Raw genomic sequence first — 136,762 nt, 5'->3', positions numbered from 1 at the left:
TTTGTTCAATCTGGGTTAATTTGTTGAGCGGAGGGAGACTGAACATTCATGCCAATAACTGTTTTCCTCCTGCCTGCCCCAGATTCACTGCATTTCTTTAGCTCCGGCCAATGCTGGAATAAAAAATGAAGGGCAGGTGTCCAGAGCACCATAACAGCAATTCCCATCCACCTAAATTCCTCCTGCCCAGGCTCTGTGGCAAAAGTTTGAGTTTCTCATTAATTTTATCGTAACTTTGAATGCCCTGGATTTTTCAGCTGTGTCTGGTTTTTAGGTCTGGCATCCTTGAAGGATAATATCCATTTAAGTTACTGATTTGGGCTTGCTCATTTAATTTCACCTTAATAAAGATTTTATGTGGTTTTGACATGTTCAGTGTCTCAAATGTATTGACACAGCAGCCTGAAGAAACATTATGACCATAATGGCTCAGGAAGCATTAAAAAGACCCTGGCAAGGTATATTGATTGCCCTCTTTTACAGTTGTTTGAAGACAAAGACCAGTCAAAGGGAAGAGCGAGTACTGTAGTTTGTTTTTATGTGAGCTTCCCTGACGTTACAGCATTTCATGTGTGCAAAAGGCATTTGCAAACATATCTCTGCAAGTTCTTCATCGGGATGTGAGAAGCGGCAGTCCTGTTGCTGGAGCTGGGATGCTGTCAGGAGGGGGATTTCGAAGGAAAAATGCTGCAGATAGCAGAAAAGTCATAGTCAAGGAAGGGCTATCAAAGTGTAAATAAATAAATAAGTGAAGAAGATGCCCAGATGCTCCCCACTGGTGTAGCCCAGAGGAAAAGCCCACAGACTGACCATGGCTCACTGGGGACTCACTGTAACAGGCTGAGGAAAATGGTAAATCATCTTCCGAAATCTGTCCTTATAACTGTGGGCTTCCCCATCGACACTTTCCAGCTAATGTACACTCAACGTCTGTGCGAGAACGCAAACATATTATGGGCATGATACACTAAGTGCAACAGAGATAAAAATTAGTAGAATGATCCATTGGCAGGGGGAGGAATGTGCCTGAGATGGGAGAGGAGGATAATTAGCGCCTCATGGCCAATATTTGCCTACAAATATACACCCCAGAGGCCCCCGTGCAGCTGCCTGCCCAGTTGCTAATGGCAGGAGTTTTTGAAAGGACGTTTTACTCCTTGCAACCAATTTCCTCCAGCCCAAGTAAGGATGACTTCTGTTCAGAGGAGCCATACACCAAGGAAGAAAACCGGCTGCGGCAAAACAGCATCATCTCTAACAGTATGACAATGTGTTATTTTGCTGGGCTGTGCTGGTCTGGGCTCTACCCTCTGCACCAGCCCAGCGTGAAGTTGCAGGAGCCAGTGCTGGGCTCCCGTCTGGCTTTTGGGCAGGGCAGAGGGAGCGAGGATGAGGATGAGCGAGGGAGAGAAGCAGGTCAACAAGACAAATGCTTCCTCCTCCACCCTTAAAGCATAACATAGCAGAAAAGATATTGCCATGAAACCAGACCAACATTTCAGGTGATAAGGCCAGCAGACATGAGGTTCTGCAGGGTGCCATAGCCACAAACATTTTTTTCTAGTGCCTTTACAGTGCCTTAGCTGAGTGATCACCCTTGCCTTGGTCTCCAGGGCTCCTCTGCTCCTCCAAATCTGCCACGAAATAATAACCCCTCGCTCAGGGGAATTCATGGGGCTGAGGATGCTGAGAAGCAGAGTGCGGCGCCTTGAGCATGCCAGGCAAATCCTCCCACACCCCAGGTGGGCCACGCCAGCAGGCATCTAATAACCCAGCATCTTAGCTCCCAGGGCTTTGCGCATGAAGCCTGCTCTGCCCAGCAGAATAAATACCTCGAGCAGAAAAAGGCACTGTTTCCCTTTTTTGCGCTAGTGCCAGGGAGAACTTAGTATTCAAAAACTGTTTTCAGATGTTTCACTTCACAGCTGGTGAATGAACTCGGAGAACTCAATAAACCTCTTTGTAAGAAATTATCTCTCATTAATCTCTCTGGTGAGGCTGGCACCTGGAATAGCATAAATCTTTACCTGCACATACCAGGAGACAGGGGAATGGGCCATAGGCAGTAAGTGTGCTATACTGGGAGAGTCCCGAATGCCAAACAAAGAATAAATCATCATAAAATTTTCCTCCTGATCTCCTCCTGGGAAGAGGACATCAGCCCTTGGAGGAAATGGATCCTTGTTGGAAGGACCTTTAGCAGGATATAGGGCAGCGCAAGAGCCTCAAGCATTCTGCAGGCTTTTGGGGGGAAACCTCTCCTCCTTTCCATCAGACATTTCAGGAAATGTCTAAAAGCTTTAAATGGTGCTGTCCACTCAGGAACACACGGCTCCACAAGGACTGCCAGCTCAAAGACTAGCTGCTTTGGAGACCACATGGCTTCTGCCTCGTCCTTATCCGCAGCAATAAGCTGGGCTGGCTGCGCTGGAACACGCCGTGCACCTCCGGTGTGTACCATCACACTCCTACAAGCCTCACAGCTACTAAACCCATCTCCCTGAGGCAGGACAGCTCTGAAAAATGCTATGTTTGGAAAGGAGAAAGATGATTTGAGCAAGCCTTGAAAAGCTTGCCATAGAAATAGCATCCAGAGTTTTCTCCCTTGCAGGGGATTTTGAAGTTTATTTCGGTGTCGTTTGCTTTGGTGCAACAGACGGCAGGGAGATGTGGTGGCCCAGAATATTAATGCTTCCCTCCAGCATCCGTGTCCTCAGAGCAGCCGGCGTCTCCATGCTCTTGCATCTTGCATCGTGCAGCCTCGTCTTCTGTCTCAGGGCCGTACTCTTCCCACATCAGCTAGGAATTAAAATGTGTGGCTCTGTCCACAGTGACCCCTCAGGGAAGGGGCATTTTGCATCAGGAAAGCTGCAGGGCAGAGGCTGGTGCTGGCAAGTAGGGACGTGTTTATGGCAGAGGTATCAGCCACCTTGCCCAAATGGGAAACAAATGAAAAAATAAAAAGGCAGTGAAGCAAATCTGTTCTGCAACCATAACCGCCACACTGTGCTGGAAAGAGTATTCAGCCCATATTTTAAGAGTTGTCTTTTATTGATGCCTAATGTCCCATGACCAGTGCCCAACGAGGAGCAATTAAGCATTTGCTTAGATAAAATATATGTCTTCAAGCGATAACCGGGCAAAGGACCTTCCTCCATAATGTCAATATATGATTTTGTACCATGGAAATAAGTGTGTCATAAAAACGGCTCTGCTCCCATGTAATGGCTATCATCTCCCTGTTCCCACCATGTTGGCAGCGGCTCTCTGCGTGCCAGGGCTACCGGGGCTGTGAAGCATTGCATGGCTCGACTTCCCAGCTCGCCGGTAACCAGAGCCGAGCTCAGCCTGCCCTGGTCCTTCAGACATCTCCGGCTGACAGGCTGTAAGCTATTCAGAAAGGATAAAATTATACAGCTCCAAAGTTTGATAATACAAGCCCCAGCCATCACAGAGATAAATTTAACAGTGACCACCTAGAGACCTGCTGGCTGAACTGTAATATTTGATGAGGTTGCTGAATAATATGCCAGTCTTTCTCAGACCCAGGGAGGCCTATAAAAGCCAGTGGGACGGAGACCAGCGTTTCAGCCCTCTCCAGCTCTGTGCAGGAAGGAGCTGGCACTACGCTGCCCATGAAGCATAGACAGTGATGAGTCTTACACCTCCCAAGCACAATGCTGTCAGCAGGCCAGGTGTTTTCTGCTGGGAACATGATGCAACCAGCCCAGTGGTACCCTGCAGCCTGTGCCACCCCTGCTTCGGGCTGTTGGAGCATCGTTTCCCGTGGCTGACTGTACTCTGCAAGATCGTCTCTCTCTGCCCCCTCGCACCTCTGCCAGGCGCTTTCCAGGGGCTCTGCCTGATGGAGTTCTTCCTTTATTCATTTTTCTCAAAAGTAGGAAATTACTTCCATACTATTATGTGCAAAGAACACGAGTGCTGTGGGATTCAGGATTTAAAAGGTGGCAAGTGCTCATAGCAACTGTGCCTGTGCCATCCTAACACAGGCACCATAAATGATCTTTGATTTTTGTTTGAACAAGAGCAGTGCCAGGTTCAGGGCACATGGACTTGCAAGGGAAGGGATATCCTTTAATAGCTGGCTCTGTTCTTCTTCCACAGGTTCATGTGGGGTGCTGGAAAGGTTGCCAATGCCTGCAGTCAGCTAATATCTGGGGCCTTGCAGAGAGATCAGCAGTCTTCCCGCTTACAAACCCGGTGTTTCCAAAGCACCCTGGGCATTTTCATTTGTCAGGATCAAGCTTACAACAGGTTTCTGCTTCTTTCTCTTTGTCCCAAACATCCCTTTGCAAACCACCCAATGGCCCATTTCAGATTTCTGGTCTGTCCCTGGAAGAAATCCTGCCCCTGTCCTGCTTAAGCCTTGCCATGGTTCCCATTTAATCACTCCGTTACTCAGCTGAGCAGCTTGCCATGCCCATCTCCTTCAGGCTGGACCTTTGCAGGGCATGTTCCCAGCAGCACACTGGCCCCAGGAGAGGCGAGATGCACCTAGCACAGTTCTCAGCAGCACGGTAATAAGCTTGGCATTTAATGTGCTGCAGCACCAAGCAGGATTTAGCAAAGGATCTGTCTGTAATTGTCAGTGCCTAAAGAACTTTTAAATATGTCCTTTAACTGGTTCCTGAAGGATGTGTACTATTTTAATGAACATCTCAGGAAAGAAAAGCTCTCTGTAGAATATGAGCTTTGAGAACCAAAAGCAATCTCACCAACACACAATATCGTTTGATTGACAAGGCCAATACCCATGAACCATGCTGATTGACATTAATTAGTCTGCCAGCCTTTAATTGCTTCTGATCATGTCCTACATCACTCTGATTAAAAAATTAGTCCCATGCAAAAAAAAAAAAAAGTCAGTGCAGCAGGGCGTGGTTTGAGAAGATCTCAACTGGGGCCTTGGATTTGAAGCTCAATGCTTTCGCTCACAGAGCATGGACAGATTTTTTCAAAGGAAAATCACAGAGCAGGGTCAGGCAGGCAGGGAAGAAGCCTTTCAGCCTAGTAGTTATAATGAACCTCTCCTGCTTAAGGTATTTTTTCTTTAGAGGATCCCAAATCCTAGAAGGAGAGGAGACAGAAGAAGAGAGTAGCTAGCCAGGCAAAGTGAGGCCATGCCAGCAGCCAGAGCTGCAGCATTATGGGGCAGCAGGAGCAGGGATGCAGGCAGGACCCAGCTGAGCAGCCAGTGGGACACGGGCAAGGCTGCTTCTGTCCCGCGGGTCACCCACAGCCATACACCATCACAACCCTGCTTTGAGGCTGGACTTGGGTCCATTGCCACAGAAAGACAGTAACACACTTGGCAGAGAAGCTTTCCTCTCACCCAGGTCCCATCTGATCCCCACAGGAGCCCACATCCCTACAGCTACCCCCCATGCCCAGCCCAGCAGATATACACCTACCATGCCAGGTTCTGACCTTTATAAGGGCTGATGAGCTGGGGAGCAGCTGACGAGGCACAGATGAGGCTAATTGCTGCTCCCTGGGGTGCAGAGGGTGTGGGCAGTCGGGCTGGGGGTCAGCTCACCTGGGCTCAGTTTAACAGCCAGCTTTCTGAGCTGGAGCCAGCTGGCTGGGCAGACCCAGCTGAGATGTGCTCCAGCCCAGGGCAGCACAGGTGCACCTGGAGCCTGCAGCCTCCTGCCAAGCCTGAAACATTAATGGCAGCCAGGACCAAGTCGTCTTTCTCCATCTCTTCTCCCTTTGCATTTCATTACATTTCTTAATACAGATAGATTGTCCCCTCCCTGCTGCACACAGGCAGGCTGAGGGGGGTGCAGGCTGCAGCCCCCACTCTCCTCTCCCTTCCTGTCACTGCCTGCCTCACCACCCTGTATTTTGGGAATGCTGCGGGACCCAGGGAATGCCTCCCCTGACCTACTTCTCTCCCTTTCCCCGGGTAACTTTCAGGAATGCTCTCCTTTTCACGTCCCACAGAGGCGCGTTGCAGTGGGGCGGCTTCCTGCGGGCTGCATGGCTGGGGACAGAGGGGGTTTGTTCCTGGGGACAGCCCCAGTGCGAGGCAAACACTGCTCCATTCAGCGCTCACATGCAGGCGCTGCGGCTCTGCAGGAGAGTCCCCCCTTTTCTCGCTGCTTTCCTTCTCCATCACCCTCGATTTCACCCAGCCCAGCTGCAGCAAGGGGGTTGGCGAGCAGCGGAGCAGGAGGGTGGGGGGCAGCAGCCTGCCAGGAGATGAAGGGTAATGCTGAACAGCAGCCTTGGCCAAGAAGGAGGGGGTGAAAAAGTCCCGATGGATGAGTCTCTGGGGAGAACAAGTCATCGGATCCTTGCAAAGCAAGGACATTTGAGGGGTTCATCACCTCTTCCCTTCTTTTGATGCCTACAAACCAGAGCTGAGGAGCTATGTGAAATTTGTAGTTCCCATGGCAGCCAGCAGCAGCTCCCAGACCGATAAAAGCCAGGATATGATCACACTCTATTAGTTTGATAATATCATTTATAGTTGACTTAGAACTGCGTCCCATCTAATTAAAAGGGAGCTGCTTGTGAAAAGCGCAAGAGCAGAAAAAGGCAGAGCAGATCGTCGCCCTGAGCCCTGTGCCTGCGCAGCTGTCTTGTTGGTGAATGGCTTTTTATTTCCCGTTTCACATTGGAGCTAATTTCATCCATCACCAGAACCAATGTGACTCATGCCCCCAGCGAGAGACCGGTGCAATAAGAAAGCACCGAGAGGGAGGGGAAAGCACCGTTCTCTACAGCCAGTGTCATCTGGAGTGCCTCTTTTCCTTAATTACGCTGTTTTGTCTCCTGGGTTTTTCAGGAGCTCATGTTTCTGCAAAGCCAGGGGAAAGCAGGCAGCGGAAATGCAGAATCTGACCCAAATCCTCCTCCTCTTCCTCATTGCAAGCAGGCAAGCAGAGGGAAGCAGGGACGGAGCAGGGCTGGCTCAAGAGCAGTGGGTAAAACGGTTCAGGTTGGAGGTAGAGGAGAGGGCAGGGATTCCTCAGAGATACGTGTCTTCTTGGCAAACTATCATTTTTTGTGGAAAACAAAATGCTGCATTTTCACTTACAGCCAAAATGTCAGAATTCCCCAAAATGTCCCCGAATTAGGAGAGGAAAGGGAGCAATTGTGTACGCAAAGGAGTAAGAGCTGACCAGATCCTATTTTCCGCCTTGGTGGCTGCGTTCCCAAGGCGGCTCTCAGCCCCTGGAGCAGTCTGGATGCTGCGTTTGCTCCCTGAGCCATGCAGGTGCAGGCCCATGGACTGCAGCAGGGCTAATATGCTCAGATACTGGATCAGCCCATGGGCTGGTAAATAGTCTCCCACTCCGCCAGGCTGTGGTGGGTCTCCTCTCGTGTCCTCCTGGAGGTGGCAAGGAGCTAAAACACACCTGGGAGCTCTCTGGAGCCCACCTTAGTTGGGCATATGATGATCTCCTGTGTTTCACAGCAGGGCTCTGCAAAGCTTTGCCAGAGAGGAGCAATCCAGCTTCTCTACTACGAAAGTCATCCTGGGCAGGAGCGTTGCTTCTTTCTCAGGCAACTAATTGCCAGAGTTGGAGAGCTGCTGGAAAACATTTGGAGGATGTAGGTCATGCTGATGAAGAAAATGCAGACAGACAGGTCCCTGGCATCTCACGGCCCGATGGAGCCGCTGCAGCCGCAGTGGCCACTGCCTTGCCTTCCTCAAGAGGGGAAGGAGGAACAGCAGGCTCTGGAGCCTGCTGAGGTCCCTGGACCCTGTGGGATGTTTGTACAACTGTGGGCATCACGATGCCCCCAAGGGCATGCAGGCTCCTGAACTATTTAGGTGCTTTTGAAAGATGTGTCCTCTGCCCCTGAGCAAAGGCACCGAAACAAGTACCAGCCTGGAGGATCCCGCAGCTGCCGTAGCAGCACTCACCCCTGGGGATCTCCTGATGCTGTGGCACCAGCAAGGAGCTCCTCTTCTTGCTCCCACCTGCCAGCCGACCAGAAAATCCCCCTGGCCCCACTACAGCTGGCAGCATTTCCAGCACAAGCTGCTTTCCTAACCTGCCCTGGAGGGCTTGTGAGGGCCCTAGCAGCACTAATCACAGCTCTTCAAGGAGATATGAGCTGTTGCTTTCCTTATAGACCTGTTAACCGGAGCACTCTCCAAGGAGAAAGCTGTGCAGATGCTGAGCGCAGATCGTGGGGAGAGGTGCAGTTTTCACAGGGCTCAGAGGCACACAGAAGAGGGGTGTTCACACCGGGGGCGGGGGGAGACAGCAAAAGCCCTCATCTAATGTTCACCCTGTGCAGGGACCCATGCAGGCCACGGACCCCACAGACTGGGCACAAGCCCTTCCTTGCCCGCCTCCAGGCTGCCTCCTGGGGAGGGCTTTTCTCTGATTTCTGGTGAATTATGGAGTGCAGCATCCTGCTCTCCTTCAGGGTGATCGCCAGCATTTCGTGGCATCATTGCCTGGCTGCTCCTGCTGCACCTACACTTACAGGTGAGATTTTCTGGGCCATCAAAGCACGCAGGGCTGGCCAGCAGTCCTCGTTCGGAGAGCGGAGACCTGCTTGCCTTTCAGAGCGTGATAATAGAGCTGTGAAATTTCAGCTGCTTTATTCTGCAGGCAGCCTCCAGCACACTGTTTTTCTCAGACAGATTGCCAAGTTGTCTGTTCTCACCACCGCATTAGATGCAGTCATTGCAGGCTCTCACCTCTCCCTGATGGATGCAGGGTCTGCTCATCAGAAATCCAGCTGCAAGCCCAGGGTGCTCAGCCTCCAGGCTTCACAAAGACTATCTCCCCAGTGCCTTTTTTGTAGGTGCTAAATCTTGATCTTTTGTGCTTTACATCCACCTGAAATTCATGGCCTGATGTGAACTTCCCCATCAGAAAATGCTATCGACAGCCTCTGGCTTGTCCTCCACCGGGAAGCTTGGGGATCGGCTCCCAGCAGCGCTGCACATCCCTCAGCACAGGGACGCTGGTGTGGGAACCTTCCCCGCTACTGGGGCTGGTGCTTCTCCCCTAAACTCATAACCTCTATGTTGCATTAAACGTCTTCTTAATTTAACATTCCATCTAATCCATGTATATATGGAGATCCAGGGCCATCTTTCCATTGAGGCCATCACCAGACTTCATCTCACAGCTTCCAAACTCAGCCATTTATTCCCTCTATAAAACACCCCCTTCCTGGGCTTTCAGCATCATGCTGCTGATCTGCCCAGGAAGCAGAAACCTGAACAGAGCCACATCGCCTCCAGAGAAAGCCGTCTCCACAGGGGTGGCTGAACCGTTCGTGAGTCACACCTCGGACAGGCTGCAATTAGTTGGTAGGATGCTTTCTCTAAGCCCTCTGCTTTTGCAAGCCGCCTCTGCTAACTTCACCGTGATGCTTCGAGGGGACATGCTCAGATCCTGAGTCATACCAGGGAGCAGGTTACAAACCCTGCCAATTATTTCACCTCTGTCCCTGCCGGTTCCTTTCCCCAGAGCCCGGTGGCAGCTCTGCTGGCGGGGCATGGACCACAAGCGGGGTTTTGCAGCTCGGGGCTGTTCTCTGCTGCCACGTCCTCCCGTCGGGTGCTGACATGAGGACCGCAGTCAATAATTGGACCTGATGAGCTGTTTAAAGCAAAGACTCTGTCTCCCTGTTAACACACCCCACCAGGATGTGGGAAAATTAAGCAAACTCACAAAGCAGAAGCTGAATTATCTCCAAATGGGTTTTCTTTCCAGCGTTGCCTAAGAGGTGTCAGTCACTTTTCAAATTATTTTCCCTAGCTGGGGATGATGAAGGAAGACGTCTGGGATAAAGGTGCCTTCTGCTGCCGTCACACAGAGTGGCTGTGTGACAGCCTCTCCACCTGACAGGCCTGAAGAATCAGATCATTCCTCTGTAAAATCAGCTTTCACAGCGATGTCCCCAGGAGCCGGGGATGAGAGGCTGGCAAGGAGCGAGTAGCCATGGCAGGATGAATGCTAGTGATGGGCAGAGCAGCTTGCAAAGCATGTGAGACCATCCCGGTTGGTGGTCTGTACACTTTAATGGAAAATTAATTCCAGTCTGTACACTTTAATGGAAAATGAATCCTGTCAAACCCTGCGTGTTTTTTTTTTTTTTTTTCCCCATGTAGTTACAAGCTTGATTGATAAAAGTAAATGTGTTGACATTACACATAGGCACCTGCCATGGTATCACCCATCAGCCTGATTAATACACACGCGAGGTACAGATATGTGCAGTTTATAGACTGAAAATTGGCTCATAGGTAGATCTCAAAGTACTTGGAAATGGAAAGGCGTCACCCAGTGGAGGTAATTCTGGTGGCACCCCACAGGTACTGGTCTTCTGTTGTATTATTTTCTTACTGAGATGGTTCAAAGTGAGCAGGAACACAATTCTAAATAATAAACGGGCAGCGGGGCAATCCCGCTGAAGGCAGGAGGCAGAGAGGCAGCCGCCCCAGCTGCATTCACCCCCAGGGCTGGGAGCTGCTCCGTGAAGCTCCACGCTTATTTCCCATGAGCCACTGCCAGCAGCATCCGTTGCTTCACGGGATGCTGCAGCAGGACGGAGAGCAGGTTGGGCCATGCTGTGGGACACTGTTCTTACCCTAAAGCCCGTGTCCCTCCAGCCCGGAAAAGTGCAAGGGCTCTGATACAGCCTCTGCAGTGCAAATCAAAGCAAACACATCAAAGGAGAAAACAGCAGAGGAGAAAGGAGCCTTCAAAGGCAGCTGGGCACGGGGCCAAAGAGGATTTATCTTTTATCACTTTCTCCTGAAAGGGAGAAAATCCTGCCCATCGCACTGGGCTCTCCCTGCCTAAGGCACGAAACGAGTAGGGGCAACCTCTGCTGCGGCCAGAGCAAGCGAATCAGGAGAGCAAGAGACGACTCCCAGGGCCAAGGACACGTGAGGGGAGCTCAAACCCATAAAAATAAGGGACCTCTGAGCTTCCCCCATGCCGGAGAGTGCAGGCATTGGGCAGTCAGGGTGCTCCTGCCCGCTTCAGCTGTGCCCAGGGGGCAGGAGGCTCCTGCCCGTGGCAGGATGCTCCCTGCAGCAGACGCCCAGTGCATCACCTGGCCCTTCTGAAGCGAAGGCAGCAACAAGATTTCCACCAGTCCCATCAGGAGGCATTTCTGACTATGATGTTTCCCCCTGGGGATCACTCCTGACAGCTGGCTTCATTGCTTCTGATGCTCAAGTCCTGCTGCTGCTCCCCATCCTGCTGCCCTGGCTCGAGTGTCTGCAATCTGCACCCATCCAGCATTTGCCTACGTTTACGGGCTGCTTCTGAGATGTTGTCTCCCTCTGCCATACGTATTTAATTCCTCTAAAAAACCCATTTGGGAGAAAACTCAGTTGTGAGACCAAAGACATCTAAGCCAGAAGTCAAGATGCTCTCGAGTCGACCTGGCCTGAGGACCCTTCACCCTCATCAAATGGGGTGAATAAAATGAATGCATCTGCAATGTTATTGCAAATGAACCCGGCTGGTTTGCCTTTGCAGTATTTATGACCCTTTTCATTTGTGAATGTTCAAGAATATCAGCTTATGTTCACAAAACGTTGGTGGAAAAGAAATGCATCGTGTCTGTCTAAGAGCAGAAAATAGGGAAGGAATTTCCCTGCCATTTGGAAAAGCTCCTTTTATAATCTGTATAATAAATGTACAGACTTCCAGCCTGCAGATAATCTGCGGAGGACAAGGTACTCTCGGTAAGGGTAAAAACTCATCTGAAATAAACCTCTTTTGCCAGAAAAGTATTTAATTTGGATTTGGGTCAGGGTTTCAAGCTCATGCTAAGTGCCTTTGCAAATCACACCCCACACACACGGTACCGTCTTTCTGATGAGCACAATGAACATCCATGAACGTCTGTATCTCGAGGGTTCAAAAGAGTTCATAGTTTTCAACATTAAAAAAATTATTGATGATTTTTCAGCTGACATGTGTGCGTTCCTTGTAAAAACTTGATCTCTTGGAGTGCAAGGCCATTCTGATAAGCCCTGTGAGTTCTTTCTGAATGTCCACCATGCAAATTATGCCTGTGCATCCATGGACCCACACCTGAAAACACAGCTAGGGACAATAACTGGCAGTACATTTACTGAGAAGGCAGCTCAGAAGCTCCAGGTGCTTAAAAGATGGAGGCCATGCAGTCTGACCACGTCCACCTTGGTGCAAAGACAGCTGGAAGCTGGTCTGCATACCAGGAGCTTGCTGGGCCAGCCTGGGCAATCCCATACTAAACCGTCCTGCGGTCCTCAACAAGTTTGGGCTGGCAGAAGGTCCCTTGGGTGCAGAGCTGGTGTCTTCTGGCTCAGAGAGACAAGACAATGGAAATGTCCTCCCCTGCAGCCAGGAACGACCTGTGTTATATCTGCTGTAATGCAATTGTATCATGCAGGGTCACTTCTTAACTGCTCTCCGTTTCATATATAGATGAGTTTAAGGAGAATGCAAGCAGGAATTCGTACAGTATCCTGACGCCAGAACTGCTGTGAAAAGCAGGTAGCCAGGGTGAGCCTGGGCAAGGAGGGCACGCAGGACCCTGCAGGGGCATGCTGGCTGCTCCCCGCGCGTGCTGCTCGCCTTGCATCCTCCACCACTCAGCTCCCACCTTCCGAACACCATGGCCCCCACCAGCCGGCAGCTGTTCCCTTCCCTCTCCTGCTCCCAAATCAGTGTGAAGCAGAAAGCAGTGGGAAAGATTTCCATTTGAACGCTTCGAGGCTGATTACACTGGAAAAGCAACTGGGAACAGGGCAAACATAATCACAGGTAGTGGCATTAGCATCACTAAATCAGGCTCTGAAAAAGCAGCCTCTTCCAAAACACTTTAATTTCCTTTAATTCCTGCCTTTTGCTGGGCTGCCAAGGTATTTATAGCACCTTGCTCGGCACAGCATTAAAAACCCTGCTCGGTGCAAGCAGATGCCAACCGCGGAGCAGCACCCGGGCTTGGAGCCTTATTGCTCGCAGATTAATACCAACCCGTCACACATCTAATCTCTCCAGCCACGTAGGTGTAATCGTTCCACAGAGGGGATGGCGTCTAAGAACTTCTCCCCAGTGATGTTATTTTGTTTATGTTTTCTCAATTATATAACAGAGGAGGAAAATATTGAGGAGGCAATAAGCTTTCAGGAGCACAAAGCAAAGACTTTCTTCATCGTGGCAAGGAAAAGTCCTTACATGCTGAAGTTGTCAAAAAGATAGCCTGAATTATTTAGGGGGAACTTTGTGATGCCTTCACACAGTGCAGCAAACTGCTGTATCTACAAGCTGTATGGAAAGCAGCTGCACTGGCATTTGACACCTAACATCATGAGAGGGCCCAAACTGGCAGCATTGTTTTTACAGCATTAATTATGGATGCTGCTTCAAGCATCCCCTGGCAGATACCCTCTGCTTGGAGTCTCGCTGCTCCGTGAGCTATGCCACAGCATCAGCTTGCTCTTGGGAAAGACAAACCTCCATGAGCAAGTGGAGGGATGCAGGGGCAGCATGAGAGGCCTTTGGATGAGGCTGGCAGGCTCAGCTGTTACATGCATTTATTCTTCAGGTGTGAGCAGGCTTGCCCCTCGTGCGGGGATGCATCAGCATGGCCGGGTCACAGGACCATCTGCACTCCTGGGTTTGGGTAGGCCCAATTCACTTGAATATTTCAGACCTTCCTTTTCTTTTTTAAATGTATGCTGAGCCCTCAGCAGATAGGATCTCTCCTACTTCAGCATTTTCATGTAAGCTTAATTCTTGATTTTACTAGAAACTGGTGTTCTCTCTGGAGTTGCCATAGTTACTGATGCATGCGTTTCTGATTTCACACGCTAATGACTGTCCCAACCTCTTGTTTGTGGAATAAACTATGTAACCCTGAAAGCAACATAAAATGAAATATTAAAGCACTTATAGTTCAGAAAGCAGACATCATGAATCAGCGATCGGAATTAATCACATTATCAAGCCTGGATTAAAATAAACCAAGCCTCTAGGCCAAGCAAGAGAGCAGGACAGCCCCCAAACCAGATTTGTGGGGGATGCTCCAAATCCAAGAGGCAGTGTGATGTTGTGGGGAGTGTTTTCTCCTGCAGCAAGGAAAGAGGAGAAGTAGATGTCTTCCAGATAGCATTCAGAGCGATGCACGGACATGTGGAGAGCGTTAGCCTTGCAGCAAAGCCCTGAGGTTCTCAACTCCTTCTCCCTGTGTGTTTGCTGGCTTCCCAGGACTGGGCTGTGAAGACACTTCTGGAGCATGCCATTGCCTTGGGCCAGCAGCAGCCTGCTCTGAAAGACCGGCACTGCCCTCAGGATCCCCATGAGACCCTGTCCAGAGGCTCTCAGTGCCCTCCAACATTTGACAGGGCACACGAGAGCCCCAAAGGGCCATCTCACCACCCTGAGGGCTCTGTTAGGGGTTTGGAGTTTGAAGAGGAGGGCAGTGAACCACCCAGGACACATCCCCCAGGCACTGCAGCATGGCTCTCGAGCATCCCGGCGGCTTCTGTGCAGCTCTGCTGGTCCCACCACTTGCCTCCCGCCTGGAAGGGTGGTTGGCTAAATCCTACCCCCAACTCCTCCCCACCCCTCCTGCCCCAAGAGCTCCTGTTCAGCCTTTTCCCACACCACGGCTATCCCCTGAGGACAGCCAGCAGTTCTCATACATCCCTGTGCTAGCCCTGCTAGCCCCAGGCCTGATAGCCGATGGCCCAGTCCTTAGAGAGGTCACTGGGCAGCAAGGTGTCCCTGTCAAGGGCAGTCTTGTCACCTGAAGACACGTGGGGTGAGTGAGCAGCCAGCGACAGTCAGGAGTTGCATTTCCCTATGCCGGTGCTGATACAATTCATTATGCACTTGGCTGGCTTGAGACTAAATTATAATAAATGCATAATGAAATATTTAAATTTCCAGCAATGGGATGGAAGTGCAGCTTCGTTTGCCCTGCTGATGCCAGGCTCTGCTCACAGCCGCCCTCTCCCGCTGGCACCGGGGGGCCCATTGCTTCATCCCACGGTGCACCCACATCCCCCGGCAGCTCGCGGGGACCAGGTCCTCCCCCAGGTGGTGGGCTGACCTTGGCCGGCTGCCAATTAAAATAGATTTGGATAGTTAAAATTAAAACAAGCACAAAATAAAAGAGAGGCTGGGCTGGGGGAGCAGAAGCAGCGGCTTGCCCTCAACCGTCTTGCTGGGTCTGTTCGCACGTGCCGCCCGGGAAGCTGGGCCAGTGCTGCCTGCTCCATCCACCAGATGGGCACCCGTGTCCCACGGCGAGCACAGAGCCTGCCAGCCCCGGGTCAGGGGATGAAATCTTGACCCCAGTGACCGATGATGGCAAATTCAAAAAACCCTTCCAAAACCTCGCCTGGCCTCTGGCGCACACTCTCTCCCGCTCCATCGCTCAGGAGCATGGCCATGTTTCGCCCGGGAGCAGCTCCCAGGCTCGATCCCGCAGATGCAGGGTTATTTTTAACCCACTCTCTGCTCTGGCAGACGCTGGCTTTGGCATGAGACTTTTGCAGTGTCACAACACCAGGCTAAGCTTGGAAACATCCAGTCGGGACTGCTGGAGGGACGGATAAATGGCAGAGAGGCTGTCGCCAGCTGCAGCCCCACGTTTGCTGTGGCAGGCGTGCGCAGGGCAGTGTCCCTCCGTCAAGCAGGAGGTCTGAGTCAGGCTGCTCCTTTTTGCCACCTCTGCTCTTTCAGTTTGGGCAATGCAAAGGGAAGGCAGCAAGGAGGTTCCTACCTGAAGCTTTCCTCACCCAATTACAGGCCAGAGACCAAACTGGTCCTGGAGATGAGGCTGCACTGCTGCAACCAGACCATGGGGATCCTTGGTGCACCAGAGCGAGTGAAGCATTTCCTTCTCCCACCTGCTGTTGGTCCTGCCGGAGCACCTGACCCGGGTCTTGGGCCAAGACAGCAGCAAAATTGAGGGTCCTTCTGGTGGGGCTGAGACCCTGGTGGGTGCAGTGGGGTGCAATGGGGAGGAGATTCGTCCCAGAGCCATGCTCTGCTCACCACTGCTGACTGCTACCCCTGCAGCACTGGCCTCGGCCCAGGGAGCCCCTGGGGTAATCTGAGAAGCCTTCATCTTTCTGTCAAGGAGCTCTCCGTAGCCACGGCTGGTAGCCCATCATGCTCCACAATGTGCTGAACTCAGGCTAGCTGCTATTAATTCATGATCGATACCTCCCTCGGCAGGGTGCCCTTGGTTTGTTGGTACTGTGAGAGGCACGCAATAAACCTGTGGCTAACCACAGTATTTGGGGTGCAAAGACACCCTCCCAAAGATACGCCCCCCCTGCCCCCGTTAGAACTAGGAGGGTTACAACTGCCAGGTTCCTGCACCCAGGTGGCTTCCACTGTGCATCTCTGTGGCATTACGTCCCTCTGACAAATAAGGTCGCAACAGGTTGAGATGAGGAGGATGGGACTGACAGACAGACAGACAGACAAGCAATAGGCAAACAGCCCAGGTGCATGCGTGCCGTTTTCCTTAGGCAGCTGGGCTAGAAGTCACTTCTGCAGAGCCATGTTCACATTGCTTTGGGTCCTGAGCCCTGCCTCCAAGGTAATTAGCTCTTTAACTGTCTTTACACCAACAAGTGATTTAAGGAGCTCAATCTGCTTAGCTTATTGAAGAGCTGGGTAAAGAAGTCTTTACCAGTCTTTACCACAGTCTTTAAGCACCTATGCAGGGAGATGATGTATAATATTTAAATAGGTCTTTGCAGTAGCTGATAAAGACACTACAATGTCCAACATGGAAAATTCAGGAAATTTCAAGCTGAAAATACAATGAGCCCTTTGCTTGTAAGAGCAGTTGGCTGTCTAGGGGATTACTGAGAGACCTGGTGGGCTCAGCACCACTCGGAGTCAGGTCACCCACAAATTGTTGGTGTCCTCTGCAGATGAGCAGGGAAACGCCCTCATTTGGGCTTATGCAGGTGCTCAAATGAGAAAACTTACACTGTAATCTGCAAGCGTGCACAGCAGTGCATGAAACGGGCTGTCCCAAGCAGCGGGTGGTGGATGGACAGACCCTCAGAGAAAGAAAGCAGTGCATGGAGCAGGAGGAGAACCTGTGAGTGAACATAGATATAGAAATAGATATAAAGGAACCAAAACCAGAGAAAGAAGTTGAGCAGAAATCCTTTAAAAAAGGCACAGGAGAAGGTGTGCTCCAGTCAGGCTTTCACAGCGTGCTCTGGCACAGGTGTATTCCCTGCAAATACACAGAACTCATTGCTTTTCCTCATCACCTCTGTAGGCACAAACATACACTTTGAGTTCTCCCATCATTGTCGCTTCAAATTCTTCAGCTTCCCTCTGAATCGCAGCTTTACCTTATCTCTGTAAGTATGATAGAGGGAAGAAATTATACATGGAGGAAAGCAATTAAAAATGTTCATTTTTTGTGAAGTTGTTGAAAAGACAAAACTGACATCATTTCTTAGCACAGCGTGCGCTCAGGAAAGATGCTCTTCAGAGCAAAGACATGGAAATATGTGATGGCTACCTCACCTTCAGGATTGGCAGCACAGAGCTGGCCACGTCTTGCAGCTCCTAGCTCCGAGCTTTGTAGACACCCAGAGGTCCATGACACATAAGGACCCTGGAGGAGATGTAAAGCAGCATATGGAGAAGATGCGTTTTGCAAGACAGCCCAAGCAGCGCCAGGCACTCAGTGCTCCTGCCAGCCATAGCGGTGAGGCCATGGGGTCTTGCAAGTCACAGGGAATTTGCAAGTCTCTGAGCTGGCCTGGCAGGGCCCTGGGGATGGTGCACGAGCACCGAGGGCATCCAGGCACATCTTCTGCTCTGTGCCCGGTGAGCCTTCACACCTGGCTAGCCGCCTAGTCGGCGACTCAGTCCAGACATTTCTCAGTAATTCTTGGAGGTGTTTACTTTACTGTCTCATTCTATGTATTTGCATACATCCAATTTACAGTTCCCGTCATCTAACTGCCTTGGTAATTGGGCAGCTGGTCTCAGAAATGCTGATTTACTGCTCTGCTGATGACATAATGTGTGTTTGCACTTGCGAGAGGCAGCCATGAAATCCCTCCCTCCTGAACTGAATTCCACTATTGATTTTGCTTTATTGGATTAATATTACCATGACCTGCTGTTTTACTCAGCACATTTAATACACCAGCAAGAACATACTTGTGCCGCTCTTTTGCTACAAACTGCATTTCCCGCACGGGACACATGCCTCTCCCCTACCTTGGCACTCTTGCAAGGAAATAATAATCCCTGCCTGCTGGGAACAGCAATGAGACTGCAGCCAGGAGTGCAAACAGCAAATGCCACCTTGAAATATTTCTGGTTGGGTTGTGTTTTGCTTTGCCAACACCTGCCTGGGCTGGGAGCAACTTTGCTGCTGCCTCCCCACATCTCCCCATGCCCACTGCCAGCTGCAGGGTCTGGCACAGCCACCAAGTGAAGGGCTTCATGGTGACTTGTTCAGGTGGCCGCATGCATCCCTGCCATGCTCCGCACACTGGCCATCGCCGGTGCTGGCAGCGGTGGAGATGCCTGAGCTGCCCAACCCACATCAGTACGGCTGACTCAAGGAGGACAACGTGCAGGACAAGTGAAAATGGTAATGAAGTGTTCCCGTCGCAGAGTGAGAGCGCTCAGAGCCAGCTTCCCACACGGCCAGCTGTCTCGTGTGCTTTTTACGTTTGGTTTCCATCCAACCTGAAATAAGAGCAGTCTCCAAAGGAAGGCATTTGTCACTGCCCAAAAGGACTTGCAAGCAAGGTCAGCCCGGACTGCCCCAGCGCAGCTTGCCGGTGCCTTGCGCTGAAGAAGGGCACGAACGTACTGTCCCCAAACCTCCATCCATGTCCCCCCTCAGCCTCCAGGTGCACAGCAAAGGAAAGAGCTACAGCACAGGCTTGGTACAAATAAAAAGAGCAAGAAAGCAATTTTGCTTATAAGCATCCTTATTCTCACAGTCCAGCGAGCCTGGTTTTTTTTTCCTGTAGCTGGTAATTCCTGTATTTGCTTATTTCCTGAAGGGAAGCTTTCTCTGAAACCAGGAATGACAAATGCCGGTATTACATTCATACAGCGCTTCGGAGGCTTGCCCATGCCTGTGCAGCCTGCCATGGCAGCGAGCTGGTACCTGGGGGACATGGTGTCACTTTGCATCACCCAGTGGCATGGGCCGCCCAGCAGCAGAGCGCAGGACCTCTCCCACTGAATTTCCCTTCGTGACTTTCTAACTGCACTATGCAAAACCTGCCAGCAGGGACATGCAGGGGGAAATATTTTCTGAGAAGCTTTCAAAACTCCTGTGCAGTCCTTATGTGTCGGGACTCACAGCGAGACCCTTTTTTTCCAAGGCTGCACAACACGATTGACTCATACATTTCCCTTAATGTACAAATTTGGGTAGCAGAAAACAGGCACCAGAAGAGTTCATAATTGTAAGAGAGCAAATGATGAGGAGAACGTCAGAGAAAAGAAAGGCACTGGAAGGAAAAATACTTGCAAAAGGCAAGTTGAGGCTGCCCAGAGGGGACTGGGCAGCAGATCTCTACCTCTGTGATGGATAACATTAACTTTTCTACTAGTTCTTGAATTGCTTTGATTTCTGTGGAGCAGCAGGAACAAGCTCGGATCGTGCCCGCCTCACTCTTCCCTGAGCCCTCCGTTTCCCACGCTGGGAGCCCCGCGGGAGGCAGCGGCAGCAGGGGGCTCGGGGGGGGGCCAGGAGCAGCCCTGCACTGATCAGTCCCAATCACAACCTCCATGCAGCAGGTGGGCTCGAGCGTATTAAAATGCCAGTCTTCCAGCTTCGCCCATACTAATTTTCTCCTGTCTCTTAGTAACTGGCTGGTACAGGTTATGTTAATATGGATTTAAATTCTCCAAAGAGCAGAAAATTAAAGGAAATTATGAATCAATTTACATTTCATCTGATTCGTAAACCTACACACTCTACAAAATGAGTTGATTTGAAATAATTAAGGTTAAGAATGTCCTCATCACCTCTTCAATAATCCTACTAGATGCACTGCATTTTCCATGTCTTTACTCTTGCTCTCTTTAGCATTTAAAATTACACGTCCTCCTTTGTTTTTTTCAAGCTATTGCAAATTTACCAGGCAATTAAAAAGTGATATGTAATAATAATAACACCAATAACAATAATAACAGCAATAAGCTGTGTTTGCAGCAGTAGGAGCGGAATACCAAAGGAGGGGAGGGAGATGAACAGGGAATTCCTGCTTAGATATAGCCCTTTGCAGAGCAACGCCAGCACATGCTATTTGTCAAGCCGTGGGAATCAGATTATTTAGAAGCCTTTTCACATGTGAAAGGGAGGGGCCATGGCTCTCCCTGAAGCTTCAAAACCCTCCCTGGCACAGCAGCCCCTGACTTTAGTGAACATCTTCCTTTGCCTAGCAGATACCTGGGCTCTGCTATAAGGGTTTCTTCTGCAGGGCTGTGAGGACAAGCACTCCAACTCTTCTGAGGATTTCTCATTAAGGTAATTTTTTTACCAGGAGGTTTTACTGTCAGGATGATACATTTAAATCAGCTCAACCACAGTTGACTCACATGTGAATAGCCTCTAATGAGCAGCAGAACCCACTCATCATGGGGAAATTTTACAGGGAAATACAGAAGGGATTTTTCCATTGCCTCAGACGTGGTACGATGTGCTCCCCAGGCCATTTGGATGGTAAGATGACCCAGCTGGGTCTGAGACCCCACAGTACGAGTGCATGGCAATTTTCTTTACCTATGGAAGGTAAAGGATGGAGGATGGCTGTTTTCATGGATGCATTTCACAGCAATGGGATGCATTGCTCCAGTATGTGGTTGCTTCTATTGCTGCTTTTTATTGGTGATTATAGATTTGTCAGTCGCTACAGTAATTCTCTTCACTGACAAATACACATCAGCTACATGCAACTACATGGCAGCAGTGGTATTCCACTCCAACAGACAACTGCTGTCTGTCTAGATTGCTCCAGTGATAAAGCAGAAGGAAAATGTCATGCATCCCCAACACTGCCTCCAGAGGTCTCCAGGGAACAACGACATGTCCTTCCCCACCTGACCACAGACAAGGGTTACAGCAGGGATTTGTAAGCAGGAATTGCCACAGTTCTCTGCTTGGAGCCAGGACACAGCAGGCAGCAAAGTACCCAAGGAACAGGGCCTGTTGCCATGAGAAGGCAGCACCTGGTGCCAGCCGAAGGGCTCTGTGGTGCTTCCAACGGAGCAGAAGGGCTCTGCAGGCACTGACGTGTGATGTTAAATAGAAGTGAATTGTGTCTGTCTTTGGCTTGGCTTGCTGAACCCTTTGGTGCTTTGCAAAGGAGAGGGTGTGATTTGATCGGGGTGACGCAGAAGCTCAGTCGTCTCCTTCATGCGTTGATCCAGCTCTACTCATTGCAAGCCAGAGCATTTGCTCCATGGTGAGTGACCCTGTGGTCGGTGGCTAGCTCTCCGTCATCTTGGGGAGGAGGCGGATTTGTTTCCTCCTCCTCAGAAACAGGCCCATGGGCATGCTGGTCTGTGGATGCACCTCAGGACAAGGCAACCCACACCCTGGGCTACTTTAGGAGGAGCGAGGCCAGGAGATGGAGGGGAGTTATTAACCCCCTTCTGCTTGGTGCTGGCAAGGCTGCACCTGAAATAGAGCTCAGTTTGGGTCCCTGCCCCCAGTTTAGGAGAGACAGGGAGAAACCAAAGGCTACTAAGATGGTCAGGGCCAGATATAGTGCTGGCAATAGTCCTGCCCTGAGCCACGGGCTTGACTAGGGACCAAAGAGCAAACTTTGGCAATTCTGGGGTTTAACATGCAAAGCCTTCCCTGCAAGGGAGGGACCATGACATCTTTGGGGAGACAAGCATGTTGCTTCTCAGCATGCTGCAGAAACAAGCTGAGGATATTGATCCCCTGTGAACTGTAGCCTGAATTTCAGCACTGCCAAACAGACTTAGCAGCATTTGAATGGCAAGAGAAATGTCCGGGGGTGATGTCAGACCCTGGGAAATGGAGAGCAATTACAGCAACACCTGACTAGGCAAGCCTGAGACTTAGAAGCATAGCTGTGCTTTTCTCTTCAAGCCTTCCAGTTCGTATCATGTCTCAGGAGCTATTCCCCCTCTTCCTCCCTGCAGTGTGGACCAGCAGCTTGCATCCCACTTGCTGACACAGTTGTAAATTACTCTTGACAAATTTAACAATGACTCAAGGGCAGTAAAGAGACGGCAAACAGCAAAGAATGAATGTTGTTCCTGCCAAAAATCAGTGCGTGGCCCAGTGCCTCCTTCCCCAGCCACCTGCGCCTGCCTCCATGGGGCTGGGAGCACGCACAGACCACAGCCAGAAAGGTCACTCACCCCCACTTAGAGGTAAAATGCCACATCACAGCTGACATTTAACTTAAACTCCCCTTACTGAGCATGCTGCAACAGGCACAGGAGCCTGCTCTGGGCAGGCTTGTGCCAGCAAAGGCGAGAGGAGCCCCCAGCACCTTTGCAGGGGGGCTTGCCTCTGCAGCTGATGCTCAAGGCTGGGAGGTCTGCTGTCCCCAGGAGCTAATGACCATGGGCAGCACAGCTCCTGGTCAAACCTTCCCTGCGAGCTGCAGCCGCTGCTCAGTCTTGGGTCGTGCCCTGGATGCTGCTGTCTGGCTGGGGCTTTTAACCAGGCACAATCCCATGCATCCTGCAGAAGAGCCTGTCTCCAATTTCACGCTACCAGTGAAGCAAAGGGCTGGGTTTTCCCCTAGCAAAGGGGCTGGAAGTGGAGTCATGGCTCACTGTGCCCGTAGCTAATTGCCCTGTGGGACTGCAGGCCACTTCCCTCCTGAACAAAGCCATGGGGCATAGTCAAGAGCCCAACCCCGCGGCCTGGCAGCCAGGATAGCCCATGCCCTTTTGCTTCCTGCTCCAGTCCTCACTGCTGCATTCAGAGAGCACAGACAGCATGCAAGGGTGGGTCCTGAGGACCCACAGCCAGGTGGGTCTTTGACATCCCCCTCCAGCAACACCAAAGCCAGTACTTGTCTGCCAGGACGCCTGGCTCTAGTTGCCCGTGCCCTGCAGCCACCCTTCCCCCCGACCCCGGTGCAGGGTTTTCGGGCAGTGCATTATGTTGTGGAGGGCTCCTGTCACTGACATGTCTCGCATGATTTGTGCCTCCGCCCTTCTGCGCCCCAGAATTCCGTGGCTTGGGTGCTCTGTGTGCTCCCAGCAGGACCACGTCAGCCGGAGAAGCAGGCAGGGGTGGGAGAAGCTTGACGGGCTATTTGCATTGATAGCAGGAGATATGATGGGAGTGAATATCAAACTGTCATCTCCGTCATCTTGTGGCCAAGGTAACGGTGGGAAATGGGTTCGCCTTGTTGAATCCCTCTTCAGATGAAAAATAGCTAGCATCAAGCTGCTCTCATTCACAGATTCCTCCTGTTCGGTTTCTAATATAACGATCCAATTTGCTCAACACAGCTGCAGTTTTTGGGCTCTTTCCAACTTCCGTGTCTGATACAGAAATTCTGCCTCCTGCGCAGAAACGAGCTGTTCGTCCACATGCAGGATCCGGCCCCTTCCCCCTGCAGCGCTCCCTGAACATGCTGTCCCCCTTGCTCCAGGGTGCAAGACAGAAACCGGCACACGTGGGAACCTTTCCTGCACTTTTAAGGTTTTATTGACCATGGCAAAGAGTTTGAAGAGTGCAGACCTGGATGCCCGAGCCAACTGTGCAGTCACATCATCCCCTTCCCCTGCCCATGGCTCTTTCCCAACGGCACTGGGAGCTCTTCCTTTAACTGGGCTCTCCCTTTAACACCGGTAGTTTGCTCCCTGAATTCTTTTGCTGCAAGATTAAGGCATATGGCAAAGAAGCAGAGCTGCCCAAATTGCGTGGTTCTTGCTTGCAAGAGAAGAGCACTTGGAAGTCTTCTGGGACCTGCTTTCCTGAGTGCGGGGGCAGCTGGGAGATCCCTACTTCTCACCTGAACAAGGCAAGCAGAATTTCCTTGGTCTGCTCCCCTTCTTTGAATTACCCTAATCAGGCAGGAGAGGAGGATAATGTGGAAAGGGGTGCCTCCATCGTCCCTGCACAGCTCTGTGCACCTGGGTCAGAGCTTATTATTCTTAATTCTTGCTTATTCTTACCCTGAGCACCATGGTTCCCTCCCTGCTGCCCATCAGCAGAGCCCCCTCCCCATGACATACAGCCTCCAGGTAGAATTGCTTTTCCATCCCCCGCTTAGAGCCATAATCTGACACCGCTCCCATGGGCAAGCCAGTGTGCTTGCAAATCTGACCATCTTCCCTCTGCTCAAACAAAAACCATCCTAAATATAACCTTGCCCTGGGCGATGGCTCGCAAAGCTTCCCACGCGCTGCAGGAGCCATGCAGCTGTGAAAGCAGCAGCATCTCCAAGGGAGGGCTGCCGGTCCCTCGCCCTGCACACAGAGCTCAGCACCTATGGCCGGGCAGGGACTGCTCGGACAGACAGACCCCTCAAACTTTCCCCATTTTGCTGCGCAGCCCTGGGAGAGGGACCAGATCTCAGCATCCCCCCGCAGAAGGACAGGAAGGACAGCAATCTCTGCGTCTCATCCTCTGTCTGTGACGGGCACCAGGCGTGATGCATGGGGAGCTCTGACATTTTAAAAGGCAATTAAATTTAAATTTTAATTTTTAAAAGGAAAAAAAAAAAATTTGCTCCCATGCAGGTGGCAAAACAAAACCCACTCCTCTGCTGCCAGGGGACAAGCAGGCACAGGGCACTGCTGCTGCTCGCGGGGGTGGCCGATGCCATCGAAGGCCCATTTCTGCTTCGCTGACAGCAAGAGAAGAGCCATGCAGCAGGGCAGAAATCAGAGCAGGCAGAGGCACGATGCAGCTCTGGCCAGGCAGTTTGCTCGTGCAGCTCCAATTCAGCTTCTTGAAAATGTTGTCCTACTTATTTAATCTTTCAGAAAGATGCCTGATGGGTTTTATAAAGTGTCTGAGTGCAGTTTGTGCTCTTGGGTTGCAGGAAATTAAATGCCTTTTGGTTGTCTCTGAGGGTAGTAAAGAAAGAGTTCAGGAGCCTTATTAGGCCTCATTTCCATTTCTCCCTGTGTTGAAGGCATACTAAATAACTCCATCTGGGTGGATTTGAAGTATCTGTCATTTGCTTATCTGCAGGACAAGCAACAGTATAGATTATTACAAGTTCAAAATTGAAAAAAAAAAAATCTTACTCGTTCTCTCATTTACTTTATTTTTTCACTTTTTTTTCCATACCTATCATCTTGCAATTGTAAACAGCTTGGGCAGCTGAACTATTGCTTCTCCCCAGTTTCACTGCCCCAATCCCAGACCCTGAGACTTTAAAGGCATACTGAAATCCAGACAAGAAACTGCTCCCACAAATTCTTTACGCTAGGGTCACGTTTCTGCAACTCTAAGTCCCCAGGAATAAGCACATTGTATTTCTTCTTAATTCTGGGCTCAGAAGAGTTTTTCTCCCATGTGTTTTGGATCTGTTTCTCTGAACGGAGCCGCCTGAGGAGGACTAAACACACAGCAAGTGTAGGATGAGGCTCCCCAGTCATTGAACCTGCCTTTAAATTGGCCCCTTAAATTCCTCTGCTGAGTCATTGCACCCAAGAAGGCTGCGAGGCACCTGGACTCCAGAAATTGGGCACAAAGGGAATCATCGACTTTCAGCAAGGAAAGGCAGCTTTCCCTTACACCGCTACCTGATGCTACACCCCTGCTTGTACTGTCGCTTCTCACCACACACCTGGCTACCAAGCAGGTTGCAAAGTGTAGGGGTTAGTGGGGAGCTGGATGCAATTCGGGTCAGGGAATGGGGCTCCTGGGAACACAGTGGGGGAGTGGAGCTTTTTCTCATTTTCCTAAAAACAGCACTTCTACCACAAAAAGCCACTTGGTTTGCTGCGAGTGGCGGAATTGATGCTCTTTGGCATTTCTGTTTCCCTAGGACATTTCTCTTTTACATTCTGTATATTAAAATACATTTTAAATGATTGTTATGTCACAGGGAAATGGCACAGCTATTTTAGTAATTATCTGGTTTATAGATTCATAAGTGTTAGGGCCAGAAGGGACTAATATGATCTGCAGAGCAGTGGCTAGAGAAGCTCGCCCGATGATTCCTCCCTCAAGCCCAGCATTTCTGGCTGAATGACAATCCATCTTCGCACAGAGAAAAAACGCAGTCGCAATTAGAAAACGTCAAGTACCGGAGAATTTACATCACCTGCGGGCAACCTGTACCTGCACGGCGTGCTCGGCAGTTCTCCTCCCCAGCTGTCCCAAAAGCGGCAGCGGGGCAGCCCACGCTCCACTATGGCTCTCTCATTAAGACAGAGCTCTGTTTATACCAGGAAAAAAACCTCTCTGCTTCAACCGCTTCCTTCCAAGTGTCTGGAGCAATTGCAGAGGAAGGGCGAGCTCAGGCTGAGCTGGCGGCACCAATCGAGCCGGCTGCTGCCATCTACGGCAGGAGCGCGCATCGGGCAGGGCCGTGCCAGCCCCGGCGTGCCCAGCCAGGTGCACTGCGCAGGTACCCACCTGCTCGCCCCGTCCATCGCCTTCCTCCTCCCTACGGGCTCCAGCGTCTGTAACATCCAGGGCAGCACAAACAGAGATCACAGACTCTGCCAGAATCCCTGAGCCTTTAATTTATTATCCTTTCCTATGAGGAGAAATGCCTAGAGGTTGGGGACCTGGGGTCCTTTGTAGAAGCAGCAGGCGCTCCAGCCCCCGGGGTGCGAGGAGTGGTTAAATTGCTCCAATGCGATTTGTCGATCTGTTATCTCCAGTCCTCTCGTTTGGGGCTGCGAAGAGTTTTACAAGTGCAGTGGGCAAAGAGGCTGATTCATTCCCCGCAGCCCAGGGGTGCACGGGAGCCCCCAGCCCCAGTGCCAGGTCCCTGGCAGCCACTGCAAAGCAGCTGTGGGTTGTTGTGGCACCATGAGCTGTTTCACCTGCACGCCACAGTGGGGGACTAGGAATTAAGTGGACTCTAATTTTATCGTCAGGGTTCATTAGGTTAATTAAATACTGTGGACGCACTCTGTTAATCAGCTTTGCAGTGGGAGAGCGGTTTCGGCAGGAGTCAAGGAGCTGCTCAGAAGCCGCTCGGCTAATGGTGCTAAATCCAATTTCATGCAACGGCACAGCGCCAGGGAGATGATTAACGGGTTTCATGTCTCCCCATCTGCGGGGGCTGTCCCCAGCTCCCCCCGGAGCCGGAGGGAGTGGGCACTGGGCCAGCCTGGAGGAGGCTTGTTGCTGGCTCGCAGTGCGGCAGAGCCCGGCAGAGCTCCTTGCTCCTTTAAACCATCTTGGGGTCTAGGCAAGGGAGAGAAGAAGTTTTTCAGGGCTGGTGTCAGCATCCCAATGCCAGGCAGGGCCAGCCCAGCTGCTTGGGTAAGGCAGCACCAGCCCCCCCTGCCCAACGAGGTTTCAGCCGGTGGGAGATGCCGATTCAGAGCTGTCACAGGAGAGAGCACCCCAGTGCTGCATTGAGGCAGGGCAATGATTTCAGGAGCCGATAAATTGCCCACACAAATATATTGCTGGATTCAATGATCTAATGCCATTTGGAAAGGATTTGCATTTTCATATGTCTGAGAGGAAGATTAGAGACATCACCTTCAAGAAAGCTCTCATGGGCTATTCGCTCCTTTCTCCTCAGTACTCAAATAGTGACTTTGAAATATGAAATGGCGTTGACTGCAAATTAGTTGAAATAAAAGTACTCGTTATGTGACCCAAAGGTTTTCTTGGTGGGGAAAATTGTCACCTGAACAAGTAGGAGGATGTGACTGGTGATGGCTTGAGGTCTGGACTCCACGCAGGGCAGGTGTCCCTGTGCCAGGGGTTTGCCCCAGGCTGCTGAGCACAAATGGGAGGGGGGTGATCACAAATAAGTATATTTTCCCCCATTGCACGATGGGGAGGAGAGAAGGGGCAGGCATCAGAGCATGCTCCAGCTAGGCATGTTGACTGAAGGGCCATAAAAAGAGCTGGCGGAGGGCTGGCCTGGGCCAGTGCTGGGGGATAGCATCCCTTGTAACTTCACAGCAGCAAATAAAGGGCAAGTTTCCTGGGATTCCATGATTTTAGAGCAGGTGATAGGAAGATAATTCATTCCCATCCTCTGGCTTTTATGGGGAGTTGGTGCTCATCAGATAATTTTGATTTCACTCTTTGATGAGATTATGACTTTGGCTGGTAAAGGTAACAGCACAGACATGAAATACTTGGGCTTTGCTGGCATTTGAGCCTGGACAACGCAACAGTCTGATTTCAAAAGACACATTAAATGAAGTAAAACATAGCTGACAAGCCCATTTCAAGAAGTCAATGTGAGCCAGAAACCCTCAGCTGGTGGGCATTGCTGGGGTCTGCGGGGGTCAGGGTTTGGCATTGCTGCCAGCGGCGTTTGCCGCGTGACCAGGACAAACTGAGTGGCCGCGACAGTGAACACAGGGCTGAGCTCTGCAGTCCGTGCCAAACCGGGAGCATAGGAGTAGAGACTTTTTGGATGGCTCCCCTTCTCCGGGCTGAGCCAATGCACCTCTCAGCCTCTCCTCATATGGCCCATGCTCCCACCCCGGCCACCACGGTGGCCTCACTGGACTCGCTCCAGGATGTCACTGTCTTTGTGGCGGGGAGCCCAAGCCAGCCCCAGCTCTGCAGCTGCAAAAAGGCATTTTCCCCCCATCAGCTCACAAACTCGGGTGATGCTATTTTAAAAGCTGGATTCAATGAATACATCCGTGTGCGCTTTTCTTATGGATAGTAATTTCATCATCTGTTCAGGCTGCTGAAGCACCTTGTAGCACTGGAATCGTGGGCTCCAATATTTGTTAAAGGACAGGATTATTTTCTGTTGATTTCAGGCTAATCACACAAAGAAAAGCAACATCTGCTGAGTGAATGGGCTCCCAAGGAGAATTAACCACTCTCACACAGAAAAGAATGGGAAAGAGTTGAACCAGCAAGATTCTCTTTAGGAAGAAGAACATTTATTTTTAGACCCTCCTGTGGCCCCATCCATCCCTCCCCTCTTTTCTGCCAGTGCCTGTTGGAGGCAGGCAAATATCGCTGGCATCGGCTTTTCTCCTTCCTCCCCATCATCCCCATCCTCACATCTTGATCTCCCTCACTGACCGAGCCACTCAGAAAAAAATACAGTCTCTAGCGTGTCATCCGTCTGTGTTGCATGTGAACTTATGTGCCAGCAAAATGCATGCAACAGAGATTATTTGAACCCATGCCAAGGTTACCCATAAAACACAAGTCAGCTGCACAAAGGTGGAGTGGGGAGCCCCGGTAATAAGATGGAAACAGTATAGGAAACTATCCTAACAAGAGTGCGGTAATTAGAATTGGGCTGTTTGTTTCCTGTCGCATGGAGAGGCAAGCCATAAATCAGAAAGGCATCTGCCGTGCAGGATCCAAGGGCTCTCAAAGCAGTAGGAAAAAGCCATCCATCACTGTAAAGAGAAGGAGGATTTGAGTTTAAATTACAGATTCTCAAACTATGCATTTGCAATTGTTTGGAAACAAAGTCCTCTTTAATTTCTCCCTTGGCACTGGGAGGGGGCTGAGCCAGATACAGCAGGGTTCAGCTGATGCCTAGTCAGGCCCCAAAAGGAGCAGAAAGGAAAAACTGGGGGGGGACCCAAGGGCCCCGGTGTGCAGCTGATGCTCTCCTACTGAGCACCTGCACCCACCCTCCTACCCAGCTTGCCTTCTTTCCTTTGTGGGCTTTTTTCCACTTACAGCACATTTCCGAAATAACCTGGTCCTGGAAGCAGAGATAAGGCAACCTCCCCCACCCCTCTTGCCAACGCCCCACCAAGGAGCCGGCCGGGCTGACTCCGGGCGCACCGCTCCCCACACCTCCTTCCATCCATCTGTCTGTCGGTCCTGGCGGCAGCAAGGAGCCAAGCACCCAGACACCCACCTGAGCTGCTCATCCCTCCTTCCACCAGTGTCCAGCCATGGTGAAATTATGTAAATAGTGTAACGATGGCAGCCAGGGCTATTAACTGTGCTGCTTTAATTCTTCCCTGGGCATTTGCAGTCACTGGGATTTGGGGGTTGATGTATATATTATTTTTTCATATGAATACATCTCCAGGCAAGAAAGTTGAGTGGAAAACACAGAAACGTTCATTGCCCAGATATGAGAGGTCCCTTAGGAGAATATATCAGAGTTACGGCGTTAGCACGTAAAATATGTGGGAGTGAGAGTGAAATATTGCCTTCACAGGCCATTGCCTATCGACAGGCTGTGGGAAGACGGCTGTGGGAGAGGGGCAGAGCTGGGGGAGGTTTTCCAGATGAGGGTAGGGAGCGGCACGTGTCCCTGAGGGTATACTTGAGTGCCAAGGAAAGTGTTTGCCATGGATTTTGCCCCGGTGGGGCTGGGCGCAGGAAGTATTTTTCTGGGAACGCTGCACCCATTGGCAGGCACCGGCCTGTGGGCACAGCTACTGCACAGGCACGGCTGTGGTTTGGGCACCCACGGGATTTTCATGTCCCTTTGCATGGGGAAAGGTGCACATGCTCTCACATTTGTCAAGGGTGAGGACCAACAGCTTGCACCTAGCAGGAGAGATGCTCCCCCAGCCTGGTGGGCTGGATGGGGGTGTCCCAGCCCTCGCCTTGCAACCCTCGTTATTCACCACATGTCAATCCTCAGATAAACGCAGGCTTGTGTCAGAATTAATCATTCTGGCAGTTTACAAGGCAATTAAAGGAAGGGGCCATGTGTCTGATTATACAGCAAATAAGCCTTGGCAAATTACAAACATATCAAAGGTAGTCCCAATTAGCTGCGGTGATTCACAGGGGAGAGCACCCAGGATAACGGCTCCTCCTCAGTTTGGTGTCTTGTACTCGGGAACTGAGCAATAACATGTCTGATGATCATAAGCTGCATTCCCAAACGAAGAATGCCCAGTATTGTATTTATTTATCAGCCGCAAGTGAGGGATTGCTACAAGAAGCTTGACAGCTAGATGTGGCAATTAACATATCATTTGAATATGGCTACTTGCTTGTCACACAAATGAAGAAGATGCTCTTCTTCTTTGCTCCTTGGTATAGAAGCTGAGAAAAAACATATTCCTTCAGATTTCTTCTTGTCTCTGGTGCAACATAAAAGCTATGGCCAAAATCATGCCCTCTGGACTGGGCTCACAGGGACAAGGCTAGCCTGGAGTCCTGGGTGCCCTGGGCTCTTCCTGCAGAGAGGGGACATCTTGCTGTATTAAATCCCCTACGTCCAGACAAAACCAAGCTTAAGACCTTTTCTTCTGCAGTGATTCTGTGATAAACCATTAACGGATTTCAGACCAACGGCTCGCCAAGCCAGTACCCTGTGGTGTCGCACACCCGGAGCAGCTGCTTGCTGCCACAGCCCTCCCTGCCGCCCCGCCGTGGGATCCCCAGCACGGCTCCCTCTCGCTTCAGGTCCTCACCCTCCTTCTCTTGGGCATCTGCTCTCAGCAATTCCCGTCCCCATTGCTGTGGGCAGCCCAAGCCTCATGTGGGCAGGGGAACCTGCCAGCCATCTGGGAACAAGCCCACTTGTTGGCTTCTTCCACTTTTGCATTAGTTTTTCCTCTCTGCGGTCTGGCAGGCAGTGTGGAGCAGCTTCTTTCACTCATTGGGAGCACCTGGAGAAGTGGTGATTTAAGGGGACGTGACTCACCTTGCAGTGAAGTGGTCTGGGTGGAGAGCTGTGGCTGTGGCTGTGGCTGTGGCTGTGGCTGTGGCTGTGGCTGTGGCTGTGGCTGTGGCTGTGGCTGTGGCTGTGGCTGTGGCTGTGGCTGTGGCTGTGGCTGTGGCCTCTATACAGCCCTTAACAGCTTGCTGCAGATGTTTTCCAGCTGTGCACAGGTACAGCCTAGAGGCTGTTGGAGCTAGGGAAGGAGCTGAGCCCTGGGGCTGTATACTATGCTTGCTCTGGGGATGGGAAACATTCTGCATTGAGGGGGTAAGTACTGATTTTTGTCATGAGCAGCTGTTATTTATAGATAAGTTTACTGACAACTATTACAACTGATCATGCTGCTGATGGTTAAGAATGATGTTTATGCAGTGTGTTCTTATAATACCATTTAGGCATGTTTATCATTAATGGGCCAGTGAGATTAGAACAAGATGACTATTGTATGGGATGGCTCCTGTGTGGCTGGGAAATGTTCAGTGGATGTGGGCATTGCTTCAGCCTGCTGTGGGAGTACTCTGGCTGCTGGTCCTGGGTAGCTCCCACGTGTGGAGCCCTTGGGAGGCTTACACAGATGGGCTCTCACTGCTACCGGCTCCCTGCCATGGCAATGGGACCCTGGGTGCCCCAAACCTTCCAGGCTCTCCTGGCTTACTTGCAGACCGTGGTGGTGCTGGCTGAGGCTGGCAGCGAGGAATGTTAATTTTAGCCGGCACCTGCTCCGCTCCAGGGAGTGTATTTATTTCAGAAGCACCATGTGTTTGTCTTTCTGAAACAAAAATGTTTCTAGACTTGGGGTTTGTGGAGAGATTCCAAAAACCTGGGATAATTGCAAATTGAAATGAAACCATGGTGCAAAGAATCAAAATGTCTATGAAGACAAAATCTGGTTTTTCAGGTGGTTCCATTCCATCCACACCCCAGCGGATATCAAAGATGGGCCTGTGTTTTTAAAAAAACAGCTCTGAAATTGTTCCCAGTCCCACCTCTAAAATAAATAAATACATGCATATGTGTGTGCCTCATGAGAATGAGCTCTGCCAGCTCATCAGAATAAAATGTCAGCAAATGCCAGCAAGTTCCTGACCTTAATTCCAGCAGGCTTGCCTTCTTCTCTTTTCTGAAGTTTTTTGCTTCCTTCCCAGCCTTTGCTATTTAGATGTTAATCGCCAGGTTTTATTAGGCAGAAAAGGTATCCGCTTGCTGCGCTGACCTGCACGCCTTGCTTTGCGCTTCTTCCCCCTGGGGCTGTGCAGGTGACTGGAGGGACAAGGTGACTCCCTGCCCAAGCCCACCATGGGCTCACAGGTAGCGAGTTTTGGGATGCTCTGCGCCAGCTGGGCCTTGATGTCGCATAGCTGTGTGCTCTAGTGCACTCTTCAATTGCAGGACCGTGATCCTAAAAGAATTTGCTGCTATAGGATTTTGTGGAAAGACATTAAAGCAAACTGGCGCACCCAACTATGAGCAGGATCCTACCTTTCCTATCTGAATGCCTGCCTGAGAGCCAATTTGCTTTACAATTTATTGCTTAGAGCTGCAAAATCTGCCATCTGCTCATTTCTTCTCATAACCATGCTCTGCAATGTTTCTCATTCCCACCCACATCCAGCACAATAAAAAAATATTTGCATACCTGACTAAAAGCCCTTTTATTTATTGCCCTCCAGAGGAGGGGCCTCCTGAGCACAAACAGCGCGCAGTGTATTTTCCCCAACACCACTGTGCTGCGCTGTCGCTGTGGAAGCAACACGTGCAGTGATGGCTATGGAGTCACCAGCCACGGGTACATTGAATCACTCGCTTTGAGAGCGCTAGCAGCAAGAGAAGGGGGATGCTGGCCTGCTGGGGCCGTGGTGCGTGCTCGCCATTGCCTTGTTTGCGGATGGCGGTCCTCTCCTCCCGCAATGGTGTGGCACAAGAGTTGCGGGGAAAGTTGCAGCTTTGCCATCCTGGCACAAAGGGTGTTTGATGTACAAAGGGCTCTGCAAACATCATGTTTCCCCATGTCTCCCAGGCTAGCTAAAGGATTGCAGGTTGTTTCTGTTATAGGCTGTGGATGTTACAATAACAAACATGTCTTTCTGTTGGAAATACTGCAGTATTTTCATAGTGGGTTTTTTTAAGGGCAAGACTAGACAATGCATGCTGACACTTGCAGGCCAGACTGCCTTCATAAAATATTTGCACAGTATCAGCTCTTTTCTAGTCCCGAAACCTACCAAAGCTTTGTGGTGCTTTGAAAACTGCTACAGGCGAACTCAAAACGCTCCTGACCAACTCTTTTGGGTCCCTTGCTTTTGGGTATGTTGCTCAATGCAAACCAATGCACAAGTGTGCCGCCAGCTGGGGTGACAGTCTGCTCTCCCCGCTGCGCCCCATGGCACCCCAGCAGCTGCTGCTGGAGGAGGCAGCGGAGCTGCGGGGCTCTGCCTCTGATCGAGCTGCCGCTGGCCCTGGCCGGAGGGGTCTCGTGGTGGTGTCGGGGTGGACAGGTGGTGACGTGGTTTTTTGTCTGGCTTTCTCATAAGCATTGCAAGAATATCTCTCTAACTTCACAGGGTGAAAAAAGGAAGTCTGTGAATCTCGGGTGGGGCGTGGGACCCGTTTCCCTGGGGTGCTGGGGCAGGAGCAAGAGCAGAAGCCCCCGAAAGCCCTGGGCTGCAGCGCAGGGGAGACGGGGAACGGCTGGAGAAGGCGATCGCCTCCCCGCTCCGGTCTGGGCTTTCTGTGCTGCATTTCACGGCCTTCCCAGGAGATGGCAGGCCAGTTTTAAAAATCCACAGCCCGCGGCTGGCAGCGAGCGGCTGCAACCTGCGCCGGGAGAGGGCTGGGCCAGGGCCCCGGGCGCCGGGGGCAGCGGGGGCCGAGCGCCTGCCCCTCGGGGGCTGCCCGCGCCTCTCTCGTTCATGGAAGAGTCCTTGGAAATGTCCTGGAGGTTCGCTCAAGATTGGATGGGCCCCATCCCCGGCAACGCGGCTTTGGCGAGGTCCCCGCCCGCTCGGGTGGCCGATGGGACCTTTGCCCCGGGACCCTGTGCCAAGGCGGGCGAGCCACCGCGGCCGGGCGCGGGGCGGGAATGGATGGGGCTGCAAAAACAAGCAAACCGGTTACACAGCTTCAGCGTGTCATTCCAGGGCTTCTAATTATTGATTTTGAAAGGGAGGAAACAGGTTCTGGACTTGCAGGACAAACGCCCGTGTGAGAGTTTAATTCTCTCCCTGTTCTTCGGGGATCTCCTGTACCTTCTGGTTGCGGTGGTGGTGGTGGACTAAGCTCGACGTCCTGGGATCAAAAGCCTGGAAAGGAAGAGGTGGTGATTTGGCAGGCGTGGTACAAGGGCAGGGAGAGCTGGTCATTGTCTCTCTTTTTTTCTGGGATCACGGTTAATGTTTGTAACATAACAGGAAGGTGGAATCACGTGAAATGCCACAGGTATCCTAAACTGCCTGCAGAGCCTGTGTGACTTTGTCTGGAGCACCGCCTGATGCTGCAAGTACCACCCAAATCACGCTTGGGGCAGCAGGCGGGTGGGGGTTTGGGGCAGACCGGCTGCAGAAGAGCTGCTGCCCCCCTCCCCCGCGGCTGCTGTTTCCGTGCTGCAGCAGCACTGAGCTGCTGACCTGAGAGGCCCACATGCTGAGAGTCCAGAAGCAATGGCAGAGTGAGGCTCGTCCTTTTGGTTCAGCCCCAGTATTTGAAGAGCGGTCTCCAGGTTTGCCCTAGGCACCTCAGCAGTCAGTGAGAACGGCCACCGTGGCTGTGGAAGAGGCCAGAGGAGCAGGCTAGGGACAGCCCAGGGCATCCACCACCCGCCAGGGTCTGCGAGCAGCCCCGGCACTGCTGGGCAAACCCACCGGGACTGCCTGGGAGGAGCTGGTTTGTTTGTGGCCTCTGAAGGCTTCCCATCAAACACCCATGTCTGCGCCGGGGGGCAAAACCCCCCAAAGGCACCATTCACTGAAGGGATGCTTGCAAGCCCTCCCACACAGGAATTCAGTTCTTCACCAAATCCATGGGGCTTTGCTGGCTGTGGAAAGGCAGCAGTCAGCAAGGCTGCATGTCTTTAATCAAATTTAGCACAGGAACAGGGCTCCAGAGAAGCTGTGGGATCTCTGTCCCTGGGGATACTTGCAACTCACCTAGACACAGCCCTGAGCTGCTGCTCTTGTCTTGAAGCTTGCCCTGCTTGGAGCAGGCATTGGACTAGAGACCTCCAGGGGACTTCTCCAGTGACTGTATCATTCCCCGCACCTCGGACTTCACTGCTGTCAGCTAAACCTTTGCTAGGGGTAAACAGAAACCTTCATCAAGAACCTAGAGCATCAAACACCATGGAGCAGATCCAGGCTCAAGACTGTCCCACCACCAGCTTCTGCCTGTCCCAGGCTTAAGTGAGCTCAAGTGCCTTGTGGGTGTCCAGTTCTCTGCACCCTTTTTGCCCAGGGATCTCTGCAAGTGCAGTCACCAAGCTGCTGCCGCCCCAACGCACAGCACTGATCCCCTGCCCCCTTCCAAAACAAGGAGTAAAGGTTTTCAAGAGCCCAGGGCTTGCTGGCATCTTGCCTTCAGTGGGAAATCATCCCTTGATTCACTTGTCCAAGTGCTGACAGCTCTGTGACCCTGAGCCTGGCGCAGGGAAGCTGGCAGCACAGCCGCCATTCCTGTACACCTCTCGTGGGCGTGACTGAGCACAGGGATTTCTCAGCTTGTCGTGTAACTGTCGGTGCCCAGCCTGCTATCCGAGCCTCCGGGGATGGCGGGAAGCCCACTCCCCTTTGAGGCGAAACAATACTTTTTCAGATGTGGCTGAAACACTGCAGCTGTGGATGGCTTTGAACTACGTTATACACTCAAAGGAAGTTTCATCGCATTGATTTTTCGGACTGAATCAATGGCCCTGAATCTGTTATGCCCAGGAAAGGGCCAACAGCCAGCACTGCTGTTTGCATTGCAGTCAGTTGGAAACGTGAGGCACGTGAGGGAAACGTGCTCTGGTGGGTAGGACTGTGCAAGCAGAGCAAGGCAAGGGCTTTGGGAGTTGTGGGTCTCCTGTGGAGTGGGGGGGACACTGCTGCCCTGCGAAAGGCTTGTCCCACGTGGTGCCTCTGGCATGCCTGAAGGCCAGTGTGAGCTCTTCAGCCATGCTGCAGTGAGATGAGCTTCGCGCCTGTCAGGCAGCATCTGTGGGTGTTAAAACACAGAGGGATGGAGCCCTGCCTGAGGGTGCGGCACACGCGTGGGGAAAGGGGTGAACAGCCTGGACTGGCAGTCAGAGCTACGCGAGCGGGTCACTGCACATCTGGAAAGCAACTCTGGGGTGCTTTCAGGGGGTGGGGGAGCACATTCACAGCTTTCGGGGCTTTTATAAGGTAGGGCACAGTAGGGTCGCGTCTGGTCACACGGACTGGCCTTTCATTAAGTGCAAGATGGAGATTTTTCACCTCCCGCTCCCTGGATTTCCATCACGTCCGGTGTTGATGCAAAGACGCGGACCCGGCGTTCCTGGGCCCGAGCGCTTGCAGCAGCCCCGGCTCTCCCGCCCAGGGGGTGCCTCGCCCGGGGCCCGCTCCCAGCCGCGGGCTGCGCCGTGTGCGCCCCGGGGAGGCGGCGCGGCCTCCCCCGCGGCTCGGCGCGCCCCGGGCTCAGCGGGGCCCCCACCGTAACCGCTTGCGAGGCTTTTTTTTATTTTAAACTTTGGCGGGGCTGCAGACCCGGCACCGCGCACTAGATGTCAGCGGTGCCTTCCCCAGCGCCCCTTTCGGGTCCTCATTTTTTCGCGCTTCCTTGCCCCTCCCCGCTGGAAGAGGAGGGGTGCGGAGACCCGCGCTCCGAGACCCCCCTCCCCTCCCCTCCCCTCCCCTCCCCTCCCCTCCCCTCCCCTCCTCTCCTTTCCTCCGCGGCGGCGCGTCCCCGCCCCGGGGCCGGCCGGCGGCGAGGGGCGGAGGTTGCGCGGCGGCGGCGGCGCCGGGCGCGCTGCAGGGGCAGCCCGGCCGCCGCGGGGCCGCCATGCCCGCCAAGTCCAAGTACAACCTGGTGGATGACCGGCACGACCTCCGCATCCCCCTGCACAACGAGGACGCCTTCCAGCACGGCATCTGCTTCGAGGCCAAGGTGGGCAGCGGGCGCGGAGGGGGGCCGCGGGGACCGGCGGGGGGTCCGCGGGAGTCCCTGCCCAGCGCTTGCACCCCGGCCCCCGGGATTCCCTGTTTTCCAGCTCTCTTTTCGCACAGCCTTGGGTTTTCTCCGCTTTCCCCCTTGGCATTGCCTGCTCTCCCCCAAACTCGACTGCAAAGAGTTGGGTGAGGCTTCCCACCCATCCCGTAAGGATGTCGAAGCTCGATGGATGGGTCGAGCTGGAGCGGGGTCACCCTGCTGCTTTCCTTCCTTGGCCCTGCATCCCTCCTTGGCTCGGCGTGGTGTTGCTTGGGGACGCTGGCCCAGGAGAGCCAGGGACTGTGTGCATCTTCCCGGGAAAGAGCGGAGGGTTCGGGCTTTGCTCTGCATTTCCAGCGCTGTGGGTAATGCTGGAGTGCCGGCGTGATGGGGACGGCTGGTGTCCTGCAGGATGCCTTGTACCCTGGTGCTCCTCTGATGGGATAAACTCACCGTGTGAGCAGACGGAGGAACTGCATGCCATTTGCAGTGCAGTGCGAGAGGTCAGGGCTGCCCGCCCGAAATAAAAGCTTGCTATTTCTCCTTACATATATAAACCGTTCTTGCTAGTGGATTTGGCAGGAAGTGCTATTTTTTTTTTTTTTTTTTCTGTTGGGACCTCTCAGTCTCTTACTCCATTTAGGCTGTGGCTTCCCACAGTCTGAGTGCTTGCGCTCTCTCAGCAGGCTGGGAAAAAGCCAAGCGACCCATCCACGTTGCCCAGCCCTGAGCAGGTAGCGCTGGCCGGCAGTACACCAGGAAGTAGCTGGCCATGAAATCTGAAAAGGGGAAGCATAAAATCCTGCCCCCTTTGCTGTTCCTGGGGGATACGGTTGTCACACTGATGAGATACTCCAAGTGAGGTTGACTTGCAAAAAACCAGGTGTAAAACGGATTTTCAATGGCAGGGAGGGAGGTATCTGTCACACGCTGTTGTCCTGGGAGCACAGGTGCTGGCAGGGGAAGTATCGCAGCTCTGGCATTTAATCCCGTGCAGTGCCCCGGGGGCAAGGCTGCAGCTCCTCAGAGGGTGTCAAAGTTGTGTTATTTCCCCCTCTTCTCGTGGCTGGGAGGGTTCCTCTGCAGAGGCCATGGCCTCCCTCATGGCAGGCACTGTGCTGCAGAGAGCAAAACAGCAGAGGAGTTGTTTACAGAGCAAACTTAAACCTGCTTTGCAACTCCTTCCTTGGGAAGACTGTACAAATTCCGCTTTGCAGCCTTTCGCTCCTGGATTATTGGAGCCAATTGCTGTTTCACTGCCAGCACCTGCTCAGCCCCACCTGTGGGGAGGCTGCAAAGCATCTCCCCTTCTAAATCCCGTGTGCCCAGGTTTAAGTGCTGTGCCTCTTCCATGCCAGGTTTGGGTGGCCCAGCCACCCACCCCTGGGATAGGGCTTCAGTTGCCCCTCGGTCTGCTCGTGGCTCATCTCTTTTCCATGCTGCTGGTCTGGCTGCATTAATGGGGTGGCGCATATTAGTCTTTGTTAGCTGCTCTTTCTCTTATTTTGTATCCCATGGCACACGTTAATGCCAAGCACGATCCATATGAAACCCAGCTTCTGAATTTGTGGGTTTCTCCAGCAGCTCCTGATGCCAGATGCAGAATGCAGATGGCTTAGGCAATTACTCCATCCTTTTATTAGATTGCTGGAGATTAATTAAATGCTTACACTCCTTTAGTTCCTTTTATCCCTAAGAATCCCGAGCGCTTAAACCCGCATGGCTCTTCTTTTGGCCAGGCACCCAGCGCGAGTCGCAAAAATGAGGAACTCTGATTTAGAGCAGAACTTTGGGGGAAGATTAAAGAAGAAAAATGCTTGGCTGGGGCGCCGGGACTCGCGTGCCTGTCTCCTAAAAGCCTTCTGGGATTGCTGATAGCGCGGGTGGCGGGGATCCCGGTGTTACAGCCCTCAGCAGCTGGATCAGCGGTCTCTGCTCCAGCAGCCCGGGATTCCTGACGAGCTTGCTTGGGGCTCACCGCAGGGGCGTAACACAGGCCTGAGTCGGTATGCACTGATTTATTGTTTTAAGTTTTAATTTTATTTTAACACTCAGACCTACGCTGTCTGCTGCTGTCTTTAAATGGCACACGTAGTGGATGTAATGCGTGTTTTGGTTCATCAGTAGCTGTTGGCATCCATGCTGATGTTCCCCTTGCTTCTCTCCCAAGGGAGTCCCAGTGTCCCAGGGTGGGTGGCCGCAGGCAGTTAGGATTTGGGCTCTTTTCAAGCACAGAGTGATGGACTTGCTCTGAAGCAAGTGGTGCTGTCACATGCGATGCTTTCAGGAGACTTGTGTGCTCGTCCCCACTGGAGCTACTTGCAGCCATATCCTCTGGCACGGGGACACCGAGTCTGAGCGAAGTGTCCTCTAAGGATTACGTTAATCCATTTTCTGGAGATAAATCCAATAGTTGGAAAATCCCACTCCATCTTCTTAGGAATAGTAATACATTTCACACTTTTGGGTCTGTTTTCATTGGCCACCCCTCTTGGCATCAAACCTCTCTGTGTCCCTGAGGCGCCTCAGCCAGGCTGCTGGGAATTGGGGGAGCTGGCTCCGAGGGAAGGCAGGGCATTCGCTTTCTTCTGCGTCTTGTGATCTGAATTGTTGAATAAAATCAAAAGCCTGGCCTCTTGAGTTAGCTGAAGCATTCGGATGAAAGAGCTGGGAGCCGCGTGCTGCATGGCACAGTGGAGCAGGCATAAATTCCCACTTGTGCAATGGTTTTCTGGTTAAATAAATGGGTATGTAGAGAGTGAAGCCTCCTCCTGTCCTCCTCCACCTCTCTGCCCAGCACTTCTCCTCTGGTCGGGGTGAGGAGGAGGGGGATGTGAGCTTACTCCTTATCTTCCCAAAGCCTTGGTGCTGCAGTACAAAACCCAAGGGTCAGCTTGTGCAACACCAGCAATTTTGTGCATTCAGAAATCATGACTCAGGCTACTCCAACGCCTCCAGAGAGATCAGCGTGTAGAGGGAATTAAATGGGGTGGTGGAGCTTGTCATTGGACTGCCGGACCCGCTGTCCATTTGTGTGCAGGGGTGCTGGGTGCTGCAGGGTTTGCAAGGGGAAGCTGTTACTGGCCCCCCATCATTAGAGCCGCTCTCAGGAGCTCACTGTGCTGGGCTTTCCTCCTGCCCTGGAGATCTTGTGGTCCAGAGCAAGGGCCTGCCTACCAAGTACCCCTTATTTGGAAACAGCTATTAATCCTTCAGTCTTTAGGCTCGTTAATCCATTCATAGTGCCCTAATGTACATGGTTCCCAATGAAGGGGGGAGGTGGGTGCAAGGACCCTCTCTGCTGCTCCCCGATCTGCAGGCAAGGGGAGAAGGGGCTGTCCAAGCAAACCGTGGTCCTCGGGCAGACCTACTGCCTGCAGTCTGGGACTGCCATGGGCTGGGACAAGACGTGCTGAGACCCGGCTTTCCTGATATCAGACCTGTTTGCAGATAAACGTGGGATTGGAGGTTTGGGAGGATTGCTGCTGTTCTGGGCAGCAGGTGGGGTTTTTGGGTTTGGGTGGTGGTCCCCGTTCCCCCCCCCCCCCCCCCCCCCCAAGGGATCTTGGCAACCAGGCATTTTCTCTCATGTTTGTCAGTACTTTTCTCTGCTTTTGTGCGTGGGAAACTGAAGTTGAACCAAGCATCTGCTGCTGTCTATGTTTGGAGATGGGACATGAAGGAGACTTCAGTCTGATCCAGTATGTCCCTTCCTATGAACCCCTCCAGCTCACCTGCCGCCACCTTACCGGGGCTGCCAGCACTGGCAGTGCCTGCCGGTTGCTGCAAAGATAATCACTTTATCAGGAAAGGGATTATAGCCTCAGGTGAACACTAAGCAGCAAATGCATGTGTGTTTCCACTCTCGTGTATATTTTTATGTATGTAGGGGCCATACAGAAAAGTGTTTGAAGTGAGCTGAGTTGCAGGCAGCTCCGATTGTGGTCTTCGGTTCCCCTCCTCTGCTTCGGGCTCCCTTCACAGCAAGATTCCCTTTCCTGGAGGGCTGGGAAGCCCGAGGCAGGTTGTGTGAAGCTCTGCACCTCTTTAGCTGCCTGGGAGAGACTTGGCAGCTTTATCTGGGGGCTGTTTGTACTGGCAGCTCTGGAGTATGGTGTGCTCTGTCAGGGCTGCACAGCCTGGAGCAAAGATGCAGTGTGATTTAGCCCAGGATTGCTTGCTCAAGGCTATAAATAACCTTCCCAAGTGCCACAAAAGTTCTCATCTGAAACAGTGGCATATTTCTGCCATACTTGTTAAGTCAGTTCACAGGCTGCTTAGTGAAGCTCTTAGCCAAAAAAAAAAAAAAAAAACAAAAAAAACCACCAAACAAAAAAAAACCAACTCTGCCGGGATTTGGCAGAGCTGCGTGTGCCCAGACTGTGGGTACCAGCCAGGCAGTGCGTGGGCTCAGCAGATGCCAGAAGGTCCTGAGGAAGAAGTGATGGGGGTGGGATGCTCCCAGCCCTGCTTTCTGGCCGCTGAAGTGCTCCGATCTCGCGCATCCCGTACACGAGCGCCTGTTAAGGCTGTAGCTGGGTGTAAGCACAGGAAGCTCAGCCCCTGCGTGGGGGGCAGCTGTGGGCGGCGTGGCTGGGTGGGGTACGGAAACAGGGGCGAGTGGACGGCCCTGGTTTATTGGCATGGAAAAACTTCAGCTCTGCTGCTGCACCCCCTCGCTCCTGGTGTCCCTGCTGCAGGGCTGTATCCTGCTGCAGAGGTGTCTCCCCTTGTTGCGTGAGCTCCATTTTGGCCGGTGAGAGGGGAGGGTAGGTACAGTGCACATGGCTCTGGTGGGCGCTGAGGTCTTGTCTTGGGACCCCCAGAGCTCTGTGTTGCTGGTGCTCGAGCCCCTGCGCAGCTCATAGGCAGTGCAAGGGTTTCCAGGATCAGCAGGCAGGTAAGCACTAATATCCTTAGGACATCAGCTTGACCAGTGGTGCCTGGCACGAGGTGTCCCTGTGTTCATGCCCGCTGGCTGGTTGCGTAGCTCTGGATGAGTCTGACGTGCTGCATTTAACTACCTGGGTCCCAGGGCTGGATGCACCCCAGTGTCCTCAGGGTGCAGAGCCCAGTTAAGGGAGGACTGGGAAGGGCTGGAGCCCTCCAGCTCAGCAGAGAGCCCGTTGCACCCGTCTGCTGGGCTCAGGCTGGAAAGCCAAGGCTTTTTTCCATTGAAGTCAGCTGGCATCCTGACTTTTCCGTCTGTTTTGGCCTCTGAGCCCACACCACTGCAGTCTGAGTAAACTTCCCCCTTTCCTTCCAGCGAGGCTGGGTGTTCCTGGGGTGCAGGGCAGAGCCGGGGCCGTGCCAGCCCAGCCTCGTGGCTCCCCGGGTGGAGGCTGTGTGTGGGAGAGTGGGAGCACTGGGACAGCAAGTTGGGTTTCTCCTTGCTTTCCCTGACCACAGCAGCCCCGGGAGAAGCCCTTATCAGCCAGGCTGCAGAGAGGCTGGGTGTTACCCTGGGCACTGGGGAAATAAAGAGATTTCAAATCTCCGGGCTCAGGGTGCCTGGCTGGGAACTGGTGCCTGAGCACTTTGGCCCTTGCTTCGTGGCACAGCTGTGTGTCACGAGGCCGACACCCCAATACCTGGTGTGGCCTCATGCCGCCCGGGACTCTTCAGAAATCTTGGGACCCTCGCGCTCTGTATCTGATGCCTCCTGCCCGACTGCCAGTACCTCGGGTAACCCCTCCCCAGCCCGGGTGCAGGGTCCCCTGCCCAGACGAGGCCCTCCTGGCCCCGAGGATGGCTGTGTAGCCCGTGGTGCGATGCCCCAGCCTGGGGCTGGTGCCAGCGTGTCTCCTCTGCCTGCGCTGCCGTGCTGCCTGCCTGCCTGCAGCTCCTCTGCAGAAGCAGTGGGTCTTCATCTGTGGCAAGCTCTCTGACCCAGGGCAGCTTTTGAAGCTGGAAACCCGGCAGCCAGCCAATCTAGGCTCCCCTGTAAGTTGGGTATGATTCAGCCCTGACCTTTGTACGCAGTATCGGGCTGGCGGAGAGGCAGCGTGCCTCCCTCGGGAAGGCGGCAGCTTCTCTCCACGAAGGCTTTCACTGCCCACCACTGCCCGCCACCCACAAGGGATCTCATCAACACCCCTTGGAAGGTGTCCCCCTGTCAGGGATGTGATCGGCCTTCGGTTTTCCGAAAATATCTGCCACCTGCTGTCACAGAAAGAGTGCCTTCTCAAGAAAATTCATTTCTGACAGAGCAGAAAATGAGCCATATTAAACAACCTCAAGGAAAAATGAGAAACTAAGTGACTTGTGCAAACATTGCTTTGGCAAAATGCACTCCTTTGTTTTCTTGGTTTTTTTTCCTCTGGCCTGGGGAGGACTGGTATTTCCCTGAACTGGGCAGGTCTTTTGTAAGCCATGGGCTGAGCGTGCATGGTGTGGGCTGCATCTGGAGGCCCCTTCCAGCCATGCCAGGGGCAGACAGGGGAGCCTATTTGCCTGGGAGGGGGACAGCAAGCAAGCTCCCTTCGTGTGCTGAGAAGCCCGAGGGGTGACGGCCACCAAGCCTGTGCAATGGCAGGGAGAGGGGCTGCCCTTTCTAGGGTCCCTGGAAGGACTGATGGAAGACTGGGTCCTACACACGGGGATGAGGAGCAGTAGGGTGAGCAGGGGACTGAAAGCGCCCTGCAAAATATGAGCGTTGTGCCTGCCTGCCCGTGCCGCCGGGCGACACAGCCGCAGTGGCTGTGGCCGTTTGCAATGGGAGGGCTGCCTTTGTGGGGCTGCCAGAGGGCCTTGTTACAGGAGGGACCCCCTCGGCTGCCCATTCACTGGTGCTCCGAGCAGGCGGCCTTTCTCCTCCTAATTGGGCCAGGGAGGAGGGGGTGCCTGGGACTGCCCTCCCCACCGAGCCAGCCGTGCCCCCCGCCTTCAGAGCGTGGGGATCGGTGACCCCCTAATCCCGCCTGGCTCTTGGGTGCAGGTGGGGGGGCTCCACCTCTGCCCCGCATCCGCTGGCAGGGTGGTGGGGCCACAGATCTGGAGGCGATTATTTGGGAAAGCTGTGTCCTGCATATGTGCATATGGTTTCCTCCTCCTCCTCCTTGGTTCCCGGGGGCTTGGGGAGGGTGGGTTCTTTCATGGGTTTATTTTCTTTGTCAGCTCTCTTTCACACAGCTTTATTTTCCTTCCTTTTGTCTTGGGCGCCTTCCTTTCTCCTCCACAGGCTCAGCCCCAGCCCTGCTGCCTCCCTTTCCCGCAGGGTTGACCTGCTGGCTCGGATGCTGGCCTGAACCCTGGGAGCCAGGACATCAGCCCCTGAGTGGACCAGGGCCACCACTGTGCCTGCCACCTCACTTGGGGCACACAGATTTTAAAGGAAGGCAAAAGCCCATGTCTGGGGTCTGGGAGCCCCCATGCTCGGGGATCCCTGGGTCTCAGCGTTGGGGTGGGATGAAGGGGGAGTCCTCTACCCCGGAGGCTCCTGCTGCTTTGCTGGTCCTTGCGTCTGCCTCACCTGCTTTTTACCACACCTCTTCCCGAAATGAAAGTTGGTGTTGTGAGTAGGGGGGCTGGAGGAGAGCAGAGCAGGAGCAGCCCTTGGTGCGCTTATTGCCTGCAAATCACTAATACGGGTGGTTTCTCAGGCCATCCCCGCTCCTTGCCTGGGAAATAGTCATTTAGCTGAAAGGCTGACCTCCACAAGTCCACATTTTTGGGATGATACTCATCACATTGTGAAGGGTTACTCCTCTGCAGTGCAGTTCCTGCTTGTGATTTCTGCCCTGAAGGCAGAAATAATCTGGGGAGACTTTGTCCATCTGTTGAGTTTTGTGAAACGTGCAAAAAATACCTGCCTCCAGAGTGGAGGGGGAGGTGGGTGTTTTTGGAGCTGCGAGCACAGTAATTGTGTGAAGTGAGCCCACATGGGGGCTGGAGGTGCCACGGGCTCTGGTGGAGCCACGCTCCCGGGTGTGGGATGCAGCAGGATGCCCTGGAGCCTGGGTCTGGAAGCGGAGGTGAATCCTGCATGGTTTGTGACCTGAGCTCCTTGGTTCAGGTGCTTGCAAGCATGGGCTGGAGGGGAATAGCTGAATAAAGGGGCATATGTAGGACAGCATGAAGACACTTCCTACTGGTGGTGCAGTTTTTCAGAAGAGCCATCCAAAGAGGTCCAAGGTAGTGTCTGGTTTCTGCTCCATCACTTGCTTATGGGGCAGCCCAGCCCTGCTGGGCTCGCACATGCAATTACGGGCATGACTGAGTGTTGCTGCTGGCCAAGGTTGTGGTTGTCAGCCAGGAGGTTGACATTGCTTGAATTCATGTGGCTGTGGGAGCCAGCAGTGGACGGGGCCGTCTCCTGCCCAGCTGATGGCTGCCACTGCTTGCCCTGTCCTTGTGCATGGCTGTACTCTGTGCTCACCTGTGCAAGGAAAGCGATTACCCCTCCAATGACAGTGACCTCATGCTGTTGGGAATAGCTAGAAGAAGATAGGTATCTACTGGCTGTCCCTTTGGCTAGCAAAAGTCTGTCCTTCTCCCAATTCAAGCTACGAAGTCTCCCTTGCAGGTGAGTGGGAAGCAGTGCCGGGTGGTCCCCAGCAGATGAGCGGCATGGGGAGGCTCGGAGGGGGAGGTGCTGTGGAGCTAAGACGTTCACCTGGTGGAGGGAGACAGGGAAAGGTTTCTCCCTTACACGCTGCATGGTGGCTGTGTGCTCAGGGCTCTGGCTGCCTCAGCCCTCCTTCTCAGCTCCTGCTTTTTTCTGATGATTTCCAGACTTTATGTAAGAAAAGGGAATCGATTGATATCAAAGACGCCTCTCTTAATGTGAGCTGAACCTTTGAAGGGCTGGGAAGGCTCTGTTTGGGGGATGCAACTGAAAACTTATCAAGACTTGTGCTTTTGCAGTCGGGCACTCAGCAGTTGGGGTCTGGGCAGTTAATGCCGCCTTTGCTGGCGGCGTGCATCGTGGGCTTTAATTCCCGGTTACATAAAGCTGCCCTGCACTGTGGCAGCCTGCTCGGCACGTGACGAACACGCCAGCTGTTTGGTGTTTATTTTCATATCCTTTCTCTTTGCATCTACTCTCAGCACCAACTGCCCAGTGCTGGTCGCTGGACGCCTGCCTCCATCTGCACCCCAGGCTGGAGCCGTGCGGCTGGGGACAGCCTCGGCGTGCGGGTGGGCTTGTTGAGTTCGGGGCGTGAGCGCGGAGCCTTAGCAAGGAGGGCTCTCTGAGACGGCACGCACACACAAAACCCAAGGTGGTCGTGCAGCCCCCGCTCCGTGCCCTCGATAGAGGTGGCAACAGCGTCCCAGTGGAGAGGAGCCGGGAGTCCCACGGCGATGCCGGTTGAGAAATAACCCCTCTCTGCGGCCTCTGCCTGTACGGCGACCCCTAGCACGTGTTCGGCCATTTAAGCACCCGTCTCGGCGCTAGTGCTTGAAACCAGTGACCTGGGTTTTCACGGTGTCAGCAAAGGTTGTGGCCGTATTCACAGGAACATACAGCCCTGCCAGGTTTAGTGCCCGTGCTGCACTGCCGAGGCTTACGTCAGCGCTTGTGTCGAGATGAAGCGTGGGAGCACAGGGGGCTAGTAAATAGACTCAAAACGCTTTTCTTCTAACTACACGTTTTTAGCGCTCTGCATTGACTCTTCATTGCTTGTCTGTTTTCTGATCCTTCTTCTGAATCTGCCCTCTTCCATTTTATTTTTAAAAAGGTTTTTGTTCGGCATCTCTCCGTGCTGGGTCGCAGCAGTGCTGCCTTTGGTCCCCTTTGAATAGCAAAGCGGCTCCTTTATTCTGGAGGCTTGGCCTGGAGGCTCAGCATTGCTGCAAAAACAGCAAAGGGTTTGGCAGGGCTGTAATTAAATAGTGAAGGGTCTGTCACAGGACAGGTTGCCCCAGCTATTTTAGGGATATTCCAATATCCAGGTCTATAATAGATGATTCAGTGCAGCCAAGGGGATATTGGATTATGCCTCCATACTTTGATCACGGCACAGATGAATGAGTCCTGCTGGCCTGATTACTGAAGTTATTTTATTGTTAGAATAAGGGCGGCTGAATTCTTGAAACATTGTGGTGAGGGAACAGCTTCGTGGTGGGAGGCATGCAAGGCTTCAGATGCAGTGAGCAAAACAACGCCTGTTCCCCAGAAGCGACCCTGAGTTCCCTCCGGGGATGCTATTGAGGCTGTGCTGGGACTGTGAGATTTCCAGTGCTGTAGAAACTCGACTAATCTGCTCTTTCTTTCCCCCTAGTACATTGGGAGCCTGGATGTGCCACGGCCAAACAGCCGAGTGGAGATCGTGACAGCCATGCGGCGGATCAGGGTGAGTGTGGTGAGGATGCTCCTTCCCCTTCTGCATTGGGGTAGCAGGGGCACCACTCCTCCATCTCCGCTTACAGCCTTCTCTCACATAAGTCCTGTCCTCCAGGTTATGCATAACTCTGTATTTTTCACCATCCCTCTCTCCACTGAGAATCCGTATAACCCAGGCACGGTGCCTGCAAGCTGCTTGTGCCGCACCATCGCGTGTGGAGCATCCCCAAGCACTGGCTGTGCCCCGTGGTACCTGGGCATCCCGTGTGCCGTGGCTGGCGTTAGCTGCAGCCCGAGTGGCGGCAGGGCTGTCTCTGTGCTCACGGTGCTGTGTCCCGTGCAGGAGCGTGTGCTGCGGGGGCGGGGATGGGGTGGAAGGTGGGCGTGGGACGTGGGGCTGCTGGTGCCAGACAGAAACTAGCATGTCCGCGATTCGTAGGAAATCCTTATGTGTCAGTCCCAATTCAAAGGTAACAGCAAACTACTCGTGGAAGAGGTACGTTTGTGTTTTACTGCTTGCATAAGTACTTCAGCTGCGTGAAAATTCGGGCGCTGCCTGGATATGCCAGCAGGTTAGTGCCTGGTAAATGGCAATGTGCAAATTAAAGTGCTGAGTACCAAGCTCTGGGGCCGGCCAGCAGCGAGCTTGTTTAACAGCGAGTAGGTCAGGGGATGTCAGCTGGTAATGAAGTCATCTGGCTTCCCAAAATACTTACAGTCAGGATACGGGGGGCTGTTGCCATATAATGCTTGGCCAATAGCCAAGAGAGGAGCTTTTCCTCTGCGTCCCAGCCTCTCGCCTGCACAAATGGAAGGTGTTCAAGGGCGGGCTGGGAGGTGAGCAAACCACGTACCCGGCGAGGTCGCTGCCACAGGCTTAAAACAGCAGGAGCTTTGACTGCTCTCTGATGCACAAGACAGCCCTTTGGGCAGTGGTTGGACCTTGGTCCAACGAACGTGGTGGTTTGGCCACAGGCGTGGGTAATTTGGTCTGCTCTATTGGTCACAGCAAGGGGTCTGCCCTGTCTTCCAGGGGTGGCTCTCTCCTGGGAATAACACTCTTAACTGGAAGGAGCTGAAGATGGTTGCAGGGGCGTTGAGTAATAGATGAGCTGTCTTTCTGGTGGCCTCGTGGGGTGCCACGAGCACTGGACCTGCTCACGTGGCTGAGCAGCCCTACTGGGGTTCAACTGTTGCCCTGCTCCTCTCTCAGTCCCTCCTCTGGGCTCTGGCTATAATCTCATTTTCCCTTTCCTCATCACCAGAGGAGGAGAGGAGTATTCATATCCCAAGGACACAGATTGCGAGGCTCTTCTGTTTCAAACTTTCAGTGTGTAAATACTTTGTGGGCTTTTCTCTGCAGCTTTCCTACCCACTGCCCCGTCCTCTCGGTGGTGGTTAATGTTGTGGCTGGTGTGCAAGTTGAGAAGCCCTTTATGGCATTAGGTTTGCTCAACTTAGTTCCAAACAAGGTTTGGGACAGAACAACTGTTACGCCGTCAAGAGCTCTTATAAACAGCTGTTTCCTCTGCTGCCTTTCAAGATGAGACTTTTGAAAGAATGCAGCTCCGGCCCCAAAATCACATAATTCCACGTCGGTATGGGAGGATTGGCACAACTTTGAGGGCTTAAATAAACCCTAGGAAAAAAAATCCACCAAAACGTCCTTGGTTGACCAATATAAAGAAACTTAAGCATAGTCTAGAAAATTCATGGATAAAGCACTGAATGGGGGGGAAGGACACAAATTAGGGTAAAATAATGGTTTTTCATCATGACTGATGTGCTTGAAACATGTGCTCAGGCTTTCTTGATCTAGTGTAAGACGGGAGAGATGCAAGTCATTGAAAGGCCACGAGTTTGCAGATCAGTTCTGCCAGAGACTTTTAATGTCTGTTTATTTGTTGCGGGGTGCTGTTTGTGAAGAGGACTCCGGGATCGTTTGTTTGACGGGAGTTTATGTGTGTAGCCCTTCCCTGGCTTCCTGTGTTTTGCCCTGGCCTTGCACCCAGCAGCAAGATGTTACTGCAGCGTTGCAAGGGCATTTGCTGGCTGGGCTGGGTGCCGGAGGCTGGTTTCAGTTTGGCTGGAGGTCAAGGAATGTGTGTCCTTCTTAAAGCAGAAGGGTAGTTGTGTTCTTTAAGGAATAAAGTAATCCCAAAATATTGGCATGGGGAAACCAGAGGAAGAAAAAGCTCATTTAGGCACAGAAAGCAAGCAATGGGAGATCTTCAAGTGCAAGCTGCAGCAGATCTGCATGTGGTGTGTGAAGCAGCTGCTCACCCTGAGGTTTGTACGGGTTTTAATGCAGTCCGTGGTTTAGGGGGAAAGTGCTGTGTCCCAGTTTGTTCTGAGTTAGTCGCTGCTGGTGAAGGAGGGGGACCCTCGCCATCCCCCCTGCTGCTGCAGCTCCCCTTTCTCAGTGCTGCCTTCGCCTTAGCTGCTCACTGGGCTTTGCCTCTATTTACTAAATGATAAAAAAAGTGATCTTGCAAAGAAGTGAGGAAGCACCCTGCCCGACAGCGGGGGTCCCGAAGGGGAGAGCGCCCTGGAAGCCCCCCATAACTGCCTGTGCTGGGCTGGGAGCAGGGAGGGACGGGCCATGAGGAGCAGCAGCTCCTGCAGCACTGCCTCCGCTCTCCTCCCTGGCAATCAGGACTCGGAGGGCGAGCGCCACAGGTCTGGCTGATCCCGGCTTCCTGCTTAGATGGAGACCTGACCCTTTGGGGGCAAAGAGGAGGACACGGCATAGCCGGCATTGCTGGGATTCCTGCTCCAGGCCAGGCTCTGCCACCCTGCTGCCACTCTCCGGAGAGCAAAGCAGAGCAACGGCCGTGGGCAGAATGGCTCCACCAGAGCAAGATGTATATATTAAGCCCAAATCTGGTCCCTTTTGTAGATCTGGGTTGAGAGGGACTTTGTACAGGGAGTTGGTGTTGCAGGGCAGGGCAGGGATGCCATCCCCTTCCTCCCTCCTGCTGAAGGGCTGGCAGTAGCATGGCCATCCTCCCAGTGCTGGCCAGAGGGAGGGTTTCTGTCCAAAAGCAGGAAGATGATGGAGAATTCCCGGGATTCTGGCAGCTCGGGGGTGAGGAGGGAAGGGGAGGTGCTCAGCCAGCTGCCTCTGCCTTGCTGCTTCTCCTGCCTGCATTTGCTGGGCTTGTTGGGGACACAGCCCCAACTTGCTCTGCGTCTTCGTGCAAATCCCTGGCAAAGGACTGGGTGGAACGGGACAGTAGCCATGCCAAGGATGCACTTGGACAGCAATTTTGTGAGCATTTGCTGCAGCTTTCCTCCAAAGCCTATGTCTCCTGGCTTTCCTGCAGAGCACCAATGGCCACGTCAGTACTAATAAATACAGTAGGCCAGGGCTTGTTTTCCTGGCAAGTGTTTGGGCTTTTGTTCATACAACTGAACCCCTTCTCCTCCTCATCTCAAAACAGGGTGACCCAGTCCTTGTTGGTTCATGCCCTAAGCTGCTGGGGTAGGTTGGCCTTCAAAATGCTCCTTGGCTCCTCTGGATGCAAGGTGCGAGAAACCGATCTGTGAGTCCAGATAGTTACCCATGGGCACCTTAACATCAAAAAGTCCCAAGCTCAACAGTAATTAAATGGTTGTTAAAGCTGCAGCCAGCCTGTCCTGTTGGCGTAAGCTCAGGGGACCTTCCTTGCCCAGGATCTCCTGGGAAGCAGCAGCCCAGAGGCCACAGTGCTCTTCTGCTCTGTGCCGGTCGTGGGCAAAGCTTGAGAAATTCAGATGGGAGCTCATGAGAGTGGTCTGGGACGGGTCGTACGGCTGTCAGTTACCGAAGAGGGTGTTACGGTACTGAAAAGCAAGAGCCCAACCGATGCATCTTCCCAACCATAAGGACTATGAGTTGTTGAAGATTTCAGTTTAAAGTGCCTGAGCTAGCTGCGTGACATCTTTTCTTTTTTTTTTTTTTTTCTTCCTTCCCTTTCCCAGAATGGCTGAGCACATGGGGCCCTAAACGACAACGATAACAATGATATGTATTTTTTTCTGTTGTCATGATGTAAATATATGCAAATGCTTTCCTCTCTGTGCTCCTGGCATATCTCCAGTGCAGCCAGTGCTACCTGGCTGGGGCTTGGTGCGGTTGTTCTAGAGAATTTGGAATCAACCATTTTTTGCTGCTTGGATTGCTGAGTGCAGCTTTAATCCAGGTTTTCTTTGATGCCAGAAAGAATGAAATCCTATACAGGCACTTTTTAAAAGCTGCTTCCGTGGAAGTCTTCTGCAAGCCTGTTTCTGGGAAGTGTCCAGCTGAGTTTTGCAGGCTCAAAACAAGGAGGCATTTCAAGCACTTTAAAATCTAGCTCCTCTACACCTCCTACTCTGTCAGGTACATCTGATTTTGTGGGACTTCTGCTTTGCATAGCTGAGCTCTATTTTAGCAAATTGGCAAAATTGCTGAATTTCAACAAGCTTGTTTAAAGCAAGATTTGCATCCTCTGCGAGCCCCATGCACAGTTGGACTGGTGTGAAAATTGATGCGTTTGGCCAGTTATTTGTGTAGAGCGCCTGGTATAATTTTGAGCTCATTCAATTAAAATATTTCTGAGGTACCCCTGTTCCTGCCACGGTGAGTTCTTGAAAGCGTTAGGTCATTTACAGTGATGCCTTCTTTTTTTTTTTTTTTTTTTTTCTCTCTCTTCCTTTCTTTCATCATGCAAGGAGCAGCATGGCTGTCCCTGCTGTAAAACAGAGCAGGATTTGAAAGCGAGCTGGCCCTGCATGCAGGAGCCCTTCCTGGGGGCAGCCCACCCCCGACTGCCTGCAGGGGACCTGCAGGGCAGGCAGCGGGCAGTGGGCTGGCCAGGAGATGCTCGGGCTTTGGCTGCCTGAAGAGCGCAGCCTGCTCTTTGCCAAGTCACGGCACTCTGCGCGAGGTGAATTATCGCCGAGCTAATGACTTGACGTGATTACCCAAGATGAACAAGATTACATTGTATTAGATCTGGGAGGAACTGAAGGGATATCTGTAATAATTTCAATTGCTCTTTCAGTGCTCTGACAATTGCAGTAAAAAGGGTGAAGGTTTCCGGGCAAGTTCATTGTATTTCTCCCAGCACCACTGGTGCCACTTAACTTCATAATAAAATAATGGCTAGTCCGGTATTGCTACCAACATGCCGCCTACTCGATTGCGTGAAATAGGTCAGGATCTCATCCTGTGGCTAGTATTTAATCAAAAAACTGATTAAATTGGTACCCAGATTCACCGGAGCAGCCTTTTGACCAAGACTGCCCACAGGGGAGGGATGGTTTCCAGGAGAGTTGGCCAAAGCGTAGCGGCCCTGGCTTTGCTGTCTGTTTTAATACTATGGCCGGGATGCGGCGAGTGCTTTCCAGCAAAGCTTTGAAGGTTACTGTCGGCGTTAAGTAGTGTGAGTTGTACGTACACTCCGTTGTAATGCACGTGTAGTAAAATCACAAGTTTCAGGAGGTAAACGACTCCCTGTTGCAGAGGGCAGGCACCTGAACTCTTAAGAACATGTGAGGTGTGAGCCATTAATGCTGAAAAGTGAGGTCTGAGCCCCAGAGGCAGCCGGGTAGAGATGGGGCTTTGGGCACTGCTCACCAGAGGGACTTTGGGAAGGCGTTTCTGAGCAGATGTGAGCAAGTACTGCCTGTGCCAGCTGTCTGCTGGGCTTGCTGGGTCACGCGGTGGCAGTAATGACTGAGTTCAGCCGGACGTGCAACCCGACGGGTCCCGGCGAGATGAGGGACGAGCATGATCCTCTTCCCCCAGTAGCTGTCCTGATAAATAAGTCATGATAAGCTCATTGCCTTTTGGCTTTCAGCAGTGCCCTAGCTAAGCATTCTCTGCCAGGCTTGGGGTGGCAGCATGTCCTTTGTGGCCAGGCTCCAGACTGTGGTGGGGAGGAGAGCTTGGTGGCAGGGGGTCCAGCTTGGGAAAGAGCAGGGGTTTCCCAGCTGGACAGAGAGCTTGGTTGTGGACCCAGCGAGGATGAAGGCAGCCATAACCCACACAGGGGAGTATGCTTTGGGAAGGCTGATGATCCAGGAGGCGCATGCTGGTGCGTGGTCTTCCCCATACCTCCTGTCTCTCTGGGATGCTCAGCCCTTCTGCTCTGGGCAGGTGTCCCACGGGTTGGTGGTGCTCAGGGCTCTGGCAGGAGTACATCAACTGATGCTGGGCATGCCAGCACAAGCAGCAATGCCTCTGGTGGGTGATGCTGGCCTGTAGCCAGGCAGATGGCTGTGAGAGGGCTGGGAGCCAGGTAGGCACCGAGCCCAGGGCAGGACTGGAGCTGCTGGCAAAAAGCTGGGAGGCAGCAGTGCCTCGTGTCCCCTATGTCCCCGGCACACATCCTTACCCTGTGTTTGCTTGGGTTGGCCTTTCCTCAGTTGGGCTTTCTTCCTTCTCCGAGAGCCGACCGCGTCTCCCCGTGACTCATTTCGCTCCCTGGCTGGGGGCTTTCCCCGCCGGCACTCATGGTGAGTCACGTTACCGGCTCGCTGATGCCATCGTCTGAGCCATTGGCAAATATCTGCTGGGAGCTCAAGGGAGAGGATGGGGAATAACGTCTGCCAGGCTCCCTGAATGTGGGGGAGAGGGCAGACCTTTAGCATCGCTCCTTCCCAGCCCAGGAGTACTCTGCCGGCTCCCACCCCCTCTCTAAAGTCATGGAGAACCAAGTCATTTCACAAATGTTTGTCCCCTTTTATGTCCCCTCTTCTTCCTGCTGCTTCATGCTTGTTCTTCCTTGGCAATGTTTCTTCAAGCAGGCTTTAAGCATTGCACTAACGTGTTACATTATCCGCTAGGCTCAGCAGAGCACGTGCAGGGGTGTTGGTGCATGCTGGAGAGGTGCCCCTGGCTTTCCATGGCTCCTTCCTTTGAGGCTCTCCATGTTGCACACACATTTTTGGTAGCGCAGCAGGCCCAGTTCGGTGCCAGGGCTCAGCTGCACTAGAAGCAAGGGAATCCGGCGCTGCAAACGTTGCTTTCCACAGGAACACAGCGCAGCTGGAGCACTGATGCACATAACGTCTGAAGCGCCGCAAGTGCCGCGGCAGCTGCTCGTGGTGCCGAGGTGGCTCTCCTGCTCTCCACATGCCTGCTCTGGCTTTTCCTACTGCCTAGAAAGGAGTGATTTGTTGCACACTCTGGCTCACAGGCATGACTGGATTTAGTCTGGCTGTCAGGAGGGAGGTCTGCAGCTTGTTCTGGGAGATTTGAGGTCATGAGAGCACTGGTAATTGCTGTTTGTGAGGGTTTGAAGAGTTCTTACAGAAACTGTCATCCTTTGATAGCTCTCTGCTCCTTCTGCAAGGTGACAGAGCTGCCTTTGATTGCCTGACTCTCTAACTTGCATAAACCTCTGCAGAAAGTACTGTTATTGAGGGAAAGGGCCATGTTCAGTGTCGCTATCCATAACGCTCCCAGCTTGGTGCTCTCCACCACTGTCACGAAGAGGTGACGGTCTCTTCTGCTTCTAGAAACTTGCTAGCAAAGATAACCACCTCCACTTGTCTTCGCATTTTAGAGTAAATTCCTAACTGTGCATAAGAATAAGCTCCTGGGGCACCAGAGAGGTTGTTGAGAGGAGAAAACGAGTTTGAGAGGAGTACACTGAGGTGTGGCTGATTTCAGGGCCTGCAACTCATCCTGGCATCTCCCACCACTTTCGTGGTCAGCACAGTGGAGAGCTGGACCCATCCCCCTTTTCCAATCCCTTTGAGTTTGTGCCTCCTCACACCCATGGCATTGCTTTTATTTGGAGTTTTTTTCTTCTGCATTACTGCAACATGGAATTTTCCTGTGTTTTTTAATAAATCAGGGCTTTAATCAGTTTGCTGCCATCATGGCAGCATTTTACTCTTGGGATGGAGTGGGGTCCAAACGCTCCCTTGTGCTGGCTGCTGAAGCTGATGTTGCATGGACCTGAGCAGAAGAGAGACAGGCAGCTGTATCCTGGGCAGCTGCCTCTTCCAGCCAGGCGTGAGCATGTCCAGAGATGACACCTGGCTCTTGCTGTGTGATGAAGGGGAGAAATAGCTTAAGAAAAGGAGAGCAAAGAGTAAAAAAACCTCACAAGCAGAGGGTCAGGGGTGAAGCAATGTTTAATATCTGTTTTATGGATGAGAAACTGAGATACAGGGAGACGAAGTGACTCGTCAGACTCTTGCCAAGGGAGGCATCCCTGCGCAGGGAACTGAACTGAATTAAAGTTGAACCAAGCTGAAGTCAACACTTTAAATGCTACTCTTGTGTGTGATCCTTTCTGCTCTTGTGCTTCTCTGCTGGCCCTTGAAGACCCCTTGATTGAATTTGTTGAAGTGTTCTCCTCTGTCGCATCACCTCAGAAGACAGGTGAAACGTGGAGCTGCAGCCTTGTGAAAAAATGCCACCTGCACCAGTTTCTTCACTGCTAAAATTAATTCTTGGTGGTTTTGGCTTGGTGCAATGTGAAGATTTGTTCCAGGTGATGCTGTAGACAAATGGCCGAGGGGAAGGAGCAGGGTCAGAGCCTGCCTTGCAGCCTGCAGCAAGGTGAGAAGGATTTTGGCGCGGGGTTTTGTGGCCGTGAGAGCTTTAAGGGTGAGTGTGTTACGGCGTGTTCCTGCGGCGCGTGGGAGCGGAGGAAAGGATCACATCTGTTTAAGAGGAGAGGCTGCAAAAACTATTGTGTGAGCTGGTCTGTGGAATGGATCTTGTTTAATTAGGGAGCTGGAGGAAAGGATGTGTCTATTGTAGGACAGCAGAACAACAAGCACAGCCGAGAACAAGATAAAGGGGATGAGAACTCTCCCAGTCCCAGCGGGGAAGGGCTGTAGCATGCAGAGCGCGATGGAAGCCCTAGAGGTGCCCTGCCTCCTCCTGCCCGCACCTCCTTGCCCCGCGGGCAGGCTGCGATGGCCGCGCAAGGGCTGCTGCTGCTTGGCACGGCGCTGCGGCCATGGCTGTGGTCCCTGGCTGCTCCGCTGCCCCTGTGGACGATAGTCAGTGGGTGAAGTGATGTGCTTCAACTGGGATTTTTGGAGGCATTGGACTTTCACAGGCTGCAGTGAAGTCTGCCCAGAGGAAGACTCTAGATGAAGAATGTAGCCAAATTTGTATAAATTTTCAGAGAAGAAAATGTTTCCTTCTCAGGCCAGGCTTCCCTGATGGAGAATGAGGATTTAAGTGATTCTTAATCTGTTGCTTGGTCTTCACCAGCATGAGTTTAACATGGTGGGGAAAAAAAAAAACCCAACCAAACCAGTTCTCCTTGCCATATGCTTCCCTATGGAAACTGCTGATCCATTTCAGCAGAAACTGCAAAAATTGGCCTGAAGTGGGTATTCACCGCAGGAAACGTCAGCAAAGATGGTTAAATTTCAGCTTAACTCTCTAACTGAAAGCAGCCCTATAGTGATATGCATTATAGAGAGCCATCCCTTTCTTTTTCCCTCCAAAGCCTCCGGTTTTGTTTTGGCATCTTGCGCCAGTGGCATTTTCTTACTCCCTCTTAACATGATGGATGGGACTGGTCTGGACTCCTTCAAACACTCCCTGATCCCCAGCAGCTTTGGGGATGTGTATGTCTCTCTCCAGTACTGCAAACACAAAGGGCACATCTCTGCTGACCGCTACATACATGCTAAGAAATCCTCAATATTTAAAAAAGAGAAATCCAGAGTAATTGGCCGAAAGCTGGTGGTGAGCGTGATTCAGAGTGTGGGTCCCACCGAACTTTCTGTGAAGAGATGGGTCTTTCTGTGGTTTGAGTGGATCCAACTTCAACTCCCAGCCAGTCTGTCTGCTTTTGCCTGAAGTCAAGGAGCCTTCAACATGAGAAGGCTCTCCCCGAGTCCCACGTCTGAGCTGTGGACAAGTCCCCTCCTGGCCTACTCTTTGGATAAGCTAAATAAACCAAGTTTGTTTTAACCTCTGGGACTTGAGTCTAGGAAACCTGCCTCATGTTCTTGTTGCTTTTTGCTGAACTCTTTTCTATTGCTTCTTTGAAGTGTACCATAAAGCAGAACATGTTATGTCGGGATGTATTATATTAGCTGTGATTTCAACAGTGCTATGTTTTCAGGTAATTTCACCTTTCTACTTTGCTGTGCATTGCAGGACCAGGACCATGCTGTCTTCATAGCGTCTTTTCCACTGGGATGACACCTTTTGACGTCTCTGGGATTTTTTAGGATGCATTTCTGCATCTTGTGGATGCAGCTTCTGTGCCTTTTTCCTTTGAGGGCCTGCTTGGCCAATGCCATATAAAATCAACCTGAAATGAGTAGATGCCAAATTCCTGTACACTTGACCTGGATAGCAAATACCCTGTGTTTTCTTCCAGACCTTCATAAAAATGAGCATTGCTGTGTTCCTGCTGTGGGGTTTCCGGCAAGCACGGTGGCATTCTGTCATCTGTCTCTGTCATGGCTTCATTTCTGGGATCCACCGGTGAGGTGGATTTTGTCACCTTAATCTGGGCTGTATGGTTGTTAGAGATAACGTTTTTGTCAAAATGCATGCAAAGGGGGAAACAGCAATGTATTCTCTAAGTTTCTTAGCCAGCCTAAAACCTTTGTAAGCTACACTTTTAATTTTAGTGAGATAGTTAGGCATCTCAACTTGCATAGAACTAGTGCTGTGCTGGATTGTACTGTGATCCTTTTGCTTGACATTAAGTCCTATATTGGCTGTTTTCTAACTCCACCTAAAATCTTGAAACTTTTATTAGTTTGGAATTTTTCCAAGGATCTGAGTCTATAATTCTTTCTAAATCTCTCTAAAGGACATTATTCGGAGTTGTTGACTTTGAAATGTAGAACTTAATGAATGATTTTTAATACTTGCATTAGTTATTGCTGAAATAGGAACCATGAAACAAGTGTGATATGAATAATTACCTCTTTTCTCCAGTTACAACCCAGAAACATTGTTGAGCACCGCCGGCATCTAATGAGCCCCACGGGGCTGGCTTGTTTCTGATGCACTAAGCGTTTAATGCTGCTGCTCATTCATTCTTTCTTAATTGTCTGAATTTCGTAATTGCTGATTTAGTTACAGTACTACCAGCTTGCCTTCCTTCAGTTTGTCACCGCTCCTCTGCCTGGCTATTCTCATCTGCCTTCTCAACTGGTCTTACTCAAGTTTTTTATGCAACTATGGGAGAGCAGCTCTTTGGTGAGCAGGAAAAAATACCTAAATAAATCCTGTATTTCACAACTTGGGGCGTAAATCTCACCGTGTTCTGAGTTGGCTCGCTTTGCTGTGCTGACACCTTCCTGAAGTGCTGTGTGGGTATGTTTTCTTGGTGCCCCTCTCTTTGTCACCTGCCCAGGGGGTGGAATTGGGGTGTCTTTAGCTTGAGCTGGGGTGCCTCTGTGCTCTTCTGCCATGTCAGCCCTGCCTCTGGCCCCCTTCCATGCAGGTGGGGATGATCTCAGCTGCCTTGAGGCAGGGTCTGTCTTAGAGAGAAAGCATTTGGGGAAGAAAGCTAATCTTGAACACAGAAATTTTGTTTTCCTGCTGGGGCAGAGGAAGGTGCGGGGCTGAGCATTGCCTGAACTGCTCAGCACCTGCCACTCCTGCGGTCCCCAGGGCATCAGGTCTTGCCAGTGCCAGAAAGAGGCAGGAGTTTAATTAGGGATTACCGTAAATGGGCATGACTGAACTGCTGCAGATGGCAAGGCTTTTCTTTAAGCCAAGCTCATTCTAGCACATGGGTTCAAACCCACCGTCAGCTGGATGAATAGAGGCCATTTCTAGGCTCTTGTAGCTTCTTACCTTCTTCAAAGAGTGGTTGCAAGGAGCCATCACCAGCTGCCTTTGCCTGCATAGGTTGAATCAATGCATATCTAATTAAAAAAATAACACAAATTCCAGTCAGATGTGGGTAAATATTAAAATGTCTACGGCTCATCTCTTGTCTTGTATCTCCAGGGCTGTGAAAAGCAGTGCGAAAGCAGTGCCTGCAGATGCATGCAGAGCCCACTCCTTGTTTTCATTAACCAAAGGGAGCAGCTCAAAGCCTGGTTATTTTTGCAACCAGTTCAACCAGTATCCCATACGCACCCACGCACCAGTTAATTGGCACATGCCGAGCTTGGTCATCGGAGATGGCAGCGTGTGAAGGCAGGTGGGAGCTTGCTGCCTCCCACGCAGGTCCGGTCCGTACTGTTATTGCTTCCTTGGATTTCTGAAAGGGGTTCAGAGATGTTTTCAAGGCTGGGGGCTAGCCTGTGGCACAGTCTCCACCGACCTTCACGCCTGGCTGAGAAACACGGCTTTTCCCAGCCCACGAGCGGTCGCTCCCACTCGGAGCCATCGCTGTGTGCGCCCAAGCTGGGGGAGAAATGATATGGGATGGGGTCCCAAGCTTTCTCTTATAAGCTCAGTATTAGTTAATCCCCAATGAAGTGAACAATAACACGTGCATAGGGACCTGTTGTTGGCTTTGATGAGCTGCTGGGTGGAGCTGAGGGATGTTGCTGGGAAGTGTGCTCCTGCACCACTGGCTGCATCCCTCATGTGCGCCGTGCTTCTGCATCCCATCTCCCTGCACACAGAGCAGCTGTGGGCAGCAGGGCAAGCGGCCTCAGGAGCAGGGGATACACTGGTGTGTCTCAGGTTTCCTTTGAATCTCTGATTTTAGGGTTTTCTAAAAAAAAAAAACCAAAAAAAAAACCCCAAAAACAAAAAAAAAACCCCACAACACTTTAAGACTGGAACAGGGGGGTGTGGAACCCTTTAGTAAGGCCTTTGACACGGTCTCCCACAGCGTTCTCCTGGAGAAGCTGGCTGCACACGGCTTGGATGGGTGCACTCTACGCTGGGTTAAAAACTGTCTGGACGGCCGAGCCCAGAGAGTGGTGGTGAATGGAGTCAAATCCAGTTGGTGGCCGGTCACAAGTGGTGTTCCCCAGGGCTCAGTACTGGGGCCGGTCCTGTTCAATATCTTCATTGATGATCTGGATGAGGGCATTGAGTGCACCCTCAGTAAGTTTGCAGGTGACACCAAGTTGGGTGGGAGTGTTGATCTGCTGGAGGGTAGGAAGGCCCTGCAGAGGGACCTGGACAGGCTGGATCGATGGGCTGAGGCCAACTGCATGAGGTTCAACAAGGCTCAGTGCCGGGTCCTGCACTGCGGTCACAACAACCCCATGCAACGCTACAGGCTTGGGGAGGAGTGGCTGGAGAGCTGCCTGGCTGAAAAGGACCTGGGGGTGCTGGTTGACAGCCAGCTGAACATGGGCCAGCAGTGTGCTCAGGTGGCCAAGAGGGCCAATGGCATCCTGGCTTGTATCAGGAATAGTGTGGCCAGCAGGACCAGGGAGGTGATAGTGCCCCTGTACTCGGCACTGGTGAGGCCGCACCTCGAGTCCTGTGTTCAGTTTTGGGCCCCTCACTACAAGAAGGACATTGAGGGGCTGGAGCGTGTCCAAAGCAGGGCAACGAAGTTGGTGAAGGGTCTAGAGCACAAGTCTTAGGAGGAGCGGCTGAGGGAGCTGGGGTTGTTTATCCTGGAGAAGAGGAGGCTGAGGGGAGACCTTATTGCTCTCTCCAACTACCTGAAAGGAGGTTGTAGTGAGGTGGGGGTTGGTCTCTTCTCCCTAGTAACAAGCGATAGGACGAGAGGAAATGGCCTCAAGCTGCGCCAGGGGAAGTTTAGGTTAGATATTAGAAAAAACTTCTTCACCGAGAGGGTGGTCAAGCATTGGAACAGGCTGCCCAGGGAAGTGGTTGAGTCTCCATCCCTGGAGGTATTTAAAGGACGGATAGACGTGGTGCTCGAGGACATGGTATAGATGGACTTGGCAGTGTTAGGTTAATGGTTGGACTCGATGATCTTAAGGGTCTTTTCCAACCTTGATGATTCTATGATTTCTTGTAAGGGAGGTAAATCATATTGTAAATGGATGCCTGGAAAAGAGGGGGGTGAGAATAAGCTGTTACCTAGGGGAACTTCACCCTTTTAACTCTATGATTGATTTTGACTTAATTTTTACCAGTTCTGGTTTCTCTGAGATTCCTGTGAAGCTGCTTGGACTGAAGATGGCTTATGTATGTGTCCCAGTTTGCCGGCTCAACTCTTGAAACTTGGAGGTAGTGAGGGGAGGTTGGAGGAAGTGGATCGGGGCCACTATCTGGTAGGAAATAGCAAACTGAGCAGAAGGAATTTATTGTGAAGTAGTCAATGTTATTGGAAAACATATTTTGTGTGATAAATGGGTATGCTGTGATCCAGGGATTGTTTCAAATTGGCAACCTTAACTCTGCTCCGTTGCTCTCACAACATGGGTATTTTTAGACTGATTCCCATTTATACCCATCAGTACTCGCGACCGTCACAGACGGTTACCAAAATTAAACCTGAAGTTGGATGGGAAAATAGGCACTGACCTTGTCAGTACAAACCAAAATCATATTTTATTTCAGATGAACACATGCACCTCAGAGCCGCATTTTCCCATATGTGCAAATGCAAACTCTGAGGAACTGTGGAAGAGTTTTAAAAAGCATTGTTAAGCCCAAGAACAGACATCCAATACTTCATTAGTCCTCCCTCTCTTCCAAGTTACTGTGCCCTTTGATTAAAGTCTAGCTACTGGCAAAACCACCAGCATTGGGGTGTAGACAGGATGACGTGAGAAATTTAAGCCTGAGGAGCAGCTCAGACCCGAGCTGGCAGGATGGCAGAGGTGTGTCCAGCGTGTTTGCCACGCCGTGCCGGCGGTTTGCCGATGGAGCCAGTGGGAACCTTGGTCCTGCCCACAAACGTCTCTGTGACTCTGTGCCCTGCCATGGGAGCCGTCCCCTCTGTGGGCATGAGCGCTGCAGGCTGGTTTTATCCCAGGTTTTGGCAGCAGTAGAGGGGAGCGCAAGCAAAGTGACCGCACTGTGGGGATCCCCAGATCTCCCCGCCGCCCTTGCCTCTTTCTCTCCCAGCCCCGGGAGGGGGCAGGGAGGTGCTGCTGGCACCCCACGGGTGAGCACCCTGCCGGTGTGTGGTGCGTGGGCATGCCCGCAGCTGGGCGCATACCTTGCAGCTGCATGCAGGAATTGGGGTGATAGCGTGTGCTCACTGGAGGCACAACGGGGTTGCATGCCCGTGGCAAAGGGGAGTCCTCGATAGGCATAGGCAGCAGCACAGCACTTTGGTAGGGCAGCTTAAGGCAGTCTTCTAAAAATGAGGTTTAGTCTATTTATTGCTGATCAGATTAGTAGGCTAAGCAGGTATTCCAGTGTACTCCCCTCCAGCAAGCTTGAGTCCCCTGTGGGCTTAAAGCACAGCCCAGAAACAGCAGACTGTCAGATATTTTGAAGCCTTGTTCAGAAATTCCTCTTGGCTGAAGTTGACCTCCTGGGAGGTATCCTGCTTTCCAGCCGCTTCATCCCCCGACATCTGCTGCTGCCCCTGTAGAGCTGGGGCGATGCACGAGGGAGACGCGGGCCAGGGCAGGCTGGCAGGTGCCTTTGTGCTTTCAGGGCAGCAACCCGCAGCGAGGGCGGCCGGAGGGAGTGATGCTCCATGCCTGGGCACCCTGCCAGCAGGCCCCCTGGCTCTCTGCTGCCCTACCCGCCTGACAGCCAGGCTCTCAGGACAGATGCTGCCTCCCTTCCCTGCCACAGGCAGACCGTGCCCAGCTGTCTGCTGGACAACACCCCAATATTCCCAGACCCGTGTGGCTTGGATGGCTGGGGACTCTCTTCTGATCTGCGAGGCTACTCCTGGCCAGGTTGCATTAGTTTGCTACTGTGCCAAAGCTGTGTTTTAAATCATTCCCTTTTCTTCTCCAGTGCTCTTTTCCTTCTGCCACTGTATTTAGAGATACTGGTTGTGTTCTCTCGTTTAGCTGAAGTGGTTAGGCTCCTCTTGGATGGCCAGCACTCCATGCTGAAACTCATCTGGGAGGCCTTTCTCTGTGCCTCTTCCTTGCCCACATAAGTGTGCCTGGGCTTGTGCTGTGTGATTCTAACAAAATCTCCGTCTCATCCTGCACAGAGGCGTTGCAGCTTGCCTGTTCTTATCAGGCGCGGTCGCATTTGATGCATCCCATGTGCATGCCGCCAGTCCCAGCACACAGCTCCTCTGCGCCTGGCAAGCTGGGCGCAGTGCGTGCCTTACCTACGCATGGGCTTTCCCAGCCTTTTGGCCCAAAGAACTGTTGGTTCACAGGCACGTCGCGGTCCTGTGCTCACGGTACTGCCTGCCTTGGCATGGTGCAGCACTTCCAACGCTGGAAGTCACGCTTGTCTTCCTGATAAAAAAGCGCCAGAAGGAAATAAAGGAGAGGAGAGATGTTCCTGGCTGCGGTCTGCTCCTCGTGCTCCCGCAGGACCCGAGCACTGAGCTCTGGGCGCCGCTTACCCCACAAAGGGCATGCGGGCACCAGGTGCTGCCTTTTCTGCTCCTTCTGCTCCCTGCTTTCCGTGCCCATCCGTGGAGCAGCTCGGCAGCCATCCAGGAAAGAGCCACGTCCCTCTCCGGTTCCCTTTCCTGCACAGCCCACGGGCGGCTGTGAGTCATCTGAGGGCACCGGCGTCGGTGCCATTTCCTTGTGTGGTTCAGTAAAGCGAAATCCTCGTCCCCTGCATGGTGCCGCTGTTTGCCGTTCCTCCCAATTACTGCTATTAGGATCCCAGCAAGGTTTCTCAGGCTTCCCTCCTGTGGGTTACGCCTGATCTCCTGTACATTGCTGAGATTTACTTTCATTCCCTGTGTTTTCAGCAGCAGAAATTGCAAGGTATGTGGTTCCCCCTCAAGTCGTTAATTCTTGGAGCTGTGGAGCCTGTGCTGATTGAATTCAAGCTCAGCTGTCATTTTGTAATAAGTTAATTCTTCATCAAGAGAACAGTACCACTCCTCCCCCCAAAGTGCTGGGAAAGCCTTCACTAGTCTGCCATGTCTTTCATTAGCCTGAAGCTGACCTTGGGTTAAAGTCTAACTCTGAAGGTATTTTATTAGTGGCTGTGCCAGCCAGCTGCGAGGCGGAGCCGCCACAGGGTGCGGAGGGAGGTAGGCACCAGCTTCCAGGGACTGGGCCAGCCCTGCGCTTGCAGTTTCATTCCCGTGATGAAGTGGGCTGCAGGAGCCGCAGGAGAGCTGCAGGGGCATCATCGCAGGCAGAGGTCAGAGCCTGGGCTGCTCACGTCGCAGGGTCCTTGCCAGCCAGCCCTCCGTGTTCAGCAGAGGTGGCTCCATGGGATCCGGCTTTTAGCTGCTGACAGTCTCATGTCCTTTCTGTATAAACACAAAGAAATACAGTTTTCTGGCAAAAAATACATCCCCTTCTATGCTTTTTCCTATAGCAGACTTTTTTCCCCTGCCTACCGAGCTAGCAGAGTAGCAATGAGTTTTGTGGAAGTTGCTTTTTCCCTATTAATTGAATTCTCAGACCACTGCTCTTTCCCCAGTACAACCTTTTTTTTTTTTTTTTTCTAAGGAGGAGGGGGATAGAGGATGGAAGGGGACAGGAACAGCTCGATGCATTTAGGGGAACTTCCATTAAAAAATTTCCCGTTTATTTGTATTCTGCTAGCACAATCTGACTGTACAGCGTTCCAGTACCTGCCCTTCCTGATGGAGAGTGCTAGTGGGCGCACTTGAATCTGTACCTGCTGCAGTTTAGACGGGCTGGAATGAAATGAGGGCATTTTTATTCAGGTTAACCTCTTCCAAATGCTTGTGAATGTGGGGGGATGATGAATCCAGAAAGACATCATCTCCCTGATCTGCCTAACCTAGCATGAAGTGCGTGGTTACAAGTTTTCTTACACTTTTACCGTGTAGAAACAGCGTGATGGGGACGGATAACGTGTTTCTATGGGCGCTGAGTTTTCCCTGCTTTTCGCACATACCCATCACACTCAGATTCATACATAATTTTACTCTAAGCTGACAAGGTTACATGCACTCTCTATTAAGCAACATATGTTACTCTCTTCTCCAGAAAGGGCAAGTTTAATCCTCTGCCAGTGGGAATGTGTTGAGCAATGATGCATACACCACCTGGCATTATTTTCCATCTAAAGTTATTTAAATAGTGAACTCCGCATAAAAGCCAGGTGTTGAAAATAGACTCCCACTCACCTGGGGTCAATGGTAAGGCCCTTGTGCTCTGCCGAAATAGATGTTTCTTTTCTAATTGAGAAGATGAACATGTTTTTTTGTGGGCAGTGTAAAATTAAGGGGTAATCTTTATTCAGTTTTTAGCTGTTGGAGTTTACAAGTGATCTAACACTTCTTTTTCATTAGTGAGACCACCTTTACTTTTTTTCTTGAATAATTTCTTTTTTTTAACTTTGCCGTAGCTCAAATGTCCATTTTCAATCTTTGCTTAGAAATTTTAGTGGAGCACTTAGAGCTTCAGTCGGAGACTGTGAAGCTGTGCAAGTCCAGGATCAGAAGGGTTTCCCTGTTGCTCTTTCCATTTTCCGTGCCTTTCCCTGAAATTTTGTATCTCCCAGGATTGCCACATTGCTATAGCCAAGAATTAATACAATTAATTAACCCAAACTTGTAGGATTGTTACAGATATTTCAAAATCCAGAATTGTGCCCAAGATGGGCAAACTACCTGGGTTGAAAGTCAAGAAAGCCCTTCTGACCTTCTGACTTATTATTACTTATTTATAAGTAATACAGTGAAATGCTACATGGTGTGAAACAGAAGCAGAAAGAGTCACCTAAAATCAGAATGCTGTACCCAGAGAGCGCAGGGTGAATTTCTGTCACCCAGCTCCCTGCAGCCGGTTACAGAGGCACTGCTACGGCTCCCGTTGCGATGCATAGCAAAGCTCCTCCTGAGCCTCCCCATCCCCTCCCGGCAGCAGAGCGGGTCCCACGCTGGCAGCTTGGAGAAACCCCACTTTTGCTTGGCCGCACGCACGGTTTTGTATTGGCTCGGTGAGAAGCTTGTTAGCAGCGGTGGTGTGATTTTTAGCGCACCTTTGGGGATGCAGGGTATATTCCCAGCAACGGTTGTGTGGCATTGGTCCAGCCTCCCTGGAAGCGTGCAGGTTTTTTCTCTGGGTCAGCTGGTGCCCACTGGTTTTGGATGTGGCTGTGCAGATGGTCTCGGAGTCCCTTCAGTGGCATTTCCAACCCCACCATCGCATCTGCTCTCCTCCCAGCCACAGGGAAAGCTAAACCCCTAACGCTTTGCATCCCTCTTAAGCTTTCTCTCTCTGTTTCACAGCAGAAGGAGGGATGTTGACAAATGTGAGCACACCCAGGAGATCTCTGTGCCCAGGGCAGATAGAGAATAACTGAAAAATAACTCCAAGAGTTATTAACAATAACTCCAAGCCAGGGAGGTCCTGATCAGTCATACAGAGAGAGGTTTCCCATTCCTGTTAGTAAACAGGCTTGCAGGGCAGGCGTTAGCAAGGGCAGGTCCTGTTGACGTGCAGCACATTGGTGAGACTGAGACATCCAGCAGTCTTCAGGAACAAAAAGTCCATACTGGCATCTGTAGTCTGCCAATGAAAAGGATTTACCATTGCTTTGGAGAAGTCCGAGGAGGCAGCATAGGGCCAGCTACCCCCTCCCGTGCTGGGAAGAGCCAGGGTGCGCACAGGCCACCCAGCCCAGCCCCAAATACTGCTCCTGGGCTGGTGTCTCACCTGGTGCCTCGGGCTGACTGCGACCATCAGCCGCTGCCTTCCCAGGAGCTGCAGAGGCTTGCTGGGGTGTGCAAGGACTTGTGGTGATATGTGCCTTTCTCCTGCGGTAGCCAGCGAGCAGCACCCCGGCATGGCAGGGCACTGAGTGGGGCTGGTTGCGGCAGCTGCTGTCACTGCCAATGTGAACTGCTGCACCATGAGCTGGCAGGTCTGAGCACAGATTCTGCCCTGTACGGTTTTGGGTTCATCCCTTACAGTCTCTGTGGCTCAAATCTCACTTAGAGGAACTGCGCAAACCTGGTGCTTGCTTTGACCCTAGCCAGAGCTACTGCTTGGGGTGAAATCCCTCTGGTTTGCTGAATTAGCCTTGTGAACAAGGCAGAGCAAATTGCATGCTGCGGCTGTAAGCAGGGGTCTGGCAGCACACGAAGGGTGTGCTGGGCTCTGCAGAGCAGTATATTCTCCCTCTCGGTTTGGTCTGCTGCCCCTCTCTCCTGGGTACTTTTCCTCCCTTCCTGCACCTACTTGCCCAAACTCAAATTTGAAAGTCTGCAAAAATCAGCAATGCATCTCCTGGCCTTTGGGACTCAGCATGCCTGCCCCACGCAGCCCAGGGATGTGAGAGATGGCTTGGCTGCACTGCCATTTTATTGAATCCTCTTCCTCGCTAATTTGTTATTAAATTACAGTTAGTGTTTCATTAGAGCCCCAGTGGGCATGAGTTCATTAGCGTTTTATTGGTTAGAGCTGCACTTCGTTGCATAGGAAATGTATCCCAAAGAGCATCTGCACTGGTTGGAGTGATTGCGCTAACGAGCTCTGGTTGGGGCAGGATGTGCAATAGCTTTCTAAGCACATGGCTCAGGCTTGCAAAGGAGCTTGGCTCTCGTCTCGGTGTCGGGATAAAGGCCTGGATTTATGCAAAGGCTTAACAAATCTGGCCGGTCGACCCTTCTGAGAATTTGACTTCTTTGCTCCCGTCGGTTCCTGGAGTTTTGCCGTGAGCCGTCAGCACAAGAGGACTTTGGCTTCAGCGTAGCAGAGGCAAAACAACTTTCTCAATGGCACACCCCTCTGCCAGGCTCGGGGCGAGCCCGGGCAGAATCCCTTGCCTGCAGCTAGGGATTGTGGAAGCCTCTTGCAGGAGCTCTGTGTTGATTCTGTCCCTGAAACATATGCCGGGGCTGGTAGCATCTTTGCTGAAACATCCTGGCCAGTCTGCATTGCTGTCTTGGGGCTGTTACTCACCCAAAACCCAGGTTAAAAATAGTCTCTCTAACCCTGAGATATTTTTCAGGGTTGCTGTTTCTTCCAAGCCCACATTCATTAGCACTCGGGATGGCCCAGAATAGAAGCCCCACGGCTCCAGCAGCTAGGAAATGCAACTTGATGTTTATAATCAATGATCGTTAGGACCAATAAATCAGGCTATAGCTCCACAAGGTGCCGTGCAGTCGCTCTGGGTGCTGCAGAGAGCATCCAGCTCAGCCTGTGGCTCCTGGAAAAATCACATGCAGAGCTTCAGAAGGTGCTGGGTTAACTACTCCAAGGTAGCTGGGCTGGAGCTCATCTTTTCAGGGCTAAATCAAGGCATTTCTTTAGTGTTAGGTACCAAACACGCTGCTGTGATCTCAGTACTGGTCTGATGTCTTAGCAAGGCACGGAGAGGGGGCTCTTGGATGCAGTTTCACCTCTGCTTGTAGTGACAGGGAAGGGGAATATGAGAGATGGGACTTGGAAACCCACCCCAGTGGGCTCTTTGGTTGAGGGACTCTGGTGAGATCCTTCTCCATGAGGAATAAGCCCTGCAAGCTGGGGATTTTGAGGTTGGCTGTAGCCATGGTGGGAGCCTGAGCTCTGCTTTCTCCAGCCCATCACCATGGCTTCAGCCCCAGAGCGGGTGGGCTTGCACAGCTTGCCTGGTCTGTGCACTGGGGAGGGCAGAGCTGCATTCCCCCAGCTGTTTTCTGAGTCATCTGTATCTCCCATCCCCATCAGCAACTTTAAAATGGCTTTGAGGAATTGTATTTTCAGGTCTTTTATCATTCGATCGCAGGTCAGGGCCAGCAGCTTTTCCTGCCCGCTGGCTCTGGCTGCCAAAGTGAATACATCATGCAGTGCTGGAAATGTCACACGGAGGCTCGGCGCAGACTGGAGGCAGGGCTTTGCATCGGGGCGCCTGCCCTGTGCTCCCTCTGCAGAGAGACTGGCAAAATAATGAGAGAATTAATTAAATTCCTCTTCCTTGGGCATGTGAGGTGCAGGACGAGGGGCTTTTCTGGCTTTGTCCCCATGGCTGTGGACAGCACCCTCCATGTGAGACCAGCACACCGGGTACCTGATGTGGGTGCACTCATGGTAGACAGGTTATGGGACTCCCCAAAAGTCCCATAGCAGGAGGCTGCTCAGCCTAAACAGCTTATCTAGCCTATTCCCCTGCCAGCCCCCTCCCTGCTTGCAAGACTCTAAATGCAAAAGTGGCTGGATTTTGGGAGTCTCGTTCTCTCCCTGGGGCTGGGCCAGAGCTTTGTGTTTAGTCACTGATCTTTGGAAGTTCCTGTTGTTTTTTTTTCCTGTCCAGTGACTTCTAATCAGAGTGGGTAATTGCATTATCCCATCTCCCCTGGAGAGGTTCACAGAGTCCTCAGCAATCATGTTCAGTTTTATACCGAGCCCCTAAAAAACCCCACTCGAAATGAGGTTTCTTTTACCAGAGCTCAGCAATGGCCACAGGCCAGAGGGGCAAACCCAGCCAGGCTGTGGAGCCCTGGGGACTGGCAGGGCTGGGGAGATGGCAGTCCCTCTCCAGGGAGGTACGGTTCTTCGGAGGGGCAGAGCGGGTGCCTTTGAAACACAAGTTAACATTCCCAGCAGCATCCTGGGCTGAGCAAAGCGTTATCCCCATCCAGGGGCTGGATTGCTTCAGGGTGTGCTCCTCCGGATGCTGGGCATGGGGACACTGCGGGGCAAAAAGGCGCCCTGTCCTATCCAGGCATGGATGCACAGGCTGATGTGGGCATGTGTTTGCGTTTGGGGAGGCAAGTGGGGTAGGCGAAATCTTTCCTTGCCCCTCTCACCCCTTCCCATCGGAGCCTCTTCAGCCCTTCCTGGGGCTTTCCTGGCACAGGAAAGCTAATTCAGGTGTTTTCTTCTGTCCCCTGCAGTACGAGTTTAAAGCCAAGAACATCAAGAAGAAGAAAGTGAGTCTCATTGTGTCAGTGGATGGTGTGAAGGTCATTCTGAAGAAGAAGAAGAAGGTAGGCAGCACCGGTCCCTGCGGCAGCAGTGCCTCAGCAGCGACAGCCCTCCCCTCATGGTGCAGGGACATGCAGGGTCCTTGAATTTCTGGGAGACTCTGGTGGGCTGGGAGAGGGAGGGATGGGTTGGGACCAGCCACGGATGAGCCGTGTTCCTGAAGGATGGCAGAGCCAGTCCTGATCTGGGTGTAGAAGGGCCTTGAGGGTCCCTGTGGAAGGTGGTGTGGGACAGCACCAGCCCCAGAAGGATCTCACCCTTGGCAAAGGCTTGCAGGGGAGCAGCAGCAGAGCTGTGACAAGCACTTCCCAGGTGTGCCCAGGACTGTCTGCCCTGTTATTGATCTTAAGGGCAGCATCTGACGTACTCATTTTCAGCTTCTTTTGTTGCAGAAAAAAGAATGGGCCTGGGACGAGAACAAAATGCTTGTCATGCACGATCCCATCTACAGGTAAGCCGGCCCGCTGAAGGGACGGAGGCTTACGTGGCTCTACCGTGTCACTTGCCCTACACCACAGCGGCACTGTGCTGGGGACTGACCACAGAGAGCCGCCGCCGCCGCCATGCCCACAGCGGGCAGCTCCCCTCACTTGCTGTACTCTCCAAAAATCCCCAGCTCTTTTCCTCCATCTCACTGGCAGAAGCTAAGAGCATGGGGTATCCATGTCCCAGGGAAGCTGAATGGGAGCGGGGAAGGGCCACAGCCATACCAGGGAGGGGGCGGGCAGTGTGCTGGCTGGGGTAGGTGCCTGAGCAAGGTGGCCAGCTCTCCGAACGGGCAAGGCAGAGGAGTGAGGTTTGTTCTCCTCGGTCTCTGGGGGGCTCCTGGGCCACTGGCTCTGTCCCTGGGGGCTGAACAGCAAAAGGCCCGTGCTGCCTTTGCAAAATGCTTGCTGCTGCTGAGTCAGCAGGCTAATTTTCCCAGCTGAGGCAAAACCACTGCCAAAAAAAATTTGATGGGCTTTAGCAGGGACGTGCTGCAGAGGCTGGGCATCTGCCAGCACCCCATGCCCTGGGAAGCGCTGGCTGTGACCTTGGCAGTCTCCTGGGCATGTGGGTAATATGTATGCTGATACCCTCCCCTCCTTTCTGTCCTTGCAGGATATTCTATGTGTCGCACGACTCCCAGGACCTAAAGATCTTCAGCTACATTGCCAGGGATGGGTCTAGCAATGTCTTCAGGTGCAACGTCTTCAAATCCAAGAAGAAGGTAAAGGTGTTGGGATGCTCATCCTGCCATCAGGGGTCTCGGAGGGGCAGCTGGAGCAGGACCCCGTGGCACTGCACTGCAGCAGGCAGCCCCGAGCACTGCCATGATCGCAGCTCTGGTGCCTGCGGCTGTGCTCAGTCCCTGCAGCAGTGCACAGAGACCCCTGAGAGCTGTGCCGGGCTGGGGAGGGCACCAGGCAGGGGCAGCTAACGTTACGCTCCTCCTCTCCTTGCCTGCTGCAGAGCCAAGCCATGCGCATCGTCCGGACTGTGGGGCAGGCATTCGAGGTCTGCCACAAGCTGAGCCTGCAGCACACCCAGCAGAATGCAGACGGGCAGGAGGATGGAGACAGCGAGAGGAATGGGGATGACCTGGACGTCCCAGGTACTCTGTGAGGGCGGAGGCAGGGGCGGCGTGGGTGTCCCAGAGCCTGGCAGACACGGTCTGCAGAGTCACTGTCTTTCCACACTGCTTCTTGCTGTCTGGCACCTGTGGGGAATGGATTTGCACAACAATCATCTGGCCTGTGGCGCCTTGGGCTCAAGCTGGGATCTTGCCCAGCAAGGAGCCTTCACTAGGTGTTAGCCATCATCCTCGCAGACATCCCCCTTGCTGGGAGCCCATTAGCAGCGCCCAGGACTCTGCTGGGCGCCTAAATACTCTCCGTGCTCGGCTGCACACGCTGCAAACATTTCCTCGCTGCTTGCACAGAAGAGGCCCTAAGCACAGACCTTCCCTGCATCCCGAGGCGCTTGCGGGGCTGGGTCCGGCTCTCTGCCATGGACCCAGATCGTGGTCCATCGCCACCTCCACAGTTCCCTGCGCATACAAAGCCGTGCTCAGGTTCTTGCATCAAGCTCCCACAGCTGCAGGCAGCCCACGGTCTCCCCCTCCCTCCTCAGCCCTGTGGGCGGAGGGTGCAGGGATGCTCCTGGCGTCGCTCCAGGCTCTGCAGGGCCCTGGGGAGCTGCTGTGCTCCTTGGTGCCGGCAGCTGCGCTGGAGGGGAGACAGATGTTTTGCAAGTGGTTGGTCAAACACCTCCAGTGCCCGTTGGGATGCTGGCAGGTCCTGCTGCCTGTCTGTGTGTGGGCTGCCTGCCCCGTGCTGGGTGCTAGATCCCCCTCATCCCATCGGGAGCCGCCTGGGCTGTGCCGCGGTTTCCTGCCCGCCTCTGCGACTAGCGCTGTCGTGATGACCTAAGCTTTGGGCTGTCCTGGACCGGTCATTGTTTGTTTTTCCTTTGCACAATGTCCCGGCCACGATATGCAGTTCCCTGGGGATTTCTGAGCATCTGGGTTTTTTTTTCCCCATAATCTCTTGTTTACCTTTCTTTAGCTTTCTCTGTGTCTTCTGCTCTCGATGGCTCATTTCTCCCACATTAGGGGTTTTGGCTGCTGTTCCCCAGGTTTGGCATGCTGGGGCTGGGTGTGTTTTCAGATGCAAGCGCTGTCCCGGGCGGCATCAGGAAGCACAGCCATGTCACTCTCTACCTGCTTCCCCCCTGGAGCTGGAGGGTGGGTGGCATGGGGGCGGTGGGGACCGGTGGGCATCATTTGCTGTACCGTGGGTGCATCGTAGCAAGCTCCGGCTCCAAGCGGGCTGTGCTCTGCTCTGATGCTGCTCCTGCAGCCTGCCGCCTCACCGGTGTGGAGAGGGCAGCCACCTCGGCAGAGGAGACGGACATCGATGCCGTGGAGCTGCCGCTGCCCGGAGCCGACATCCTGGACTTCAGCCGCGGCGTGACCGACCTCGATGCTGTGGGCAAGGAGGCAAGCGCCTATGCCGATGCCAAGGTGCGTGGGTCCCTGCTCTCCGCGCTCAGGGCACAGCACAGTCCTGGCCCTGCAGCTCTGATGTGCATCCCAGGGGCCTGGGGATCAGGAGGGATTGTGCGGCATTCCCCGGCTCCTGGATCAAAGCCATCTGCCACCACAGGGCTGCCCTTTGGCTCGGGGCCCGGGGTGCTCCTGGAGAGTGCTGTGCCGAGGCTTAGCTATGTGCAGCCACACGGAAAGCATGTCTGGGGCAGAGCTGATAGGGATTTTTTTCCACTAAAAACAAAAAAAAAAGACATTTTTGATACAGTGAAAATTCCCATGGGAAACGTCAGCCTTTTCAGGAATTTTCTACAAAAGTATTTGGGCTTTTGTCAAAACTGAAAAAGCACAGTCTTTGAAGTTTTTCAGCACCGCCAGCAAAGCGTCTGTTTGCTTTGAGTGCAGCAGCTTCTTTCCTGGGTATTTGAGGGGCTGCTCTGTGCCACAGCCCATGTGTGCCTGGCAGTTCTCCATGGCGAGGGGCACGATATCACACTTCTGATGCTGGTGTTTTGCAGGGCTGCCTCCACCCTGAAGATATCCTGACAGCGTCGCCCAAGATGCTGCTGCCCTCATCTGCCCAGCTGCCTGACCTGGGAACACCCCTCTCTGCCCACCACCAAATGCAGCTTCTCCAGCAGCTCCTGCAGCAGCAGCAGCAGCAGACACAAGTGGCCGTGGCACAGGTTCTCCCCTCTGCTCTTTCCTGGGGGCAGTGGCAGGGCTGGGGTGCGATACTGAGCCCCTCGGTGCCGGGGCAACCCCTGCCTGGAGCAGGGCAGGCACGGGTGAGGACCCGACCTGAGCCAGGGCGGACCCTGACACCAGGGCGTGGGAGCAGGCCGGGCGGTGTCCTCTATCCTCCGTGGCACAGTGTGTCCCCGGCATGGTTCGCTGTGCCCTTGCTCCCAGCAATGGCTCCGTTAAGCCCTGATGGATTAGCGTTATGTCTGCATGCCACTGGTTTTCTTGGTCCCTTGGCCCCTGTGTTCTTGCAAATGCCTGGCCTCAGCATTTGCCCCTGCCAACTTGTTCTCCATGCAGGTATTTCTCATTTAAGCAGCTCTGGCCACTTTGTCCAACTCATTACCTTAGCTTTACTTGTTCCCTGAGCCTTCCCAGAGCCCACTGCAATTGCTTGACTTTCTTCCTGGCCTGAGCGATCAGCTCCAGCAGCCTTTCTGTACTTCCCTGTGGCTTTCCTCTTCATGCATCAGAAAATCAGTATTCGTCCTTCTGGCCGTGCTGCTGCCCCAAGAGCCTGCATGCCTTCTGGGGTCACGGACTTGGGAAGCTGCTTTCCCCTCTGGAAGAGGGACCTGCATCCTCAGGGGATCCTTTATGTCTGCCCAAGTGTAGTGTGGCTCCAAGCAAAGCTTGCCAGTGTCCCTCTGTGGAAGGGACTGCTCACCTTTGGTAGTTCCCAGTCTGTGTACCTGCAGAGCCTTGCAGTGGCAATTTCTTTTTCTTCCTACTTCCAGATAAAAAAATATCTGAAACAGTGTAATGCCATTTCTTGGCTGTCTCATGAGGTGGCATCCAGTAGCCTCATCCCCCTCTGTCCAAGGGCTGACACCCTGCCCTGGACCTCTGCCCACCACGGGATGGTTCTTGTCCCAGGAGCTGTCACTTAGCTGCTCTCTAATCCCTTCAGCATGCACTGTAGTGATTTGGTCTCGTTGTACTTTATTAATGAAAAAGTTGGGCCCTATCATGTCAAATACCTTTCAGATGACTGAATGCATTACATCAACACCTCTGTCAATGGCACTTGTTATCTTCTCTCAAAAAGTACTGAGTCAGTTTGTCTCTGAACACACGGTGATGGGCCCAGGCTTAATTCTTTACTAACAAAGCCAGGAGATCCACTGTGTTGTCCAGAATCTGTGCTCGGTCAATAGCTACAGGGACCATCCTGTAATTATCTTGGCCTCTAATTACTTGGCTGAGGATGAATTTAGTTCCCTTGTTGACCAGAGACTTGCTTTTGCAAGGTGTTTCCAGATACCTTGGAAAGTTCCTTTTCTTGAATCAAGGCCAGGAGTCCTTCCTGGGTTTTGTCTCCAGGGGGCTGGTGGCACGAGCCACTGCCCCTCAGCAAGGTGTTACCTTTGGGCTCTGCTCGCATCTTCTCCCAGCATCACCTGGGCCTTGCTGCAGGCACTTGTGATGGAGACAGCTATCTGGCTGCGAGGAAGGATGACCTTCAGGCTGACGCTGCCAGCACTGAGCTTTGGCACCCCCTTAGCGTTTAATTCCACCTCTGCTAGCTTGGCTCGGGGTCTCTGCTTCACCCACCATTGTTCAGCAGAGGGCCCCCGTCCCACCACGCTGCTGTGCCCCACTGTCCCGCCGCTGGCAGGAGGAGCAGGAGGTGACTCTGGCTCTCTGGCCTCCCACAGCAGTGGCAAAGCAAGTCCCAGCCCCTTGCCTGGCCTCCTGCCACCCCCCAAGCTCGCTGTGCTTCAACTCTGCCCCGCTGAGGGCACTGCCCTGCCACCTTGCTGGCTGCAATCAGGCAGCACAGGACAAAGCCGGCAGCACCTGCCTGTGGGCAGACCCGGCGCTGCCTCCTGGTACCCATCCAGGAGGGCAAGTGGTCCCCAGCTGTGCTGCTTTTGGGGCCCTGCAGCTGCAGTAGCAGCTCCTGGGTTTGGCAAGTTACGGAGAGCTCCCTCCCGCTTCCCCAAGGTCACTTTCTAGGCTGCAATGGTTTAATCCCAGTCAGCAACTAAGCACCACACAGCCGCTGGCTCACCCTCCCCCCCCCACAGTGGGATGGGGGAGAAAATTGGGGGGGGGGAAAAAGTAAAACCCGTGGGTTGAGATAAAGACAGTTTAATAGGACAGCGAAGGAAGAGAAAATAATAATGATGATAAAAGAATATACAAAAGAAGTGATGCACAATGCAGTTGCTCACCACCCACTGACCAATGCCCAGCCTGTCCCTGAACAGCAATCGCTGCCCCCCGGCCAGCTCCCCACAGTTTATATACTGGGCATGACATCATATGGTACAGAATATCCCTTTGGCCGGTCTGGGTCAGCTGTGCTGGCTGTGCTCCCTCCCAGCTTCTTGTGCACCTGGCAGAGCCTGGGAAGCTGGAAAGTCCTTGACTTAGTGTAAGCACTACTTAGCAACAACTAAAACATCAGTGTGTTATCAGCGTTATTCTCATACCACATCCAAAACACAGCACTATGCCAGCTACTAGGAAGAAAATTAACTCTATCCCAGCCAAAACCGGACATAGGCCAAGGTAAAACTGCCTTTTTTGTTGTTTTTAGGTTTTGGGGTTTTTGGTGTTTTTTTCTTTGTTTTGTTTTCGTTTGTTTTTTTTTTTGTTTTGCGGGTTTGTTTTTTTTTGCATTAAATCCATGCTTTCCTGGTTCCTCATGAGCCTGGCTGGCTCAGTCCTTGCTGGAGAGAGGAGCACTTGTAGGAGCCATGGGTGGGTGGCAGAAGGGGATGCTGAGCCAGTGTGCCTCCCAGGTGGCTCTGCACAGCTGTCCCCTTGTCTGGAGTACGCTCCTGGGGCTCTCCTTGCTCGAGCTCAGAGCAGAGAACTGCCCCTGCTGCCCCTGGGCAAGGGCTCCTGACTGGTCTCGCCCAGCAGCATCCCACCCTCTCTGGGACACGGTGCTGGTGATACAGGTGCTTGCGTATGGGTAGTTATGCCAAAATCAATGGAATTCTTGCTCATAGACTCCCACCGGCTAACGTCCAGGCATTGCTTCCCAGGGCCAGAATGAGCAGCCAGCTAGTGTGCCCAGAGCCACCGTGTCTCAGCAGCGCTCTGCCATCTGTGTTGCTCCAGGCGTGTCGTGCCTGTCGCAGCCGGAGCTGCCTGCAGCTTTGGGGCAGCTCTGATGCTCCAGCCCCTGCTAGCGACAGATGCCGCTGGCAGGACCCTGCCTTGTGCAAAACACTGTCTCTGGGAAACCTGCCCGGAAAGACAGCTCAGCCAGGGCTGGCTCGCGGTGCCTGGCTGCACCCTCGTGCACCCACAGCACCATCCAGTCAGTCAAGCGTGTCTTCTCTTCTGCATCCATCTGGCTTCCTCCTGGTCTGCCCTTTCCTCATGCATTCATGGCACATGTGCGTGACTGACGGTTTGGTCAGCACTGCCTCACTTTGCCTCGGGCTTTTCCATCAGAGAGACCGGAGACCATGTGCTGGATTTGCTGAGCGTGCCCTGGTGTGACACTGCTGCCTGCCCCCACTCTCCTCATCACGTCTGCGGGTACCCGCAGGGAATGGCTTCATCAAGTCATTTGGTGGGATGCTGGTGAGCCCTGGTAGAGGAGCAGAGATAGCTGGAGTTGAAGCTCTCAGCCCTCGAGCAGCACCTCCCACACGCTCACCCACTCTCTCCTGTCACGCAGGTCCACTTGCTGAAGGACCAGCTGGCCGCGGAGGCGGCGGCGCGGCTGGAGGCCCAGGCTCGCGTGCACCAGCTCCTGCTCCAGAACAAGGACTTGCTGCAGCACATCTCGCTCCTGGTCAAACAGGTGCAGGAGCTGGAGCTGAAGCTGGCGGGGAACACCACTAGTAAGCACTCCTGCCCCTTCCTCTCTCCTCATAGCTAGCCGGGTCTGTGGAAGACTTGTGTGGGTGTTTCTTATTAAGTTTTTGTGCATTTCCAGTGGTTTTGTGCAGGGGAATATTAGTGCCCTTCTGGCCTGGCTTGCGCGTGTGTGGCAGGGTGCTTGCACGCAGCGTGGGAGGGGGCATGGGGAGGGCTGTATGGACAGGCAGTCATGTACATCTATCAATCAGCTATATGTCCGCTTTCCCCAGTGGCTGCATGGTCTAGGCCAGCTGCTTACCTGCCCAAGAGCCCATCCTTGACCTTCCTCTCCAGCAGACGTGGCCATCAGCTCCCCAAAGTAGTTGGGGTGGGAGATAGATAACTTTTTATCCTGCAAAACTGGCACTTTGCTGGCCAGCAGCAGCTTCTGGCACCAGTGGCACCAAGTGACCCCCTCTAAACGGTGGTGTTGGGGAGGTTGACACCCAAATGGCCCCGGATCGTCCTCCTCTGGCCAGTCTGCAGGCAGCCATGGTGGCCGGGGGATGCCCAGGCAAGCCAGGGTGGCAGTGTCTGCCTCTCAGCCGTGCCCTTCTCTTGCAGCAGGCTCCCAGGACAGTCTGCTGGAGATCACATTCCGCTCCAACGTCCTCCCCGTCCTCTGCGACCCGACCACCCCGCAGCCCGAGGACACCCACCCACCGCCACTGGGCCCCAGCTCAGGCTTCCCCAGCGCCCTGGGCAGCCCCATAGGTAGGAACGACTGTCTGGTGAAGCTGGAGTGTTACCGCTTTCTGCCGGACTCGGGGCCGCCCGCCCCAGAGCCGGCGCTGGGCAGCCTGGAGCTCATCAAGTTCCGCGAGTCGGGCATTGCCTCCGAGTACGAGTCCAACACGGACGAGAGCGAGGAGCGCGACTCCTGGTCCCAGGAGGAACCGCCGCACCTGCTCCACGTCCAGCCCAGGCAGGACCTGGGTGACAGCCTGGAGGACGAGATCGCGGTGTAGGGGTCGGCAGAAGGTGGTGTGGAGCAGCCGGGACCCGCCGGAGCTGGGTTGGGCCCTGGCCGTAGCCCCCTGGCCCTGGCAGGGACAGGACAGCCCAGAGAGAGAGAGGGCGGAGGAGGGAGCGCAAGGCTTGCAGCATACAGCTGGGAGGCGTACGGAGGTGAGGATGGAGCCGTGCCGAGGGGGTGCGCTGGGCATGCTGTGCTCCAGCATGCTTGGGCTTGTGTGCTGAGCTGGAGTGTCCCCGCTTCGCATCGGATGGCGAGCTGACAGCTGCTTGTGTTACCCCCTGGTCCCCGTCCCCCTGCAAGCTGTGTTTTGAGGTCAGGCAGAGGCAAAGGACTCCCTGCCTGATGAGCCATTGCTGCCGGTGCTGCTGCAGGGGGGAGCCGTAAAGCAGGTGAAGATTTTTGCTGGGGGAATGAGAGAGCAAGCACGGGGCAGTGAGTGGGGACAAGAGCAACCGAGGACCCAGCATGGGGCAACGAGCAGGGACAGAGCCACTGGCAGGGGATCTGGCTCTCTGTGTGGTGGAGAGGGTGGGAGATGAGGCCAGGGCTGTGCTAGTGCGGTGGTTAGGGTTGGTGACAGTACACTGTTGGGGTGGGTGTGCGAGTGAGAGGTGAGACAGCAGAAGGACGGACAGTGGGGACAAGCCTGGGAAGGAGTTGAAGGGGTGAGACGAGGTTGCACAGGGTGGCCAGGCGCAGGCAGCTCTTGGCAGAGTGCTGGTGTTTGTGGCACTTCCAGGGCAGGGTTTGTCCCTGCCTGAGGCAGGTGGAGGGTGCGCGGGCACTGCCCACTCCTCTCCCAGGCTGTGGAGCGGAGAGGAAGGCACGGCTCAGCGAGGAGCAGGGAGCCAGGGCACACAGCACAGGGCTGTGAGGTATCCTTCCCTCGTTGCCTGGTCCTTGGGCTCCTCGGCATGGCTGCCAGGTTTCAAAGCCTTTCTGGTGCTCTCAAGTCATGTTTTCAAGCACTTCCTGCACCCACCATTACCACAAACTCCTTGCTTTGCTTTATAGACAAACCCGCCCATTTCCAAACAGTTGCTTGCCCCCAGACCAGGGCTGGGGGATGCAGTGCTGGCATTGGCTGTGTGCAAGGATGGGTGCGCTTGCTGCCCCTTGATGGGGAGCGAACTGCTGGTGTCTGCAGGTGGGCTCCTTCACATCTCTGGTTTGCACCCTCCAGAAAAGTGAATCCAAGATCTCAGGATCCCCCACCAGACCCTGAGATGCCCATGGCTGAGGCATCTGTGGGAGCCTCCAAGGGATCCAGAGCTTGTCTCTTTTCTGCAAGCACATCTATCAGCTGCCTGTTGTTGCAGCCTCTAAGAGGCCACAGCTGAAGGGGTGTGAGCCAGAGTCCTGATGTCCCCCCTGTTCCTTGTGGAAACACTCAGTGAGGTGGGGATTGGCACAGTTGTCTTCCCATCCACCCTCCTATCCTGCTTCTGCTTTGCTTTGTTGCTTCCCTCTGCTCTTGCCCTCACCAGCTCTGTCTCTGCTAGATCTGCCTGTACCTAACCCCTAGCTGAGCGTCTCCCAGGCACGGGCTCTTGCTTTCCTCCAGGGCTTAGCCCTCCTGCTGAGGAAGGTCCATCGCTTCATTCTGCGCCGGTCCCCTTGGGACTGAGGGCTGCTGAGGTGAGACCCCCGGGGTCAGTACGAGCTGTGCTATGCACCCTCCACCACAGGAGGAGGCTGGACACTGTGAGGAGCTAGAGAGTCCCAGTGGGAAGGAAGGCCATGTTTCAGGGTCCCCAGCAGTGGTCTCGTAGCCAGGGGAGGCCCTGCACCAGCCACAGAGGGGGCAGAGTGGGAGCGGGTGCTGGCTGGGACCCGAGTGCTCCTGTCCTCTGGCCACCAATACTTCTGTATGCCCTGTCCTGCACCGCTGTGGGCACAGCGGTGTGCCAGCCCCTCTGCTGGGGACCCCAACATCCCACTGCCAGCTCGCAGCAGTTGGAGGTGAAAGCATGGGGTGGGAGGCTGGTCCCGCCAGGAGGGAGAGACGGGGATGGCAGCATGCACAGGACACAGCACAGGCAGGGTAGGGATGCGTGGGTGAGCTTGGAGAGGGATTTCCATGTGGGGAGACAGATCATGCAGGAGCGGGGATAGCAGGAGCTCAGCTATACATGCAGAGGAGGCGAAGGGAGAGCCTGAGAGGAGCAGCAGCAGGCAGGAGGTCTCTTCCAGGCTGGGCTGCCTCAGAAAGCAGGCAGGGCTGAGCCACCTCCCCAGGCCACTGCTCCTGCCTGTCCCTGCTGCACACGTGCAGCCCAGGCGGTGCCCTGCAAGGAGCTGTCGGGACCAGCTGTGGGCTCGGGCTCGGGCTCCTGCGTGGCACTCTGCCTGCAGGGGACGGTGGTGGGTGCTCCACGGGCTGAGGGGGTGCTGCCAGAGCCAGGTGGGACCCTGCCAGCACCCTGCCGCACCGCGAGTGTACATGTGTAAATGATCCTCCTAACTCAGTGCTGCCTCCAAGATGCCTCTCTAGCCTCTCACTTTTGTTATGGACCTTGACTGGGAATTTATAGCTATATTTTTTGTCCTTTCTTTTCCTACAACTGTGGTGTTACTAACTGTTGACTCAATCTATCTGGGAAACCAATCTGTCAATGTAAGTGCACTTAACCCTTGGGTGTTGTCATTGGTCGACTGGCTTTTGCTAAATAAATCTTTCTATTTCTCAAGGCTTTCTGTTGTCTCTTCCTTCTCGCTGACTCTCTCTCTTCCTATACTTCTCTCCCCCTCCATGCTGGGAGCCAGCAGTGATGGTGGCATCCCTTGGCCTTGCATAGACCCCCTCCAACCTAAGCATCATCCCCTGCGGGACCCTTGCTTGCGGTGCCAGCCACAGGCCGCCCATGAAAGCGAGGTGCCCCGAATGTTGCTGAGGGTAGAGGGGTTTCAGCCTTCCCCTTCAGCCAGTGCACAGCACAGGCTCGTCTCGGGGCTGACCTGACAGCTCAAGGGTGCCGGGGGGTTCCCAGCATCTGCAGTGTGCACCACAGAGATGCGGAGATGCTAAGCGGCGCTTTCAGGGGCTCGGGAGATTTTTGGTTGCTGGGGAAGGAAAAGTCGGGAAGAGCCTCTCTTAAAGGATGGCAGAACTGTTGTGTAGGGAAGAGCAGCAGGCTGACAGGGCCGGCTGCTCATAAAACAATTTATTCTGCTGCTGGCAGGAGCGATGGAGCAGTGCCCTCCCGCGGCGGCTGCCTGGCTGGCAGGGCTACAAGGGTGCCCGGGGGGCTGCAGCCTCCTGCTCCTTGCGCTCCTTCTCCCACAGGGCCTTGAGCCTGCGGTAGTACACCTTGCAGCTGTAGCCCTCCTGGGAGCTGTGCTGGATGTGGGTCTTGACTGACCACAGCGTGGGGAAGATGCGGCAGCATGACATGCACTGGTAGCCACGCTGGGGCACTGGCTGCCGCTGGGAAGCGGTGAGGATGTCCCGGACCGTGATGCTGGCTCCGCCGCTGGCCGGCCTGTCCCTCTCGGGGGGCTGGTCCAAGGAGCCAGAGGAGGAGCAGACGATCTCCGAGAGGTCATCGGGCTCCTCAGGGTCCCAGTTGCTGGCAGCCAGGCTGGAGGAGAGGCTGCCCAGGTGCTGCTGGGCGGCTCCTTTGGTACACATGAAGTAGCTGTAGGGCGAGAACCAGGGCCGGTAGATGGTGCAGGTGTGGGCAGGGAGCTCGCTGCCTGGCGCAGCTGAGGGGCCACAGGCTGTGGAGGAAAGGGTCTGCAATGAGTTGGGGGTCTCTGCAAGAGCCCGGCCGCCCCCCCCCCAGGGTTGGCAGTGGTGCTGGGGACCCTTCCTCTGGTGCTCCCAGGGGCAGCACCCACAGCTTTGAGAATTCCTGCTGGGAAGACATAGGGGAGAAACTGGTGTAGCTCAGAGGTGCGGTATGACTGCAGGACCCCCCCAGGTCCCCAGAAAGCACCCACTGCCATGGGTGTTCCCAGTCCCCTTTTCCCACCCGCGCAGGAGGATATGCCCAGCTAAACCCCTCCACAGCCTGTCTGCCCGCAGGCCCTCGCTGTGCCGCAGGAGGCTGAGCGGTGCCGTGGCCATGCCCAGGAGGTACAAGGGGGAGCCCTCCCCACAGGCAGTGCCGGCTGCCTGCACCCCCTGCCTGGCCACAGCTGGCAGGCACCAGGCTCACCAGGCAGGCTGGCAGGGCCCCAGCGGCATGGGGCCTCCGGGCTTCTTGTCCTGGTGCCACGGGGCACAGCCCCAATGGAGACAGTGGGAAGGACGAAGCTCTCCATCACCCTCGCGTAGCCGGTGTGTGGCTCCTGCGCCATGATACCAGTGCCGTCATCGGCTGACGTCACAAAGGGCTGATGTCACATGTGTGTACAGTGCACAGCAGGATGCTCCTGGGCAGTGGGCTCGGCCCCCAGGGTCTCTGGGGAGTGTGGCCAGTGCAAGGGAACAGCCAGCCTGGGCTGGAGAGGGAGCCTTGCTGGGGTGGGCAGTGCAGAGCCCAGGCTGGAGGTGCCCCCGGAGAACCCCCGCTGCTCCATGGGTGCCTGGCTGATAGGGGCCCCACGTAAGTCCCATCTCCGTGGGCAGTGTGGCAGGTCTGGGCAGGGGGTTGGCAGTGCGCCTCGCCCAGCAGCGTGGAAGGGACAAGCCCACTCTCCCCTTGCCATTCCCTTGGTAAATCCTCTCTCTCTCTCTTTCTTTCCACAACCTGCTTCCCAAGTCGCTCGGTGTCAGGTAAGAGACGCTCTCGGTGTGTTGGCTACGCCAGCGTGGAGCCCTGGGCTCACTGCTACCCCGTCTCGCCCCATGCTGTCCCCACTGCATGCACTGCCCTGCGCAGCCCTGGCATGGCCTGGCTGCCCACAGCCTCTGCAGGGCTGCAGGAGCAGCCTCCCTGTCCCCCGAATTGTGTCCCCCGTGCTGCTGGGTTGGGAGCTGGTGGGCAGCTCTGGGACATGCTATCCCTGCCAGGGTCCCTCCTTCAGCCCGGCTCACGCCCCCTCTCTGTTCCCTTTCCCCCTCCAGTGGACCAGAGCATGTTTGAGAACGCCAGTGCCAGCACAGCACCCACCCCACGGCCACAGCACATCTCTGCTGTGGCGGGCGCCCCACTGCAGCCCTCCCGCCCCGCCGGCAGCCAGCACCTCCGCAACCTGGGCAAGGCCGTGGGGGCGAAGGTGAACGACCTCCTGCGCCGCAAGGAGCCAGCCGGCCTCCCCAGCGTGGGGGTGATGGAGGTGAACGCCAGCGCCGGGGCCATGCTGGGCACAGGACAGCCAGCCAGCGAGGATGGGTGAGTGTCTCTGTGGCGTGCACCCTGCAGCGGGGCCATGGGGACAGGCTGGAGGGGCCCTGGCGTGGGGCTGCATGTCACTGCTCCTCTGTGCTTGCAGGGCTGTGGGGCTGGACACCTTCCCCCGGCTGGACCCCCCGCCCCCTGTCACCAAGAAGCGGACGCCACGTGCCCTGAAGACCCCGCAGGACATGCTCATCGCGCCGCAGCCGGGAGGGACCAGCCCAAGGAGCAGCACGGAGGAGCCCCCCGAACTGCCCGCAGCCCACCCCGACCCCGCAGAGGAGTGGCCGGGGACCAGGGACCCATCCCCTCCAGAATGCCCTGGGGTCCCCAGCATGACTGGCACCCCAGAGCCGAGTGGGGAGCAGCCCACCACTGCCCTCCCCGTGCCCGACCTCATCCATAAGGGCAGCCTGGAGAGCCAGTGGAGAGCAGGCGAGAGGGCTACCGAGACCTCAGCCTGCACAGAGAAGCCCTCCCGGAGACCAGGGCTGGAGCGTGAGCTGCCGGGGAGCACAGGGCGGCCGGAGCCATGCACCCCTGGCCGGGAGGTGGAGGGGCCTCATCCTGACCTGCTGTCCTTCGAGTAGCAGTGGCGGAGCTGTGATGGGGGCACTGTGGGGGCTGGCTCTCCCAAACACATCTCTCACTGCCACTTGCCATTTTTGGGGTCATTATTTTGGAGAGGGGATAGCCCCAGCGTGGCAGGAGCCATTGCTTACCCCAGCATGGGGTGTGGGGAGCCATGACACCCCATTTCTCCCCAGATTCCCAGGAGGGGCACAGCCTGTCCTGCCACAGCTTCTGCAGCCCCATCCCGGGCCTATTCACCCATCATTGCAAAGCTCCCATCCTGCCAAGGTGCCACCATCCTGTCTGCAGCCAGGGGCCACGCTGAGCTGGGGACCGAGGGTGGGCTTGCTCAGCAGCCTGGGTCCTCGTGCACGGATGGGTGCAGAAACGCCAGCCTGCCCCCAACCCAGTCAGCTGTGCTGGGCCAAGTGTCCCCCACATCTGGGCTGGCTGCTCCAGCCTGGAGCATGTCCGAGCTTATATCATGTGCTCGCTGAGATACCCCATCCCGGTGTGCCAGCAGGTTCACCCAGCCCTCGTGCCCAGTGCCTGGGAGCCAGGATGGCAGATGCCCCCAAGGCCTTCTCCAGGTGCCAGCCCCTTGACGTTAGTCGTCTCAGTGCCATCTCTCTTTGCAGTGGAGCCCCAGCTGCAGGAGACCCGCTCGTGGCATGGGCTCTGGCAGGGAGCAGGGCTGGATGCCTGGGGCCGCATGGCTGCTGGCCAGCGGGCTCTGGCGGTGCGTCGAGCTCCCCGTGAGACCTCCTTCCAGCTTTCACTTGTTTCCTGGTCTCGCCCCAGCCACCACGGACCAGACGGACCTGCCCAGGCAGGCAGCCCACTCCATGTGGGCCAGCGCCACCGCTCTCCATTATTTCCTGGGACGGTGACGTCTTCACGAGACTGGGACACAAGCAGCCATGTGGTCCTCTAATACTGCTCTATGATTGTTTCCCCATGAATTACAGGAGAGGTTAGCCAGCCTGTGCGCCCCTGGGCCGGTACAAGGAAGCAGCTGCGAGATGGCACTTTGCTTAGAGCTTTTACGTGCATCCTCACCGCAAAGGTGGTTTTGAGAGGAGAGGCTCCAAAGACCAGCTTTGGGCTGGAGAAGGCTAGGGGCTCATGGATGTGGCACCTCTGCTTGCAGCTGCTCCTGGGCCACACAGGGCAGTTGGGCTGAAGAAATGTCTTCCACCGCGTTGTGCTGCTGCTGAAGGAGGGAGGCCGCGGGCCTGAGCGCTCCCTTTGCCCTGGGAGCAGCCACCGGGCCTCCTTGCCCGTCGGCGGGGCGGGTGCCGGGGCTCTGCAGCGCTCGGGAGGCCCCGCGCCAGAGCCGAGGAGACGCCAGAGCGGTGCAGGGCCCGTGGCCGGCTGGCGGCCGGTGCTGAGGTGTGACACACCCTGTGTATAATGCGATGATGCTGTGCACGGCTGATGCCACCCCACAAACGGAAATCTATATGAGTATATATTATATACGTGCGTATGCTGTCTAGACCTACACTGCATTGTATATGTTGATGGAAACAAGGGCTTGTAGCCCCTCTTTGAGGAACCAGCGTCTTCCAACCCTGCCGATCACAAGGGAATCTCACTGCTGGTCCAGTCCCTCTATTTATGTTGTCTAGGGTGTGTATGTAGTTTGGGACAAAAAATGCAGATTGCACAATAAATTTTTGTTTTCTTTTTTACCGACTGACACGTAGCAGTCCCTTGATGGGAGGGGACCGCCTGCGCCAGCTCGGCGTAGCCCCGAAGCCCCCCGATGAGGCCGGGGACCTGCTGGACGCTGCTGCGTGGGGGCTGCAGGGCAGAGGGCCGAGGCGGCGGCCCCGTGCAGCTGAGGGCGCCGGGGAAAGCCGCCCTCCAGCCCCGGGCTTGCTGGGGTGATCGCCCAGGACGACGGGGGCTGCCGTGTTAAAGCCATGGGGTTAAGGGAAACATCCCCAAAAAGCGCTGCCGGAGGCCTGACACCTGCAAAGGGCACCCCCGTCCCGGGAACCGGGCCCGGTGGCACGGCCACGGGGCGCTGGGGGAGGCTGGGGGAGTTCGGCGGTGCCCGGGCTGAGGGGGTGACATGGCCGCCTTGCTGTGCTTGGGCCTGAGGGGACGGGACCCCCGGTCGGTGCCCGGGCCGAGGGGAGGGGACCCCGGGAGCGCTGAGAGGACAGGCCCCGGTCGGTGCTTGGGCTGAGGGGCCGGGCCCCCGCCGCCGCCCGGGCCGAGGGGCCGGGAGCCCCGCGCCAGGCCCGCCCCGCCGCCGGCTCCGCCCCGCGCCGCGGGAGGGGAGGGGCCGCCGGGCGGTGCCGCCCCGCCCCGTTTCCGGTGTCATGGCGGCCGGAGCGCGGCGGCGGCCGGTGCCGGGGCCGGTGCCGGTCGCGCGGCGGCGGCGGGGCAGCGGCGGGGGGGCGATGTGAGGCGGCACGGCGCCATGTCGGGGTGCGTGTGGGGCGCGGCGCCGCTGCTGGAGGCGCTGGGCCGGCTGTGGGAGGTGCAGGCGCCGCTGGGCAGCGGCTCCTCGGCCTCCGTCTACCGGGTGCGCTGCTGCGGGGACCCGCGGGCCCCCCCCGGCGCCGTTAAGGAGTTCGTGCCGCCCCCGCCGCGGCCCGGCCCCGCGCGTCGCCCCGGCGCCCGCCCGCCCGCCGCCGACTGCGCCGAGTACGGCTTCCGCAAGGAGCGCGCCGCGCTCGAGCACCTCCGCGGGCACCGCAACATCGGTAACGGCACCCGCCCCCCCGCCCGGGCACCCCCCGGCGACCCCCCGCTCCCCGACCCCCCCTTCGCGCCCCCCCCGCCCCAGACTGGCTCCCCCCGGGGCAAACTGGTGTCCCCAAGCCACCCCCCAACCCGGGAGGGGAACCCCCAGCCCCTTCGGGAATATGGGCTCCCTCGCCCCCAGGCCGCCCCCCCGGCAGGGCGAGGGGCCCCCGGGCCGGCGCGCCCCTTGGGCTGGCACCCCTGGGCAGGCAGGTTTGAGGGCCCGAGCCTGGACACCCCGAAGCACACCCCCCTCGTACCCCCCGGGGGCAGGCTCCTGCGTACCCCACGCCCCTCCCCGGGGCCGGGGGCCCGCGGGTCCCCTCCGCGGGGTGGGCAGGAGATGGGCATCGCCCTTTGGGTAGGCAGAGTAGGTCGCCCCCAAGTCCTCTGTTGGGCAGGGCGGCCTGAGCCGCCCCGGCGAGAGCCGTCCTGCCTATGGGGCGGCGGTGGGGCGGCGTGGGGCGGTGTTCGCCTGCCAGCCAGCCCTGCCCGGCTCTGGCAGGAGCCGCCGGGCAGCTGCGTGGGTGGGAATGGGAAGGGAGGAAGCCTGCGTCTGGGAGGTGGAAGCTCCCAGGTTCTCCCGACGCTGATTTTTTTGTCTGTGTGAAACGCTTTTTAATGCTGTAATATACCTAGACACACAGAGGAAGAGATTGGCAGGTGTCCCAAAAAGAGTGGTGCTACCTCCATTTTACCCACTGGGATCTGCTCCTCTATGTCCCAGAGATTGTCCTGAGTAGGAGCACCCGGCCCCGTTGCTTTAGCAGAGCCTGGCAGGGCCTTGGGAGACTCTGCTGCTTCCCTCTGAAGTTTGGTTCTCCCTCTCTCTGAACTTCACACTTTGTAAAGCAGATGAGCTGCCTCCTGCAGCTTTTGTGATCTCCTGGGCAGTAGCGGAGAGCGGTGGAGTGTGATGACCGTGTAATTGCTCATTACCAATGCCTGTCAATGCGTCTCATCGTAGTGACGCTGTACGGCGTGTTCACCAACCACTACTCTGCAAATGGCCCGTCTCGCTGTCTCCTGCTGGAGCTGCTGGACATCAGCGTGTCCGAGCTGCTGCTGCACTCCAGCAACCAGGGCTGCTCCATGTGGATGATCCAGCACTGCGCCCGAGATGTTCTCGAAGCCCTGGCATTCCTGCACCACAAAGGCTACGTGCACGCAGACCTCAAGCCACGCAACATCCTGTGGAGCGCGGAGGAGGAGTGCTTTAAGCTCATTGACTTTGGACTTAGCTTCAAAGAAGGGAATCAGGTTTGGGACGTGCTGCTCTCAAAGCCATTGGCTCTGTGTTGAGTTGTGTGGGTCTGTGATGCTTTTGGCTCATGAGTGTAGGGCTTAACGTGACTTGATCAGAGTAGTAGCTGAGCTGGTCCTCAGGGTTTTCTGGAAAAGGCTAAAATGTTTTCTGGCCCCAGCAATGGAAGCTCATGTTCCCATTCTCCTTGCATGTCTCTGGTTTCTGTTGATGTCTTAGCCTTTGTGCTACGCATGACCACAAATTCCAAAGTTAATGATGCACTGAAAAAAGTGGTGTCTCAGCTTCCTGGAAAGTTTGCTAGTTTTTATGTGGTCAGACAAGTGGGAGCACCCAGATCTGTAGAATTCCCTTTTATCATCCCTTATCGTATGTAGTAATAATCCAGGCTTCACCATCAGCCTCCCGAGTCAATTGCATTATCTCTGGCAGTGTCCTTGTGCTTGTCTTCACATTCATTCCATCTTCAGCAGCTTCCCTTTTTCAGTAAGTCTGGATGTTTCTTTCCCGTGCTATGGGTAGGCAGTGTCCATTCTTTACTGGCACGGACAGATCTCTGCCTGTTCTGCTCTGTTTTTCCCAGTTGCTGGGCTTTCACTCCCTCTTCGTGCTGTCACTTTTTTGTCTTGGTGATACTGGGTTTTGTAAGTTCTTGCCCTTTGTATTCTCTTCCATGGCCTCTGATGGAAGCAGAGAGCCTCAGGAGGTTCTACTGGTGGCATCTTAGAGCTTCCTTCACCCCTCCTTCTCTCAGGAACGGCCTGTGAGGGGTATCAGTAAAGATTTTTGATCAGGTAGCCTCTTAGCAAATTTGCCTTTAATCCCTGGGTAACGGGCAGTAAGTCTAGTAAACGAGCTATGATTTTTCTGTGCAAACATTGTCCTGGCTTCTTCCTACCCCGTGCACTCTACTCATTTAGAGGTTTTAAATCCATATACTTTTTTTACTGGTTTACCTGGTATTGACGGTACAGCCTGTGAATGTGACTGTACAGCTCTGTGAATGTCAGAGGATTGTGTGGATGACCTGTCTCTGAATTCTTTGGTACAGGAGCTGTTTTTAATGTTTGTACTTCTTAACTCCTCCATGTTGTTCTTCAGTTCTCCCACGTTCTTGGCTGAATGCTGGTTTGCGCTGCTGCTAATCTGTTGCTGTCTATCAGCAAAAAACATTCTCCTGGTGTCCTGTGTCTTATGCAGTTTTTTTTTTTTTTTAATTCAGATCTGTGTTTTGCTGCTTGCTCTGTGAATTGCCTCATAATATTTGATTAGGTGTTTTATTTGCTTCTATGGTTCCTTCCAATCTGCTTACTTTGGACTGAGTTTCCTTTGCCCATTCTCAGAAATATGCTGGCTGTACGGGTGAACCTTCTAACCCTGCTTTGAATGTGCACTGGCTTCCCCTCACCACCTCTGCCTTGGGCAGCAGCACACGTGCATGATTTCCTTATCTGAGTCAAGACTATATTACTTTTATTTGTGACAACTCTGCCGAGCTTATCCTTGCATAACTTTTACTGCCGTTACTGTTTAACAGAGAACGGCTGTACATCGAGCAAGGTCTCAGCCACTTTCATCTCTCAAAATGCTTTAGATCGTAGGAGTGAAATTCCGTCTCGCAATTTTTGCTGGTGGCATTGACCACGGTGTTTTCTCTATCTCTAAATGTTGTTTGGTGAGGCTGATAAACTGCTGCTTTTGCCATCCTAGAGGTTCTGCTCTTTGCTGATAGGAGGAGGGACGCTGATGAGCAATTTGTCTATCAATTTTTTTTTAAGTTCATAAAACACTTTTGAGCTCTGTTGCCTGAAAATGTCTTTTGTAAACTTTATTTTCAGTCAGAGAACCAGATAATTTTGGTTCGAATATATTTCCCTGGTAAGAATTCCCAGTCCTGCACTCTATCCAGGAAGTAGGCTTGCATATTCTTCTGTCATTCCTTGAGTCGCATCAGCGTGTCTAAAATGAGCCCTCCCGTGCTAAAAAGATGCAGCATGCGTTTTGCCTTTGACACTTAGAAGACTTGGCCAGACAAAGCCACAGCTGACTGGTCAGGTACTGGCTGTGAGCAGGAGGCTGGACTGGAGACCTTCAGAGCAGCCCCTCCATCCAGCACTTGTGTGATTCTATAATTTCCTGTTTCCTTTTAAGCAAGCAAGCGCATGGGCATTTTATTTTACTCTGCCAGCCGTGGCAGCCGGGCAGATATTGATTGCTGTAGCACTTCTGGCTGCAAGGGGGAGAAGGAAGAGGTGCGTGGGAAGCGCCTTTGATAATTTCCTTGTCTGAGCGTTAGGTGTTTGCTTCATTCTTTTAACATTTTGTTCCAGAGAACATCAGTACTTGAATAATGGCAGCTGTTACTGATCCTCACTGTTGAGACCGGGCTGTTTGTGCTCTCATGCAGCCGACGTGGGAGCATGTTGTGGGTGTTCAGCCCTTATCCTGAAACTTCTAGCGTCGTCTGCGCTTATGAGATGTTAGTAGGCCAGTCTGCAGTGACATCCAGCCTCTTCCTGCCAGCAGTGCTGTCTTTCAGCAAGATCAGATGTTAGTGGGATGCCTGCTGTTTTGCTGGGAGATGTTTTCTCTTCCAGACGGTCTTGGTTTTTTCCTCATCAACACAGCAGTATAGCAAGTTGAATTGCCTGCCTAACATGACTGGCTGTACAATGCTTTCTGTCAATTTAGCAGTAGTATTTTGGTCACCCATTCGGAAGGGCCTCTGTGAACTGATTTAAGGATAGAGCGGAGAACCTGAGTCTGGAAAATTAACTTTTTGTGTTTGTTTGATCTTCTGTAGGATGTGAAATATATTCAAACAGACGGGTATCGGGCTCCAGAGGCAGAACTGCAGAACTGCCTGGCACAGGCAGGGCTCCAGAGTGAGACGGAGTGTACCTCTGCTGTGGATCTGTGGAGTCTGGGAATCGTTTTACTGGAAATGTTCTCAGGAATGAAACTGAAACATACAGTCCAATCTCAGGAATGGAAGGTGAGTGGGAGCTGCTGCAGGCATTCGTGCTTGCACCAAACAAGTCCTCCTGCTTCTTGTTTGTAACCTGGATTTGTGAGGTAGCACCTGGCAATTAGAGAGTGTTTCCAGGATGTTTCTCTAATCCTATTGCCTTGAGAATTAAAGTTCCAGAGCCTTAAAGACCCGCCTGCCCTGCGAGACTGGCGTGTCTGAATGCTGCCTGTGTTCAGGTTACTGAAAGCTGAGGGCTCCAGGATTCTGTGTTTGGAGCCTGTGTCTTGCCAAGATTTGGGAGGTGAGTTGCACTGGCTATAGTGTGGCACAGAAGGAAGAACGAAATGGATGGCTGATGGCTGCCAGCTAGTTCAGCAGCACAATGACAGAGGAATTATTTGCTGGTTTTAGTCTAACATTAGCACTAATCTGGGGATCTTCTTGTAAGTCTATATCCTGAGAAAACAAAAGGAAGGCTCTGTGGTGCGAGCTTGGAGCCTGACTCTGTCCTCTGGTCTGTATGAAATAACTTTGTTTTGTGTTCCCCTTCCCTGTAAGAGTATCCTTTCAGCATCATAATGTCCACAGTAACAGCAAATTGGCGTGCGTGTGGAAATTTCCAGCTTTCACACAGGCAAATGGGAAAAACTTCATCTGACGTGGGCCTGCTGGTTTAACATGTGAGGCTGGAGCACTGAGGATTTCTCACAAAACACCACAGTACCAGAGCCCTCTGCATCCAGTCCAGAAAATGATGGGTTATTGCAAGCTTTGCCCTGGTCTTTTCTTTCCTCCCTAAGCACTGTTTCTTTTTCTTTCCAGACAAACAGTTCTGCCATCATTGATCGCATATTTGCCAGTGAAGGGGTGGTTAATTCAGCCATTCCAGCTTATCACCTCAGAGACCTTATCAAAAGGTATCTTATCATATTTACTAACTGTTGCTTAAAGATGTGCTCTGTAAAGTTTCATGCCTTGCTCTTGGTAACTTAGAGCCCACATCTGAAGCTTTTTTTTTTTCTTTTTTAAAAAGTCTCCCTGCCACCGTGCTAGTAACAAGTGCAAGCATTAGCAGAGACGCTTCAGCTTCTCTGATTTTGGCACAGTTTGGAGTAAGCACATAAAAAAATACCAGTCATGCTGTTCCTCATTTGCTGTCTCAGTGCTTTGCACTTCCTGCCGGTGAGGTTATATTTGGAGAAAACTGGAGACTTTGCTCTGCTTTAGGGGAGTGTTGTCAGAAACAAGGGAGGGGGGCAGACAGTGCTGCTTCTCCACTGCTGTCAAGATTCAAATGCACTTGTGCAGCTCTCTACTAGAGGTCTGCCGAGGGGATTGTTTTTGCTGTCCTGTGACTCTGCTCTGAGGCTACAGAGTGAATGAGGACACAACTTGGCAGAAATAGCATCAGGAGCCGCTGGTAAAGCTGCGTAGGGCATGTTCTCAGGCAAACCCTGGGCTATTAGCTGCTTTGAATCCCATTTGTGGAAAGATGTGGGAGCTCCTCGGAGTGTGATCACTTTCATGAGGCTGCATGTGTGTCTGAGATGTGGGCTGAATGGCCTGGGGAGGTGGAGCTGGAACATGCCATGTTCCTTGTGAACTTGTAAGTGAGCAACTTCCATCACTTGGTGCTGAGAGACATCGAGAAGGACAGCCTACTGTCCCATGTACCCAAAATGCTTTCAGGGGATCCTTCTGGTGTGCTTCAGCTGTGAATTGGAAGATGTGCTTCTCACTCTTGTATTTGTACCGTAAACACCCTAAAGATAGGGTATTCCTCTGTACTGGCTTCCAGCCTGAGTTGAATTTGTTGATGCAGGAATGTCACATGCAAGAGCATAAGGGTGTCTTCTCTTCCAGCATGCTTCATTGTGACCAAGGAAAGCGAGCCTCCGCTGAGAAGGCTTTATGCAGCCCGTTCTTCAGCATTCCCTTTGGTAAGCTGTGCACGTCGCCCCTGCTCGCGGCTTTCTCAGCATGTACTGGAAGCAGCACAGAGCGCAGTTAGATTGTGTTGTTTCTGGTTCTGGCCTCGTCGCCGCTCCTTTGCTCTTTGCGGCGCTCGCCAGCCCTCTGCAGTACCACAGCAGGCAGGTCAGAGCGATGCCTGTGCTCTCAGCACACCCCTGCCCCTCTAGCCCTGCAGGCTGTCGCTTTTCCCTGGTTGGACTCCCAGTAAATTCTTCCCAGATCAAACTGACCAAGAGCGTATGGGCAGCAGCATTCATCTGAGGGGACAGAAGTAGCCAAGGTACTTACCTAATATTGTGACTGTTAAGGTGCTTTTGAAGGGTGCAGTGCTATTTATGGTGAGTGGGTGGTTTTTCTTATGCCAAGAGTTTCCCAGTTCAGAAGCCAGGAATGTGAGCAACTAGGGCAGTGGCTGGTGGTAGCATCTGCTGCCTTCTCTACACAGGTCAAATAATCCCAGTGTGTTCTCATGGTGTGAGCCTATTTTTGCAGTGATTGGCCTGCCTTTTCTGGTGCGTGTGTGGCAGGTCACAGACGTCACTGTCTCTTTGATCTGGCAGTTTCTCTTCAACTTAATAAAATGGTAGTGTTTGCCCAGGACCCCTGCCTTGTGGGTTGCAGGCTGTCAGCAAGAGATGGGCTGAGATCTCCCTGTTTAGGCTTGTATCCCTCCCTGTTTTCTGTTCCAAAAGCAACTCGGTAGCATTCTCCAGAGCTTGTCCACTTTCAAGAACACCAGTGAAGAGCTTTGCGTCCAGCTTTTCTGCAGCATAAATTAATGCTTCAGGCATCCAGCTTCTGGCTGGGCTAGCATTTTCTCTTGAATCTCAGCCCTGCTTTTCTTAAGTTGCTTGGTTTACCTTGCAGTGAAGGTTAAGTATTGCCTCTTGAGGTCACGTCAAGATACTGGTGTTCCTGTGTATTAGGCAAAGGTAACAAACCCGGTCCTGTTTTCAACTTCTCTTGCATCTCAGAAACTGGGACTGTTGTAATCAAAGCCACCTTCCGTGGAAGTAGCTGAACCTTGCAGCCAGTATTGCTTTAGAGCAGAGGGAATACTATATTGGCAGTGCTTTCTGGTCTAGTTTTAAACACACAGACCTCTAACTGTACCTAGGAAGGTGCTTCTGTGGTTAGTGCTACAAGTTTATACAACAGCTTCAATTTTTCTTAGCTGCTGCTTCTCTTCTTTGCCAAACTTGTACATAGCTTGTCTGCACAAAGAAGCATTTACTGTTGCTTTCCTGGGAAGTCAAAAAATGATCTGTCATTGCCTTTCACTTGGACACGGTTGTTCTGTTTAGAGCAGACAGCTGAGAATGGCTTTCCTTGTCATTTACAGTCACGTCTTGACTTTCCAGTTCATCAAGTTCTTTCCTGAGCTGCTTGCAGGCTGCAGCCCTCTGTGTTGTCAGCGTGGTTGGTATCACCTGGCACTCTGAAGAGAAGTAGAAGGGATGGGCAGAAAGTACCTCCTAGGGCAGAAGGGTATTGCAAGAAATGCATTTGTCAATGGTTCCAGAGGTTTGAACATGCCTGGTTATCTGAATGCAGCACGTTTCTTCAAAGGGCTGTCCCTGAGCGCTATCTGGGCATCGTCTAGACTGATAAGGCCTTTCATCCTCTAAGCTTTTCATAAGGACTCTTCCGTGTCAGACAGGAGGAGATTTATAGCGTATGTGCTTGCCTGTCATCTCCCCTTGCATTATGAAATCAACGTCTTCTGCCTGTGCCTGGCAGAGATGTCAGCTCCCTCTTATGTATTGTGTGCTTAACTTGGAGAAATATGTCCAAGGAAATAATAGCCTGCTATCTTTGCAAATGTAGTCGGAAGGCTTAGGCTGAAGAACTGGAGCCATTTCCTCCCTTTTCTCTCCTCTCTCTCGCCGTCAAGTGTGAGAACTGTGAGGTGCTGCTATTGTGTTCGGCTACTGTAGCTGCCAATACAAATAAAAACATTTGACACTGTCCAAGTACTGCAAGTTGGGCTCCCAGATCTTAAACTCATGACCGGCCTGCCAGTCCCTTTCAGGAACATGAAATCAAGCTTTTGTCCCTGGAGAAGCAGCACTGTCCCTGCTGCTTTGAGTTTCTAGAGGACTGGGTGTCTTCTTGGATGTGACTCGTAGTTTGGCGTTAGTCTGTCCACCTTGACTGTTTACTTCTTCCACAGTAGTATCCATGATACACTCTTCCAGGCCATCCTGGAGCTGCCTGTTTTTAGAGCCAAGTGCCCCATAGCAGTGAGCTTTATTTCTGCTCCTGTAATGTTGTCCACAGGATCACAGCTTACCCACCTTGTGGCCACCCTCTTGTGGCCGTGCCTTAGTCTGTAGCACTGTATTACGTCACTAAGTAGTTTTCCACGTTTCTGTTGCAAGATTGTGTGCTGGTCTTTGAAACAGTGCATTGCAATTGGATTTTGAAGGGGGGAGAGTTTACATGGTGTTTAGGGAAGAACTGAAAGATATCCTAGAGAGAGATGAGGCTTGTGCCTCAGTATAGTTCAAGAATTGGAGTTACAGAAGTTGGCCAGCCTGTTTTCAGCTTGTCTGGTAGCAGTAACAGGAGAGGGAGGTTGCAGAGTAGTTCTTTCATCTTCTTGCATCTCCATGTGTACAGGGCAGTTTGCTCAACTAGCATTACTCTTGAGGTCACATCAGTTTCTGAATCTGAGCTAAGCAGACATAACTCTAGTCTTACTTTCTGCTAGCTTTGTAATTTTAAAAGCAATTTCAGGTGCCGGCCTCAGTATAATTGCAGAGTGCACTGAACCCTTTGAAAGAGTCTCTCGGTGCACAGGTGAAGATAAGTTGGAAACGGGGAGAATACAAGCTGTAAATGCAGGTAACAGTGGAGAGAAACAAAACCGTACTGCAAGGAGCAGTAAGCGCTTGTGTATGATTGTGCATATTGAGTCAACTTCCTGTTTTCTTGCTCCTTTGGACTTTGATTTCTTTTCTTTTCTCTGACTGTGGGTGTCAAACAGCTCCCCATATCGAAGATTTGGTGATGCTCCCCACGCCTGTGCTGCGGCTGCTAAATGTTCTAAGTGATGCTTCTCTGCAGTGCGAAGAAGAATATGAAGGTTGGTGCAAGCCATGCAATTCCCATATAGCAATATCATCTTACAGGCTCTGTTTTGTTTGGCTTTGGGGATGCAAGAGCAAGCAGAAGAGCAATTAATAGGCACAAGAACAGCAACCAAAGAGCTGCTCAGCTGAGATTTGGTACCAAGTGGGTCAACTGCACCAACAGAGAATAGACTAAAAGATTGAGACAGAAAGCAGAGCTTGTAGTGAGTTTTTGAAGGATCCCAGATTAAAAAAAAAAAAAAAAAAGTTTATTCTGTGGGCATTTAGCCAAAGAAGAAGATCAGACCTCATAATGTGTTTGTGGCTCTGAGCTTCTGCTGGACATGCGGAGGACTCTGGGGCCCAGTAGCAGAGATCCTCAAAAGTTGGCTAGTGAACTTACCCAAGATCTTGGCAGAGAACTGAAATATCTCGTTGGAGTTCTTAAACTGTAACAAAAACTATACGTGGTAGGTGGCAAGGCATGTTGGTGGAATTTGTATTTCTGCTTGCTCTCAGATCTAGGTGAGTGGCAAAAGCTAGAGAGCTCTGGGGATATGAGTTTAAAAGGCTGGGTTCTGCTCACACAAAGAAGGGTTTGTGGCAGTGACTTTAGTTCCCCTCCTCCAAGCACCATAACAAAAAAAACCAACCAAACAAACAAAAAAACCAACCAAACAAAAACACTCACAAATCCCAAATGTTTTAGCTACTGGAAGGCCAGGCTTTGTGTGGAAGGCAAAGCACTGTCCGTGTGCTCCAAGCCCTGCTGTCGGGGATTCACTGCCTGCAGATCTGTGTTCCTGAGCCTCAGTTCAGACACTTCATCTCATTATGTGGCCATTAAGCAGTGTCAGCTTCTGCCATGGCACCTCTCGATTGTTTATTTTAAATTGAGAGGAAAAGACTTATCTGTTGACTGAATGTTCTCAGTGTGTTCATGTGTCCTTCATTTGTTTCTTGGCTCATCCTAGTTTGCAAGGTGAAAAACAACCAGCTCTTTCCTTTCTCAGATATCCTGGAAGACATACGGGAGGAGTGTCAGAAATACGGACCGGTGGTTTCCTTGCTTATTCCAAAGGAGAATCCTGGTAAAGGCCAAGTAAGTAAATGGAGGGAAGAGGCTTTGTATTCCCACATGCTCTTTATGTGCTGCAGGACTGCTGCTCAGCTCCTGGAAATCTCCTGGCTGAGGACAGTGCTAAAAATAGCTGCTTATCTTGAAGGACAGCACAGGTTCCTTCCTGGTTATGTAAGGTTGCCTAACCTAGGAGGTCCCCAAACAGCTTTAGCAGGGGAGCTGGGATATGGGAGGGAAGGGAAGAAGCCAATGGGTGGGAGAGGAGGCGTTGAGGATGTAGAGCATCATCATACTTTCTCCCACCTCACCAAATATGCTGCCCTTAGAAATGAGGAGCAAGGGGTGAAATTCCAGTTCAGAGGTGCAGCTCCTTCCTTTTTAGCTCCACTGCTCTGGGCTCAACCAAGGATAGAGGGGCAAAATTGGTTTGGGAACTGTTTCTCTGGTTGCAGGAGTGGGAGGGGGCAGGTGGCATGCTGCACTGGAAGTTCTATTTCTCCTCTCTCTCTTTCAGGTCTTTGTTGAATATGCAAATGCTGGTGATTCCAAAGCTGCCCAAAAAATGCTGACTGGAAAGATTTTTGATGGCAAGTTTGTTGTGGCTACGTTTTACCCACTGAGTGCCTATAAGAGAGGATATCTGTACCAAAACTTGCTGTAGGCAGTAGCAACAATCAGGAGAGTTGTCTTGCTCCTCTTCCTCACGTGTTTTACAGTTGAATGTACAAAAGAGCTTCCTAGCCCTGCTTTTGAGTCATCTGTGAAGGAGAGATGCAAAGGACTTAACTGGGCTTTGAAACCTTTACTGCTGCTTTGTGATGTGCAGAGGAGGCCGGGATGGCTTTCAGCGTGTGCTTGTGTGTGTGTTGTGCTTGCTTGTTTACATTGGGTGTGTGGCTTTGCCCCAGCGGGTGCTTGGGTGGCAGGAGTGGTGACTGTGGGGGCCTGGGAGGCCGAGCAGATCTTGGCAAGCACTTTGAAGTGATTTGAAATGAGACCATTTAAAGTCTTGGCCTTAGCGCTTGACTTTGCTCTGGAGAGCGAATTTCTTTGTTAAGCTTTCCTATAATGCATGTGCTCTCCTCCAGTGCGGAGGGGGAGGAAGGCTTCCCTGCCTTTTGTTGATATCTATGGTAAATAAAGAACCAGAAGTACCATCCTCTCTAAACTAGACCAGGAAGACTTTTGAGTCTTCCCATCACACAGAGCAGAGAAAGGCAGTGAAATAAGATCTGCTGAGCCTACGGCGTTACCCTGTCACCGCTGCGTGACCCAAGAAGAGCTATCCGTCTGACCTGGCACAGATGGCATGCTGGGTGACACTGCCTGCGGTGAGCTGAACTTGCTTGTATGCCTGGGGTGGGCAGGGACTGATGGCGGATACGTGTCATCAGAGCAATGCTGGCCTCAGTCTCAACACAACCTGTAAGCACTTTGTAGCCTGAGGTGATGTGAAAATCCTGTCGCGTGGAGTCATCTTTCTAGCATATACCCTGTGCTGGCACTGATGCTCCCTAGCTCCGATGCCAAATCATCTGTAATACGTAAGTGTCTTTAGGTGATATTTTAGGAAAGGAGTGCTACAGCACGCAGTATTCTTTGTGTCTCAGCAGGACTCCTGCCCTGTGAGTCTTATAAGAAAGAACAAATATTTATCGTAGGTCCCATGCTTGGCTTTTCTGTGTTGTGCGTTTTGGTTTTGCATTAACCCATTAGACTTGTAGAGTAGAAGCACTGACACTTTTGGTCCTTCATAGGTTACACAAAGGGCCTGAGGCAATCTGAGATCCTGTATGGAAAGGGCTCGCTCAGTCATCAGACTTGACTGGCCAGGAGAAGCTCTTTCCAAGTGTCAGGGACAACAGCCACATGCTTTGGGGGGGGGGGGGGGGGAGGGGCAGGAAACAACTGGGCAAGCAGCATCACTGCTCCCTCCAGAGCAAGCTCTCTGCTTGTGTGGCTGTAATGCATAGGCAGACACTCGTTCACGCAGCTGCTGGCATGGGGTCGGTGGTGACACTTTCCCAGGGGTGTGCAAACCCGTACACCCAGTGGAGCCTCTTCCTGCAGGGGTGGGCACTTTGCTCCTGGTGAGTGCAGCGTGAGACAGCCCTACTTAGAGGGGGACCAGTGTATTCTGGCTTGCAGCCCTGGTACCAGTTTTAGTGAGGAGGAGAGCCCTTGTGGATTCTTTTCTCCAGCTGAAAAACTTGTGGGCAGCTGCCTGAACAGTCTCTGACCTTCCCTGGAATAATACCTGAATTACCTTGCAGTTTACTTTTTGCATCTTGCTGATGCTGGACTTGCTGGAATCCTGCACTTAAAAGTTCCTCTTGATTTTTGCCCTGTGTGTGCGTGTGCAGTGTGTCAGGAGATCCGATGTCTATAGCATTTCACGAGTCCGAGTTCCTCTCTGTGCTGGCGTAGAGTCGTGTCTACTATGGCCCTTCCCAAACTCCCCCAGAAAGGACCAATCTCTTTGAATTTTCCTGTTGCCTTTGAGGTGGTAGGTTTTCCAGAAAAAAAAAAATACCCCACAATGAGTTTTAAGGTGTGATTTGCTGATCGGACTTTGTCTGGGAATAATGCTACTTTGGTGTACATAGCTGTAAAGCAACTTTGCGTAGTCAGGGTGTGTGATTCATTGCTTTCAATTTAACTGTCCTTGCAGTGAAGCACCTTTAGTGTCTGGGAGGAATTGGATGATTAACTGGGTGAGGGTTTTTATTATGTGAAGAGCAGTGTTCAAAGTACTCTTTAAGTATTGGTAGGTATTGACTGACCTCTTCAGCTCTGAGTTGTTGCTGTCCCTGGCAGGCTGAGCCAGGGGTGAAAGCATTTTGGCCCAGAAGTTCGTGTGTTGAACGCCATCGTCAGCTGGCAGAGGCAGACCCAAGAGCTCCTGCCCTGCTGAGTGCCAGCCCGCCTGGGGACGCGGAGAGCCCTTGGTGTGGGATGTGAGGTCTGTCACCTACAGCGGTACTGGGACAGGGAGACGCCAGGGCGCAGGTGCAGAACTTAAATGCGTTTAAGTTCTCACATGCGTTTGTCTAGGACTGTGAGCTGCTCTGTCATCTTTCAAGCATATCTCTTCTTCAGTCAGAATTATGCTTTGGATTTGCAACTAAAGATAAAGAGCTGTGCCAGGATTAATCTTTAGAGAGGAGCTACAACCTGTTCCTGCAGCATGGTAGAGCTGTTCCACCAGAGTTTGGCTGGGGCTTTGTTCAGCTGCTTTACTAGGAGCTAAATAAATCTTCAAGATGCAAACTCCTGCCACCAGATTTTCTCTCCAGATGCTCATTGACCAGGCTTGAGCACTGAGCTGGGCAAAAACCCCAAAGCTGCCTTTTTTTTTTTATTTTTTTTATTTTCTTCCTGGCAAGAGTTGAAGATGCTGATCTCTGTCCTGTCACTGGATCTAGCCCCTGGCTTCCCTCTGCAGTCTGGGGGGTACAGGGAGGTTTAGAAACTCCTCAGAGCAGAAGCATTTTGTCGTTATCCCTCACCCTCTGTCTTCAAAGCCTTTTTCTATCAAGCTGAAGCTCACTCTGGTGTCTCAGCGAGCTGTTGGTGGCTTGGCATAAGTTCCAGCCCTGCTAAAGCCTGTGAGTTTCTTAACTCTAGATTGTATCTGAAGTGTGCACGGTGATTCAATCCAAGGCATCTGTCACGGTGTGTGCCTGGATGGGCCTGGCTTTCCTCACCTCTAAATTACTGCCTGCTTGAGTTGCAGAAGTGTTGAGGCTTTCCACTCTGACGCTTGCTGGGTTTCTCGATCTGTACTGCTGACACAGCTCCCTCCAAAGAGCCCTCGGTGTAGCACTGACCTGTGTAGTCCTAGCTAGGCAGCAGCTAGACGTGAAAACCCGTGGGCTGCCTTTGAGGGAGAGATCTGCTCTGGGGGGGAACGGGATGGAAGATGAAGCCTCTGAAGACAGCCAGGGAAGGCTGGTGCTGCTGTGGTGGGATGCCTTCTTGGGAGGAGGCAGTCCAAGGGGCTGCGTCCCCTTGGAGCGTGCGTGTGAACGCGAAACATGTTGGCGCTCAGCTGTTCCTTGGTGGTGCCTGGGTTTCATAGCTGACCTGACACGAAACATCACTGCCAATCGGAGAAGTGCTGTCCTTCCTCTGCCACCAGTGTCTGTGTGGGAGCAGTGAGGGAGAGAGAGAGAGTTCTGTACACTTCCACCTATTTATTATATGGAAGGAGGGTAACTGGTTTTTAAATCACTGGCCAAAGCACAAGTCAGCTCCGATCTGAGCTCTGTTCCCGATTTTTATTCTCACTGGTCTCCAGCCTCCTAGCAACATAGCCTGAGCACCGCCTTGCATCCAGGTTGTCTTTCCAGAGCGTTCAGTACGCTTCCTCCCGGTGCGCCGGATCCTGTAACCACGTGCCCCCCTTCGGGTTAGGCGTCAACTGTTGTGTCCCGTCACGCACCATTGCTGAGCGGATGTGTGCTTGGTACTGATGGTAATAAATGATGCTTCAGTACGAAGCGGTTGTCCAGCATGCTTTTCTTGTGGGACCGCCGGTGAAACGCCAGGTAGCCAGGGGTCCGTCCGGCGGGGGGACGGGGCCGCGGCCCAGCCGGGGTGGCCCTGGCATCCCGCGCTCGGCACCCGCAGCTGTGGGGACGCGGCGGCCCCTTGCTCAGCCCCGCCGGCGCGGCTGGAAGTCCCGGTGGGAGCGGCGGGCTGACCGGTGCCCGGCCGGAGCCCGCCGCCTCCCCTCCCCGTCGCTCCGGCGGCAGCACCGCTTACTGACGCCGCGCACGGGCACTTTCTACGCTGGCTCCGGTGTAACGGTTTCCGAAGTGATGCCATCCGGAGGGACCAGCGCCTCTCGGCTGAAGCGGGCGGCTCCCCCGGGAGCGCTGGGAGTTGCACAACTCCGGCGGCTGCGGGCGGCCGGAGCCGGGAGGGGCCGCGCGGGGCGGGGCGGGGCGGCGGCGTCACCGCGTTTTGGCCGCAGCCCGCGCTGATTTCACCGGGCGCTGCCCGCGGCGGTGCGCGCGGGGGCTGGCCCCCGCGGGGCGGCGGGGCCGGGCCGGGAGGGTCGCTCTCCGCGGGGCTCCGCGTTTGCAGAGACCTCGCCTGCCCGGTTTGGTGTGGGTTTTGGGTGGATTGGGGTTGGGTTTTTTTCCCCTGCTGCCGGAGGAGCGGGGGGGCTGCTGCCCGCCCCACCCGCGCGGAGGCCGCGGCCCCGCGCCCCTGCCCGGGGGCAGAGGGCGGCCGCGGCTCCCACTTCACGCGTGGGCCCGGCGCGGGAGAAGCGGCTGGAAGGGGCGGGGCTCTTGCGGGAAGCCCCGCTGCCCGCCCCGCCTAGACGGGACCGGGGCCGCCCCTTCCCGGGGGACCGGGGCCACTCCCCGCCTCCGCCGCTGGCGGGGCCGCGCGCTGACGTGGCGGGCGTTGCCATGGCAGTCACCCGCGCGCGCGCCTCCGCCGCCGCAAGGGGCCGCTCCGATTGGCGGCGCCGCGAGGGGGGGGTGGGCTGCCACGCGCCCCCCTCCGGCGCCCATTGGGCGGGCGGCGGGCACCACGTGTGGCGGAGCGCAACTGCCGCGGTGACGCTGCGCCCCCCGCAGCCAGTGAGGGCGCGGGACGTGCCGCCGCCGCCTGCCATTGGCGGCCCCGCGGCGGCGGGGGGCTATAAAGGGGCGGCGGGGGCGCGGCGGCCCTGCGACGGCGGGCGGGATGGAGGCGGTGGCGGCGCCGGCGGCGGCGGGGGGGGACGCGGCCGAGGAGGAGGCGGCGGCGCTGGGGCAGCGGCTGGCGGCGGGCGGGCAGGGCCATGTGCTGCACTTCTGGCCCGAGCTGGGCGGCGCGGCCCGCCGGGCGCTGGCGGCGGAGCTGCGCGACATGGACGTGGCGGAGATCAACCGCTTCTTCCGCCGCGCCCGCGGGGACGGCGGCGGCGGCGGGGCGGCGGGGCTGGACGCGCGGATGGAGCCGGTGCCGCGGGACGTGCTGGGCAGCGCCTGCCGCGACCGCGGGCTGCTGCCGCGCTGGGAGAGCCGCGGTAGGTGCGGGGGGCGGCGGGGCCCGGCGCGGTGCCGGCGCGGTGCCGGCGCGGCGGGCCCCACGCGTGTGTGCTCTCCCGGGCGCAGGGCTGGCGGAGATCGCGGGGAGCCGGGTGGCCGCGCTGCTGCTGGCCGGCGGGCAGGGCACCCGCCTGGGCGTCCCCTACCCCAAGGGCATGTGCGACGTGGGGCTGCCCTCCCGCAAGACCCTCTTCCACCTCCAGGCCCAGCGCCTGCGGCGGCTGCAGCAGCTGGCGGAGGAGCAGCACGGCACCCCCTGCCACATCCCCTGGTGAGCGCCCTGCCCTGGGCCCCGGTGGGTCGGAGCCCCCCGGGGTGGCCTCGGTGGGACAGGGCTCGTGGGGTGGCGCTGCCAGGGCCCCCTTGGTGTTGGGGGGTCAAGGTCCTGCGGGTTCGCGTTGGCGGGGCCCCGTTGGCGTCAGCAGGCCAAGGACCCGTGGGTTGGTGTAGGCCCCCTTGGCAGCCTGAGGGCCCGTGGGTTGGCATAGACCCTCCTGACACCAGTGCCGTTGCTTTGGGCATAGCCTCCTGGGGTTCGTGGGTCAAGGCCCAGAGGGTGGCACTGGCAGGTCCCAACCCCGCGGCCCTCGGGAACACGTGTCACGTCGCCTGCGGCCAGCCTGCTGCGTGGGGCGGCAGCCACGCCAGGCGGGGGTCTGGCTGGCGTCGTGGCGGGAGCTGGCTGCTGCAGCTGGCTGTCCCCTCCGCCGCACAGGGCGTGGTAGGGTTTTGGAGATGCATGTTGCAAGGAGGGGTGAAGCCCTTCGTTGGCTTGCCAAAGAGGTGGGACCACAGCAAGTCAGATCGTTCTAAATATCTGCGGGAGGAAGAAGCCTGTCCTGGGTGTTAGGGTCTGAAGTGGTTCCCCACGTCTGGGATGAGGGGTGGAAGACCCTGCCTCTCCTCTCTGCTCATCCGGTCTCTTCTGTGCTGCGACAGGTACATCATGACAAGTGGCCGGACGATGGAGTCCACCAAGGAGTTCTTCCTGAAGCATCGCTATTTTGGCTTGAAGAAGGAAAACATCATCTTCTTCCAGCAGGGCATGCTGCCTGCCCTGGGGTTTGATGGGAAAATCCTGCTGGAGGAGAAGGGCAAGATTGCTATGGCGCCAGGTTGGTGGCCAGGAGCTGGCGGGAGGGGTGCGCAGGGGCGAGACTCAGTGCTGAGGATGAGCTTTTGGAGCTGGAGCCTGCGTAGGGCAGTCTCTCAGTGTGACGTGGCCCAGGGGTGACGCAGATTGGGAGGTGTCTGTCTTGGCAGGGAGGACCAGGGTGGGGTATGGCCGGGCCAGTGACCCCCCACCCTGTCTCCATGGGGAAGGAGGATGAGTGTGGGTGGCTGACGGGACATCCAGGTGTTGCTGCAGCCCCAGTGATTTGTTCCCTCTGCAGATGGCAACGGGGGCCTGTACCGGGCCCTGGGGGCGCATGGCATTGTGGATGACATGGAGCGGAGGGGCGTGCAGAGTGTCCATGTCTACTGCGTGGACAATATCCTGGTGAAGGTGGCTGACCCCAGGTTCATTGGGTTCTGCTTGGAGAAGGAAGCAGACTGTGGGGCCAAGGTATGATTTCGGGGACAGGCAGGCACCACTTCCCTAGAGCAGTGTGGGGTCTGTCCTGCTCCTTGCCTGGCTTCCTTGACTCCTCACCCTTCCTTCTTCGGCTTGTTGCAGCCAGGAGGGATAGCTACACACCAGGAGCTTGCTGGTGGAGTAGCACGTGCTGCCGGAGTCCCACCTGCCCCTCGGGTCTAGCATCCCGGGAGATGTGGGGCTTCACTGACCTCTGCCTGGTGCTGCTCCCCTCCTGCCTTGTATGGGGACTTGGCACCGAGAGCCCCAGGGCTCACAGGTCACCTAGTCCCTGGGGCTGAGAGCAGCTGGGGAGCCCTGTGGGGTGCCCAGTCCCCACCTAGATGCTGGGAAGCTGCTGTCTGGGCAGCTGTGGGGAGCACAGGCAGCCATGATCCCTGCCGCAGGCTGCCAGCTGTCCCCGGCTGTGACATCCTGGGCACCAGACCAGGACACAGTGGGTGCAGCTGACTGCTGACGCTGAGCCCAGCCCCGTGTCTCACAGGTAGGATGTTGCACGCCCGAAGCTTTACTTAAAGGCTGGATTAACAGCCAAAGGTGCTCTGTGATTGTGTTTACATTGGGCTTGGCTTTGGCAAACAGGTGAGAGGGCTTGCTGACCTTGAAGCTTTCAGACAGTGAGCTGGGAAAGGGAAAGCAGTTCCTCCTTTCTGGCCTGAGTGAGAGGAAGAAATAAACCCTAGCAGGCAGAAAGGAAAAAGCCCTGTGCGCCTGCACGCTGCCCTGCCATGGTGACAGCGATGGGTAGGGGTTTGCTGGGGAGGCCCAGGGGAAGGTGTGTGGTGTGCGAGGAAGAGGAGGGAGGTCAGGTGTGGGGGGATGGCTCTGCTGAGCCAGCAGCCACCTGCTTGTGTGTGGCAGGCTGGCTGTTCACGTGCAGGCTGGGTGCTAAAAATATCCGTGCCTTCTGCCAGCCACATGTGGGCTTGGTGCCAGATCCTGCCTGCACCCTCTGGGTGTGCCTGATACTCTGTCACCCAGCCCTCCCATCTCACCCTTCTCCGGTCACTGTCACCAGAGGCACCTGGGAAGGGAGGGCTCCAGCATCCCTATCTCTGCCTTAACCCTGCTGTTCTGTGCAGGAAAACGCCTCCACAGGGGCTGCTAGATACAACGGGGTGTATTGAAATGTCAGGCTTTGGGGGCCTTTCCGTAACAGTGCTTCTCTTGGGCAGGTGGTGGAGAAGACCAACCCCACGGAGCCAGTTGGTGTGGTGTGCCGAGTGGACGGCGTCTACCAGGTGGTGGAGTACAGTGAGATCTCCCTGGCCACTGCCCAGAAACGGGGCCCAGATGGGCGGCTGCTCTTCAACGCGGGCAACATCGCCAATCACTACTTCACCACTGCCTTCCTCAAAGACGTAGTCAAGTAAGGGCCTGCCAGAGTGCTGCTGGTGTGCCAGAGGAGGAGCATCGGTGCTGAGCAGAGCCAGCTGCCTGGCCACCTGCACCTTGCTTTCCACTGGTTGAGCTCCAGCTGTTTGCAGGCGTGCTGGGATGGGACCCGCAGGGTCTGGCCCCCGCCTCTCTGCATGGTCCCTTCCTTGAGATAAGGTTTTCCCCCGGCTATCACTGGTTACTGGTGCCAGAGCACACGTGTGCAGGACCGTCCTCTCCTGGCTGCTGTGGGGATGAGCAGCACCTGTCTTGGGGCGGCTGGCGGTCAGGGCAGAGCGGCCATCCTGCCACAGCAGTATCTGAGCCAGGGGGCTGGAGCCATGCCTTGCTCGGGCGAGTGACAGCTCTTTCTTGGCCTGTTGCAGCACTTATGAACCGCAGCTGCAGCACCACGTAGCTGAGAAGAAGATCCCCCACGTGGACATCGCTACAGGGCAGCTGATCCAACCTGAGAAGCCCAATGGGATCAAAATGGAAAAGTTTGTCTTTGACATCTTCCAGTTTTCCAAGTATGCCCTTTTCTCTCTGTGGGGAGCAGGCTGCTGGCTCTCTGTCGGACAGCTCTGAGAGCCTTTGCGAGGGTGCCAGGGCTGTGCTCACTGGTGATGCCCTGGGGTTGGGACAGGATGCCAGCTCCCATGCTGTTCAGCAGCAGTGGACAATTGTGCCCTGAGATGAGCAGGCACGTGAGCAGCAGGAGGGACAGGCGCTGCTTACCTCTTGCTCAGCTGAGCCCTGTTCTGGGCCAGAGGAACAGCTGCTGACCCTACAGTCCAGGTCCTGCCCTCCCTCCTTGGTGGCTGTGAGGAGAGCCCCTGCGTGTGGGCTGTGGGGTGGCTGCGGCCCTGGCTCAGCCACCCTGGCAGGGGAGAAGCCAAAGTGACAGGGAGCAGCCACGTTTCCCAAACCTGACCCTCCCGCACCCTGTTCCCCGCCAGGAAGTTTGTGGTGTACGAGGTGCTGCGTGAGGATGAGTTTTCTCCCCTGAAGAATGCGGACAGCCAGAACGGCAAGGACAACCCCACCACAGCCCGACATGCCTTGATGTCCCTGCACCACTGCTGGGTTCTCAATGCGGGGGGGCACTTCGTGGACGAAAATGGCACACGTATCCCCGCCATCCCTCGGTGAGTTGCCGCTCCTGGTGCTCCTCCATCCTTTTTGGGCTGGGTATAAAGCACTGGGCAGTCCCTTCTCCTGGGTGGTCCATGAGGCAGTGCCGGGTGCGGGCCAGGTGGTGGCTACAGGAAGGGCGCTCGCTTGATCAGCAGGATCTTTCCTTCTTGATTCAACGCCTGTGAACCAAACCCTGTCGGTCTCCATTGCACAGCCAAGGTTGCCTGTGCAGGGAGGAGGTGGCTCCCTAAAGCCCAAGCACACCAGCGGATCTGTGCAGCAGCCAGGCTGGGGTCATGGCATCCATCGACCGAGAGACCTCCCGCCGCCCCCGTTCGGAGAACAGCTAACCCCAGACTTGTTCTGCTCTGTTTTTTCCCACCCTTGCTAACGCTTGTTTATTCCCACATAGTGTCACAAACGGAAGGTCAGATGCCACACCAGCTGATGTCAATGACAAGTAACTATACCGTGCAGCGTGCATGGTGGCGGGGCTGTGCTTAGGTACTAACGGGCTGTAGGCGAAGCAGTGTGCCAGGCTGCGGTCGCTGCGATGGGTGCGCGCCGGTGAGCAGGCGCCCGTAGTGACTAACGGGGCCGGGGGGCTCGGGGCCGCATGCTGGGCGCGGGGCATGTTTCACTACAGGACCCCGCGGAGGCCGCTTCTCACGGTGGCGGGCGGTAGGCAGCGTCTGCTCCCTCCTGGGCTCCTTTCCGCAGAGGCAGCCGGCGGGGATAACTGGAAGGGGCTTGTGCCATCGGTACCGATGCAGGGCAGCAGGCAGCCTGCTGCTGAGCGCACGCAGCCCCTAAAGGTCACCCCGCCGGCGGGATGCTGTTGGGAAACACGCTGGCGTGTCCCTTCAATGACGCTCCCGTTTGTCACGCCACAGCGTAGCACAGCCTGGGCTGATCCCGGCTGGTCCGGTAGTTGGAGACGGCTGCTGTCTCCCAGTGTCCACCAGGCGTCCAGGCAGATTGAAACAGGATTAAAAACATTAAGTAAATGTCAAGCAGGCTTTGATGTAGCATGTGCAAATCTCAGCGTAGGCGGTCAGCTGTGCTTTGTGTGACTTCAGCTCTTGAGTTTTGAAGATCCAGACCATGACACCAGGGAAAGCCCCTGGCTCAGCGCTTGAAAGTTTACAGAAGTAAAAGGGAAAGTTAACAGAAGTGTTAAAGCAACTTCTGTAATAGCAGCGTGTTCTTCTGTAGGCACAGGGCACATCTGTGCTGCTGGCACTTAGAGCTGGTGAGCGTAAATGACTTGCAGACTAAGCAAGCTTGTTACCTTTCTCCCCCTTAAGGAGAAGTTGTATCTTCTGGTGCTTTCTGGTGGGATACACCTAGGGTCTCTTTTTAATTGAAGACTCGAAGTGCTTTCAGGCTTATAACTAGGCCATCGCACTAGGTATAATGTAGGATAAAGGATGCACTTTGTCCTACATTTATCCTTCATTGCCAGTTAATGGCAATTTTTTTTTTAACGATTATTTTGAAATGAATCCAACCCTAAGGCAAACACAAGTGCAAGGGCTGGGTTAGGATGGGTGAGTTTTGTTTACTCACAGCTGGGACAAGAGAGTCTGAGCGAGTGCGTGGCAGCGGGGACGAGCCTCGACCTGGGCGAAGGGAGCACTGTCACGGATGACGTCCTGCGATGCTTGTCCGGCTGCGGTGGTGTGAAGGGGCGGGTGTGAAGGGGCACCCTGGGGTGCTGCTGTGGTTCCTCATGGGCTCCGCACGGCTGCACCCCCTGGCCGGGCATACACGCTGGCTGGATCCAGGGAGCATCCGGGGGGTCCTGCAAAGGCTGGTGGCAACAGGAGCAGGGCCAGGGACCCCAGGCAGACCCCTGCCCAGCAGTGCTCCTGTGGCTGTTCTCAGGGCCAGGCTTCCTCGAGGGTCTGTGTTACCCTCACCAGCTCAGGCTCGTGTGCAGAACAGAAGAGCTGAGGCAGTTGATCTAAGAGGCAAAGGCAGGAGGAGCAGGCAGTGCTGCAGGGAGTATTTCTGAGGGAGCAGACAGGCTTATCCTGTGTCCCCAGGTTGTGCTTTAAACAAGGAGTGTTTACAAAAAGACCTCCTGTGACCAGCTGAACAAGAAGCTGCTGTGAGTGCATCTCTCATCACCGCAAGGGTGCAGGAGGAGGAGGAGGAGGAAGGGGTGACTAGCTTGCATGCAGCATCAAATATAGCGGGGCTGTGGTCCAGGCCAGGGGCGTAGGCGCTGCTGTAGTTGCACACATGGAAAGGCCTGTAGATCCTCATTAAAGCCGCATCTAAAGCTCTCTTCCCTTTCAGTCACTGCTGGTATCTAAACTTTAGCTCGCACCTCTGTGGAGGGCACGCAAGGCTTGACTAACCCAGGGCAGCTCTGCGCTGGTGGGGTCTGCGTGGGCCGGCAGCCACCGGTGCCCCAGAGAGCTGCTGAACCCCTGTGCTGGCATCTGTGAGATCTCTGGGCCTCATCTGCGTCCCCTGGCGGGATGTGGCTAACCCTCCTGACTTTTTGTTTTTCTCTGCAGCTTGAAGGATGCAAACGACCTGCCAATCCAGTGTGAAATTTCTCCCCTTGTCTCCTATGGAGGAGAAGTGAGTACTGGCTCTCCAGGGCTCAGGCGCTCTTGCAGATTAACTAGGCGGGTGGGGAGGCTGGTGGGACATGCTTGTGAGCCCTGGCCGGGGAGGGGGTTAAGCCACGAAAGCGTGACTTGAATTCACTGTGGAGCTTTTTGAGGCAGTGTCCCCCAAGCCGCTAGCACTGGAGGGGACCAGAGCCACCTGTGAGCAAGTCAGCAGAGCAGATGACAAGTGGTGCATTCCTAACGGGCTGCTTCGTCCTCCCTTAGGGTCTGGAAAAGTATGTGAAGGACCGAGAGTTTCGCACGCCTTTGATTATCGACGAGGATGGGATCCATGAGCTGGTGAAGAACGGGATGTAGCAGAGGTGCGGTGCCCAAGCCGGGCTGCCGATCCCACCTGGCGGGCTGGGAATTCGGACACATGAAGGTTTATAGCTGTTACTGGTAGGGGCTGATCCTGCTCATTCTGGCCCTGTGCAGAGGAGGATGTAACCCACTCGGTTCTTGGCATGTTGTACGCTTCTATTTATATTTTAATTTAAAAACCAAACACTTTATGGATTCCCCTGCCACAAAGCACAGCTATGGTGCTGCTCTTTGCACTCCAGGCTGTGGACATTTATTTTTAAACATGTATATAGTAATAGTCATTGTACATGCAGAGGATTTTTATGGTACGGGGCTGGGGTTAATCTTGAATTTTTATTTTTCTCAAATCTACATGACTATTTTTTTTTAATAGGGTCCTTGTCATTGCCCATGTTCTCCCTTTTGGTCATCCTTTGTACGTTGCACAACTGTAAACACCCAATTAAACTCTGAGTCCCTCCTGTCTGTCATCTGGTGGTGTGTTAGTGACGGTGGCTTTCCCTGCAGAGGCTACTCATAGAGCAGAGGTCTGACTGTGTCACACCGAATGCCCTGCTCTGCCCAGCTCAGCAGCAGCAGCAGCTGCTGCCTGGGGGGTGGCAGGCAGGTCCTCTGGCCCACGGCGCTCGTTTGCAGCGTTTCTGGAGGAAGCAGAGGGCTGCACTTTCCTCTTGAATTGCTGCAAGCGGCGGCAAGCCTTGAGCAGGTAGGAATGGGTGGGTGTGCAATGCTACCGGAGTGCTCAGGGTGAAACCAGCCTGGCACGGTGCCGTCCAGCATCATCGTGAGCCCTCTGCTTTTCCAGGGAGGGCTCTTTGGCTCCTGCCAGAGCCCACTGCCCCAAAGCGTGGTGTCCTCATGCCCTGGGGCAGAGCGGCTCTGCTGCCCTCCCTCCTTTTTGGGAGGGGAGATGGTGCTCTGCTGGCTCCTCTGTCTCTCCCAAGTCCTGCCTGGGGAGAGATTTTCCCTTGCAGTGCTGGGAATGGGGCCCAAACCACTCCCCCTGGGGAAGTCACCAAGTCCCCTGAGTGCCAAGGTGGCTGTTGGGCACCCCAGGCTCAGCTGAGCACTCAACTCTCCAGGCAGTGCGCCTGGGAAGCTGGGGCCATGCGGGGGTCCCAGCTGGTGCCATGGCTGCTGGTGGCTTGCCCTGGGCCAGCCAGGCTGCGTGTGGCCGAGGCAGGCTGGTGGCCATGGGTCCTGGGGGAGACGGCCCGGGATGGGGGCCAGAGTGGATGTGAGGAGCTGGTGCTGTGCTGCGGGTGGTCTGCACCACTGCCTCCCCCTGCCCGCTGGCTCTGCCCAGCTCTGGGAGTAGCTGCCGTGGGGAAGGGACATCTCCGCTCCCCGGAGGGCAGGCGGGCACCCCTGAAGCTGCTCCTTCTTGGTATGGGGCAGGCAGCAGCTGAAGCACAGCGTGGCCCACCTTGGGGGGATGCACATGGCCCCAGGACCAGGGCCGAGCACGAGCGAGGGGCTGCACAGTGAACCTGGGGGATAGCTGCTCCGGCTGGCTCCCCGGGCATTGGGAGGGGTGGAGGGGAGGTGTTTACTTTGGCTTTTTGGCTCTGTTTGCACACCAACACCTTTGCATTGGGTCCTGGAATAGAGCGACGCAGCGCTGGTCCCTGCCAAGTTATTTGAGCGCCAATTTCAGGTAGCAGGAGGCGAGCGGGGCGGAGCGGAGCCGGCTGGCGCTTGTGCCGGCGTGCACGTAGGGCAGGCTGTGTGCGGGCGAGGGCATCCCCCTGCCAGCCCATCTAGGGCGGGACGCCAGGGCATGGTGCGGAGGAGCCCTGCAGCAGGCACCGCACCATCCTGCTCCCTGCCTGCTCCTGCCTGCCAGCCTGGAGGCAGCTGTGGTGCTCTGCCTTGCCTGTGTTGCCCTGGGGCGCTCCTCTCGCTGCACCCGTGGCTGGGCTGGCACCGCAGCCCCTCTCTGGCGGCAGCGGTGAGGGTCGCCGGCGTCCTGCTATGGGAAGTGGATGGCTTTCCTTGCTGGTGACTCGGTTTGTTTGTCTGGAGAACAGACAGGCTGGGATTCTGGTGAGGAAGTTGGTTTAGGAGCAAGGCTGCAGCCCTGGGGCTGTGGGGTGTCCTGCGGGATGGGAGCGCTTTTTGGGAGCCGCTGGCCTGCTGCTAGGGGTGCCGCTTCCCTCCCACAGCAGTGTGGGTGCTGGCATTTTATACAGCTGAAACACTAGTCTGAAAAAGAATTGTTGGGTTTTTTTTTAATGGCATTTTTAGCTATTACGCAAAAATTAATGTGAGCCGATTATTATTATTTTTTCCCTGCCGCATTGCGTAGTCAGTGGCCACAGTACCAAGCTGGTGCCTGGAAATGATGTAAAACCACGAGCGCAGCGTGCAGCCTGGGGAGCCAGAGCGCTTCTTGTACGCCACGTGCCGGGGCAGGTCGGCTCTCCGGCCGGTGTCCTTTCCGTGCGTGCCCGCGCAGGAGCCCGGCACCCTTCCCAGCAGGGGCCCAGAGCAGGGCAGCCCATGTGGGACCCTCTGAGCCAGCAATGGAGCCGGGTGGAACACCTCCATCCACCTGCATTTTGGGGGTGTCCCGCCTGGCCCCTGCACCCCACAGCGCAGGAGGAGGGTCCCGGACCCGCGTGCCATCCCGCAGCCACGGGGGTGAGCGCTGGAAAGCAAAGCGCTGCCTATTGCTTTAAGTTTCCTCACCGGCCACGGGGATTTTTTTTTTTTCTCTTGCGCTATGAATGGGTTTTGCTGTAAATTATAGCTTTGCACACATTCCCTCGGGCCGAGGAAAATAACCTCCGCCAAAAAGCCAGCCTGGATTGGTGACTGGCTCCCTCTCTCCGCTCCCTAATTGAAACCAAATGTGCAAGATGTAGGATTGTGGGATTTCTGGCCGGGTCCCAGGAATCCGCAGAATGTGAACGCGCTCCCAGAGGCATCTTGCATCAGCCCGGGGAAGTTCGCTCCTCGCCTGGCTCCCCCGGCCCGGGTGAGGGGCGAGGAGCCCTCCCACCCGCCACTGCCTCCTCGCTCTGGTGAGTCGCTCTTGGGTGCGTGGGGAGGCATTCACCCCCCCGGCTTTGGGATTTTGGGGGATGCGGGGTCACCCGTGCTCCTCAGCGGAGCCCGGGCAGAGGGGCCAGGCTGCAGGTCTACCCGGGAAGGGGCTGGGGCAGCAGCAGAGCAGCGTCCCCACCTGGGGAGGTGACATTTGGCCCCCTCTCTCCATTTTTGCCCCCCACTGCCAGCAATCCCCCCGTGCCTCGTGCCAGGCCAGTGCTTCCTGGTGTCCCTCCTAGGTTCCCGCCTGTGTGTCTGTTGGCAGAGCCGGCGGCGGTGCTGGCCAGCCGGAGAGGCCCTGGTGTCCCCAGGGTCCCCCAGCCAGGCACCAGATCACACTGGGGAGGGGACACACGGCCACCAGTCTGGTGCTTCTGAGCATCCTGCCCCCCATCCTGGTGCTGGGGACCTGCTTGTGGCTTCCCAGCCCTGCACTGTGGCGGAGCGATGCTGTGCAGCCCTGCACCGTGGCGGGGCGACGCCGTACGTCGTGCACCGTGGCACGGTGTCGTGGAGAAGGAGGACTGCAAGTTTTTGGTTGGCGGGGGTGCTTGCTGGGTGCAGCACCCACAGGACCATGTGCCCAGGCCCCACGGCCATGGGCTGTGCTGCTGGCAGGTCTCTCTGGGGCAGCTGGCAGCCACGGGGACGTGCCAGCCGCGACTCGCGCCCTGCACAGCTGTGGTGCCCCTGGCTGAGCCGGCCAGCCCGTGGCTTGGGAGGTGCTTGCCACTGCAGAAAATGGGGCTGCATCCAACCCAGCAAAGGTCTAAAATGGCATTTTTGGAGGGGAGGGGAACTATGGGTCCCGGCATGCTGCACTGTGCTCCGGCCGAGGCTGCGCCGGTGGCACGGCATGCTGGGGGCTGTAGTGCCAGCTGGGGCAGGGGTCCCGAACCCCCTCACTGAAACACCGTGTGCCATGGGTCACGGTCCAGGGTCACAGGGAGCTTCTCACTGCTCGGGGACATTCCCTCCAGCGTGGCCTTGGTGCGTCCCACCCACTCGCCACCGCAGCAGGAGTGGAGCTTCCAGTCCCATGTGAGGATGGGGGCTCTGCAATGGGAGCCCTGGGAGACCCATGTCCAGGACTTGGCGTGCACAGGGGGGTGCGTGCTGCTGCTGCCCAGTCCCCTCCCCATAGACCTGGGAAGCGAGCTGGGGACTTCACCAGCAGGCACAGGCTGGGGGCGAGAGGGATTGCAGCTTGGGTGGGATTTGTCTCTAAACAAATGTGGATTTAATTTTTTTTTCCCCGCTAATTTTCCCTGGTGATTTCAGTAGAATAAGAAGGGGGGAAAATAAAAAGGGGGGAAGAAAAAAAAAAGGCAACGGCCGAGGGAGGCTCCCAAGATCAGGAGACGCCAGGGAGGAGCTCCAAAAACTCTCTGCACTAAAAATTTCCAGTGATTGAAAATTTTCGGCAAACATTTTCAGACAAAACTTTGCAAAGCCATCTCTTTTGCAGGGCTGGTGGAACAAAAATGATTTCCAGCTGGGTTGCCAATACTGCTGGGCCAGTTTGACCACGCGTCCCTTAGCCCCCAGCCTCGGTGCCTGAGTCACCCTCTCCCCGCTGTCCCCCAGCCCTGCTGCCCCGAGGAGCGATGAGCACTTCACAATGGCTGCGTGGGGATAATTTCCCTATATTAGACTAAATGTAAATGCATTCCCTGCAGGAGATTACAGCATCTGGTATCCTGATGCTTCAAGAGTTTACTCAGCCTGAAAGAATAGTGGGAAAAAATATCCTTGGATGTTTTTTGGAATGCAGAAGGAAATTGAGATTTTTAATGTTGGGGGAACTGGCCATCATCAAACACAGGAGCCTTGTGTGTGCCTCTCAGCGATGCAGTTGAAATTCCCAGTTGCAGCTGAGTTAGTTGCAACTAACTAAACTTTCCCAGCTGGCAACAGAAAAAAAAGCAACCATATATGTGCTTTTCAAAAAAAAATTAGAAAAAAAGGGGTAAAAGTCAACCTAAGTCCAGGTGTTTATTTGTACCTCCTGCAGAGCTCATGGTGTTTAGCAGAGACACCCGGGGAATCCAGCAGCGCTGCTGGGTGCAGCGAGCCTCTAGCAGGGTGCGGGTGGCACCTCCCGGGGCTTTGCACTCCCCTTGGGTGCTTGCACGGTCACAGCAAGCCTGCCTCGCTCCTGCCGTGCCAAGCCCTGGTTTGGCCAGCGAGCAGGGCCGTATCCAGCACCACCCAGCTGGGTGCTGCAGGATGGGGGCATCCACCATGTGGCAGCTCGTTCAGGGTGGATTTGGGCTTTCTCTTGGCAGTGGGGATGAGGGTGTGGGTCCCCACATGAGGTGGGTGCAGGGACACGACCAGGCACTCACCTGCGGGGTCATTGGTGTTGGGCCAGCTCGAGGACCTGCCAGCCCAGCCCAGCCCAGCCATCACTGGTACAGCAGGACTCAGCTGGGATTTACCTCAAGTACAGCCAGGTCCCACTTGGCCAGGAGCTATGGTCCCTCTAGCCCCCAGGTTAGTAAGTTGTTCCTGCAAAGGTTAATGTGCACGTAAACTAGGTTAAAATAGTCTTTTTTAATAAAAAGCAGACTAATCTGCATCCAGTGCTCGTGTGGAGGGCTGTCCCAGGAGGACAAATGTCCCCTTGGCAAATAAGGGGAGGGGAAACCTGTGGTGAGGCTGGTGACATTTAGGGGATGCTGGGTTTCACCACTCGGCGCTGGCGTCCCCGGTGCATCCCCCGGCCTGGTGCCATGCCCTGTGGCGCTTCCCCAGAGGTGCATGGGTGCAGCAGGAGCTGCTCGGGCTCTGGGGGCTCCTGGCAGCTGAGGGCTAGCCAGGGTGATGGCCACTGCCCTGCGAAGTGGCCGTGGTGGCAGCACTGACTCAGAGGGCAGGCATGTCCCAGGGCTGGAGGATCCCCTTGCGCCATGGGCTGCACCCTGCTCTCAGGAGCCTCGCCAGCACCAGCCCTTTTGCTCCCCTTGCTGCAGCCCAAGCCCCGTTGCCAGGACCCCCAGGTCCCCTCCAGCCCCATCCCACACTCCCCAGGAGGCAGCGAGTGCAAGCTGGCTCCCGTGCCCTCTGTCACACTTTTCTGCGTCACCCATGCCCCCGAGATCCGCTCTGCCGTGGAGAACTGTCACAATAAATATGCCGTAAATCTCAGGCAATTATCTGCTATTATCTCTGCCTAGCCAGAAGGCAGGGAAACCACGTGTACAATGTGCTATTATTTTGTTATATGATGGGGTTGTGCAACGTTTTGCTTTCAAAGCCATCCGAGGGTGGGTGGCCCAGCCGGAGCCTTTCTGTCCATCGGTGGAGTCTGACGGCGCCGGCCCCGAGCAGAGCCCTGGGATGTTCGCCTGGGTCCCGTGGCCATTTCATGTGGCCGGCTCCAGGGATGCGGCAGGGCTGTGTTACCTGCCTGTGCCGAGGCTGTGTCAGCATGGCACCACGATGCTGTGGCTCCTGGGGGGGTGGTGGCAGAGGGGATAGGACACCGGGACCCCTTCGACCACCATCACAGACGTGAGGCTTGGGGCTCTGCTCCTCCTCCGAGGCTGAGGTGGGGACACAGGGTCTCGTGTGGAGGAAGCCCTCCCATCCTCAGCTGGCCGCCCCAAGCAGGACTGGCATTCCTGCGCAGCGCAGCTGCCTCGGCATGACAAGTCCCGGCTCTGTCTCCACAGGACTGCCGACATGCTGGCTCCCCCCAGACCAGCCCTGCTGCTGCTGCTGCTGCTGCACATCCCACGGGGTGCGAGAGCCCAGGTCAACCCAGGTAAGTGAGACGGGGACCAGGCAGCTGCAAGAGCTGCGAGGTGTGTTCCCCTGGGCTGTGCTCCTGCCAGGACCTCTGAGCTCGGGCTCACATCATCTCCACCATCTCCAGGATTTTTACGGTTCTGGGAGAAGTGTGTGATGGCCCCTCAACCCCTCAACACTCTGCTGGCCTTCACATGGCTCAGCCACCGACGGTGACCCAGAAGCACCCTCTGCGTGCCATGGGCACCTGTCCTGGCACCGGTGGGCTGGCAGGGTGTTGGGGTACGGGCAAAGTGCAGCAGCTGGAGCCCCAGGCTCCGAGTTGGGCCCTTCTCCACTGGGGGCTCATTGAGCCCTTTCAGTTTTGAAGCTGCAGCGTGCAGAAGGCAAGGCACCGGGGTATTGTTTGCTGCCGCTGGGATGTGCTTTCTTTGGCGGTTTTGCAGCAAACCAAGGTTGGCTTTAGTAAAGTGGCTTGACTAGGTGTCTGGCTTCTGCTCAGAAACCACAACACTGCACCGGACGTCAGCGAGAGAAGTGCGTTCAAATGGTTGTTTCTGCAGGGCTCAGCCCCCTTCCTGCGCTGCAGGGATGGACACAGAGCCCAGGCTTCTTCGGCACAGCAGGGATTCCCTGGGGCATCCCTGTAACAAGTCCATTCAAAGGCTTCTTCCATCCATAGGAAGAGTTTGCTGGGTCTCAGGGAAGCAATCCTGTTTCTTCTGCAGCCATCCAGGGCTGGCAGTTTTGGCTTTGCCTGGCCAGCATGGTTATTACCTAAGGCGAAGGAGCTGGGCTGGCTCCATGTTCGGCAAGAATTAAATGGGAATTCAGTGGGAGCTGCACTCTGCAGAGCATCACAAGTGGGAGAGCTGGAGACAGGAAGAGATGCTCCCCACTGTGCCAATGCTCATGTTGAAGATGGGCCCATCCCTCTGTCAGATGCAGGAGGTGGTCCCTGTGGTGCAGGGACCCAGGGACGGGAGCCAGCTGCCGGGCAGCACCGCACACTGGGACACGGGCTGCTTGCCGGCGCAGCACCGGGCGAGCCGGAGCCCGTGGGGGCAGGAGGCGGCCCCAGCACTGCATCCTCACCCGGGCCCTGCCGCCTCGGTGAGGGTGTTTGCTCGGGGTGGTGTGCGGAGGGAGCGCTGTGGGCTGGAGCCGGCAGCCAGACAGTAAACACGGCCAAACAAGCCGGCCTTTCAGCAGCTCTCTTGGCAGCCAGGCGTGAAAAAATAAGTCCTGGGAAGCGGTGTGGATGCAGTGCCGGGGGAGCCGGCTGCCGCTCGGGGATGCAGCCCGCCTGCCACCCCGGGTACTTTTCCACTTGCAGTCGGGGCAGGAGCAGGGCTGGTGATGGGAGCCGCGGGCCCAGTGGGGAGGGCGAGCGCCCGCCTTTGTCACTTGTTCCCCCATGCAGGTGGGGGGAGCAGCGGGGCGGCATGGCTGAGAACAGGTTGCTGTGGGTGGGTTTTTTGGTCAAGCGGCCTCTGGAGCGAGCCCTCTGGGTGGCCCCAGAACAGGGACCGTGGGGACAGCAGTGCCAGCCCATGGGCTCTCCCTCTACCGCAGCTGAAATGCTTGCCAGCAAGGCCGAAGGGATCTCTGGGGATAGGGACCAGGTGTGTCCAGCAGCCCTTGGAGTGCTGGCTCTCTTTGGTCTCAGCTTTGCTTTGAGCTGGGCTGGCATCCATCTCTGGCCAGTGGCTGCATTTGCCCAGGCAGGTGTCTGCCTGTGCAGGACTGTCCTGCCATGCTTTATGCCCCCTCCGTAAGCTGGAGTGACAGAGAGTGCTGCGCCTGAGCTGCCCAGGCTGCAGCATCCACGGTGCTGTGGATATGCCCCAGCCCCGGCAGTGCCATGCTGTATTTCGGCACGTGTCTCAGCCGGGGAGGTGAGGAAGGATGCCCGTTGAGCACCCTGCTGGTCTCGTTGCAGCGGTGTGCCGGTACCCCTTGGGAATGTCAGGCGGGCACATCCCCGATGAGGACATCTCGGCCTCCAGCCAGTGGTCTGAGTCCACAGCCGCCAAGTATGGACGGTGAGTGCGGGGACCCTCCTGTGACAGCCACAGCAGGGTCTGGGCTGCCACGGAGGGGCAGAAGGGGGAGCACAGGGCCTGTTTCGGCCACCTGCAAGTGGCTCCTCCGCTGTGTGTTCACAGGCTGGACTCGGAGGACGGCGATGGCGCCTGGTGCCCCGAGATCCCGGTGGAGCCTGACGACCTGAAGGAGTTCCTGCAGATCGACCTGCGTGCCTTGCACTTCATCACGCTGGTGGGCACCCAGGGGCGCCACGCTGGGGGCCACGGCAACGAGTTTGCCCCCATGTATAAGATCACCTACAGCCGGGACGGCACCCGCTGGATCTCCTGGAGGAACCGGCACAGGAAGCAGGTGAGGCGGTGGGAAGGGGCTGCGCCAGGGGGCGGGGGGGGGGGCTGCACTCTCCCGTCCCCACCACGCTTCTCTCTTCTCCCCAGGTGCTGGATGGAAACACCAACCCTTACGACATTGTTCTCAAGGACCTGGAGCCGCCCCTCATCGCCCGCTTCGTCCGCTTCATCCCCGTCACCGACCACTCCATGAACGTCTGCCTGCGCGTGGAGCTGTACGGCTGCGTCTGGCTGGGTGGGTGGCGTGATCCTGCACCCTTCCCCATGTCCCCAGAGCCCGGGTGTGGGACTGTCTGTCCTCTGGGGGCTGTCTGTCCCACTGGGGGCTGGCAGCACCCTGGGGCTGGCAGGGCCCACTGGCAGTGGGGTGTCCAGCACGGGCAGCTGCTCACCCTCTGCTCCCCACAGATGGGCTGGTGTCCTACAACGCGCCAGCCGGGCAGCAGCTCGTCCTTCCTGGGGGCACTGTCATCTACCTGAATGACTCAGTGTACGATGGGGCGTTCGGGTACAGGTGAGGACTGGGGGGGCTTCCGCACGCGGTGGGTGCTGCACCGGGCAGGAGGGGATGGGGGTGTTTCTTCCCTACGTTTCCAGGCTGGCATGCTGATCCTCAGCAGAGCAAATACTTGGGGTGCCCCTGAAGCAGGGCACATGGCCAGCTCTGGGAGGCTTCACATGGTGATGGGAACAGCATGATGGAGGCAGCACCCCCAGCCTTCTTTTGGATTTTTGCTAATTGCACCGCATGGTCAGCATCCTGCAGCCTTTTCCAGGGACAACCTCAAGAAGCACAAAAAAACCCCTCCCCAAATTTCCCAGGGGCTGCAAGGAGCTGGGGGAGGGCAGTGCTGGGCACTGGCAGGTTTGTGGGGTTGGCTAGAGTCACGCTCCCTTTCCCCCCTTGCACGTGCCAGCATGACGGAGGGCCTGGGCCAGCTGACGGACGGGGTGTCAGGGCTGGACGACTTCACGCAGACCCACGAGTACCACGTCTGGCCGGGCTACGACTATGTGGGCTGGCGCAACGAGAGCACCACCGGTGGCTACGTGGAGATCACCTTCGAGTTCGACCGCATCAGGAACTTCACCGCCATGAAGGTCCGTGCGCCCCCCGCCCTGTCCCTCATCCCTGTCCCCCGCCATGGCCGCGCTGACGGGCTGCCCCACAGGTCCACTGCAACAACATGTTCGCCAAAGGGGTGAAGATCTTCAAGGAGGTGCAGTGCTACTTCCGTGCCGACGCCAGCGAGTGGGAGCCCAGCGCTGTCTCCTCAGTGCTGGTGCTGGACGACGTGAACCCCAGCGCCCGCTTCGTCACCGTGCCCCTGCTCCACCGCATGGCCAGCGCCATCAAGTGCCAGTACTACTTTGCCGATTCCTGGATGATGTTCAGCGAGATCACCTTCCAGTCAGGTACCCACCACCCTGAGCCTTGTGGGGACCAGACCCTCCTGGGGAAGCGGGTTGAGGACGGAGTGGGGCTGTGGGGCACCCGTGCCTGCCTCGCCGATGCTCTCCTCTTCTCCCTTGCCAGACGCAGCCATGTACAACAACTCCGTGGCCCCCCCGGAGGTGCCTGTGGTCCCCACCACTTATGGTAAGGCACTGAAAAGCACATCGCCCTGAGCTGGGCAGGGGCTGTGGTCACCTCCCCGTGGGGTGATGCTCTGGGGAGGCTCTGCCCCATCCAATGGAGGAAAGGGGCATGGGCTCTCCCCTTGCGCTGGTGTAACCGGTTCTTGGTGTCCTCTCCTCCTGCCAGACCCCACACTCAAGGTAGATGACAGCAACACACGCATCCTGATCGGGTGCCTGGTGGCGATCATCTTCATCCTGGTGGCCATCATCGTCATCATACTGTGGCGGCAATTCTGGCAGAAGATGCTGGAGAAGGTGGGCAAGGGCGGGGAGGCTGGCGAGGTGCCCCAGGGTGGTGGGCTTGTCCCAGGCAGGTTCTCCTGGGAGCTCAGCACAGGGAAAGCAGAGTCTGTGTGCGGGCTGATGCTCCCTTCCCCTCCTCGGGAAGGTTGTGATTTGCACTCAGCTTCCAAGCAAGGGCATTTAGCTGAGCAGGGCGGTGACTTTGGGACCTGCCTGCTTGTCCATCCCTCTGTCCTGAAGCTGGGCTGGGGAAGAGGAGCCCAAGGGAGTCTCACTGCAGCCCCCGGCTAACTGAGGGCAGTCACAGAGGTGATGGAGCCAAGCTCTTCTCCATAGAGGCAGACAGTAGAAGGGGGGGTACATGAGGATAAATGTCGTCCCCAGGTGGGTGCTGCAGCCCTGGGACAGGGCACCAGAGAGGGGGCTCAGGGCTGAGCATGGCCACAGTGCCATGGAGCACAGGAGACCCCCTCTGGCCAGTGCTGTGGAGACCCCCTGTCCCAGCTCTCTCCCTCCTTGCCCCCATCTTGCAGGCATCGCGGAGGATGCTGGATGACGAAATGACCGTCAGCCTCTCCCTGCCCAGTGAATCCAGCATGTTCAACCACAACCGCTCCTCCTCCTCCAGCGAGCAGGAGTCCAGCTCCACCTACGACCGCATATTCCCCCTGGGACCTGACTACCAGGAGCCCTCCCGCCTGATCCGCAAGCTGCCCGAGTTCACCCCGGGGGAGGAGGACACGGGTGAGAGCCGGGACACCCTGCGTGCTGAGAGCCAGCCACCATGCACCGAGCCCAACACAGTCCCAGCCCCAGCTTTTGGCCTAGCTCCAAACATTTTGGCACAGAGGGGTGGGGGGGACGTTGCACGAGCTCCTGCACATCCCGCTCCAAGGTCACACAAAGCCTGTGACCAAGAGCAATCACTGGTGTCCACACTGGGCCGAGCTGTGTCCCCACCACCGTCCTTGGGATGCTCAGTGTCTTTTCCTTGGTGATCCGGAGGTCGGGCGCTGATCCCTGCTCATCTGGTGCTTGGGGCTGGGTCAATGCATTTGTTGGTGATGGGGAAGGAGCGCAGCAGTCTGCGGTGTCTGCAGGAGCCCAGCTGTGCTGGGGCAGCGTGGGGGCTCTGGAGAGGATGGGGACAGAGAAGCAAGTGACTGGAGTGCGAGCAGGCACTGGGGAGCGGAGGGTGCAGGGCAGGACACCCACAGCAGGACTGTCCCCTCTGTCTCCCCTGCAGGCTGCAGCGGCCCCGTGAAGCCGTCCCAGGCCAGCGTCCCCGAGGGTGTCCCCCACTACGCTGAGGCCGACATCGTGAACTTGCAGGGCGTGACGGGCGGGAACACGTACTCAGTGCCAGCCCTCACCATGGACCTGCTCTCGGGCAAGGATGTGGCCGTCGAGGAGTTCCCCAGGAAGCTGCTGACCTTCAAGGAGAAGCTGGGGGAAGGCCAGTTTGGGGAGGTGAGTGGGAGCTGGATCTGCTCTGAGCAGGGCTCAGGCAGGGCTTGGGCAAGGCTCTTCCTCGTTCGCGGGGGCCGGGGGAGGCTGTCGGTCAGCAGAGGTAAGGGCTGCCCATTGCCTGCCTCCAGGTTCACCTCTGTGAAGTGGAGGGGATGGAGAAGTTCACGGGCAAGGACTTTGCCCTGGAGGGCTTGGATGCCAGCTCCAACCGCCCCGTGCTGGTGGCTGTGAAGATGCTGCGAGCAGATGCCAACAAGAATGCCAGGTACAGGGCCGGGGGGTGCACGTGCCCTGGCATCACTCCTCCCTGCACAGAGCCCCACCAGGAGAGCCGGGACGCTTGGAAAGCATGCCCTGCCTCAGGCGGCCAGGCGCTCGGTGCAGCCGCGCGGACCACACGTGTCCGAGCTGTCTGGAGATGCTGGGCTGCCACAATTCAGGACTCTTGGTCCTTGCTGGTCCTAACCAGCTCTCCAGCACCCCATCTACCAGCCGAGTCCACCCCACAGCCATGCGCGGATCAGCCCCGAGCTCCCCCTCATGGTCCCCAGTCCCAGTGGAGGGGACCCATGGTTCCCTGCGAGGCTCAGGCGGGTGGGTGGCACGCTGGGCCGGTCTGTGCACACCTCCGTGCCCCTCTGGGTCTGTCTATCCAATCCGTGTGGTTTCTGTTCCGGAAAGGAATGATTTTCTGAAGGAAATCAAGATTATGTCGCGGCTGAAGGACCCCAACATCATCCGGCTGCTGGCGGTGTGTATCACAGACGACCCACTGTGCATGATCACCGAGTACATGGAGAACGGAGACCTCAACCAGTTCCTGTCCCGCCAGCAGACAGGCAGTCCCCCCGACGGCCACTCGCCCACCGTCAGGTAGCACTGCCCGGGACAGGCAGGGGTGGGCAGGGCTGCCTGCTTTAGGCACCCTGCCTGGCTGTGGGGTGCGCTGCTCGGGGCTGTGTACTCCCCGGCTGCCATCCCGCCCAGCGCCTCAGTCCTCCCTTGTCCCCCCTGGCAGCTACAGTGACCTGCGGTTCATGGCCACCCAGATCGCCTCTGGCATGAAGTACCTCTCCTCCCTCAACTTCGTGCACCGAGACCTGGCCACACGCAACTGCCTGGTGGGGAAGCAGTACACCATCAAGATAGCTGACTTCGGCATGAGCAGGAATCTCTACAGTGGGGACTACTACCGCATCCAGGGGCGGGCGGTGCTCCCCATCCGCTGGATGTCCTGGGAGAGCATCCTACTGGTACGCGGGGGCTGGGGTCCTCTGATGGACACTGACACGGCCCTGGGGCTGCTCACAGCCTCTTTTCCTCGGGCTGGGGGGTGCAGAAGGGACAGGGAAGCCTCTCCTCCCTGGAGCCCAGCTTTGGGGTGAAGCACGCAGAAAGCAGGAGTGGTAGCAGCTTTTTGAGTCGGGATGGGGGGGACTATGGTGCTCTTTGGTGTCCCGGTGCTCAGCCTTTGAGCAGGATGCTTGACATTTTCTCCTGGCCATGGTCAGACCTGGAAGAGGGAGCAGGGTTACTTTTTATCTTTGCAGGGAGTTGGGTCCTTACCAGGCCCAAGCTCTCAGACCAGTCACTGCAAGCCAGACCCAGAGCTCACCAGCCTCTGGCCCTGGGCAGAGAGCAGGTCTGCAGGACCAAGCTCCCCTCTGGGCCCAGATCTAGAAGCTGAAGCATCCAGAGGGAGGTTTTGAACCCTGAGCACATAGGGCTTATGGAGCAGGCTGGGGTAATGTCCATGCCCGACCTTGCTCTGCTCCCTCTGGCCAGGGCAAGTTCACGACGGCCAGTGACGTATGGGCGTTCGGCGTGACGCTGTGGGAGACCTTCACGCTCTGCCGGGAGCAGCCCTACTCCCAGCTGTCCGACGAACAGGTCATCGAAAACACCGGCGAGTTTTTCCGGGACCAGGGCCGGCAGGTAGGGATGGGACGGGACGGGACGGGACGGGACGGGACGGGATGGGATGGGATGGGATGGGATGGGATGGGATGGGACAGGACAGGCAGTGCTGAGCCTGGAACACTGAGGGACCTGGGAAAAGCCTTTAAGGTGACCAGATAGAGAGCTTGGCTATGGGGGAGTTACGGGGCAGGAACTCCTCTGCGAAGGAGTCCTAGTGGAGGACCTGGCACAGCAAATCCTGTACTTTACACAGCCCAAAGCACTGCTTGCCTGCTGTCCCCTCTCTGGCATTTAGCCAGGCTGGGAGACATGAGCAGGTGTCCCCAGCCCCACCGCCGTGCCGTCTGGGGGTCCCCTTGCCCCTGCACACACAGCAGCACAGCTCCCCGCCCTGGTGCATGGAGAAATGGTGCTCCCCAGGAGCAGTTTGCTGTTTGGTTTCTGTGGCAGTAACTCTCTCCCTTTGTCATCTTTGCCTTTTGTTTTGAAGACCTACCTTCCCCAGCCTGCACTTTGCCCTGACTCAGTCTATAAGCTAATGCTCAGCTGCTGGAGACGGGACACTAAAGATCGTCCCTCCTTCCAGGACATCCATCGCCTTCTCCAGGAGTCAGCCAGTGAAGAATGACCCTTTGCTCCCCCCTAGCCCGGTCCCCATCCCACCCCATCCCCAGAGGAGCCCCATATGCAAACTGAAGCCACTTCACTTGGACTTAGCAATAAAACCCGGGCAGCTGGTCTTGTTCTCATTGTACAGTGAAGCCTCAGAGGAAAAACCCCAAAGGCAGCAAGGGGAGCCACGGCATGGGACGACTTGGACCTCCTGCTCGCTTGCTGACCCAAGCCCCGGAGCGACACGGGCTGAGATGAAGGTTATTTATTGACGCAGTGTGTTCTTGGTGACGATGACCAGGACAGAGCGGCTTCTCTCCCTGAGTTGGAGGGGAGGAATGTCAACTGGACTTTCTCCGTGAGGAAGCTCCTGGCCCGTGTGTGGGGCCGGCGCCTGGGGAAGGGGTGCGTGCGGGTGCGTGCCTGCTGGAGCAAGGACCATCTGGCAGCTGCTACCTGCTCAAGGAGGAGCCAGGAGTTGCCACTAGCTCACAGCGGGCTGTGCAATCACAGGGCAAAACCAAAAACTCTCCAGACATTTTGGGCTTTGGACATGCCGCATGGAGGGGCAGGAAGCCCCATTCCTGCTGGCCAGACCCCAGTTGCACAGGGAGAAGCCTGACTGCACTCCCGGCTGCTCGCCCAGCTGCCGGGGCGGGCGGCATGCTCAGCCGCAGCTCCTCTGTGTCAGCCGGGGAGGAGCGGGCATGCCAGCCCCGGCGAGAGGCCTGCCGAGGGGACCTCCTCTCACCGACAGCAGCCACTCCAGAGCTGCTCAACTGCCCAAGAAATGCATTTTGGATGCCCCGTGGGTGCCGCGTGGCAGCTGGCGGCGGGATGTTAGCACCTTTCACCTGCAAGGGGAAATCTCCAAGTCCTCCTCTCCCAGGTTTAACCTGCATCTTCACCTGCCACGAGAGGAAGGTGCACAGCAGAGCTTTCGACGTCTGCTGCCAGGTGCCCAAGCCTGCAACAGCCCGTGGGCATGGAGCAGCAGGCACCACAGCTCTCCCTGGCTCTCGGCCCAGGGATTGCAGCTGGGGCTGGACTCTGCCACCCTGAGCACCCCACAGCAGTCTGGCAGCGGTCCATCCTCCTGGATCCGGCAGCTCCGTGACAGAACTGGGCAGGTCCCAAAGCCACGTGCCCCCCAGGAGCCCTGGCAGGTTACCTGTCATGCCCCAAAATCAGATCCTCCTGCGGCTGGACAGGAGGAACTTTGTACTTAGAGGGTACCTGGACCCCTCCATACTTTTGTGCGCATTAGTTCAGCACCATCAAGTCACGCGTGGCACAGTTTCCAGTATACTATTGCTAAGGCATGTATATATTCAGTAGATGCACCTATATATAGGGGCAAACCCGCTGAAGAGACACTTGCTATGTGACTCTGGTTGCATGGTTTCCTTGCGGCAGTTCAGAAGGCAGCTCACCTCCTCCGTGGGCACCCCCGGGAGCCCGGCCGGTACCCGCCTGCCAGGGGGCTCTGGGGCTGCGCTGTGTGCCCCGAAATGCTGTGTGGGGAGAGCTTGGGGGAGTGCACACAGGTAACAGTGTAAGAGAAGGATGCTCAAGAGACCTGCTGGTTGACCCGCACCAGTTGCCCATCTCCCTGGGTGACAGGGAGGGTGCTCTGAGGCTCAGCATCCATGTCAGGAGATGCCCACAGGCGGGGACTGAGGCGGGACAGTGGGCCTGGGAGAGGTGAGGGCAGGGATAGAGGTCTGTGCTCAGTGGCGGGGCTGGCTGGTCTTCGCACACATGGTCCCGCTGGCTGTGGCAGGTGAGGTCTCATCCCTGCTGCACGTGTAGCCTGTGGCCACATGGCGCTGTGCAGCTGAACCCGGAGTGGGGACAGGCTTTGTTCATGCTGCGTAATTGGTACCCGTCTGCCTCTGCCCTCGGATGCCCTCTCCCTGCCCTGGGTGCGTCGGGGCCTCTCCCAGCCCTGCCTCAGCGAGCCGGGAGCTGGGAGTGCCCAGCTGGGTAGGGGCACGTCTGCCCCGCAGGCACTGCAGCCGCTGCCGGCGCGAGCCCCTGGGCTCTGTGCCTGGGCGCCCTGCACGCGGGGCTGCACAGCCATGGGCGAAATAGCATGTTAGGGTGCCAGGGGAGCAGCCCCACCGCCCGGGGAGGTGCGGGGGACTGGTGTGTGCGTCCCCTGCTCCAGCCGTGACACCGGCCCTGCCAGGAGCAGGGCTGCACCCGAGATCTCCAGTGGGCCCTGCGCACCCACACCTCTCTGCCACAGCAGCACCGGCAAACAGTGACCTGGCGGCCTTTCTGATGGGCTGCGAAGCGTCTCTCCGTGGCAAAGGACCGGAGGGCAGAGCGTGCCACGGCTGCCTGCGGAAAGCCTGCCTGCTGCAGCTGCCGAGCACGAGGGGCTTGCCTTTGCCGGGCCGGCACGGCAGGGCACGGCAAGGTAAGGCACGCAAGGTAAGGCACGGCAGGGCACGGCAAGGGCAAGGGCAAGGGCAAGGGCAAGGGCAAGGGCAAGGGCAAGGGCAAGGGCAAGGGCAGCAGGGGATACCCAAGCAGTGCGGCGGAGTAGGCGTGGCCTGCACACCGGGGGCGTGGTCTGAGCGTGGGGGCGCGGCCTACGCGACAGAGGCGTGGCCCATACACCGGTGGGGCGGGGCAAAAGGGGGCGTGTCCCGTCGCGCCCCGCCCCCTCCGCTCGGCCCACCGTCACGCCACCGGGGACTCTGTCCCCGCCCCCTTGGCGCGTGCCGATTGGCGGGAGCGGCGGGGCAGGGCGGGGCGTCACGTGCGGGCCGCGCTTATAGCGCAGGGGGGGAGCGGCGGTGGTGGCCACGGGGGGCGGCGATGGAGCGAGTGGTGCTGGTGACCGGTGCCAGCAGGTGAGCGGCGGGGACCGGGAGGGAGAGGAACGATAACGGAGCGGGCTAGGGCGAACCGGGGCGGGCCGGGCCGGGCTTGTCCCGGCCCGGCCCGCCCCGGTTCGCCCCAGCCCGCTGAAGCGTTTTTACCTGACCCCGTACCGTTGCAGCGGCGTGGGGCTGGCGCTGTGCCAGCGGCTGCTGGAGGAGGATGGCCGCATCCATCTCTGTATCGCCTGCCGCAACGCCCAGAAGAGCGAAGCCACGCGAGACCTCATCCTGGCCACCCACCCTGCCGCTCAGGTCTCCACCGTGGAAGTGGACCTGGGTAACCTGGCTTCTGTCCTGCGCGTCGCCCGTGAGCTCCGCTGCAGGTACCGCATCTCCGTCCTTCACCCCACCGGACACCACCCCCCCCCCCCCCCCCCCCCGTCCACCCTCTGCCCCTCACCCCTGTGCTCTTCCCCACGCAGGTTTCAGCGCCTGGACTTTGTCTACCTCAACGCTGGGATCATGCCCAACCCGCACGTGAACTTCAAGGCGCTCTGGCATGGTCTCCTCACCGGGTAGGAGATGCTGGGGAGGCCTGGTCCCGGGCTTGCAGGCAGCATGGGGTGCTGGCAGCATCGTCTTGGCCAGGGCATGCCCTCGGGTCCAGGGCTGAAGACCCTATCTCGCTTCCCCAGCGTGACGCAGAGCACATCCCCGTGGGATGCACGGCCTTGCGTGGGGTGGGCATGGCAGCTGGGTGAAGTGCCGGGGTGCTCCAAGGCACCCAGGGCTGCTTCTGGTCCCTGGTGTGAGGTACCCGGGGAGGGCAAGAGTTCACCCAAAGCCTGCAGCTCCCGGCCCTAGGCCTCGAGTGAAAAACACTGGTGTGGTGCTGGGGAGGTGGAGTTTGCTCTTACTGGGTTTCCTTACTGTTGTTTTGGTTCCACTGTAGGTTTTTGTAGTTGTTCTCACCTGTGGATCACGGTATTTTGTGAAGCTAATAGTTGATGCTTATTCTATAAGCACCACAGGCATAAGCATAATTATTCTATAAGCAACATGGGGAAGTTGAGCTAGGGAGCAAAGTGACTTGCATTGAGTCTAATACACTTGTTTGGGGCCTTGGACATAGATGCTAGGCTGCTTTCCTTATCTGAGTTAGGCACAGCCCTAGGGCTTAGTTCTATGCTGCAGCTTGATCTTGTTATTTGAATGTGAAATAGAAGAGCAAGACTCTTTTTTAATCGTACTTTACTATGGTGAAGTGAAGGAAGGGACAAGTCTTCTCTGGTCTAGTCATTACTGAGACACTTGCGAATAAAGGGGCCAGAATACTCTGTAAACTTTTTTTGACTTTTTTTTTATTGTGGATTAATAGAGCCCTTGAAGGTGAAACTAGAGAGTCTGTGTGGAAGCTGTGAGGTGGGGGATACTTCTGAAGGACTGAAGCAGGGCAGCGCTAGGTGCCTCCTGGCAGTGTTCCTCTCTTAACTCCTGTCCTTGGCTTCCAGGAAGGTGCTTCACATGCTGACCACTGCGGAAGGCATAATGACCCAGACGGACAGGCTTAACGGAGACGGACTGCAGGAGGTGTTTGCTACCAACCTCTTTGGACACTTTATCCTGGTGAGGCTGCGTATGGAGATTGAGCCCTGGGTCTGGTGGTTGATGTGGGTAGGGATGGGTACAGGTGGTACTGATGAATCAGTTCTGTCTTACAAGTTTGGACGCTGGTGCAGGCTGCAGCCTGACAGATAATGAATAATAAGGCAAAGGTCTCAGGCTTTGTTAAAATAGCAATAAATGGTGATAGTTGTTGTTGCAAGGGTTAATGTAATAGTGAGGTTACTCCAGTTACTCAGTGGATAGAGGTAAAACATACCTAGTTCTCTCTGTCCATGGTGAATACCAAGACTTGGCTATATGAAATTCCGAGGTGCTCAACTGAGCTATCTAAGAGAATGGTGGCTGCTTGTAAATGCTCCTGGTGGACTCCAGGCTGAAATTATTCCTGAGCAGTGGCTGATTCTGGCTAGTCTGGTGAAGACCGTCCGAGACTGGGAAAGCTGAGATAAGCTCGTGGCTTTTAAGAACGGCAAAGCTATACTGCGAGACTTAAAATTACTGTGTTAAATAAGTTGGCAATTCTTTTGCAGGTTCGTCAGCTTGAGTCTCTACTCTGTGGTAATGAAAAGCCCTCACGACTCATCTGGACCTCTTCCAGCAATGCCAGGGAGTCTGCCTTCAGCCTTTCTGACTATCAGCATGCCAAGGGACGGGAATCATACAGTTCCTCCAAATATGCTACTGACCTGACAAGTGTGGTTCTGAATAGGAAATTTAATAAGCAGGTGACGATGGGGTTTGCATGTCTGAAGAAACCTAATAAGCCCCTACTATTTATAATTATCATTACATTGTTGTTACCTAGTTGCATTCGTTCATAGCAATCTGGTATGTTCCTTAATGCATACGTAAGAACTAAACATGGCTGAGGTTGAACTGGTGGTGTGGGTGGTGAAGAATCTGGCAGAGAGATTCCTTCTGGGGTTCTTGTCAGAAAAACTTGTGAAAGCAGAAGATTTTAGGAGCGGTCCCTACCTTGCAAGCTCTAGCTGTCTCTTTAGACCAAAGAATTGGTCTTAAAGAGCAAAGAGCTGCTGTTCTTTTTAGGCATACCTGCCTATCAGAAAAGGGCTGCTCAGGCAGCTTTGCCTGCAAGCACTTGAAGTGCAGGCTCTGCTGTCTCTCTTGATGGCTCTGTGCTGCTATTCAAGTTTATCACACTAAGATGTATGAGCAACCTGCCTTCCCTGTCACAGGGTATTGCTGGATTTTGACGGCAAGCTGCAGCCCTAGTCCAGCGTTAGTGGTTGCACTCTTTTGAAATACTTCAGGTTGAAAGTGGTTTAGTCCTAGAAGGCTGAACGCTTATCTCTTAAAGGTGAGGTAGCCTTTGATCTGAGCAGGCTGTAATTTGTGGGATGGCTGCTGTTGCTGCTGAGCTGCATGTAGGCTGCAACATGAGGTTGGGATGTGTTGGCAGGCTGCGCCTTCTGTCTCATGGGCTTGCAATGGGCACAGATTTAACATGAACATCTCCAATTTGGACCTCTCAGAAATCACGACATCTAATCACTCTCTGGCTCTGGTAACTTTAAAGAGGAGAGCATCTACTATTAACTGGCCTCTATACTTACCTTCATTTTCTTGATGAGAAGTACTAGGAGGGAAGGAGTGTGATCCATTCTTAAACTAACTATTGTGTATTTGCACACTGACTTGGTTTCTTGTCTGCAGGGTCTGTATTCCAGTGTTGTTTGTCCTGGTCTCGTTATGTCTAACATGACCTACAGAATCTTGCCTGGTTTTCTGTGGAAGCTGCTAATGCCCATCATGTGGTTGGTAAGTGGATCTCCTGGCTGGTTTTGGGTTGAGGTAGCCCTGCTATGTGATACACTTCACTGCAAGCGATGTGCAGCGTGCTTCTGGCCCCTTGCTACCCATGCTGCTATACAGCTCTCCCTTCTCTTGGATTGGGCAGGCTGGCCCCTCTGCAAACCTTCCCTTTGGCACCTTGGGGCACTGATTTCCAAGCTGAGTTTGGAGGCTTGGTGCCGGACAGCACTGTACATAGAGCCAGGGTTCAGCCCTTCAGCCTTAGCAGCGCTTGTCAAGGCTCCCCTTGGAAGCTTTGCCAGCCTGTGAAACCCTAACATTTTGGTGGCAGCAGAGCGTAGAACAAAACTGGGTTCCCGTGCTTTGAAATGTTGTTTGTTTCTATAACACACTGTATTTTTCAGTGTTCTTCTTTCCATCCCTGTAGAAGACAGTGTCTCTTGCTCTCTTCTTTCCATCCCCCTGAAAAGCAAAGCCTGCTGCTCTCTACTGCCTTTTTCCCCTGCTTCCCCAAAACTTTCCTTGCCTTTCTTCCTCTGGGCTTCAGCTTTTCAGGTTCACTACAGTTCTGTCCCTGCATGCAGGCTGCCTGCTCCGAGCCTTGATGTTCTTGCTGTGAGATTGGCCTTTCTGCTTCAGCTGCCCTAGCTGGCAGCAGCTGATCCTGACGGATCACATTTCTCCTGGCAGCGGAGAGGCAATGCCTCCTCACTTGTCCTCAACACTGGCAGTAGTGCAGATCCTTTCTGCCTCCTGCCTGATGTGCTCTTGACACCATTCAAGAAGAGGTGTCTGCAAGGCGTATGTGTGGCTTGTTGCCTCTTGCTTTGGGGATGAGCTCTGGGGGGGCATGGAGAGAGGCTTGCTGATCTGGTGGGTGGCTCTGGAGACCAGAGTTTATGGTGATAAAGGGATGCTTTAGTCATGTGTGCAGTGCTACCTGTAGTCAACTTTGAGAAGTTGACTGGGGCTGCAGAGGGCTTGCCAAAGAAACCTTGGGCCAAAATACAGATTCTGTCATGTATTTCTTTTCCCCTCAGATCCGCTTTTTTGCCAAAACTTATACCCTGACACCGTATAATGGAGCAGAAGCTCATGTAAGTAGTCCACAACTTGATTTTAATATTCTGCCCTTCTGGGTAGCTCTTCCAGTGTCTGCTGGCTTGAACAAAGAGCTTCTCTGCCATGCTGGTGGGTGCGTGCTGTATTTCCCCCCTGAGCAGCTTACAGCAGTGAGTGCTGGGGGACCATCTGTGACCAGGGCTGATCCAACAGGTGATGCTTTATGCCCTTCATCAGGTGCCTGTAAAATAAATGATTTTGGAAAAACACTGTTCCTTCCCTCTCGGTCAGGGAGAATGCTGCTCTCCCTGTTGGCAGTCAAGCAGCCATAGATATGCAGGTACAGGGGATGGAGGTGGGTAATGCAGGGCACAGTGTGCATCAAGAACAGTAGTGAGCAAGTTTACCTATGTGAACTGCTTTAGTGGTTTAGCACTGGGGCATAAACGTGATTTACTGTTGGCTCAAGTTGGTTACAGCTGAGGGGAGCCAGCTCAGAACTTCTCTAGATATCAAATCTTCCCCCTGCTTGGTAAAAGTGCCTGTGGTGTGTTCTCCTGTGTCCATTGGCAGTCAGGTCCTTGACTGCAGCCTTGGTTGGGACAATGTGCGCTAGACTTGGGACATGTTTGTGCTGTTCTTCCTAGGTGTGGCTGTTCAAACAGAAGCCAGAGTACCTGGATGCGCTTGTCAAATACCACAGCTGTACTTCTGGACTGGGGAAGAGCTATGTGGAGCCCAGAAAGGTAAATGGAGCAGCAGCCTCCTGCTGCAGGGGACTTGGCTAGGGGTCTGCCATCTGCCTTGCATGGATGGGTTGGTGCCAAGGGTGTCCTGTGGCTGGAGCGGAAACAAGATGCATGTTGAATGCTGACGTGGGGTTATCTGTGTGATTTCCTAGAGTAACTCCTGTCTCAGGCTGGAGTCTGGAAGACAGTGGAGATGATGCTTAGAACAGGATGAGTGTGTAATGATGCTTCCCTGAAATATGTTCTGGCTTGTGCCCTGGTGATAGATGCCTTTAGTTGCCTCTCTGTGAATGTAGAAGCTCTGGAGATGCACCCTGCTATCACCAGAGCTGCCCTCAGCATCTGTGCTGGCTGCCACTGAGGTGATGGTCTCACACTGCTGTTCTTATTGTCTTCCAGATTAATGTGGATGAAGAAACTGCTGAGAAACTTTACGAAAAGCTGTTGGAACTGGAGAAGGAGGCTCTAGAGAGATACAGTGATCTCTTAGATTAAGTGAAGCCAGTCTCAGTGGGATAACAGTCTCGTATCAGTAACATAGGCTTTCTTCATTCTGGTGCTACTTGTGCCTGCAGAATAGCAGGCAACACATGGCTTCAGACCCCATCTTCCTTCTAGGCAGAAGGTGAACAGTTCCTGAAAATGGAAATATGAAAACTGAAGAGAAATACTTAGTCTTTCTGGTATGGGATTTTTTTCTGGTGTAAAACTGGACGTAGAGTAGGTGGAGACTCTTAAAGTACTTGCAAAGCAGTGTCTTGCAAAAGCATGACGGGACTGTGCACAGCTCAGGAACAGACTCAAAACATGGTTTAAATCTGGCTTAGTGCAGGAAGGGCAACAATCTGGGGTGCTGCCCTGCGTCTTGGCTCTACGAGTCTTTCTACATGGCTTGAACATATTACCTGTGGCTGATCCTGAAGTACCTGAAGGCCTGTCTTCAGAAGAGCTGCTCTTCATTTGTACACCAAAGCTGGGGCTGGCTTTCCAGACATGCTCAACAAGATTGAACCTTACTGGAAGTCAGGCTCTGCACAGCATCTGAAGCCAAGCTCCTGAAGAGCTGGCCTGAGAAGTGTACCTCTTGCCTCAACTGTGAGGACAGATGCCTTGCTGTCTGCTGAGTATGGGGCCATATAATGTTATAACCACAACTGGCTGGAAAGACTGAAGCTGTTGATGTTAACCTGGGATCAGGGCTAGTCTGCTCTGTAGCAAGAGTGAGAGGTTACCATGTTATTTTATCTATTTAACTGCCTTTTTATATAAATTTACTGTACCAAGTATTCTTCCTGTTGTCTGTCTGGGAGCTTCACAAAGTACCTGGTATACTTCAAATGCTGCAATGAATAAATGACTGGAACTGACTTGTCCTTGCTGCAGTGGTGTCTTTACTCCAATAGCTGGCTGCTTTTGACTCGGAGGGCTGGGAGGGAGGCTGGCTTGTGGCCTTGCACAACAGGCCTGTGCGTAGCTGGGAAGCGCGGGGTCTGTTCTCTCCTGCCGCAGGAGAACTGTTAACCACCTCTTTGGGTTCACTTCTCTTGTTCCTTCTAGTTAATGAAAGACATGAGTGATTTCTGAAGACTTTGGTGTGGTTTTGTGTTTTGAGCACCTGTGGGGTGTCTGGGACTATTTCCCAGCCTTAGGTACTTGGGAGACGCAGATGTCTTTGGTGCTTGCTCACCCTGATGTGTCACGATTACTGATGTAATGCTCCCTAGTCAGGGAGTGTTAACAGTGTGCCCAGATGCTTCCCTGGGGCCTGGCAAGGGTCAGGCGAGGTTAGGAGGGAGGCTGTGCTGCTCAGCCCTGCACCACCTTGCCTGCGGTGGAGACTCCCTGAGCTCTGGAGGTGCGGCTGCGCTGCCCAGGCCGCTGCACCCTGCTGGGGGCCGG

The 136,762-nt window shown here is 54.9% G+C and overlaps 6 protein-coding genes across 10 annotated transcripts; 5 read left to right on the top strand and 1 right to left on the bottom strand.

Moving 5' to 3' along the window:
* The first annotated feature begins 37,698 nt into the window (after positions 1-37,698).
* NOS1AP (nitric oxide synthase 1 adaptor protein) lies at positions 37,699-87,189 on the top strand. 4 transcript variants are annotated; one of them, XM_082314653.1, is made up of 12 exons: positions 37,699-37,864; positions 48,130-48,201; positions 70,967-71,059; positions 71,450-71,508; positions 72,159-72,267; positions 72,510-72,651; positions 73,898-74,061; positions 74,604-74,771; positions 78,473-78,638; positions 79,222-79,371; positions 84,648-84,915; positions 85,016-87,189. In XM_082314653.1, the coding sequence occupies exons 1-12, from the start codon at positions 37,760-37,762 to the stop codon at positions 85,506-85,508; spliced, it is 1,989 nt and encodes a 662-aa protein (XP_082170779.1). In that variant the 5' UTR covers positions 37,699-37,759; the 3' UTR covers positions 85,509-87,189. The 4 variants fall into 4 exon arrangements, with proteins under 4 accessions (XP_082170779.1, XP_082170778.1, XP_082170781.1 ...); XM_082314652.1 differs by having other exon boundaries at positions 71,435-71,508; XM_082314655.1 differs by lacking the exons at positions 84,648-84,915; positions 85,016-87,189 and having other exon boundaries at positions 79,222-80,129.
* SPATA46 (spermatogenesis associated 46) lies at positions 82,703-83,825 on the bottom strand (the record flags this gene model as incomplete). Its single annotated transcript, XM_082313427.1, has 2 exons — positions 82,703-83,493; positions 83,797-83,825. The coding sequence occupies 2 exons, from the start codon at positions 83,823-83,825 to the stop codon at positions 82,866-82,868; spliced, it is 657 nt and encodes a 218-aa protein (XP_082169553.1). The 3' UTR covers positions 82,703-82,865.
* Positions 87,190-87,864: 675 nt separating the features above from the next.
* Positions 87,865-103,131, top strand: UHMK1 (U2AF homology motif kinase 1). 2 transcript variants are annotated; one of them, XM_082314062.1, is made up of 9 exons: positions 87,865-88,211; positions 89,219-89,511; positions 92,319-92,510; positions 93,309-93,403; positions 94,350-94,426; positions 97,450-97,548; positions 98,548-98,636; positions 99,130-99,206; positions 102,002-103,131. In XM_082314062.1, exons 1-9 carry the CDS (start codon positions 87,926-87,928, stop codon positions 102,156-102,158), a joined length of 1,365 nt encoding a protein of 454 aa, XP_082170188.1. In that variant the 5' UTR covers positions 87,865-87,925; the 3' UTR covers positions 102,159-103,131. The 2 variants fall into 2 exon arrangements, with proteins under 2 accessions (XP_082170188.1, XP_082170187.1); XM_082314061.1 differs by lacking the exon at positions 102,002-103,131 and having other exon boundaries at positions 87,868-88,211; positions 99,130-100,009.
* Positions 103,132-104,377: 1,246 nt separating this feature from the next.
* Positions 104,378-112,182, top strand: UAP1 (UDP-N-acetylglucosamine pyrophosphorylase 1). The gene is made up of 9 exons (XM_082313714.1): positions 104,378-104,643; positions 104,732-104,936; positions 105,605-105,780; positions 106,060-106,232; positions 107,438-107,631; positions 108,026-108,169; positions 108,599-108,787; positions 111,305-111,371; positions 111,629-112,182. Exons 1-9 carry the CDS (start codon positions 104,484-104,486, stop codon positions 111,719-111,721), a joined length of 1,401 nt encoding a protein of 466 aa, XP_082169840.1. The 5' UTR covers positions 104,378-104,483; the 3' UTR covers positions 111,722-112,182.
* DDR2 (discoidin domain receptor tyrosine kinase 2) lies at positions 111,656-129,177 on the top strand. Its single transcript, XM_082313713.1, has 17 exons — positions 111,656-111,726; positions 118,459-118,550; positions 120,477-120,579; positions 120,703-120,934; positions 121,021-121,168; positions 121,342-121,447; positions 121,851-122,034; positions 122,106-122,349; positions 122,471-122,533; positions 122,699-122,829; positions 123,351-123,561; positions 124,064-124,287; positions 124,416-124,552; positions 124,969-125,160; positions 125,306-125,540; positions 126,073-126,222; positions 126,698-129,177. Exons 2-17 carry the CDS (start codon positions 118,469-118,471, stop codon positions 126,833-126,835), a joined length of 2,580 nt encoding a protein of 859 aa, XP_082169839.1. The 5' UTR covers positions 111,656-111,726; positions 118,459-118,468; the 3' UTR covers positions 126,836-129,177.
* Positions 129,178-129,637: 460 nt separating this feature from the next.
* Positions 129,638-136,203, top strand: HSD17B7 (hydroxysteroid 17-beta dehydrogenase 7). The gene is made up of 9 exons (XM_082313715.1): positions 129,638-129,683; positions 129,833-130,036; positions 130,136-130,228; positions 131,165-131,279; positions 131,810-132,004; positions 132,954-133,058; positions 134,093-134,149; positions 134,762-134,860; positions 135,263-136,203. Exons 1-9 carry the CDS (start codon positions 129,649-129,651, stop codon positions 135,356-135,358), a joined length of 999 nt encoding a protein of 332 aa, XP_082169841.1. The 5' UTR covers positions 129,638-129,648; the 3' UTR covers positions 135,359-136,203.
* Positions 136,204-136,762: the final 559 nt, after the last annotated feature.

The sequence above is a fragment of the Platalea leucorodia genome (genome assembly GCF_965183815.1).
Source record: "Platalea leucorodia genome assembly, chromosome: 5".
NCBI lineage: Eukaryota > Metazoa > Chordata > Aves > Pelecaniformes > Threskiornithidae > Platalea > Platalea leucorodia.
The sequence above is the reverse complement of the archived record's forward strand: the minus strand, read 5'-3'. Positions and strand labels throughout refer to the sequence as shown.

Excerpts from the sequence above, each read along its gene's own strand:
- UAP1 (XM_082313714.1), top strand. The coding sequence starts at position 104,484 with ATGGACGTGGCGGAGATCAACCGCTTCTTCCGCCGCGCCCGCGGGGAC. Across the intron at positions 108,788-111,304 it reads CGTATCCCCGCCATCCCTCG|CTTGAAGGATGCAAACGACC; the intron begins GTGAGTTGCCGC and ends TTTTCTCTGCAG. Across the intron at positions 111,372-111,628 it reads TTGTCTCCTATGGAGGAGAA|GGTCTGGAAAAGTATGTGAA; the intron begins GTGAGTACTGGC and ends GTCCTCCCTTAG.
- NOS1AP (XM_082314652.1), top strand. The coding sequence starts at position 37,760 with ATGCCCGCCAAGTCCAAGTACAACCTGGTGGATGACCGGCACGACCTC. Across the intron at positions 72,652-73,897 it reads GGATGACCTGGACGTCCCAG|CCTGCCGCCTCACCGGTGTG; the intron begins GTACTCTGTGAG and ends CTGCTCCTGCAG. Across the intron at positions 74,062-74,603 it reads GCGCCTATGCCGATGCCAAG|GGCTGCCTCCACCCTGAAGA; the intron begins GTGCGTGGGTCC and ends GGTGTTTTGCAG.
- HSD17B7 (XM_082313715.1), top strand. The coding sequence starts at position 129,649 with ATGGAGCGAGTGGTGCTGGTGACCGGTGCCAGCAG. Across the intron at positions 130,037-130,135 it reads GCCCGTGAGCTCCGCTGCAG|GTTTCAGCGCCTGGACTTTG; the intron begins GTACCGCATCTC and ends TTCCCCACGCAG. Across the intron at positions 134,861-135,262 it reads GCTATGTGGAGCCCAGAAAG|ATTAATGTGGATGAAGAAAC; the intron begins GTAAATGGAGCA and ends ATTGTCTTCCAG.
- UHMK1 (XM_082314062.1), top strand. The coding sequence starts at position 87,926 with ATGTCGGGGTGCGTGTGGGGCGCGGCGCCGCTGCTGGAGGCGCTGGGC. Across the intron at positions 92,511-93,308 it reads TCCAATCTCAGGAATGGAAG|ACAAACAGTTCTGCCATCAT; the intron begins GTGAGTGGGAGC and ends TTTTCTTTCCAG. Across the intron at positions 93,404-94,349 it reads CTCAGAGACCTTATCAAAAG|CATGCTTCATTGTGACCAAG; the intron begins GTATCTTATCAT and ends CTTCTCTTCCAG.
- DDR2 (XM_082313713.1), top strand. The coding sequence starts at position 118,469 with ATGCTGGCTCCCCCCAGACCAGCCCTGCTGCTGCTGCTGCTGCTGCAC. Across the intron at positions 120,935-121,020 it reads GGAACCGGCACAGGAAGCAG|GTGCTGGATGGAAACACCAA; the intron begins GTGAGGCGGTGG and ends TCTTCTCCCCAG. Across the intron at positions 121,169-121,341 it reads GTACGGCTGCGTCTGGCTGG|ATGGGCTGGTGTCCTACAAC; the intron begins GTGGGTGGCGTG and ends TGCTCCCCACAG.